Here is a 144,179-nt window from a genome sequence, read left to right on the forward strand (position 1 = left end):
TCCCGTGTTGTTGCCGGAATGGGCAAGAAAGAAGGAGGAAGGATAGGAAATGAAGAAGGGAAGATAGGCATGAAGAAAGAGAAAGAAAATGAGAGAGAGAGAGAGTGTGTGTGTGTGTGTGGACACTGTCCCTTTTCCTTTCTTATTGTCTGCTGCTGCATCAGGCCATTGCCCGAGCATGGGTTGAGTTCAGGGACCCTTAAGTCCTCCTAGAAGAAGAAGGAAGATAAAAGAGAGGAGCGGGAGAGTTGGGTCAGCGACTGCTGCCCTGACCCAACCCTGGCGGGACGAGCTGACTCGCTGGCTTGACCCAGTCGAGTATTCAGCAGGATCGAAAGCCTTATTTTAGGTTGGGGTTGCTGCTGGGTGTTCTAGTAGAAGAAGAGGACTGAGAAAGAAGAAGAAGAAGAAGAAGAAGAAGAAGAAGAAGGGAGAGGGAAGGGTGGTTGGGACTGCTATCCTGTCAAAACCGAGTCAACTCGGTTTAAACCAAGTCTGACTGGGTTAAGTCAGGCGTGGGCCTGGTCCAGACCTAGCTGGTAGTGAAAGAAAGAAGAAAAGAAAGAAAAAGAGAAGAAGAGGAAGAAAGGGAGAAAGGAAGGAAGGAGAAGAAGAAGAGATGTAGGGAGAGGTGGTTGTCCAACACCTATGACACCCAACCGAGCTGGCTCGGTTGATCTTAACTGAGTCGTGTTGAGTTGTTGCCCCAGTGGGTCCACTCTAGCTCTGTTTGAGTCTAGAAGTTACGGGACCTATCTGAGAATAGAAGGAAGAAGAGAATAGAGGAAGAGAGGAGCTTCATCCGAGTCTCGATCGAGTCGACTCAGTCGGTTTCGACTAAGTTCGTGTCGGGTTGCCGAGATAAACTATCAAGTTAAGGTAAATCAAAAACTCATTTAAATTCGTTTGTTACTGAGTTAATTCAATGAGTTTCTACTTATTATATTGACCCTAGGAGTCAAGTACTAACCATCTTCCTTGATGTTTTGATTGGGTCATGGTCGCATGTTTATTGACTATATTTGACTCTATCAGATTTCAGTCATACTATCTAGCGGGCCACACAACTAGATTGCTTGATCGAGGTGAGGATTCACCCTTTGAGCTTCCCACTTAAATTCATTAATCATAAATGATGCCTTAATCCTTCCCATTTAGTATCCCCTAAGTTACTTGATTGAGTTAGTTAACTTATTATGAGAATATGTGAATATGTTAATATGTTGAGCACCTGATTCCTGTTTTAGATAATGAACATATCTCTTTAATTATAGCAAGCATAAATGATCAATGATAACATGCTATCTTTAGTTGTACATGGTTAATTAACTATATGTTTGTTGTTTGCGATTGAGTGATGTAAAGAATGAAATCTATCCTAAACTCACCATCATGTGGTCTATATTTAACTTATGTGACTTGGATCTCACATCTGCCTTACATGGCTTGGATCACACTTTGCCTTACATGGCTTGGACCGCATATTTTCCCTACATGGCTTAGATCATTTATTTGCCCTTCATGGCTTTAATGGATTATTGGTGCCCTTTTGTGGCTTGATGGTTATATTCGCATATCTTGTTGTTTCCTAGCTATCTTGAGGTATTTAGTCGTATTGTGATTTCTAGGTGGAGCGGGTGTTCGCTTAGCGATTTTTTAGCCATCTTACGGTGTTCACGTATGATATGATTTCTAAGTGGTCTAGGGTTTGTATGTTGCTTGTCTCTTCATCTTGCGGTATTCAGTCGTATCGTGATTTTCGGGTGGAGTAGGTGTTCGCTTAGTGATTTCCTAGCCATCTTGTGGTGTTTACGTACGATATGATTTTCGAGTCAAGTAGACGTTTGTATGTTGTTCTCTCTTCATCTTGCGATGTTTAGTTGTATTGTAATTTTCAGGTGGAGCGAGTGTTCGCTTAGCGATTTTCTATCCATCTTGCGGTGTTCACGTACGATATATTTTTCAGGTGAAGTAAAGGTTTAAAGCTTGATTTTCTAGTTATTTTATGAAGTTTGTAAGATTGATTATTTGACCATCTGGACATGTCCCCTTTCATTGCGATTTCTATTACATTTCCTTAATGTTGAGATTATGTTGACTAGCTTATTTCTGAATATATTATTATGATTTTGAATTACGTTGTTTAATATATCTCTTCTCATATATTGCGATTTCTTTTGGATTATGAATGATGAGTGCATAATCTTAGAGGGTGCTCCTTACTGTGATAGTCATTGATGCTACCAAACCATATCATTTGATGCAGGTGTAGAGCGAGTCGATGTTATTCACTGGGTTGCTAGAGCAGATCGGGTAGCTGAGGAGCTAGACGGGGTCCCTGCGGCCCATATTGAGCGCCACCATTAAATGATAGATTTCTGTTCTTTTTAATTAATGAACTTTACTATTTGAGGGTTGTATGAGCACTACATTTGAATTTTTATTATGATTAGAATGCTTTTATACAATGCATGGTTTACTCTAGCTACGTTGCTGTTAACTTTGATTAATGGTAAGCGGTTCAAATTTATACTGAGTTTTAAAGGCTAACCCTCGAGTTTTTGGAGAACGAGTCATATACTCAGGTTCTAAAAACCGGGGCGTTACAGTCAATAACATGACTTAAGGCTTTGATAGTTATGGGGGCCTTAACTAGTACAACTACCTTTAGAGAGGAAGTAGGTGCCAGTAACCCGCATTAGTGCCTTGACTGTTATAACTATCTTGGTTCAGATAGAGGTCTTGACCATTGTAGGGGCCTCATTGTTGGAGTCGTGCCCTAAAAAACTAGTGTGTGCCCTTGTCCACTAGCCATATGGATGTAATAGGGTTAATCTTAGTTATTGACCTTTTCTTTAAACATATTGATATGCCTCAACAATATTTAGTGTTGGCTTTAACTTATATGATGTAGGTTATATGAGGAGTACATCCTCCAATCCTTAGGAACTTGAGCTTGGACACAATAGTTATTAAGTAGGGAGGATTGTGTTCTATAGATTTTCGTACCCTAATGAGCTATGATTGACACATGCTGTAACGTCCTAGAAATTTCTTGGAAATTTCCGTACTAGTCAAAGTGGATTAACCGATGATTTAGGACACCTGTGACCTAATACTGCCCCCGGCCAAAACCATAACCATGCAAGACCACAAACGAGGCTAGGTTGAATTATCAACCCAGACCTAAGATAAACGCCGAGGACCAAAATCCTAGAAAGGCATATGCCTTAGCAAGCTTGATGCCCATCGCGAGTATTAGGTTAGGACGGTGCCCAGAAACTACTCAACTTAGGCTCACCGGCTAAGTATAATGAGCGCAAATAGTCAACATAGTAAACCGAAACTTAAAGAAGGATCAACACCTCATTCGAGTTGTTCAGATAGTTGGATGTTAGCCAAATTTGGAACACCCATCAGGGTCATTGCCTTGGCCAGATCTGCAAAAGCTAAGGTCCAACCGGTGATGGGACACCATTAAATTGTAAACGGGGCCCTCAAGGTCCATCTATACACCAAATCACTGGTTCGCAACGTCCTGTGGCTTATCCACTACCGGGACGCCTATCCCTAGGCACGGATTTTCTTGTGTGCCTCCCCTCATAACCCTACCGACCTAAACAGACTCCTATAGGGTTAGTATGAGAGACTAGTGCCATTGGGGCCATTTGTACCGAAACTGGCACTATAAGAACCCCATTTTCTCACACCCCCCTCCCTTACACGAATTTGTCATTTGACCTAAGGGTTTTCTAAAGGGAGAAGTAAGGGAAAGAGAAGGGTTAACCAAGGAGAACCGATTTCCTCTTCTTTGGGAGGACTCCGTGCTACAACCGGGAGCTTTTCGGGTTCCCTTGAATCTCAAAAAGGTGAGATCCGACCCTTGACCCAAAGCCTAGGTTAATTGAGTTTCTCTTTCCAAATTTCCTTATAAACTCCATATGTTGGATAGGTTCTGACACCCTCCGTCGAACTCTATATTTTAAAACACTAAGGGAGGGAGACTCGCTACAAAGGTGCAGACTATTGATTTTAGGTTGCCTTTTTATTGACCCCTAAGGGTCTAGATAGTGATAGTGGGTCGTGAGCTACCCTTATAAATTTACTATGCCATCTTACCTGTAAACGTGTTGCCGTTTGTTTCAATTAACCTATTGCAGTCTACATATTTGATGAAATACCTCATGATTTTCATTCAGTTTTTTTGTTGGTTACATGTCAATGAAATGCCTCAATATGGTTATGACGTTAAATGCTATTCATATGTTAAATTTGATGATTATAAAAAATGTGCAAACCCATTGATGTTCATGTATTCGATGAAATGCCTGTGTGAGCCTGACAATAACATTATGCTAGAGTATCGTAGCGATTATCAAGTTACAGAGACACATGATTTCTTCCCTCCTCGGGAACCTCGACTAACTGCCTGAATTAAGGAGCGGCCTGATCCGAGCCGGCCACACTTGGCTTATTCGATCGACTTGGGTTGAACTTAGACGATCAATAGTAGTCAAACTACACGGAACACTTGTACCAATGTTGGTAGAGCTAAAGTGCCCCAAGTCGACCAAATAAGCTTGAAAATCGACAAAATTGCTTGGAAGTCTTTGATTGAATTAATTTTGAATAAGAACCTACAGTACCCACATTACTACTGAATGAGTCTACTTTAAATCGTAACAGAAAAAAATCTGCAAGACTCATGGGTCGAGCATGGTGATATGGGACACCGTGTCCGATCTATCGACCTACGCTGAGGTGACGAGCCTCCCTGTAGTAACCAATGAGCAAATTAAGAAAGCTGCAATCAGGCATTCCAAACCACAACAATACTACGACTGTCTCACGTGTCCGTGTGAGTGACGACTTTTATGTACACCGTGAACGTCCTCCACTCGTCGATGGGCCGTCTAACCCTGTGCATCCAGACTGTGTCATCCGGGTTCGTAGTGATCGGTCGGGCCAGTGTTAGCCTCTTATTGATGGGGAAACTGCCGCATGGGTCATGAACCCAATGTCAGATTTTGAGACACAGGTAAGGAGTGTTTTCTGCCACTCCAAGCTCGCAAACCAGTTGAGACCAATATAAGATGAGGATACTTTAGTTTCCCCCAAAGCACAGGGTGAACAAAATTAATTAAATGCTTGGCTAATGATTCGAATTAATTGCATTGTACTAGTTAGGGGTATACTCATGTTATGACTTCACATTCCGTAATTGCTAAGAATTTTTAGAAAGTATTGCTTCCCTGAATATCCTTACCTATACTGATTGGATTGATAACATGCACAACTCATTGTTAATAGTACGACTAAGTTGATCACTCACTCTCACTCTGGGATAGTGTTTTAAAACACCAACCAGACGATTCCATAGATGCAAGTACCACTGAGGCAGACACACTCGAAAACGCTTATATGGACTAGGAGGCATAATTCTCATTCTTCCAGCTTTCTGATAGGCTGACTTAGATGACGTATCACTTGATTTTGGGCATCTATGTTTGGACCTGGATGCCCCAGTCTTTTGGACATTTTTTTTAGAGCTTTAGATGTATATTGGGCCTGGTTGTAGGCTCGTAGACTAAATGTATAGGACATATTCAACCTACTCTCTTTTCCTTAACTATGATCATTTTATAATCCGTCACTTGTTTATGTGTAATCACTTAGATGCTTGATCATTATATGATGAGTACCTGAATGAACTTCCTGCCCAAAAGGGGTGAGATTAACATCCGGGATCTCGGGAGCCGAGTAATACATGACTCTTGAAATTTTGGGATGTTACATATGCTTAGGACACATTTGTGGGCATCATACCTTAAGATGTACAGTCATCTTGTTTGAGAGTCTCCTAACTTTAATTAGGTTGGAAGGCCTCCACTGTCAAAAGCTAACTTGGTGTCAATTGTGCCTTCTCACTTTACTCCATATAATAGTGTAAGTGTGCCATGGATATAGGATCTTAGTTTTTCTTTTACCTTTAGACACTAACATTGGAAAATCGAAATTCAAGTCAGTAGTATGACGACCTATTAGCTTAACTATGATCATATGATCAAGGACTTAATAATGCATGAAAGATAATCAATCCTTAGACCCAAGGACATGTGTGGATCTTGGATATTGACCGACAAATTTGGCTTATTTTACAAAGCTTCCTAGATGTCATTGAAAGTAGGTGATACTAGGTACATCCATCATGATTTATTGATTCTTGCACATGCCAACATTGGATCCACTAGATCTACTTGGAGACTTATTTATGGCTAGATCTAATTATATCATGGACCCATCAAGGGATTTTTCTGCTAGGCCTAATACTTCAAAGATTTTAATCAACTTTCAAAAAAGAATTTTAACTGTTAAAATTATTTTGACAAACTTGATGATGATATAATGGTTCACTGTGTGCTAATTAAGAGTTCATTATCTATTATGGATGGCCTAGACAATGGACGGATTAGATCATAACAATATGCAAGTACACTTAAGTTCGTATAATAGTGGAGCACTATACTAGCATACATCTTTAAAATCCTAACCCCTCTTTTTATATATATAAAATTACAAAGAAGAAAAGGTACTACGGAAAAAGAGAGAGCATATGACACCTCTCACCTTGGGCATCAACTTGTGGAGAGAGGGAGAGAGAGAGAGAGTGTGTTACGCTTCCTTTCCATCATCACCATCGTCCTCTTCTCCACCTTCACACGTTTAGTGTGTGGTTCACCCTTTGGATGGATATCATTTCCTCAGCCCCTATTAGAGGTGGAGATGGCAATTTTTCATCTTCCTAAACTACAATAAATCGAGGAGAAACCTCTTAGTCACAGGAAATCTATCAACATCATTCATCTCATGCAGGCACGATTTGAGCTACTATTATATTTTGATTTTCCATTGAATCTAATCTTATCACACATGAGGTGTTCCTGGGTTTGGATCAATGAAAACACTATGTTCCACTGCATTTTGACCCAAATAATTTAACACTTAACCGTTGGTATTGCCTTGGCAGGGGCATCCTGTGTACAGATTTTTAGGGAGAAAGCCCTTGATGTTCCACCCCCTCGGGTATCACTGAGAGAGAGAGAGAGAGAGAGAGAGAGAGAGAGAGAGAGTTCATACTCTTTTCATCATTCCTTTCTTCTTTTTCACACTTGTTGTGCGTGTGATCCACTTAATGGATGGTATATATCTCTCTTGGACCCTACTAGAGGTGTAGATTGCTGCTTTCTTACCCTTCTAATTTGAATTAGATCAGGGAGAGATCTCTTCTATAAGAGGATTAACATCAAGAAAATCATTGTAAAAAAAAATCATTCCGTAATTAAATCGCATGAGGTAAGATCTCCACCCTTCATCTTTTAGATTTTCATCTTTTAAAAATGATGTAAACTTAGCAAGCCACACCATAGGAGCTTAGCAGATTTTGAAGGAATTTTACATTGTGACCGATGGTGTGACCAATGCGAGTTTTTAATCGAACTTTATAATTCCATATGAATTTAACCTACAAAATAGTGGCCCAAAAGAGTTTAGGTGTTTTAAACCATGTGTAAAACTTGTGTTGTATCAAAAGTATCCTTTTGGAGAATTTAAAAGAAGAGCCGTGTGTGCATTAGCATCTCTTGCAAGTAATTCCTCTTTTCTTTTTTAATTTGAGATTAACAGTAGATAGTGTAAATCCAACGGTTGATGATTATTTATTTATTTATTTTAATTTCCTGGACACTTGATATGCCTGTTACATGTGTGCATGTCCATGTTGAGAGCTGTGCATGTGGAACTTGAAAACCATTTTTACCTGAGTGATCCTCGCCGTAGGTGTCCGACTAATTTAACCGTGTGTAACTGTGCAGGAGCTGAGGCTTGCTAATTCCACACGTGTGAAGAGCCATAGACTTCCTTACCCACACGTGCAAATATGAAACACGTGTGTGGGATCCGAGATTTCCATAACGTTGAAAACAAGAATTAAATCTGCTTCCCAGGAAACCAGAAAGTTTCACTCTCCAGGTTGGCCAAAACGTACAAACTAAATTAATGATTAAAATTTTTTGGGCCATTCATTGTTTTGATATGCTGTGGCCCACCTGAGTTATGAAATGGCTTATTATTATGCTAAAAGATCTTAAACAATATAGCTCACCTGATGCAGAGCTCAGATCTCACACATGTATCAATTATGAGAAAGCACGTGTGGATGTGTATGGCCCCACAAGCGCATGGAACTAGGAAACCTCCAGACGGCCCCTACAAAGGTGGGCTCGGCTTCGGTGTATCCCTGACTGTGGGGTCCACTTTGATGTACGTGATTCATCCATGTCGTCCATCCATTTTGAAAGCTAATTTTAGGGCATAATCTCAAAAAATGAAGTAGATCCAAACCTAAGGTGGACCACCCCACAGGAATCAGTGGTGATTGAACACCCACCGTCGAAAACTTCTTGGGACCACATGAATATTTATTTTCCATCCAACCTGTTTATAAGGTCACAAAGACGTGGATGAAGGGACCACACAAATATCAACTTGTTCGAAAACTTTTGTGGCGCACAAAAAGTTTTTAATGGTCAATCACCATTTTTTCCTATTGTTAATCTGCGTAATTTTTGGTAGAATTCCCTAAAATGAGCTACCAAAACGTATGGACGGCATGGATGTAGTCCACATACATAAAGGTGGGTCTTACAGTCAGAGATCCACCGACCTTGGTGGCAGGGGATACACCAAAGCCGGCTACAAGCGCATGGAATTAGCAATACTTCTGGAAAGAGACAGAAATTTCCAGATTTCTCTGCTTCCGCCCAAAGGTATATGTCCGCCACGTGTCACATTCACGTTGCACTGTAACCCGACGTGGTTGCTTTTTGTTGGTCTCCCCTCTTTTACGATCTATTGGCTGTGAGGTTTCAAATGCGCCGCATCTACCGACACAAAAATCCAACTTTCAACTGCTCTGGTTGCCTTATCTGCATGGCCAATGAGAATAGGACGCGTGTCTGGAAAACATTTGTGAAACGTGGCATTCTGGAAAATGTTTCCTAGCTGATGAAAAAATGTCCATTAAGTTGTCCATTTCTGGGACTAACATCCATTCATAATCGATAGTCTTTAATATGGACGGTCCAGAGCGTTTACATTGAAATAAATCCAATCAAGAATCCAGTCCATCTATTTGTTGGTGACCATCGTGGGTTGGTTATGATTAAAAAAAAAAATCATGTTGGGCAACCTATCCGTCCCATCTGTGTCTTCAAAAAATAAGGCCAATCAAGGGTGGATTAATCATCCCATTAGTGTGTTTTTTGCATGGTGGGCCATGAAATGTATTCTGAACTTAATGGACGGCTTAGATGAATAATTTAGAATGTCCAAGTGATATGACACGACTAGGTGCACTGTAACTCATATTGCTGTCAGATCACTAAAAGTTATAGTGCGCCTAATTGCATGGATTCACTTGAATAGTACAATCGAACCATCTGAACCACCCGTTCAGTATAGAATAAATTTGGATCCTTACTCTTGCTCAGGTGGTAGACTCTGTTTGGCGGGGCGGATTGGAAGGGATTGGATGGTATTGGAAGGGATTGGAAGTTAAATCTGGGATTGGCCGGGCATGCCAAACAGACCGGGTGATCTGATCCCGGGATATAGCAATGCCATGAATCTTAAGACAATCCACTGATAACACCATCATTATCTTTAAATCTCATGCAATCCACTCTAATTCGTTTGTTTGGTTTGAGGGATTGGAAGGGATGGGAAGGTTTAATCCTGGGATTGGCTGCGCGTGTCAAACAGGCTCGGTATAGCAATCTCAGGTTATAGCAATCCCATGGATCTTACGACAATCCATTGACAACACTATCATTATCTTAGGGCCTGTTTGGCCAGACCGGTCCCACGGTATTAGGTGGGATGGGATTCAAAAAATATCATTATTACCCATGGCAGGACTGTTTCCTGTTACCATGGGATAAGCTTAATTCCCTTTTTGTTTGTTATACGGTGGTACATTGAAAGGATATACCCACCATCATTTGAAACTATTGATAATAATACACGTGTTATATCTAAACCGTTCATTTGTTTTGTAACCTCATTTTATGGCATGAGCCTAAAAATAAGGCAGATTCAAAACTTATGTGGCCCCAAAGAAGTTTTCAACGGTAAGTATTCAATCCCCATTGCTTTCTATGGTGGGGTCCACTTGAGCTTTAGACCTATCTGATTTTTTGGCCCATGCTCTAAAATGATCTCGAAAAATGGATGGACGGTGTGGATATAGCCCACACATCATGGTGGGACTTACAGAACTTGCTAACATTGAGTGCTATTAGCACGGGACCCAAAACGATTCTATCCAGCCTACTTCCAAGCTTTTCCACTCTTCCCAAATATGGAGTGGAATTGGCACAGGACCGGATGCAATTCCATCCCACCTAAGCCCATCTAATCCAGCCGGCCAAACAGGCCCTTAAAATCCATGCCATCCACCCTAATGCCATTCAATCCCTTCCAATCCACTTGGCCAAACACTCGAGTTTCAACACCCAATCAAGGGTTCAAGTATCCATAGGTGGTGAAATCCCACTACAGCGTTAGTGTGTGGGGTTTGTGCACGTGTGTAAACGTTAAAAAATTTTTTTTTTTTTTTTTTTAAAAGGTAAAGAATAAATTTCATAGTCTACCATAAGAATCTTACATATCATATGATCCAATCCATCGGCCCTATTTTTTGTGTAAATGATCTTGATCATCAATTTTAAAGATCACTAATCAAATGTGTGTGTTTATATAATATATCTGAATGCTCGATTGTGAATTACTTCGCACGGAACTCATGCAAACTTTTTAGAGAACTCATCATACATAATGTGATGGTGGCGTGATGTGTGTTCGGCATGAAGTTGTGCTGTAGTGTGGTGTGGTGTGTGTCCGGCATCTACCCCACTAGCCAAGGAAAGAGTAACTTTTCTTGTGCTGTAGTGTGGTGTGGTGTGTGTCCGGCATCTACCCCATTAGTCAAGGAAAGAGTAACTTTTCTTACACGCTTTTTCACCCTATTCTTTAACTCGATGAAGGATGAGAGCGACGCCTTTTGCATGAAGGTCTTTCATTTGGATGCTAGGTGAGTCCCACCAAGATGTTAGTGATAAATTCACGCCGTCCATACATTTTTAAAAATAATTTTATACTATGAATCCAAAACTGAGGTAGATCAAAATCTCAAGTGGGCCACACAATGTTGATTGAACTCTCGCTATTAAAAACTTCCTGATATTATCAAAATTTTGGATCAAGCTGATATTTGTTTTTTGCCATCATCCAAGTCCGTATAACCTAATCCATAGGTTGGATGTCAAATAAACATCATGGTGGGTTCTAAAAAAATTTAACGGTGAGAATCATTATCACCGCTGCTTCCTTTGTTACGGTCCACTTAAGATTTGGATCTGCCTCATTTTTGGAACAATACTCTGAGATGACAAGGAAAAATGGATGGACGGTGTGGATAAAACTGATACATCATGTGACTACTCGAAGCTCCTGCCCATTCCTAGCTGGAGACGGGCGGCAGTAGGGTGCAATCGTGTACAGAGAATACGAAGATTTTGGTGGATTATATACAGAGACGGGAAGCGGATTCCGCTTATTGTATACAAAGAGGGCCCACAGTGATTTATATATTTTATCCACTCCTTCCATCTATTTTACTAAATAATTGTATGGCTTAGAGTCCAAAAATGAAGCATATCCAAAGTCAAATGGACCACACCACTAGAAACAGTGTGACTTGAACGTCTACTGTTGAAAATTTCTAAAGGGCCACTAAAGTTTTGGATCAAGCTTATATTTATTTTTTCCTTTCATCCATGTTTTCTTGATCTTATGAACAGGTTAGATGAAAATAAACATCACTGTGGGCCTTGACAAGGTTTCAATGGTGGAAATCATTATTCCCACTGTTTTCTATGGTATGATCTATTTGAGCTCCGTATGTGCTTCAATTTTGGTTTTAACCCCTTAAATGAGCTGGAAAAACATATGGACGGTGTGGATTAACCACATACATTCACAGTGGGCCCAACAAAGTTTACTCAGTAGGATAAGAGTGTAATGAGTAACTCATAATGCAATCCGAATTCAATTTTCACATGGAAAAATTAGCACCGGAGATGAGTCCATACTATGCTTTTTAGTTTTTCCCCGCTCAAAAAGTATCTCACCGATTTGGACTTTTAGGGTACATAGCTTGATTTTTTTACAAAAATACCCCTGCCTGTTAGGGTAAAGCAACTGAAAAAGATAGAGGTATTTTCGTCTTTTTGGGTTCGTCAGTACAAATAGTATTCTAATTTGGTAATTAAAGTTTCTTCTGGTCGAATGAAAAAATGTAGGTAGTACGTCAGGTCTATACTAAAAAAGTACCTCACATAGAGGATACAGATCGCGTCCTACAGAAGCGGATTGCTTACTCACTATGCTTACGAACTGGTAAACTCTGTGAGGTCCACCATGATTTATGCATCTATCCCTTTTACCAGATAAATTTAGGACCTAAGCCAAAAAATGAGGCATATCCAATGTTCAAATGGATCACACCACAAGAAACAGTTGAATTAAATGTGTTGAAAAATTTTTAGGGGCCACAAAAGTTTTGGATCAAGTTTATATTTGTTTTTTTCCCTTCATCCATGATTGTATGATCTTATAAACAAATTGGATGACAAATAAACATCACTGTTGGGCCTAGAATGGTTTCAATAGTGGAAATCTTTATCCCCACTATTTCCAGTGGTATGATCCACTTGATTTTTGGATATGCTTCAATTTTGGGCACAACCTCTTAAATTAGATGGAAAAATTGATGGACGGCATGGATATACCACATACATTCAGGGTGGGTCCGACTGAGTTTACTCAGTAGCAATCCGATTTTGCCTCCTACCCATCTCCAGCTAGGAATCAACCGGAGCTTTGAGTGGTCACGTGATGTATGGGTTTTATCCACACCGTCCATCTATTTTTCATTATCATTTCAGGGAATTATCCCCAAAATGAGGCAAATCCAAATCTCAAGTGGATCGTACCAAAGGAAACAGTAGTGATAATGATTCTCATCGTTATTTTTTTTTTTAGGGCGCACTGTGATGTTTATTTGACATCCTACCAATAGATTAGGTCATACAAATCTAGATGATGGCAAAAAACAAATATCAGCTTGATCCAAAATTTTGATAGCCTTAGGAAGTTTTTAATAGTGACAGTTCAATCAACATTGTGTGGCTCACTTGAGATTTTGATCTACCTCAGTTTTGGATTCATACCATAAAATTATTTTTAAAAATGTATAGATGGCATGGATTTATCACTAACATCTTGGTGGGACTAAAGGTGGGCATCGAGTCAAGTCGGACCGAATTAGGTCCAACTCGACTCGATCCAATTTTTCAACAACGTAACCCAAACTTGATTCGATCCGGGACCGAGTCCAGCAAGACTGAGTCGATCCAATCCGAATCCTTGCTAGCCTGACCCGAACCGAGTCCGACTCGATTTAGAAAATCGAATCGAGTTGGATCGAGTTGAGTCTATCCAGTCGATTCGGACCGGGATGAATCAAGATAAGGAGAGAGAGGGAGAGAAAGAAGGAGATGAGGGAAATTGGGAGAGAAAGGAGGAGAGATGGGTGCATGCGGCGCCTCCTTCGAGTAGAGAAAGATGAGTTAAGGTTCGTTCGGTTCAGGACGGGTAGAGAGATAAGTAGTAAAAAATAAAAAAATAAAAAAAAATATATATATATATGTAAAAGACTTATATATAGGACCCGACTAGATCGGATCGGATCAGTTCGGATCGGATCGATTAAGATCGGATTTCGGATCGGATCGGTTTGGATTGACCACGATCCAAACTCGATCCGATGTACGATCAGATCTGAGTGATCCTGCTCGATCCGCACCAATCTAGGCCTTTGGTTCAGATCAGATCTGGTCGGATCCACCGGATCGGGTCGGATTCTGCCCAGCTCTAGGTGGGACTCACCTAGCACCCTAGCGGAATATCTTCATGAAAGGCTTCCGCCGCATCCTTCGGAGAGTTAGAGAATAGGATAAAGAGGTGTGCCAGAGAAAGAAACTTACTCTTTCAAACTTGTGCATAAGAGCGCCTTCATCCAGACTGTCTACCTTATCCGAACCGATGCGCAGCTTAGCGTTTCTCATGGGAAATGGTTCTATATGGTCCAACTCATGGGAACTTCCCATGAGGTCGAGCTGTGTGGGCCCTACTGTGATGTGTGTCGAACATCTACCCCATCAGTCAGATGCACCATTCCATGTTGGGCCTTGGGCATAAAAATCAAGTCAACCGATACTTTTGTGGGCCACACTACGTACAAAAGTTGAGAGGGGTTACCATCCCATTAAAACATTTATAATCATTTGTTGGGCCCGCCGAGGTGTGGTTCACAAATCCAGCCCATCCATTATGTGTGTCCCACTTGGATGAGGGGTCAGACCAAGTTTCAGATGCATCAAAATTTTCGGTGGGCCCCACCAAGTGTTTTTATAAGTTTTAGGCATGTCTTTACATAATTTTCGATGGTATGGCCCACCTGAGTTCTGTATACGGCTGATTTTTGGGATATCCCATAATTTTAAGGGGACCCATCAAATGCACGGTGTTGATGTTCAACATACATCATGGTGGAGCCCACACAACAATGGGTTGTGTTAAAGAATAAATAAATAAACTATCTAAGTGTCACAATGCAACTATAATGGGTCCCTAATCATGGCTCAACACAGAGCTCATGGGTTGGAATACCCATTATGGTATGTGGGTGTGAGGGTTGTGTCAAAGAATAAATAAATAAACTACAAGCACTATCATTTTTAATCCTATGTAAGCAATGGAGCATCTCACTTCTTTGTAAACCCAGCTGGTACAAAAAATGGAAAATAAATAAATAAATCTTCCAGGCGTGTGATGTCACACTCCACCGAATTATTATTTTTATTAAAAAGGCTTATGTGCTGAGGTTTTATTTTGTAAAATTAGGCCATTGCTTCATTGATCCAGACCATTAGTTTGTTAAGACGTCATGTATGTACTGTACATTAAAAGTCTCTTAGTCACCCATACTAGAAAATCCTAGCCGTTAATCTTGGGCCTTATGTTGTTTGGTAGGCATAGGGCATGTACCTACCAAGAACAACTTTATGTGCATGAGATCCATCGGGTCCATCCGATGAGCCATTCCATGTTTAGCCTCGCCCGTACATCACACCAATTCCAAAATCAAGTGGGCCTTGATATGATCCTCACCCCAAGAGCAGGACAAGTGCTTAATGCTCCTTAAGAGGAATAATCTAAGTGCACAAGACACTAAATGATGATTTTTGTGAATCAATCTTTACTTTTTTATTTTAGAAGAAATTTAATATTTATTCAATTTAGAAATTTTGATTCAAGATTTGAATATCTTCAAATCTAATTCCTATTTCACTAAATCTATTTATTTTCATGTCTTACCATTATTTCTTTTTCTATCATTAGTCCTCAAAGTTAATTCACTTTTCAGTTCTTTCTCCTCAAATCTTTTTGGTGTTCCTATCTAATAAGAATGATTCTTGTGACTTGTAGCGTTATAATCAAAATTGTAACATAGGCCATCCATAATTTAAAAAACAATAAAATAAAAGTGGCTCGTACTTTTGATATCACTAAAATGGTGTTGGGTGTTGGTTAGGTCTTTGATGTGACAGTGTTGGATTTTTTTTCTTCGCGCATGCTTGCCAATTCAATCGTTGCTTCCAAAGTAGTGGGTTGGAACATTTGACTTTCAGCTCCATTTAATTTTCTTTTTAACCATCTAATGAAGTAACCCACAACCCCCATTCCCGTCCATCTTTCAACTTGATTTGTGAGCCCCTCGAAAATTGTTTGATAGTTGTGTTTTCCGTTGTTGATTTGAATCTCGATTGAAAAGATTTACTGTCCCGCTCAAAATTTCATCCCCTCGTAACTAATGCATCGGTAGAAGCATCCATTTTGATAATAGAATATGAAAAATCTCTGTATTTAGTTGGTCTGACATGGATGCACAAGGCCTTTATGAAATCAGGCCATGATAAGATCGTTTGCATTTTCTTGTACCATGATTGGCTCCTGATATCTTCATCGGTGGTCTGATCTGTGACATCCTTTGTCACTAATGATAGGATTATCATTAGACTAACTGCTAGTTTTGGAGGATTATGATGGACAATATCTATTTTATCTTTTGTAATAATTTGGAATGTTGTTGAACCTGTTCTTCCAACTTTTCAACCCTAGTCTCAATTTCTTACATACCATGTAGCTCGTGTGGCGAGTTTGTGCATTCCTACATTGATTGTCTAATACCAAATGAGATAAGAGTAGCGACAAGTGCTTGATCTGTTTCAATGGAATCTACCTCCTAGTGCACATAGCACTAAATGATGATTTTTGAGAACCAATACCTACTTTATTGTTTGATAATACTATAATACTATATATATATATATATATATAGAGTCCCCGTCTCCTGCGAACCGTCCCGCAGGATACCTTGTTGCGGTCCAATTCTCACCGCAAGAGAAGGAAACGGATTAACTACTCCCCAGCCACACGGATCAGCTACTCCCCCTGCCACAACCTTCGTGGCTGGTGGTCGGTGCTTTGTGGGCCCCACCATGATGTATGTTCTTAATCTATTCTGTTCATCCATTTTTACAGATCATTTTAGATCTTGATACCAAAATTTATAGGAATATAAATCTCAGGTGGACCACACCACAGGAAAACAATAGTGATTGGATATCCACCATTAAAATCCTCCTAAAGCCCACTGTATTGTTTATTTGACATTTAATCTGTTGATTAGGTCATACAAACCAAGTTGAAGGGAAAAAACAAAGATCAGCTTGATCCAAAACTTCTATGGCCCCCAAAAAGTTTTTAATGGTCAAAGTTCATTCAACACTATTTCCTTAATGTGGTCCACTTGAGATTGGTATATACCTCAGTTTGATCTCATACCATAAAATGATCTAAAGAAATAGATGGACGGCATGGATGAAACACATAGATCATGGTGGGCCCACAGAGCACTGACCATCAGCCATTGGCCGGTGTCAGGGAGAGTAGTCAATCCGTCTCCGCAAGAGACCCTTGAGCGGCCGCGGATTGGCAGCAGCAGACTGTTACTGAATTTGTGGCCCAACTTTAATATATGTTTTGTATCAATCCCGTCCATCCATATGGAGAGATCATTTTAGTGTGAAATTCAAAGAATGAGTTACATCCAAATCTCCAGTGGACCCCAGTACATAAAACAGTGGGGAGAGTGATGCCACCCTTAAAAACTTCTAAAGGCCACAAAAAGTTTTCAATCAAGCTTTATTTATATTTTCCCTTCTTTAAAAATGGATGAACGGAATAGATGAAACACATACATCATGGTGGGGCCCATAGAGCACCGACCACCAGCCACGCCAATATGTACTAGGAAATCACATCGCGTACCAAGTAAACAAAGTTAGGCCCATGTTGAATGTATGTGGTCTATCTACGTCGTCCATCCGTTTTTCCAACTAATTTAAAGGGGGGGTAGTATGATTCTTTTTCAACTCCCTTTCATCTTAGTGAGAACGATGATGTGATTTTACACCTCAAACCTCTAAATTCATGTAAGGTAACCCACTTGATTTTCAGAATAGCATGATTCTTTTTCAGCTTCCCTTCATCTTAGTGAGAACAGTCCTGCAATTTTACATCTCAAACCTCTAAATTCATGTAAGGTAACCCACTTGATTTTCAGAATAGCATTATTCCTATTCAACTTCCCTTCATCTTAGTGAGACGATCATGCAATTTTACATCACAAACCTCTAAATTCATGTAAAGTAACCCACTTGATTTTCAGAATAACATGATTCTTTTTCAAGTTCCCATCATCCTAGTGAAAAGATCACACGATCTCAAACCTCTAAATTCATGTGGGATGACCCACTTGATTTTCAGAATAGCATGATTCTTTTTCAGCTTCCCTTCATCCTAGTGAGAAGGATCATGCGACTTTACACCTCAAACCTCTAAATCCATGTAAAGTAACCCACTCGAATTTCAGAATAGCATATTCTTTGTCAACTTCCCTTTATCCTAGTGAGAAAGATCATGCAATTTTACGCCTCAAACCTAATTAATGTGAGGTGACCCACTTGATTTTTCAGAATAGCATGATTCATTTTCAACTTCCCATCACCCTAGTAATAACGATCATACAAATGGATTAGACCTTCACACGCGCGCGCGTGGATACATGGAACACTTGCCAGAGTTTCGCATCACTTATTGTGGCGCGATCTTGTTTCTATCTGCCTATATCACTTTTATTTTAATTAGCTGGGGAAGGAGTCAAGGGCACTATAATATGCCCTTGGCAAGACACGATCCAGGCATACGCTGCATTAGAAGATTATACACTACCAGCTGGGATATGGAGCTGGGTGTTAACCTTTCCTCTGTTTTCTGTTATATATACAACAGAGAGATCTACCGAGCCAATAAGAATGGTGAGGCCGCTTATGTACATGTGCCAACATGGTAGGCCTGTGTACGATATTGAAGCCATTCACAAGGTAGGTGTGACCATAAAGACGTTCTCACTGAAAAATAAGGGTGGTTCAGTCATTAGTGGGTCATTTTGCTAGAATGAGATCAGCATGTTGGGATCCTCATGATGAATAGATTTTCATATCTTATCTATATGCCATGCAGCCACAGTGGTGGTGTGTACATGACAACATTAGCAAACCACGTGCAGAACCTGTGTATTACTTGCAGTTAGGGGTGTACATCGAGTTGAACCGAGTCCAGCTGGCCTCAGCTCGACTCGGCTCGGCCACTGGCTGACCTCAGCTCGAACTCAGCTTGGCTCAGTCCTCAAGCTTGACAGGCTAACTCGGCTTGATTCGGTCAGCAGCTAGCTCGGGCCAGCTCAGGCCGAGTTCAAGCCAAGATTGAGCCGAGTTCGCCATTGAGGCATTTCCACGAACATCTGAATTGCAACTTCAAAATCCCACCGTTTTACAAACAGAGGCAATGGTTTTACAGGTATTTTATCAAACACCTTCTAAGCAATATAAAAACAAAGAAAAACAAAGAGAAAAAGCGTATTTGTTTCATGTACATACCTTCCTTGCCACCAGCCACATTTTGTTGAGTCATTTTATCAAATAGTTGGTGAGCAACATCAATGGCAAAGTAACCGAGTCACCGAACTGGTTCGATCCGAATTCGATTCGAGCTGGATTCAATCTGAGTCGAGTCGAGCTGGGACCTGCTCGAACTCATTTTTGAGCTCAAAAAATCAGCTCAACTCGGCTCGAACTCAGCTTCGAACCGAGTCGAATTAGGCTTTTTCGAGTCGAGCGAGCTAACCAAGCTAGCTCGGTTCGTGTATACCACTATTTGCAGTATCAATGTGGTTTTTTCAGGGCTTTTGGTTGAGAATAAACAATGCAAATCATCACCCATTATGGTGCAATTTGGGTGGGTTGGGGTGGAGTTGAGGGTCAACTCAAGACCAACCCAACCTTAAATTGGGTATCAAATGAAACTAATTTCAAAGTATTTAGGAGTATTTGATGCAATGATCATCGTATACACTCTAATTTCGAAATTTGTGTTGGTGGTTTGATTTGAGAAAATTTTAAGAAAATTCAAAATTTCCCCGGTATCTCCCAAATCAGTTGCAATGTTGCACTCCAAACATGAAATTAATCATATACGAGGGTTGATCTACTAATTTGTTACGTCTTTATCATTTTTTGAAAAATAAAAATTATTTGTAATTAAAAATTATTAAAATATTATGTTCTTTTTTTCTTTTTTTCTTTTTTCTTTTTTAATTTCCTTTCATCCAATTGTCAATTGAGACTAATTTCAAAGTTTTTAGGAGTGTTTGATGAAATGATCATCATATACACTTTAAATGTTATGCATTCAATGTGAATATAGTTGAATTAGTTAGTCAAACAACGCACAACTTAGGACCCTATACAAAGGAAACCTATTATGTGCACTTCTTTTTCGAGATGTTATGATTTAAAAATGTGTATTAAGGTTTTTTTTTTTTTTTTTTTAAATCTCTAAAATTTCATTGAAAAATTCAACCATCTTCCCAACGTTTTTCTATGTTTCCCAAAAAGTGCAATAAATTACCCAATACAAATGATATATCCCGTGCAATAACCAACACGTATCTATATCTCAAGTATGCGATATATAACGCAATACTGATATTTCAAACACTAGCTAGAACCATCAACATGCGGGATTCAAGCAATAGCTTGAGCCCACCCGGTCTATTTCAGCACTCATGGGTGTTGATATGGATCCCCAGCCGGTCTGGATTTTAGGTCCAATCTAATAATAAAAGCCATAAACAGGCATCGAAATGGGACCAAGCCAAGCAACAATAGAAAAACCGTCAAACCTAAGACTGTTCTCAGCCTATCCATCTCTCGACGCCTGAATATAGAACCCAAAGACAGCCTGGCTTATCAAATCGGCTGGCCCTTTAACAGCTCTACATGTTGGCTGAGCCTACCTGCGTATGTAATAGTTTCTTTGAGGCAATGATGGGAAGTTGAATTGAGCAATGGTGGTCTTTAGGTGTCCAAGTCCCAAGCCATGATTTCGAAATTTTTTCATCAACGGTCCACTTGAACATATTCATCAGAAGAAATGCACAACACAGCCATTTATTGACAAGGTTTATGTTCAAATCCTAAGAAATTGATTGAAACACCATCCATCCATGATCTGGATTTACACGGATCTCTGAGAAGCCAAATCAAGCAGTGTACGGAAGAATTGCTGAGGATACATGGGAGGCTGCTCAGAAAGCGCCTGCAATGATGTGTTTCAGTCAGCTTAGTTAGTAGTAATATTATAAAGAGAGCTGTCTTTGTTATACTATTGAGAGATTTTCTCCTCATTATGTTACCTGATGAATCAAGACAGTGGAAGGAGTCATTCCTGGTACGGTGTTAACCTCTATCACCAACACCTACAATAGAGAAATTGATGATTGTTGAGTTAATGTCCGAATTTCTAGTTGTACAAGAGCTTTGGATGGTTAACGCATGGAACACACTTGATTTCTTTTCCAGTGTCATCATAATGTGTTTTGGATAGTCTTTTTGCAATATCAATACATCCATAAAGATCAGAAATGAATGCGCTGGAGTTTGGTATGTAGAAAACGGATGCGAGTTTCTTGAAACACCCGTTACAAGGAGTTCCTTGTAACCCAAAGGCTCATCACGATGCCTGTTTGAAATCCACTCTGTTCATCAGTTTTTCCAGATCATGTTAGGATAAGGGCCCAAGAAATGATGTAGATCTAAGGTTCAAGTGGGACCCACCATAGGAAAGAGTAAAGATGGAAATGCTCACCATTGAAACATTCTTGGGGCTCACCGTGAACTTCATATGCCATTCAACTTGTTCATAAGGTTATTCCCACCAGGATGAAGGGAAAACACCAACCTGATCGAAAACTTCTGTGGGCTCCAAGAAGGTTTCAATGGTGGGCGTTCAAGCCCCACTTTTTCTTGCAGTGTGGCCCACTAGAGTATTGTATCTGCCTCATTTTTGGGCTCTCATTCTAAAATGAGCTGGCAAAAAACTGATGGATGGAGCGGATTTCACATGGACTACACAGTTTGCCCCACCAAGCTTTTTGTTACAGGACCTCCCTATAATAGGTGTTATAGGAAACTTGTCTGGAGAAGACTGTAAATACTACTTAAGTTTTTATGATAGTTCCATCAAAATGAGGTGTTTCTATTAAACAAAACAGAATGCATGTAGACACATGTGCATAGCGTCCAGACACAAAGAAATGCACATTTAAGTAACCTTGCATGAATATGCATAAACAAGGCATACATGTATGGATGAGGAGATGAAAGAATTTGGCCATGGAAAGCTCAAGATTACATACAACTACGTGAAATATTGCACTATGCCTACATTTATTTAATCCAAAGACAGCATAAAGCGACAAATACAGAGACTTTGAGACTAGCATGGCCTTCTTAGGATGCACAAAAATCATGGTTTGGGATGTGTCTATGCCATTTATTTAAAAACCAAGAATCATTTACTCTTTTACTTGTAAATTTATCAAATAATAATTGGAAAGTGTTCTGTATGGTACCTCTCCAGTGTCTACATTAACAAATGCATCAATACGCGAAAATCCTTCCAATTCCAAAGAATTTGCAATTATTTCAATGCGCTCTTTACATCTTTGCAGGGCTTTGTTCCTGGAAATAAAAAAGGTAAGAAAGAAACAAGTATTAGAATTGACTGAGATTTCTTAGAGAGGGATGAAATGGCACCAAGATGGAAGGGAGACCTTGATTGTTTACGGATGTTAATCTAGAGTACATGAATCATGTTCCATCTATACTTTACACTTCTACATTGCATACTAATAAATACCAAAATGTAATTGAGGATACATATGTACTCTACCTGTGTGGATGCAATAATCAGATAGTATTTCATGATATGTTGTATGTTGTATCATCTAGAAAAACTGATCACATATATTGTATCATCTTTCCCTACGAAAATGCCATGTGTAGGACATCAGTACCATGAAAATGGTTAGCCCAAACATCAAGACCATGCTCTAGAAAATAAAGTTGATCCCATCAGGGGCCATACCTCAGTTGTCCACTGATTCCAGCAGTGAGGCCCACCTGATGAACAGAACAGACTGATTTTTGTGGCATGTGATCTTCATGGCGAGACCTACTGATTTCATGGTATTGATGTCATAGACTAGTGGCATGTTGATAGAAGGGACAGTGTGATACCACAAGTGGTGGTACCTTGTTTGTATGTGATCAGGTTTCTAATTTGACTGAGTGCAGACTACATGTAAAGTTTCCGAATACGTGTGTCAGTAGGCCGTGTATGGCCAGGCCCACATCATATGCCCAAACCCAGCCCAGGCACGTGACGGGCCAAAATAATTCAGCCTGAGCCCAGCCCAAAATGTTTCTGCTAGGCCTGAGCCCGAGACCAAGCTCAAGCGTTTCTTAGGTGGATCACAGACTACAAACAAATATGAGCTGTGAAACAGGCTAAAAATGCAGTCCATTTTCTTTCTTGGGTGGGCCACAGGCTAAAAAGGAAACTTCGGTGCTCTAATTATTTTTTGTATGATTCCATTCCCATATAGAGTAAAATGAGCTGGTTTTTTAGCCAAAGTTCTATTTAGTACGACCCACATGATGGAAGAGATTGGATCTCATACATCTGTGACATTGGCACATGTGGTTGCATGTACGGCCTTCAAGCTTGTGTGTTATCAAACTATTTTAAAGTATAGTCATCTACTGAAGCTCTTGTACAACCTAGCTTCAACTGTAGTTCAAACTATGATGATAAAGTCCTCCAGATGAATGGTACTAATTTAACATCACCTTGCCATGTGTACAATGGAAGGTACGCTACAAGGGAGCCTGGTTCCATGAACATGGCTCAAGGAATGCTAATGTGATAGAAGTGTGCATAAATGGAGCTTTCATGGGTGTCCTACATAGTGAATGTTCAACAAATGGATCATCATCTGTCCATATCTCAGGTGGACCATGCATGTAATGAATGGCAATTGGTTATAAAATTTAAAAATAAAAAATAATTGCCAATTCATACTCACATGCATGTGCAGCTCACCTAATGAGTCAGTTAGATTGGCCTTTTGACCAGGACACGTGCACTAAAGGGACTTAATGGGCATCTTAGATCGATCACACTTTTCACATTAGCACTTTATACCCATGTATGCAATAAAAGTATCCTTATTAGCTATTTTCAACATAAGATCACTTGAGGCATTGACAAAGGATTGAATAATATTAGATGAATAAACCAATGGATCACATTTATGTGCACATGGCCCCCCTCGTATAGGACTATCCTTAATCACAATCTAAAGAAAGAAAAGCAAAAGTTCTACCCATCAAAACAAAATAATAAACCTTGATAACATCAACTATGCACATTCAATAAAACATAGCACAATGATCTGAACCAAAAAAAAAAAGTCCGAATATAAATTTTTAGAAGAAAAGTGGAACTATAATGCACATTTAATAAACACAGTTCAACGATCAAAGAGTTAAAACATCATATATGATGATCATAGATGAAAAGGAAAAAGGTCTTAATATTGTCATATAAAAGTCATCAAAAAACTTGAATGAGTTTCCAACATCTTTAACAACAGGAATTCTTTCCTCCAACCAAATCATATCAAACAAAAAGAAAACATGTACACTATCTACAAAAAGAAACTTTGCATTATGCACAAAATGTAAGTATCGATCATCTTTATCTTCCTGTTATATCAATAGAAAGAAACTATGTACTATCTATTATGAATTCTAATGACCTCACAAATGATCATAAAAAAGAAAGTTGGTGCATGAGTAAACCTTTGAACAATCCGTTCTATCACGTGTCCATGTACATTTTAAAGAGCTACTTTCACTCAATTATGGTAAAAAGAATTATAAATAAATGACTATGGGTCAAACAAATGGCCATTGTTTTAAATAGCATGTAGTGTATATCATAGCGTTTCGCCCTTTATAGCGTGTAGCGTAGGCTACACAATACTTAATATTTTACTCTTGCCCGGGTGGTAGACTCTCAGGAGTTCCAACTCCTGGTCAAGGGTTCGAGTACCCATAGGGGGTGAAATTCCACCAGCGTGAGTGTGTGGGGTGTGTGTGCGTGTGTAAATATATATATATATATATATACACACACACACACACACACTTAATATTTTTTAATTAAAATAATAGAAAAATATGATACAATTTACAAAATGCATAATTCCTAAAGCTTTTTACTGCGAATCTGGATCACCAACCACATATTTCCATGCAAAATCTCTCTTTTCCTCCAGGCATCACAAATTCACGATATATGCTACAATTTGGATGGTCCAAATTGATTTAATGTAGTGTCACATGTGATGGGGTTGAGTCACCACCATTTTAAAATAGGTGTTGAACTAACATAGAAGAAACACTTACAAACAAAGATTTTAGGTAGCATATGCTACCTGCACTACACATTATGCTACACTACATGCCCTATAGTTTACACTACCTGCATATGCTACATAGCGTTTTAGTTATGCTACGTTACATAGTGTATGCTATGAGCGCTATTGAAAACACTGTGAATAGCTAACATTCAAATTTTAATTTAATTACCTCTATTAATTGCGTGATCCATCTCGCAACCAATCTCGTGTGCGGATGAAGGCTTCCATAATGTCAGGAAGCAATGAGTTGTGATATTACCCCACCACTTGTGCTAATTGTCGCCTCTGAAGCAACTGTCGATATAGGAATGCCTAGAATGTCTTAGCCCATTTGAGCAAGAGTAGGATACTTCAGTATATTTATTTTTCACCAAGTTAAGCCATTAAATACTTCTCGACTACGTCAAGAAGAGATGGGCTCATCGAAACATTGATTAAGTTCTGATTTCATGCATAATATATTTGATTGTGAAGAAATAAATTGGCCATACCCTTCTAATACATCAAATTTGTCATTTAAATAAGATGAAACACCTCCCAACCATACCACACACACAAACACAGATATATATATATATATATATATATATATATATATATATATATATATATATATATATATATATATATATATTCTGTGTGGATAAAATGGGCCATGTACTCTTCGACAAGAACATGGATACTATTTTGAACTCTAAAAATATGAGCTTGGGCATGATTTCTGAATATTTGCAAAAAACTATACTACAACAACTTCGTCTTAAATCATAGGTCTAGAACTATTGCCATTGCAAATTTTACACTATACTCGCTCCAATACTATTCAAATTTCTTTCTCATTCATTGAGACTTAATATTAACAAAAGAATCCGAACTTATAGATTTTTTTTCGTTAACAATGCACGAATTTTCCAAACTTCGTAAAAGTAAAGGTTGGAAGTTAAATATGTGGTGTGTGAAAAAACATTTGTAATATTATAAAATGCTTTTAAGATTTTGAAAATAATTTCAACCTTCTTTCAATCTTTAATAGATAGTAGTTCATCATAATTTTAATCATGAAACTTGAGACAAAGAAATGATTCTTTAGACTCTATAGTTGCCTGTAGCATGTGAGAAGTATAGTTCAAATTTATCAGTACATCTAAGCATAAGCTTTTTTTTACTTGAAACCCTTACTAGCTGGACAATCTCATTGAACTTCTATTGTCTTTCATGTGATGCGTCAACGTGCTTAATGCTTTCGAGCACTTTATGAATGGCTTCTTATATTTTTTCCAAATCATCTTATCTAATAATGTTTAAAGATATGGGCACCATACCACACATGAAAAAACTGGCCACCAAGAAAAAGCATACTTTTTCCAGAATAATAAACTCCAAGATTTGAAGCTATAACATTGTTTGTAGTGTAATCGCCGAAAATTATAGTCGCTAACTTGTTTTCTATATCCCAATCCAAAAAGCACATAATATTGGCATCTGTGAGACTTTCTGGTGTGTGGTGTTGTAACCATACAAGAAATAAGTATTCACTTATTTAAATTTTATTAATTATCAATGAATGCACTGTAAGACACATATAACCAAGTGTTTTGTTTGAAGTCCACATGATAGAAGTCAAACTAATGTGTTGAGCATTTATTCTTAAGATTTGCTTGAGCTTTTGCTTTTTTGTTTTATAAATTTTTAAGCAATCTAATTTGATGATGTTTCATGTCACCATCTTAAATCGAAGTTGGAGGCTTCAATAAACTTCTAAAAGTGTCATATTCAACAACGGAAAAAGGACATTTGTGAACCATAATCATCGTCATGCGCAGTGTTCAAAATATTGGTATTGCATTGCGCATCGCATCATTGGGATACAGATACGTATCGGTTATCGCATGAGATATATCATTTGTATCGGGTAATTTATCACACCTTTTAGGAAACATGGGGAAATTTTGGGAAAATGGTTGAATTTTTCAATGAAACTTTAGGGATTATTAAAAAAGACCTTAATATACACTTTTAAATCATAACATCTCAAAATAGAAGTGCGCATAATAGGTTTCCTTTGTATAGGGTCCTAAGCTATGCATTGTCTGATTGAACTAATGCAACTATATTCAAATTGAATGTATAACATTTAGAGTGTATGTGATGATCATTTCAGCAAACACTCCTAAATACTTCGAAATTAGTCTCAATTGACAATTGGTTGAAGGAAAATTTTGAAAAAGAAAATAACAAATTAGTAGATCAACTCTCATACATGCTTAATTTCATGTTTGGAGTGCAACATAACAAGCAATTTAGGAGAAATTGGGGAAATTTCGAATTTTCCCCAAATCGGACGACCTACACCTAAAATCTGAAATTAGAATGTATGTGATGATCATTTCATCAAACAATCCTAAACACTTCGAAATTAGCTTAATTGGCAACTGGTTGAAGGATTTTTATTTTTATTTTTTTTTAAATGGAGAACATGAAGAACCAATGGATATTGAAATCAAAGCTCCAACTCCATGATTTTTCATGCAAAACATGAAGTATTAATGTTAGGATGTCTTTTTATACACCACCCATTCAACTTCCAACTTTGGGAAAATTCATGCATTGTTGACGAAAGAGTCTGAGTTCAAATTCTTTTGTTAGCACTATGACCCAACGAATGAAAAAAAGAGTTTAAGAGTATTGGGACGAGTGTAGTTTAATATTTGCAATGCTTGCAATTCTGAATCCACGATTTAACATAAAATTGTTAGAGTATAGCTTTTTACAAATGTTTGAAAGTGATGTCCAAGCTCATATTCTTAGAGTTCAAGAAAGTATCCATGCTCTTTTCAGAGAGTATATGACCCATTCTATCCACACGAGGCAAAATGTGGTAGGGTCGGGAGTTGTTTCATATGGTATGAATAATAGATTTGATGTATTATAAGGGTATAGCCAATTTATTTCTTCACAATGCACACTTTTACCATATTAGTTTCCTTTAACAATGTTTATATAACTCAACAAGTGATTAACATGGCCGTTGAACTCCCATGTAGCCTACCTTCCATCGTACATGTGGTAAGGTGGTGTTAAATTGGTACCATTCATTCGATGGACCTTTATCATCATAGTTTGAACTACGGTTGAAGGTAGGCTGTACAAGAGTTTCAGTAGATGAATAGAAAGTTTAAAATAGTTAGATAACGCACACATGTTTAAAAACCCTGCATGCAACCATGTGTGCCAATGCCATAGATGTATGAGATCTGACCTTTTCCATCATGTGGGCCATACTAAGTAAAACTATGGCTAAAAAATGAGCTCATTTTACTATGTATGAGAATGGAACCATGCAAAATAAATAGAGCACTAAAGTGTGTTTTTTAACCTGTGACCTAGCTAAGAAATCAAATGGACCGACTTTTAAGCTTGGTACACAAATCATATTTGTTTTATAGCCCGTGATCCACCTAAGAAACACTTGGGTCAGGCTTGCGCCCAACATAAACATTTTGGGCCGAGCTTGGATTGGACTATTTTGTCCTGTCAAGGGCCTAGGCTAGAAATTGGGTCTATGTTGAACAATGTGGGTCGGGCTCGGATAGAGCTTGGCCCAGCCCTAACCTGTCCCGTTGAACCCCTAGATTGGATGTCACACAATTATAATGGTGGGCCCCACAAAGCTTTTATTGCATGCTCTCCTAATTAGACACTTCATGTAGGCTACATGTAAAGAAGAGAGGAGGTTAGTGCGGGCTACATGCATTAAAAGAAGTGAAAGGAAGCAGGTGTAATCTCTATTGTCCCTTGTGTGGTAAAATCCCGAGTGTTCCTTGCCAAGCAGCTAAATTTTTACAACGAACGTATCCTCCCATAAGTAATGTTGTGAAGATTAATTGCAAATAAAATAAATGTCCAAAGCTATTGGTGTTATATATAGTAGAGAAAGGTAGATGAAAGAGGCACCATGCTCCATCTAACAAGGATTCTTTCAACATACCCAATTATTGTTGTCGGAGGAGGAGTCAAATTGATGCCGGTGCCACCTATAAAACCACCCATCATCTATATTAACAAACAAAAATGTACATGGTACTCAAGATAATGTAAAATAGTAATACCGAAGGCATACTAGATAATCTTTAAACTACTCATCTCTTATGAAATAAACATTCTAAAATTATATGTTTTATGGAAATCAAAAGATAAGAACAGTAGAACTTCCAAATCATTGTAATTAATGCCAGTCAGCTTTACATATGGAAAGATTTCAACACATTTTAGTGACATTGGATGTAGGTCCTTTGCATTTTGTGCTGCTTTCATCAAGTTCATCTTTTTATGGAAACAATAAGATAAAAACACTAGAACTTCCAAATGATTTGTAATTAATGCCAGTCAGCACTACATATGCAAAGGTTTCACATATTCTAGTGATACCGGATGTAGCTCTTTTGCACTGCTCAATTTTTTAACTACTTCGATCAAGATCATTGTACCCCATTCCAAAATTTCTAACCCCGTTGAATGGGTGAAATGTGGCTGAAAATACATGTATGAGAGACACTGGATGATGGTCGATGATATGGAAGTGAAACGAACCTGAAATCCAAAATCAGTTCAGGAACCAAGAACAATGTGTACTAGAAAATTATGAAGCTTAATATAATGGCCAGATCCATCACCAAAGCATGAGTGTCATGGACAGGTGAAATCCTTCTTGGTGGGAGTTCATTGGCAATTGAAAATGGTTGGGACAATAGAAGCGGCACATAGAGGGGAACCCATATTCCCATAGAGCCAAATATGCATGTAGATCAATGTCAAATTGTCAATATGCTTAAGGAAACAAGTGAAAGGGGTAAGAAAAACTGCCATTCTTGAAAAAGGAAGAACATATCAATGACATATTACAACTCTGTGAAGCACTGGTTCCACAGGTACCATCTTAGGAGTGAAAGATACAAATTTCTCTTGCTTGGATGGACTGTTAGTTCCTAAAATTACCTTGAGAAATTGTGTTTTGTCTGTACACATTTCATAGGGGTTCCTGTTTATTCTTTGTTAGCTTTCTATTTATTTTGCTCTTCTATAATTTCTATGATTTTCCAATGTCCTAGCTTCTCCCATTTTTTATAGATACTGGCTTTATTTTTCACAAAACATAAAACTAGACATTCTTGAGAACGAGTATTTCAACTTCATAAACCCATCAAATTGGGCATCACAATAGCACGTCTATGATGAACAGGAAAGACATACCTTGGAATTTCTCCTCAAGCGATAAAATGTCACCAGATTCCTTAACAGTAATACTAGGACTCAAGGAGTGCATTGCTCCTCGCTTGCCTATAACACCAACTGTCACCTCCACCCATCTACTATGTCCTTCCCACTTGAGATGATGAGCATCAGCTTTTGTTGATTTTGATGAAAAACTAATTTCATCAGTTTCAATGAATGGTTCAAATATTAACAACTCTGGAGGAGGGTTTGGCATCTCAATCATCCCATGAGCCTAAACATTGATTTAAATATGTCAGTTAGCATCAAACATCAACATCCAAAAAATAAATAAAAAATAGTATTGCCCATATTGCAAGTAACGTGACCAAACAAAGGAAATGTATCATTCATGGAAATCGTTATGACTGCTTTTGCATACAATTACTTGAATGATAGTGAAACTGATACAAAGACACATATACTGAAACACTTCTGTTTGGTGGAGTCTATAAATGAATTCATCTCAATTTAGTTCATCATAATAACGTATTAGAGATCATAATTGTCGGTTCTCAAGAATATTTTTAACCTTTACCAAAAAGAAATTCGATCTCTAGTACATAATTTTTTGAAAGATCTCTGGTACATGATCACAATTAACTAAAATGTGATAAACTTAATTTAGGCATCTACCAAACAGGCCTAAGATATTCTTGATCAAGCATTCCATATTTGAGTGGATGGAGGAAAAATAAAAATAAAATTAGAGAATTACTTCATTTGATAGGCTCACCAAAAGAAACCAATACCAGCAATAATAGATATCAACAAAGGGACTTTATAAATAGGTTTATCTATGATTTGCTAAAAGACTGCTGGAATTTGTTTATCGCATTTTGGAATACACATCACTGAGGTACTGTTTGGGTCTACCATCACTGAGATACTGTTTGCGTCTACCACCAAAATTGTGGTCTGTGGGACTTCACAAGTGAGTTTAATAGGATTGGCGTTTAGAAGTTCCTATGTTATACTAATTGCAGGTAGAAGATAGAATGCAAGCATTGGTACCAGTTACGTAGAAAAGTGACTTGAAGTTTCACTAAAAAATTCCACATTTTCCCAATGTTTCAGTCAGACTGGTACATTCCCCAGTATCTGCGATATTTTTTATGATATCTTTACATGTTTCCATATCCCAAGTCATTGATACATGAAATGATAACGATACTCTGAACACTGAAACCAAGTTAAATACCACATAAATTTCAACAAATGGTCATACAAATTGAAGTGATACAAATGCTCAACCTTTGAAAAACTATTGGAAGGAAGACGTAGAAGACACTTTCGTAATGCATCTGTGTACACTGCAAGGTCCTCCGCAGAACTGCAGGAAGAATGCAATCAGTAACTAAACCAGAAACAACTACGATGAAGAAGAAATTCTATGAGTTGAGCTCATGCAGACATCTTTATGTTGCAAATCTTAACAGCAAGCTACAGCTGGCAGTTGGTCAGGCTTGGGCATATTTTTGGCCCTGCAGGTCGGGCCCATGCCTCAACTTCAGGTTGAAACAATTAACAGGCTGGTTCCACACCCAGGTTCATTTATGATGTATATGGATGGGGCCTTGGTTCGAATTTGAGGCCTGAATAACCACGATGACCAGACAGGGTCTGAATTCTAGGCCTGATTAACAAACAAATAAGCAGATTGTGGCCCAATCATATGCTAATCATACAGAACCCAAATTGGAAAAACTTATTGGATGTTTATATACCATAATCGAGCAACTCCAGTTGAGCATCCATCTCGAGCTGGTTTGATACATAGTGTTTCAGATTGAAGCTTTGTGGTCAGCTCATGCCAAATATCAGATGTATGTGCATTCAGCAGCTCCTCTTTGCTCCGTGCATCCTTTTGTATGGTGAGTACTCCCAAACTTGTTAGCTGTCCATCAAACAGTAGCTTATTCTTACATCCAAGTAGAATAAACCAATTCTATAAAAAACAATTATGGCTTATGACTATAGAAAAAGTTGAATGAATGAAATTAAACAAACTGGTATGGAATAAATATATCAACATAACAGAATTACCTGTCTCAAACCTTCTATGAATATGAAAATAGACACAGAATTTCTTGGTATTGCAAACTATATGCTTATAAATATGGAAATAATATCTTTAAAGGAGTTTCATCTATTCAGAATGATCAACAAGTATTCACATGCATACCTAATACATTTAAAAGCCCGTATAATAGAATATTAAATAAAAAGTTAATTTCCTTGCTCTAGTTGTTGGAACTCCTGAAGTCAGAATAGTGAAGAGGAGATGACATATTCATGAGTCGTGACGTTGAAATGTAGAAGACAAAAAAAAGAAGAAGAAGAAGAAGCGAATGCTTACCGGCATGACAGATGGGTACTAAATAGCTAGGCTAAGGGAGGATGATTGCTTGGGGAATGAGAAAATCAGTCAATTTGTGGAGAGTATTTAGGGGAACCACTAAATGAGACAGGGTGCTGCAAAGAGAACTGCTTCAACATGATAATAAGCAAGAGGGAAGGTGAGCATGGTAGAAAAGATAAATGAGGAAATGATTCTAAGGACATGAGAATAAAAGAAAAACAAAATCTACAAGAAATGTAAGTAGAGGGGAGACATATTTCTCAACTTTTATGTTTGATCATGATGACCTCGCTCAGTTGAGGTTATGGTTCTAGTTGGAATCCCAAAATAACTTTGTTAGGTTCATCCATCAAATTCTATGGCTACTACAGAGATTATTTCATTAGATATATTTTAAAAGAAAATGTTATTAGAAAGAAAGAGGAGCTGAGGATCAATAAAAAGCAAGCACTGATACAGAGGAAACCAATCAAGAGGGGTGCATCCCCAATAGCAGGAGGAGAATAGCCTGTCGCTTCCACCCAAGAGTAAACAAGGTATTTGACCCTAAATATAAGATTGGAAACAGGGGCACATGTTCCATCAAAAGTACGTCTGTTCTGCTCCTCCCATACACCCAAAGAAAAGTTACAAAGCAAAGCTGCCAAAGGACCTTGTGCTTCTTGCAGAATTGGTGGATCCTCCACGAGTCAAACTGTTGCAAGGAAAATGGCATGGATCATGACATGTCGAACTGCCTCAAAGCAATCCACACCAATTGTGAATAACGGCAGTGAATAAGCTGGTTGACAGTTTCAATGTCCCTCAGCCATAGCACCCATTAACTATGATCATCTTGCAGCAAGGTAAGCATTATCTCATTAGAGAATTGACCACTAATTATTCTAATTTCTTTTCCATACTTGTCTCTTATATCCGTAATAGTTATAAAACATCTAATTTACATCCCTAATATTTTTTGTACCCCCAAGGACACAATTGAGCTCCACATTCATTCTTAGAGGGAAAGCTATGTAGTTGATGGTTAGTTTGGAATCATACAGTCTTTGGAAGGAACTAAAAATGAAACTTCAAGAGTAAAGTAGCTTAAGTAGATACAATAAAGTGAAGGGAACTTTGGAAGGAACCAATAATCACCTTTGATTACTAGTTGTGCCTAGTGTTGTCAAAATCCTACAATTTACAATTCACGATTTACAATTTGAGTCAAATCTTAACCAAAACGATTTGAATCCCTTTTCTTATGAATCCTATGATTTTATGATTTGAATCCTATGATTAACAATTCAAATTATACTTGATTTCTTCTATTTTAAGCTTCACTCGGCTTTTATTTTATATATTTAAATTGGTGAGGGCTTTAAGAATCATTTAGAAAAAATCTTTCAAAAAGAAAAAAGAAAAAAAGAATCGCTTAGAAAAGGTAAATTATTCTATTTTGTTCTTTATAAGAGATTAAATGATATATATCCTCTTCAATGTAAAATCTTAGAGCATTTTTTTTAATGATTTCTTACTTCTTAACTGGTTGAAACACCAAATTGATGTATGACTTATCTAAAATGTTTTAATGGATGGTTACAATCATGTTGACTTATGTATTGCAAAATGGTAGTTAGACATCCAAATATCTTTTTTCGTTTGTCTACAAAATCAAATGTCTGTTTTCCAATGCAATTCTACATTCAAGAAAGGTAATGAGAAAATAAATTATTGAAAGGTCCTTGTGCGTTTTTTAATGAAATTTTTTTCGAAAGATCCAACAAAAAAAAAAAAAACACGTAATGAAAGGTAAGAATCATTTAATTTTTAAGTAATACCAGGTCATGATAGTGTTAAAGTTTTTAATTTTTTCTGATTTTATTTATATTTTCATATTTTTAAGAAATCATTAAAAAATCTTATGATTTACGATACAACTTGTGATTTGATACGATTCAACCCTTGTTAATTACGATTTGTGATACGATAACGATTTTGACAACATATTTATGCCGTAAATCCGAGATCTGAGAATTTCTCATTTAGAAGTCATTCAAGATTGGAAGGTTATGCACAAGGTAGTTCCGGTGGACGCTACTATCCCAGAGCGTTGGGATTCCCCTTGCTTCCAGATACGTCTATTGCGAGTAGTTGGACTCCTCAACAGCCAATTCCTCTCCTAGAGCCACTCGGTTGTAGCCCTCTTCCGCTAGCAGGCAGCCTACTAGGCCAGCTCCTCAACCCCCTGCGCCAACTCCTCAACAGGCCCTTCTTCACCCTTCCCTACAAGCTGGAACTATTCCCACTCCTAGCCATCTTATTGGGCAACATCATGCAACGGAACCTCCACAGAACTGCCTTCGCCCCTCCTTACATATAGGGCCCGTCCCTTCTTCTCCATCCAACCAGGCAACTGGCAACTATAGGCTCCCCATCAGACCTTCTCTTCTCCCCCTACCCTTCCGGCCACCCGCCCCCAACAGGCCCTCATCTGGCCACCTCATTTCGTCTCCATCAGCAACTTTTTCACATCAAGTCTCTCTGCCAGCCATCCATCAAGGACAAAATCTTAATGCGACGATCATCCACCCTTGCAGCAACCATCTCCATCTTGCTTACTCATCCAGCCCTCCAATTTGGCACCATTTGACGCAGGCCTCAACACTCCATGCTAGGATATTCTCTCTGCCCATTCCTCTATTGGGGAATTGTGTTGCGGTATCACACAGATCTAGATCTAGGATAGCAATTCAATGGCACCAAGTAATTACAAGAGAACACACATATTTAACGTGGAAAACCCTTTCGGGAAAAAACCACGGCATAAAGCGACATATCTCTAATATGAAAATAGAAATTACAAAGAGAAAGGACTTACACGATTCGAACAACCTCGAATCTCACCCTTGCTACACCCTTTGATAACCCTAGAACCCTTTTAGAGACCCTTAGAAAACTTTTAGAAAGCTTTAGAATAGCCCTAGGGACCCCTAGTTATACTTTTGGAAACTCCACTTACGCACCTAGTTTGGAAAATTCCGGAAACCACACGCGGACTGCGTAACCCTCGACTAGTCGAGCCAAGTCCTTGACTGGTCGAGCCTGACCCTCGACTGGTCGTGTGGCCCGAACACCTAAAAGAAAAAACACACTAGACTTTGAGTCGAGTTGTCCTCAACTGGTTGAGCAGCGCGGGAATTACAGATTTAAGACATCCGATTACAACAATCTCTATTATGTCTTCAATCTTCAACCGTGTAGCTTCTTGACCTCTTCTCTTATCTTTGCATCACATCATAGCTTCTCGTGCACACTCCGTCCTTCTTTTCCGTCATTCCCAAGCTCAGAGAAGTTGCACATAACTTGAACTTCTCTGCATGAACGACGTTGGTAAGCATATCTGCCGGATCTAAATCCACATGCACAACCACCTTTGCTCCTGTCTTCTCGAAAGGAAAGACGTAGTCTTCTTACCATTTCACCACTACCCAATATTGCTTGCTGGGGTATTTGCTCACAATATTAATAACCTGTGAAATAACCAGTCTAACATAAACCATGGCATACACTGCCAACCGCATTCAAATAAAGCTCATGCGATATATCCCGCTTTTCCTCATCTGTTTTGCGACATGTCCTAAGGAAAACTTTGAGGAGAGATGTGTAGGGAACGCTCTCCGACTTTGCTTGGTCCATCACATCCTTGATCAATACCTATCCAAGGTATTCTTCCTGAGATAACCAAAGCCTACTCCTCTTCTAGTCTCAATGTTGAGAACCATCTTTGCAGCCCCCGATCCTTCATCTTGAATGTCCCACTTAACCGAGTCTTCAGTACATTGATTTCAGACATGTCAAACTTGGCGATCTACATGTCATCAACATACAAATCCTAACTCACCATGAAGGAATCAAACCACTTGCCTAGGCGACAGATCGTACCACGACCTCCTGTAAAGTCTTTTTCTCAGCCCCTTTAAACTTCGAATCGCTCTGATTGCTTCATGTAGATCTGCTCTTCCAATTTCCCGTACAGAAGTGCAGACTCCACATCCATCCGTCCAACTCAAGATCACATTGGCCAACCAGCGCCAATCACGGATCTAATAGACACCTGCTATATCGACGGTGAGAATATCTCTGAGAAGCCGATCCCTTCTCTCTGAGCATAACCCTTCGCTACCAACCTCGCTCTGTATCTATGTTGTATCCTTCTGAAGATCCACCTGCCCCTAACCGCTTTCCAACCCACTGGAAGCTCCACCAGCTCCCATGTGTCGATCTGATACAACGAGTCCATCACATCGCCCATAGTCACCTTCCACTTCTCAGCACCAGGCTCACCTAGAGCCATCTAAATAAAAGACGGATCCCTTGCGATATTGGAGTCATCCATGTACCTCGTCGATATCTTGCGATTATGCCGTGTGATTCTTCTCACAGGTGGCTGCTCCACTTGCTACATATCTCTGTTCACGTGTCTCAGCCTTCATGCCCTGCCTGCTCATGTGGTCATTCCCAGCATGCCACACACGTGCAAAGGCGGAATCCGCTACAGCCACTGCAGCTCCACCTTTTGAAGGGCTCCCGATCAACCTGTAAACATTATCGAGCCATTGCGCTTTTATGATTACTCGTGCCCCCTTAGATACTTTAAGGACACCATCAATACTTGTGAACTTGCACCCTATAGCCTCGAGTGCACCGAGAGAAATCAGGTTCTTCTCCATGTCAGGAACGTGCCTCACCCCAGTCAGGGTACGCTCCACCCCATCAAACATCTTAAAACGCACCGTACCAACAGCCATAACATTACAGGCACTGTCATTGCACATAAATACCTGTCCACCATCGCATTCCCTATAGCTGATGAACCAACTCCGATGAGGAGTCATGTGAAAGGATGCCCCTGTGTCTAGAATCCACTCGTCTCTACGTTCATCGTATGGCCGTCTGATCGTATACACAAACAAAACATCACCATCACATCCACTCGATCCATCTGGCGTGGCAACATTGGCCTCCCTGTACGAAGCCTCAGATTCTTCTCTCTTAGATTTAGGATTTGTACAATCCTTCTTCACGTGTCCTTCCATCCCACAGTTCCAGCACTTTAATTTTCCTTTGCCCTTGCCCTTGAATTTGGATCTAGAACCTGAAGAACCTGTACCTTCTTCAGAATTCTTACCCCTTGTAAACAGTGCATCAGAAGATATCCTCATGTCGACGTTAAGCTTTCTCATAGCCTTCCCTTGAAGGGCTGAGATAACGGTGTCGACACTCAGGGTTTTATTCGTAGTGCACATCGTGTTCTTGAATGACTCATACAACGCCGGAAGAGAATTCAACAACATACATGCTTATTCTTCATCTTTCATCACTTCCTCCATATCCAGCAATTTGCAAATCAATTTATTAAAGTTGCTGATGTGAGACTCCAGATCTTCACCCTCTGCCATCTTGAAGTTATACCACTGCCGCTTCAAGTGTAGGCGATGTTCAGAGGATTTTTTCGCATAAACATCCTCTAACTTCGCCCATAACTTAGCCGCAGTTTTCTCCCTCATGACATTGTAGAGAACCTCATTCGTGAGACATAAACGGATCGATGATAAAGCCTTCTTATCAAGAGTATTCCAATCATCATCAGTCATAGTAGACTTTCGCTCCTCAAGAGCACCATCTTCGCCTTGCTTGATTAAGGCCGATAACATGTAATGTTGACTCAAGGAAACATGGAGAAAATGGTGGAATTTTTCAGTGAAACTTCAGGACATGCCTAAATACATATATTTACATATTCAGGAATAAAAAATTTGCAAAAAGAATATATTAAATTAAAAGTTTTCATCTAAGGGGGGCCAAAAAGCATGCGTTGTTGTAAGAAATCACTCAAATAGTAATCAAAATGAGTTTATATAATACAAATGCAAGCTTACAACAATTAAGACATGCAAAAGTAAATAAATTAAAAAAATACACATTTCTGGCCATTTTTCATACCCACATAGAGTGACGAGGTGGCTCGTAATCATTGTCTGGATCCCGTGGCAGTTGAGAGTAGTACTGTTGCCCAACATATTGGCAGTACTGTTCCCAAGTCATCCTCTGCTCGTACAAATTGAGGAACTCTCTTATGTACCTCTGATAGTCATCCTCCCCAAACTGTACGAGTACGCCTAGACGTGGGAATTGTGTGACATACATCGATGGCATTTCCTGAGCACGGTACTGAGGGAACAAATCAAGTCTAACCCCGACTCCTTGATAGTATTGCTGCCAGTCGTACGGGTATCCCGAATATTCACCTGTCAAAGGGTCATGACTCAAAGAACTATCTTCTGGCTGCCTGTACTCATGGCTAGATGAGCGTGACTGAATGTCAGAGCTGTCATGGCCATACCCATGATATCCCCCATGAGCATAAGGTGGGACAGAGGTGGAGCTCCCCCGATCTGAACTTATGTCCATAGATGATAAGCTGCGTGTGAGGGCATCAGCCGTGGCGCATCCGGCTTTCTTCTTCGAACGACGCTCGAACATATATATGGGCTCCGATGCTCTCGCCCTGGATGGTGGATGAGATCCATGGTCCATGTCCTGAGTGGCATGGTCAAAGCTTTGCTCATCAGTGAACTGGCCAACGGATCATTGGCTCTGAGCCGTCGTGTATCCCCCACCACTGCCACCCCTACCCCCACTAGTACCACCCATACTAGTGTCGGTGCCTCCGTCCCCTCTCTCATCACCGTCGTCATCATCGTGGTCATCATTATCGTTGTCGTCGTCATCCCCAGGACCAGTGTTGAGTGGGGGTTGAGTCTCATCATCATCATCACTCACTACGACTTGATGATGGGGTGGGGGCCGTGAAGATGCTTCCTTTCCCTCATTGGAACGTGCCGAACTCCTCACCAAAGGATTAAAGGAGTCTGTATCCGCCTTCTGTTCGGATACTACCTGATCGACGTCGATACTTAGAGCTACTATTCCCTCGGCTACCTGTGGAGCAGGGCCTCCCTCCGCATCATCTAAATCAGTTGATTTGACCCACTCATAAAGTGGGTCCTCATCATCACCTATCTGTGCCATGTTACCTATAGACAACAAGTCCAGTGGGTCCTGATTTTCCTCCATGTCTCGATCTACCCGCAACTGCCTCTCTCTTAACTTCATATTGTAGTGGCAGTAAACGAGCTTTTGCAGCTTCTCATATGCCAACCTGTTCCTCTTGCTGGTGTGTATGAGTGACCATGTGCTCCAATTCCTCTCACACGGTGAGGAGGATACAGTCTGTGCGAGAACACGGACTGCTAATAACTGCAGTGCGGGCGTGTCGACTCCGTACATCGCCCACCACTCACCTATATATCCATAAGGAGCTTAGTTTAGTTTGAAGTTTAAACGAAAAATGCAATTACCTAATTATGTTACCATACTTACATGGCATCATCGTTTCAGTCGATGCTTTTGCTAATGCGGATGAGAACGTACCCCTCGCATCCCTAAACCGCAATAACTGTAAACACGGATTCACAGGTCATTATTTTTAATCACCCATATTTCTAGAGGCTATAAGGAAGAAAATTTATTGCATTACCTGGTTACCGAAATCTGCATGCGCTGTTGATTCTGGGAACAATCGTTCGAACACCTCGTGGACAGCCATCGTCAAATTTTGATTCTCATGGAGCCGACGTTTGTAATGAAATTTGGGATTCAGATAGTATGCTGAAACCCAAATATTAGTTGCTCAGTTGTATTAACATGCAAACAGAAGTGATGCTTAAGGTACTCAGTTGTATTAAGAAACTTACCGGCTTGGTGGAGTGGATGCTCGAGGGTCCTGGTCCATCGATGATCGATGATACTGATCACCCACTGATACGAACTGGGGATTGCAGTCATTATTCCTTCTCTCATAATTCTCATAAGCTCATACATTGACCCCATCGAAGGCCACATCTCATTATCTACGGCTCGTAGGACCTTGTACATCGGATGCAGAAAGGAAACGACGTTGTGAACCTTAGCCCATAAGGAATCGGAAAGCACTATCTTCGAACAGGTCTTTGCACCCTCGGTCTTCTTCTGATTCCACTCCATGTATTTCTCGGATCTGAACAAATTTCTCAGACCCACGCGGTGCCTATATAAGCTGTCGAGTGCAATGAAGTTCGTGGCGAACCGTGTCGTGCCTGGTCGAACAATGTCCCCTCCACAACACTCACGCATTGCAGCCAACAACCATGAGTGATTGTATATAAAGTTTGTCACTCTCCTCGCATCTTGGATAGTCTTCTTGACAGAATCCCTCTGGCCTATCTCCTCGAGCATTAAATCAATGCAGTGTGCCGCACACGGGGTCCAATAGAGATTGAACTTCTTCATCAATTTCTTCCCCGCCTTAACGAACGCACTGCCATTGTCCGTCACAACTTGGACAACATTCTGGGACCCAACCTCTCTAATCACTCTTTTTAGGAGAGCATATATGTATTCGTGCTCTTTTATTTTGGCCGATGCATCAATGGATTTGAGGAAAACTGGTTGTCCTCTACAGTACACCATGAAATTGATAATGGGCAATTTCGTGGGTCTCGTCCACCCGTCACACATGATTGTTACCCCGTACTGCTTTCAGTTTGGCTTGAGTCCACGTACCCAAGCTTGCATCTCCTCGTGCTCCCGATCGAGGTAGACGCCAAGAATCTCCTGTGGCGTGGGAGGCTTCACGCCGGGCCCGGCATGCTGCACCTCCTCAATCATATTTTTAAAGTGAGGACTGGCTGCTGCATTTGCTGGTATATGGCTCGAGATGAACCACCTAGATATAGCACCACCTACTTTCTCCCTAAGCCCCTTGCTCCACATATTTTTTAATCTTTTTTTATTAACACCTGCGATGGATGCATCTGGGACACGAGCGCTTTGCGTCCGTTGTACGACATGCCCGCTGCCTCCCTCAAAACGTCTGCTGGTCCCACCAGTCTCATGTCGGGACGTCCCAAACGACGGCCTACTCTCATCAATCCGTCTTCTTTGCTCCCTCTCCCACTCTGAAGCCCGAGACTCATGAATCACTTGTCTAAAATCACTCCTTTCTCGAGCCGTAACACAATCATCGGGGTATGCGATCACCTCATCGTCGTCGTCATCATGCTCGTCGATAGCACCTACGCCCCGTCTAGTGCCTCGTAGCTCTTCCCTCATATCCCTCTCCCAATCATTTTGTTGCAGCTTGCGTGACTTCGCTTCAGTCAACACTCTTCTCATCTCCTCTCTCACTGGCCTTGTTACACTTGGACAGTCTTTCACGTTCTTGTATCCCCCTGCTAAATGTTCTTTTAGCCTAGACACTCCCCCACTCCGTATCACTTGGCCGCAATAGTTGCATATGGCTCCATATTTATTCCCCTCCACTGGCCGTCCATGTTTCCACCCTATGTCCCTTGCTCCTCCTTTTCCCGATCCAGACGACATTGTGCTCCCTAGTAGTATACAAATTTGCAATAATCGACAAAAAAAAGTGCGGATGGATTGAATTTTACTTTATGAATGCATGTGCATGTGCAGCCCCAGCCTCATCCACGACAGTGCGGTCCTGATTATGGGGCCCACCTTGATGTATTTATTCTTCCATCGCAAGTTTGATGCATGGAGCATTCACATTTGGCCCACCATATCAATGGCTTAGATCACTGAATCATGGGCCTTACTTGTACAAGTACCAACTGTAACCTGAACAAGTCAGGTTCCTAAATCGAGCATATTGCTTCATCCTTCAAAGCTATTGATGGAGCATTAGATCTAGAACATTGGTAACTGAATGGATGGATGATCCAGGCCAATTAGAGGGAGCGTCCACAAATTCAATGGCAATAACAAGTTCTCTGATCAAATACTGAGAATATCCAATAAGTATCGAAAATGGGCTATGGACCATCAATAAGAGGTCTCAACACATGAACGGTCCAGATTTTCTAAACGTGCACACGTGTAAAGAGATGAGAGGTGCATGATGGCAAAGATAAAAGCATTTAATCAGGTATTATACAGCTAAAGTGCACCATACTACCAATAGATGCTTAACACTTTTTCCCTAATCGGGTCCCACCGTTGAAACATTTATAAGGCCCACCATTATGTATTTTTTAGATCCAACCTATTCATAAGTTAACATAGAAATAGATGAAGTGAAAACAAAAATATCAGCTTGATGGGAAACTTCTTTGGCCCTGGGGAAGTTTTGAACAGTGGATCACTGTCCCCACTGTTTTCTATGGTGGGGTCCACTTGAACTTTAAGTCTATCTCATTATTTTTCTCATGCCATAAAACTCTCTCTCTGAATGGATGGACGGTATGAATTCAACACATGCATCATGGCGGGGTCCACAAAGCTTGGTGACGTCACTTCAATAACGCCCTGGGACGGATTGGCTACTCCCCCTGAAACCAGCCATTGGCTGGTGGTCGGTGCCCTATGGGGCCCACCATGATGTATGTGTGTCATCCATGCTGTCCATATATTTTTATATATCATTTTATACATGATAAAAAAAAATGAAGTATATCTCTATCTCAAGGGGACCACATTATAGGAAACACTGTTGAATGAATTTTGACCATTAAAAACATTTATTGTTTCCCTTCATCTGGGTCTTTATGACCAAATCAACAGATTGGATGTCAAATAAACAATACAGTGGGCCTTAGGAGGATTTTAATTGTGAATATCCATTCATTATTTTTGTCCTGTGGTGTGGCCCACCTAAGATTTATATTCCAATCATTTTTTGTATCAAGCCCTAAAATGATCTGTAAAAATGGATGAACGGAATGGATGAAAAACATACATCATGTTGGGGCCCACAAAGCACCAACCACCAGCCACGGTGCTGGTGTCAGGGGGAGTAGCCAATCCGTTCCCAGCGCCCCTGGCGGATTCGGATGGTGTACCCCCGGGTACCCTAAGCGTATTGAGTAAACTCTGTGGGGCCCACCTTCATTCATGCATTTTATCCAACCCGTTCATCCATTTTACCAGATAATTTTAGGGCTTTAGCCAAAAAAAGAAGCCTATAAAAATATCTTGTGGACCACACCAAAGTAAACAGTGTGAATTGAACTTCTACCGTTGAAAAGTTCTCGAGGGCTACAGAAGTTTTAGATCAAGATGATATTTGTTTGTTTCCCTTCATCCATATCTGTTAGATCCTATGAACAGGTTGGATGAAAAATAAGCATTACCACGTGCCTTAGAAAGGTTTCAACAGTGGAAATAAATATTTCCACTGTTTCACGTGGTATGGTCCAGTTGAGGTGTGGATATACTTCAATTTTGGTCTCAACGCCTACAATGATCTTTAAAAACGTATGAACGGCGTGGATGAACCACATGCATTTACGGTGGGTCCAACAGAGTTTACGGTATGGTTTGCATCTAAACATCACTGTTGAAAGGTTTCAACGGTAGGAATTTTCCAAACCACATTTTCCTTTAGTACGACTCACTTGAGCTTTGGATATCTTTCATTTTTTACAAGGAGTCCTAAAATGAAATCACAAAATCGATGGACGGAGAGGATTTCTTACAAACATCACAGTGGGCCCCACCTGCCCCACCTGAGCTAGCGGCACATTGAACGGTCTTCGGCAGGAAATCCGCGTCCCTGGTCCGCACGCTGCGGAAAGGGATTTGGCTACTCCCCTGCCGTGTTTTGTGGGCCCCACCATGAGGTATGTGTTTCATCCATGCCGTCCATCTATTTATATAGATAATTTTATGATATTTAGAAAAAAAAAAAGGTATATCCCAATCTCAGTTGGACCACATTACAAGAAACAGTGTTGAATGAACTATGACCATTAAAAACTTTTTGGGGGCCATAAAGATTTTGGAACAATCTGATCTTTGTTTTTTCCCTTCATCTGAGTTTTTATGAGCTAATTAACGGATTGGATGTCAAATAAACAGTACAGTGGGCCTTAGGAGGATTTAAATGGTGGATATCCAATCACTACTATTTTCCCGTGGTGTGGCCCACCTAAGTTTTAGATCTACCTCATTTTTTGGTTAAAGCTCCAAAATAATATTTAAAAATTAATGGACAGAATGAATACAACAGATGCATCGTGGTGGGGCCCACATAGCACCAGCATGCACCCAGAGCCCAAGCCGCCCAAGCTCGTGGTGGGGTGGTGTGCAACCAAGTGAGGTTGCACCATCCAAGCCCACCTGTGGGGTCCACCATGATTTATGTATTTTATCCACTCCGTCCATCCATTGTAACAGATAATTTTAGGTCTTGAACCTAAAAAATAAGTATATCCAAACCTCAAGTGGACCACACCATAGGAAACAGTATAAATTAAACATTTACCGTTGAAAATATCTTGGGGGCCACAGAAGTTTTGGATCAAACTTCTTTTTTTTTTTTCCTTCATCCATGTCTGTGTGATCTTATAAACGGTTGGATGAGAAATAAACATCACTGTGGGCCCTAGAAAAGTTTTAACGGTGGAAGTCATTATTCAAACTGTTTCCAATGGTGTGGTCCACTTGATCTTTTGGTGCCATTAAATTTTGGTCTCAACCGCTAAAACAATATGGAAAAACGAATGGACCGCATGGATAGACTAGATGCATTCTCGGTGGGCCCAACAGCGTTACTCAGTACGATAAGAGCGTACCGAGTAACCGAGTACGCATCTGCCCGCGGCCCTCCCGATCCCCAATTCGCGATAAAAACCCCAAATTCCCTCTCCCCTTCCGAAATTTTTGAAATTTCATTCCTTCCCACCGATTTCTCCGAGATTTTCAACCCGAAAGTCTCTCTCCCTCATCCCAAATCAAACAAAACCTCTATTTTCGAACAAGATCTCGGCCCGCAAGCTGTTTCTGCAGCTTGCAGAGGATTTTTCGACGAAAAAAGAAGATATTTTTAGGGTTGAATCTTACCGGAAATGCCGATCTGCACTCAAGAGCAGCTGAACTCGCGTCTTCCTCCAAATCCCGGCGAAAAAACGGGTATTTCTTATGTTTTTTGTGATTTTTTCGCTGACAACCCCCCCTTTTATCGATAAAAGTGGGTTGGTGGCTACAGTTCCCACCCGTGGTTGGTGGGAACAGTGATATGTCATCTTGATCTTGAAAATACCGATAATATAACTTAGTTGCAGTTTTTTCCCTCACGACATTGTAGAGAACCTCATTCGTGAGACATAAACGGATCGATGATAAAGCCTTCTCATCAAGAGTATTCCAATCATCATCAGTCATAGTAGACTTTCGCTCCTCAAGAGCACGATCTTCGCCTTGCTTGATTAAGAAACTAATCATCTTGATCTTCCATAACTCAAAATTATTTTTCCCTGAATACTTCTCAATGTGATACCTAGTGCTTCCCATTAATGTTAATCCTTCAGATTCAGATCTGTGCCCCAACGATTGCTTTGTTACCACTTGTTGGGGATTTGTGCTACGGAATCACACAAATCTAGATCTAGGATAACAATCCAATGGCACCAAGTAATCACAAGAGAACACACAAATTTAACATGGAAAACCCTTTTGGGAAAAAACCACGGCATAAAGCAACAGATCTCCACTATGAAAATAGAAATTACAAAGAGAAAGGACTTACCCGATTCGAACAACCTCGAATCTCACCCTTGCTACACCCTTTGATAACCCTAGAACCGTTTTAAAAACCCTTAGAAAACTTTTAGGAAGCTTTGGAATACATTATAATAGCCCTAGGGACCCCTATTTATAGTTTAGGAAACTCCACTTACGCACCTAGTTTGGAAAATTCCGGAAACCGCATCAAATTTACACAATCCGCACGTGCGCTGCGTAACCCTCGACTAGTCGAGCCAGGTCCTCGACTGGTCGAAGGGCACCCTCGACTGGTCGAGCGGCCTGGACACCTAAAAGAAAAAACACGCTAGACTTCGAGTCGAGCTATCCTCGACTGGTCGAGTAGCTCGGGAATTACATATTTAAGACATCCGACTACAACATCCTCCTCCCCAGGCCACCCGCAATCACTCCCTACCTGTCATCAACACTATCCTTCCTCCAAATCCGCAAGTCGAAGACTTAGATCATCTCTTCTGCAACAGCAGAATTACCTCCACAGTTTGGAGCCACTTCGTTGGTCTTTTCCAGACGCCCTTCATTCAGGACCAACCTATCTAAGTCAAAATTCAGCAATGGACATCATCTGTCTCCTCAACCTCCCTGTGGCGTTTCCTTTGGAGCTTTAACCCCCCCCCCCCCCCCCCCCCCCCCGGCAATTATTACTTGGGAAATCTGGATTGGCAGGAACGAGGCGAAATTTGAGAACTGAAACTTCACAGCTACTACCACCATCCTTCGAATATCCAACCGGCTTATTGAGATTGGCTCTCTCCTCCCAAATGTGGACCAATGGGCAAGACCTCCTGATAATTGGATTAAACTTAACGTTGATGAATCTATTAAGGGCAACCCAGGCGCTGGAGGAGGGGGAGGTGTCTGCCGGGACTCATTGGGAAATATGCTTTTCACCTTCCACAATCAATACGGGCTGGTTTCCAACAAGGTCGCGGAAGCTCGAGCCATGGTCGATGGGCTCCACCTTTGCAAAGATTTGGGTCTCTCCTCCATTATTGTTGAGACGGACTCCCGGGCCCTCTTCGACGCGGCCTCCAGCCTTTCCTCTGCCTACGGCTGGAAACTCTGGTACCTCTTGCAATCGATTCGTCAGCTATCTGGGTCCCTTAACCTTCAGTTTTCTCACATCTTTCGCGAGGGGAATTCCATGGCCAATGCTCTTGCCAACTTGGCCAGCAATGGCGCCCCTGACAGGGTGTTTCTCTCTTCCTTAGACCTTCCTCATCTCATAAAAGGGTCCATTCGATCACTCCGCTTCCCCCCCACTCCCCCCGCCTAACAATGGTTGATGGGCTCCACCTTTGCAAAGATTTGGGTCTCTCCTCCATTATTGTTGAGACAGACTCCCGGGCCCTCTTCGACGCGGCCTCCAGCCTTTCCTCTGCCTACGGCTGGAAACTCTGGTACCTCTTGCAATCGATTCGTCAGCTATCTGGGTCCCTTAACCTTCGGTTTTCTCACATCTTTCGCGAGGGGAATTCCGTAACCGATGCTCTTGCCAACTTGGCCAACAGCGGTGCCCCTGACAGGGTGTTTCTCTCTTCCTCAGACCTTCCTCGTCTCATAAAAGGGTCCTTTGTTCTCGACAAAGCAAGGATGGGCCAGGTCAGACATTGCAAGGCTAAGAAAGGCGTTCCCAACCCCTTCCATTCGATTACTCCGCTTCCCCTCCACTCCCCCCGCCTAACACCTCTCTCACGATTGCTTTGCTTACCCATTTTCCAGTTGTCTCGCCACTCTTATCCCTATTGATTCCGCCCCCGTCTTTCCTTTGTTTTTCTGCTTTGGGCTTTTGTTAGTCAAGGCAGCCCAGGCTCTCTGTAGTTTTGTTTCTTTGCTTTGGGTATATGATAGGCGGGGCCCAATATATATTTTGTTCATCACAGCCCCGCCCGAATGACTGTACATCCGTCTTCATCAATACAACACCGGTGGCATGTGTCCACCTTTCTTTTTCTTTCTTTTAAAAAAAAAAAAATAATAATAATAATAATAATAATAATAATAATAAAGAGGTAGTAAAAAGATAGTTGAGAAGGCCATGTGGGTGCTAATGTTACCCCTTTCAGGTCTTTTAAAGTTCAACTACAATGGGGTTCTCTAGGAAATCCCGCAACTTTCTGGCATTGCAGGTGTCCTGAGAGATGAAAATGACGATGTGCTGATGTTTATTCTAGCCCTTGTGGGGAGGGGTACCCAGTCGCAGCAAACACCCCTGCATTACGATAAGGGTTGTGCATTTTCTCGTCGTCCTTCACTAAAAAGTCGAGGAGATTCTCCATTATCCAAGGGTTGTCAATGATGTTGTTGGTGCTTGGTAAAGAGGGAGCAATGGCATGGTCACTTGCTATTGGTACCTTGATATATCGGTCATGATACTCTTTTGGTTTCTCAATGAAAGTTTTAGCTGCTCTCAAAAATCTAATTTTTACTTTATAATTAATTCCAAAAATGTTATCTTTGTACTGATTTTAACCTTAACCTCTATTTGGAAGCACAAATAGAGGTTTCTAGTTTCATTGAGCACATCATCTTAAATATTCACGCATATTTCATCCTGAACTACTTAGATAAATGATGCACTACAATAGAATAAACAGATAACAGTAACTATATCCAACACCAACAAACAGTTAACAATCACAAAACAAGCATTATTCATCTTTGAAGACTATGGAATGCACATCAGTTGGTGAGGAACTATTGGATCCTCAGCACGAGGATATGCATCAAATACTCGGATTTTCATTTTCTGAAAGTGTGGCCCATGGTTGAGTAATCCATGCCATTTTTTCTGTTGACATGAGCCCCATCACTAAGGGTTTTGAAAATCGGTTCTGATAACGCCGTATCGGCCATATTGTATTCTCATTGCCCCGCTCCGGCACATAATATGGGTGTCCGATACGGGCAATACAGGCCCTTATCCACCAATATGGGGTCATATCAGCCCATGTCCTAGAATCATCTCAACAAGACAATTCAAACCTTTCAATTTGTGGCTTGCAAATGGATGGCTAAAAGCAGAAATACAAAAGGTTTACATTCAACTGAAAAGGGCACAAGGTTCGTGGCCAGATCCTTCCAATTTGGAAGATCTTCAGCATATGATCCATCCACACTGCAGCCCAACAGACCAGTGATCTAGATCACCTGAACCGTGGGCTTCACTTGTACAAACTGAACACCCACGTATAATGTGCATACCCTTGCATCGAGGATCATATAATTCCCATTCGTTAGATACCATACATGGCCAAGAGCAAGAGAGGTTGCCACTTTATCCATACATGTTTTGGAAGCCAAGACACCAGGACCTGCATCATTTAAGAAAGAAATGGATCTAAAGCTCCAGTTATAACTCTTAAGGATTATTGGTGACAACATCATTGAAACGTGTTAAAAAAGCATCGACCTGTATAAGGAACCCCAGCAGATTCCAGCAAAGATTGAAGAGTACCATCCTCACCGATACCGCCATGTACTGTCAGAGGCAATTGTTATTGATGCTCAATAGAGATTAAATTAACTTATATTATAGCGATAATAAGAAGACCACAAGACATCATTGTCATCATCATCATGGAGTTGTCCCAGATATTTTGATGTATCCTTCCACAACTGCATGGCAAAGGGTTTTGGCAACCACCCCCAACATCAACCCTCAACACAAGCTTGGGACTTGCTGGCATATTGTCATCAGGCGGAGTTCATAAAGGAGACAAAAGACATGATTGGGCAGGCATACTGACTTAACAATATGAATATAAATAGGATATCTTGACTCCCTTTTTTCTGTGAGAAGGAAGAGATGATGATGCTATGACATAAATAGAAGTCCATTTGTTTATATATGTGTTTTCCCCTTTGCCAGTCTGATTGATTAGTGTTGCATATAACATGAATTGCTCATTAATTGTTATAGCTCGAAAACGCTAAGTACAATCCTATAGATATGGTATGGTGGGTGATCCTGATCGAAAGTGAATCACTGGAACAAACATGGTGATTTAGATCTGAGCCAATAATGCAGAACATGGACAGTTTTCTTCTTTCGTACTTTCTTTCTTTCTTTCTTTCATCATTTTTCTTTTAAAGGTTTTGTGGTCCTAGAGCTGTCCTGCACCTGCACAGACTGACATGCAGCAACAATGGAACAGGATGGACCGATAGTCTAGTAGATCTTGATTTCAGGAAGATCATGGTGATTGTTTAGAATTCTGGTGATATCTCAGTAATTTTCGAAACTACAAAGATGGGAAATTCAATAAAACAGTTGTGTGGTGCTTTTGACAAAATTTGATGTGTGTTTTGGGCTCTGCAAGGACATGGAATTAGCTCTGGCTTGAGAAGGACATCATTGCAGTTCTGGAAGGACATCTATTAGCTCTCAGATATAAACAGTGGGCCCATCAGATCAAGAGTGTAATGATCACTAAGTCAGGGGCCTTGCTTGAGGCTTGAGCAAACTGTGTGTATCCTCAGCTCAAGGATCTTATAATTCCTCTCTAGTAGAAGCATCCACCTCATGATGTGAATTGTTAAGGTGGAAACTTAATGGAGGGGAAAGTTTACAACGACGCATTGTGTTTCAGAGATTGAACCTGCAATGAAGACTGTAGCTTGAACCTCCTTGGCATGCTTGATCCACTGCTCCAGAGTAAATTTCATCGGTTGATCATCAGATATGTCGAACCCTGTAAACCAATTTTGTTGTTTCAGACCTTCCATGAGATCAATCATCACTTGTTTTCGTAAGTGGGATGTCATGGCTGCCCTATCTGGTTCAATTGCCTCTATACATGCAGCAAGGACTTCCTCTGTAGTATGCCTTAGTACAAGAGAATATCTGCAGCAAAAAGGTGGATCTTAGTGAATACGAAAACTCATTTAAAGAGGAGATTAAAGGAATTTCCAACTAAAATCAAGGGGTATTGTTATCAAGATAGAGGAACAGAATGAAAATGAATTAAGTTGTTTCCTTCTTTTCCTGTAGTAGCTCTCCCTCCCTCCCTCCCTCCCTCCCTCTCTCTCAGGTATGGGGAATTTCTAGTTCTGAACAATGTCCAACTCCATAATCCATCCATATATATTGTTCATCCAGAAAATGCATTGAGAGATCTCTTGCGTGAATATGAAATCAGCACTTACGGTAAAGACCAAACCACTCTGGATTGGGCATCATTTTCCTTTTTGTCTTGATGTGTGGCAGATGAATATCCATTTTCTGGGGTAAGCAGACAGGGTGTTACATCAAGCTGCAGCCACCAAAGTTGCAAGGATAGAATATCAAACCCAAAATGCAGCTGATTCGCAACACAATTTCAAGGGTGAAAGTAAAAATGCAAACAGACGTAGGAAATAATATAATATTATAGATGAGAAGTTTTCTAAATCCACACACATGTATAATAATGCTCCTCAACATGCCACCACCCACGCAGGTCAAACACCTGAGTTGTCCATCAGGTGGCTTGCATTGTTTAGATTCTCGCTAGAAAACTGAGCCTGTCAGGTCATCAGGTGGGACTGCAGTCTACAAAATAAAAGATGACTAAAAAAGACTTGTATACGTTTTTAAGCAGTCCATTCCTGTCATACACTGCAGCCCAAATGATAGCACCAGCCTGATTTTTGGGCCCGCACATCTACATGGTGGGATCCTCCTGATCATATCTCACAAGCTAAGTAATGCATGAGCATTTTCACACCAGGCTCGAGTAGGGTGGCCTGTGGGATGCAGGGGCACACTCGGGTTGGGTGGACTGTGTGAGGCAGGCCCCACCCGTGTGAGGAGGGTGGCTTGTGTGAAGCGGAAGCCATGTGAAGTGGGGCCCATGAGGGAGGTTCGGCCGAGGTCCTAACCCACGGGATGTGGGGCCTGGGCTATGAGATAAAGGGATTGATTCTCCATGCTCTATCAGTTCGAGCTTTCAGAGCAAGTGGTTAATTGTCATGCATCACGAAGAGGTTTGGTTATTATACATGTTTGTGAAACGAGCAAACCTCTCCAGATGATACACTTAGGGTATGAATATGAAACTATGAGTTATGATACAGAATAATTAGTTAAATATTATATGAAACAGTGACTTCAATAAAGGTTTTTTTTTTTTTTTTTTTTTGAAAGATCAGAAGTTAAGTGTTCTAAGGAGTAGAAAAGAAATTTTTCTCTAAACCTTGCACTTCCATTCCTGTCATATACTGCAGCCCACATGATAGCACGAGCCTGATTTTTGGGCCAGCACATCTACATGGTGGGATCCTCCTGATCATATCTCACAAGCTGAGAGGTTTGGTCATACATGTTTGTGAAATGAGCAAAACTCTCCAGATGATACACTTAAGGTATAATATATGAAACTAAGAGTTATGATACAGAATAATCAGTTAAATATTACATGAAACAGTGACTTCAATAAAGTGAAAAAAAAAAGATCAGAAGTTAAGCGGTCCAAGGAGTAGAAAAGAAAATTTTCTCTAAACATTGCACTTAAATCATCCACCGAACAGGTCACATGAGATTCAATCTTATAAAGGCGGCAGGGTTGGTAAACATCTTCTAGAACCAGCATTGTTTCTTACTTCCAGAAGTTGAGGAAAGGCAATAAGATAACATAATAAATTTCCAACTCCCCAATCATGGTTCCTCTGTCTGTGATACATGCAGTGGGACCTGTCTATTACTCCATTTTGGTGATGAGCACTTGTGACTAGCTGTGTCAGTGATATACACAACATGATTTGTCGATATTAGTAATATGGTTCGTCCAAGTCATTCCAATATTGGCAATAAAAGACGAACCCGGTGAGTAGAGTCTATCACCAAAACTGATAATTTGATCAATGGCCATATATTTCAAGTTTTTTTTTCTTTTTCTTTTTCTTTTTTCACAAGCTTCTTATGATAAATCAGTAAGCACTATATCCATAGAATATATACACAACTCTCCTCTGATTTGCGTACAATCTTTTTAGAACCCTAGATATCTCCCAGCTCAGATTGTACTGCCTGGCTCTACAGTCTTGTGAATCTCACATGTGAGTTGCAATAACTGATCCTCAACCATCCAGCTTATATTTTCCAAACACTCCATAGCACTATCTGTTGGGAGACAGACTTGTTGAGAGTAATGTCGCACTATCTATTTAACATACAGATATTATATATTTAAAGGATCTAATACAGGGTATCCCACAAGTACCAAATTCTTAGGATAAAGGTATAGAAAGGATTGGCCACAACACTAGTTATAATCAGGTTAAAAGTGTTTCCCTAACTACATTCACACACTGGTCTTGTAGCCTAATTGGCACAATCACTCTCATGGTATGGTCTGTTTATTACTCAAAAAGTTCACAAATAAACACAATCACCATAAAAAGAATCATAGGGATAAATCTCTTTCTTGGCAATTTCTCAGCCCAGAAATTTCTTAGGAGATTTTCAAATTTTGAGGATTTTCTCAGGATATTATTGGGAAAGTCTCATTGAAAATAAAAATATATAAAAATATTTTTTGCAAATTAATCAATACATTCAAATTTTAAAAATATGTTTATTAGAAAAATTCCTCGACGTCTTAAAAAAATTTTCAAGTTAATATCACATTAAGAACGCAATAATTTAAAATCCGCCAATATTCTCAAAATCATGCGATAATATCATGTAGTGTATTTTTCACAATATTATTGCTAAATTTTCAGGACCGGCGATATTTGTCACGCTGTTAGTAGTGAGAGGCTCCATGTTTTCCATGGGTTTTATACTTTGATCATCAAAAGATTACCATGAAAACAGGGTTTTGTACTTACGTCTTCAAAAGCTTGTAAGTTGAGCCAAACATTTGTTCCACTCATGAGAGATACTTGGCGCTCTGAAGTGTCTCCCCCAAAAATGACAAAAACTTTTTGAAGACCTCTGCATTCGGGGACAGCTTTAGTGTGCTGTTTAGATTTCAATCTTGCAGGCAACACATCCCGTGCATTATTATATGAGGCGAGAGCAGGAAAACGCAAGCATGCACGCTGGATAATAGTTCTGAGGATGTTAGAATGAGAGAATCCGACCTGACAACGGGAACAAAAGCATTGCTGAGAAACAGTAGTCAAATGAAAATGGCAATTATTGCCACAATGAAGGATGAAGTGAGAAAAAAAAGTATATGCATTTTCACAATAACAGCATTATGATTGAAAATGTACACATTTGCTTTGTTTTTTTTTTTTCCCCAGATAGAGCATCAAGTTACGATGTAATCATCACTCATAAAGTGCTTCCCATAAATTCATCATTTGGACGTGTGATTATATATACAATTTAATCAGTTACGATTAGAAGAAGAGAACACCTTTGAAGCTTGCTGAAAAAGGAAACTGGTCTGCTCCATTCCACTTATCTAACTCCAAAATGAAACAGCAAAAATATTGAGAAAAGTTAGAAGTGCCACATTAATCCAATTAAATAAATAAAAGAGAGAGACTCATCTTAAAAGATGATATGCCTCAATTATAAACAAGAGAAAAGTTGGAGATTACCAGGTTGATATCTGTAAAAACTATAGTGCCCGATTTAGTATTGCCAAAGTTATTATCATCTTCTGCAGAAGTAAACACCTGAGGTGGAGAAGGTAAAAACCAGCCATCAATCCGAGCAAAGTCATGTAGGCCAAGTCGTTGAAATAACAGCAACGCTCCTCTTCTAATGAATTCAATTACGTCAGGGGGGAAACGTGGAGGGGTATGATAAGCAACCTGTGAAAAATAAATATAAATAAGAAACAAAAGCCTAACATGAACTAAGTGACAATTTAATAAGACATCTCAATGAATAATGAGTATGGTGATGTTGGACAAAATCAAGGACAAACACATAGACAGTTAGGATCGAAGGAAATCAGGCTAGAAGTTCGATCCAAGGGTCTAGCACTCATCATAGCTTCCAATGGCCATAACTTTGCGACCAGTTATCCATTTCACATGTATATTGTCATTGGAAAGCTATCAACGAACTTTACATGCTGGCCACTGCCAAATGTCATTGCCCTTGAACATTTTTTTCTTTAAAAATAGGTTATTTTAGGAGTTGATTTTTAGGTTAGGTGAAAATTAATATTTTTAGTAAGTTACGGATTTTACTATTTTTGACGTATTTTAGGGTTATGTCATTGTTACAATCATGGTAAACAGTTTGAGTTAGTTTAGAAGCCGTTTACTGCTTTTAGTAAATTTACTATTTTTAAGAAAGATTATTAATTCATGGAAGTTACGAATTTAGGGTTTGGGACTTAATATAAGTCATATGAGAGGGCTTTGTAAGCAGACTTTCATCTATAATATCAATTTCATTTTCGTTTTTAGAGATTTTCACTTTCCATGTGTATTCAAGAGCTACACATGACAAGAAGACAGATCTCCTCGTTATCCACGCACATGCTACATTATATGGTTATAAACATTTAACCAATAGTTACTTGATCGATACCTATTTGAGCTTTCCTAAGCGCACATGCACTTCTACATGTTGCTAACGTGCCAAGCTGGGACCTTTGCAGACATCGAGTCGTGCATCAATTGACCCATCCCAGTAGAAAACCTAACCCGGAAAGGGCTGCCAACACATTAGGTGGTCACACACGTACACAAATGATGGATGCTTTAGGAAAGATTGCCAAAGGTTAAAAACATTGTAAATGTGGGTCACCTAATTAGTGGAATGGATTGATTTTTGAGCCAGGTCGTCTAAATGGCAGGGCCCACCTGATGCACAGCTCAAACATCCCACAAGCTTGGGAGGTTTGCACATGTTACTTTGTGTAGAGGTGAATGTGAACCTAGAGAAGGGCAATGTTTACTGTATCGTTATCGCATAATGTATTGTACCCTTGGGATATGGATACATATCGGTTATTGCGTGGAATATATCAATTGTATCATAATGTATCACTCTTGTTGGGAAACATGGGGAAATATTGGAAAATTTGTCAAATTTTTCAACGAAACTCTAGGGATTGTTAAACAAGACATCAATATATACTTAGAAATCAAAACATCACAAACAAAAGTGCACATAATATGTTTCCTTTGTATGGGGTCCTAATCTATATGGTGTTTGACTAAACTTTTACACGTATATTCAAAGTCAATTCATATAATTTATAAATGTAAGAAGACATGTACAGAAACACAAGCAATACATTTAAAAGTAAAAGAAATAGAAAACTAGAAATATACTTGTGAAAACTAGAAATATACATACATATAATATTTTTTTCTGCCCTTAGACCCGGCTTCCCACGCGTTCATGCGATATTTGTCAATATCGATAGATATCATTGATACGAAGTATTTTTTGTAAAGGACTAGTTGCGATATCTCGTGATATTTCTCGATATTTGCAATATCATGTAATATATCGTGTGCTATAGAAAATTTTAAATACTACTTGTGCATTTCGTATCGCACAAGTGGGATGCATTACTCATCATGGGATATATCAGCTGACATTGTCAATACTAAAAACATTGGAGTGGGAAAGGCATGGAAGCCAAACTTACCAATTAACATTACAATATCTTTAAAAACAATTATAATATGTTTACTGTTGAGGGTCAAACATTGCATATTAGACCCCAGTTATTACCTGATTTTACGAACATGATACGGTTTAACGGCCCATTTTGATCGTGTTTGTGATGCAAGGTGTATTCAGGAGCCTGGACTGAAAAGAATGCTAAAGGCATGGATTTAACGCTCAAGAAGCACCAAGGCAAGGGACGGACCTCAGGGGACCGAGATCGAAGAAATTACACACCAAAAATCCGAGAAAATCAAGCCACTCACGTTAAACGGGCCGGAAAGTGGCCGGAATGCATGATTATAGGGTTCTCACTATCCGTTCGGCTCGAAACTTTACATATGGCCTGAGGACCATATATTAACCGTACACGCCAAATTTCAGCCATTGGATCCTTGTGGAAGTGGCCCAACGGACAGATCAGCCCACATATCAGCAATTTAAGGCCCACCTGATCTTTGGATATGCTTCAATTTTGGTCTCAACCCCTTAAATTAGATGGGAAACCAGATGGACAGTGTGGATTTATCAACAGCATCAAGGAGGGACCCGTTTTACGTGAGTGCATGTGCACAGCACACGTACACTCACCGTGCACCAAAACACCCAAAGTCGGTCAGCACACGTTGACCGACTTACTTCTTCAATTCTCAAAAACGCAACAGCACCTTACGCATGTTGGCCGTTTTTGGCTAGTGGGCCCCACCCATCATCCGTTCGAATGATTTGGACCGTCCATATGCTCCAGAGAGGGGGCGTGACCATCGCCGAGGTAGCCTTTTGCCCCATACACGTGTATGCACATGGATCGTCGAAAAACACAAGATTAATGGTGAGTTGGTTTGATACAGTGGACCGCACCAAAACCCAATAAAAACCACTCCTTCCTAACTAGTTTTTCGTCAGGAATTCAACGAGCAGAGTGGATTTTTCTTCCAAAGCTGATCAGAGGCCCACCGAGCATCACAGTGTGCTCTATTATGCAGCCCCTGAGTCCGGGAAATTCGAAAATTCGGGGGAGTTGTGGGCCACTTTCGTTGCTCGTTTTGTCAATCTGGACCGTCCAAACAAGATAGAGGGTAGCCACAACCCACGCTAAGAAGTCAGATGCTGAGCAGAGGTAGTCCGCGCTCCGGAAATTTGCTCCCAACGCTGGCTGCGTAAGCAGTTTCTTAAAAAAAAAGGCAACCGACTTCCACAAAGCTCTTTCTCAACCGCCTCTTGTGCGAAAGGAGTGTGTAACTCCTTACGCACTCCAACCTTTCAATCGACTCCAGCCAAGCTTGCTGTCTATAAAACTTGAGAGAGAGAGGAAGATCGGATCATCTTATCTCTGGAGCAGCCGTGGAGGCCTGTGAACGTGGAGCAGATAGAGAAGTGGCCGGCACTCCTTCCTTCTTCTTCTCGATTTTTCTTTCCGTTAATGCTTTTTAGAGACTTTAGCCTCATCATGATTATGATAGGCTAAGCCTCTTAGCTAGGGCTAAGAGGTGAAGCTTGTAGCGTGATTAGGATGGTTGCTTTACTTTGATTCATGTTTATTGAACTCTCTTGGATTCTAGTTTGATTATGAAGGAATATTTTTAGTTTTTAATGGTTTGTTGTGACTCAAATTACAATGGATCTACGATTTCTTTGAATATCTTCTTCTTGAATTAAGATTGTGAAATTAGGCAGTCATGTTGTTCACCATCGTCCCATGGTCATGGTAGGGTGACGAAATCACTCCTAACTTTCACAATTCTCTTATGATTGGCTGTGAGATTGGTAAATTGTTGTTGTTTGCCATCGTCTCCTGGGCATGGTTAGGTGACGGAATCACTTCCAACTTTTCACCAATTTTATCTATTGATGATTAGATCCATGAAAAGTTCAGAGATCTGACAAATCTCTTCATACCAATTGGATAGGCTCTGATTCCAGTTGTGTCCTTGAATCATGCAAGGTAGCTTCCCAGTTGCTACAAGTGGATCCTTGGCACCCTAGTTCCCACTTTTATTTTTATTAGTTTTTAATCAATCTATTCACAATTATTCCCTTCCTTTTACCTGATTTAGATCTCATCTTATCCTAGTTCTAGTTCGAGTTGTTTTCAGATTACGTACAAGGTTCAATCCCTGTGGATTCAACCTCTGTCTTACTGAGTTTATTACTACATGACAACCCTATACTTGGGGTGTGAACATTTACTATGATGCAACAGTGTGTTATTATAATAATGGAAGGAAGGAATGAGGACACCGGAAGTAGAAGGCTGAGGACAAGTGCATACAGTGTGTTATTATAATAAGATATGATTAACATTCATTTTCAAGTGATTTATCTCATTTTAAAGGGAATGTCATGTAAAGTCACGCTCCTTAAGTAGAGAAGTCCAGCCAACTGCTTAGATCAATATGCAAATATGTGTTTGTGTGTGTGTGGTGTGTGTGTGTGTGTGTGTGTGTGTGTAGAAAATACTGATGAATCTCATCAAATGAGTGGATGATTAAAAACTGAGAAATAGAAGCATCTAAACAGCATTCAACATGATTTGTTTAATTGCAATAGTTAGCTACATTTATCCAGAACAGTAGCGTTTGTAGCGTAGCACATAGTGTACACTGCGTAGCGTTGGATTCCACAAAAGCCATTAGCAACACATTCATTTTTATCATACCTGTTGTGTTGGAAGATACTTCCTTCTATAATTGAATATTGCATCCTTTTCTCTTACATCATTGCTCCCACAAAACTGAAGCTCTACCTGGTCATAGGATGCTATATGATAAGTCACATACCCCATTCATAGAATAATATAGAACTTCTTAAGATTAAATCGAACCCACGTGACTCAGCCAACATATTTCCATTTAGGCATTCAGGGCAAAAGATCAGTCCTTACGGATGGATGGGTGGCAAGCTTTCACACATTTCCCCCCTTTTCCCATTTCTGCTGCATGACTCAACTGAATCATATCCGTTTCTGCAAGTTGTAACTTTTATTTATTTATTTTATGTTGGACCAGCTGGGCATCCATATTGAGTCTAAACCTTGTTAAGAAGACTTGGCCCAAGACAACTAGAGCCGGATGGCCCAGGCCCATCCCAACTCCAGTATACTTGGGCTGGGGTTTGGCTAAGCCTCAGGAGTAGTGGGTTGGACCAGGGCCCGAATTTCATCTTGGAAAACTAATTGGGCTGGACCCAGGCTTGCATCTCTGTAAAGGCCGGACAAGCAGGTAGGGCCCAGCCTGACTTACTAACATTGGTGGGTAGAGTATTTGGTTGGTGTTCATAGCCTTGCCTGTTCCATTACTTAGCCCACAAGCTGGGCTGGACCTGGACTCAGGTAAACTGGTCATGGGCCAGGCCTAGACATGCTTCAGTCTGGCATTTGCAACCGTTCACATGAGTCAACAGGACTAGACCAAGGTTTTGTAACAAATCAATGTCTAGAATGAATGAATGAATGTCACCACAAAACTTCAACTAACTTTTAAGTGGTAAGACAATTACATAAAATTATGGCAGTCTGATAGATAAGCACCAACCTCAGTTGGGAGGAGAACCACAGGATGGGCATCTAAACCAGGCCCAACATCAAGGACAATAGCTGTAAATTCACTTCCTCCATCAAGAAAAACTTCAACAATGACTTTATCATCAATACCCTGTTGGATAAAGAAAAAATTGGTCATCTTCTAAAACTAATTCACATTAAATATCAATGGAAATGAAAATTTACCTCGGAAATAATATCGCCAGCTTTCTTAATGGAATCATCAACACCATACGCAACCGTAACACCAATGCTCGATCCCGCTCTCGCTGGCTTTACCTGCAATGTGCAAAACAAGAAGTCATACATGTTAAACAGATATTATGAACTGATTTACAGTGGTATGCGTTCAAACTTCAAATATCACCAGAAAGGTGAGACATACAATAACTTTCCCTGAGTCAATGTCCATTTGATTGCTTGAGAACCACTTGGAGAGTTCAGATGTATTCAAATTATTCTCCTGAAATTCCAGTGATCAAATTATTAGCAAGAATGGTATCCCAAACTCCCAATCATATGCAAACAAGTTAATCAGATCCTGACAAACTTATTTAACAAAACCACAGGAAAATCAGTAACAAAGTTTAACAATTTGTTCTCCTAACATAGACAATAGTTATTATCATTTGAGATCTTGACTGTTCAGATTGAGCAGGCAATCCCAACTGAGGAAACTCAATGCCAAAAAGACGAACCCATATCTTTCAAATCCAGGCAGTAGAGTAAGAAAGAAAATTGCAGTATGTTTACAAGCTAGATGAACACAGCCAAACTCCGCATATGTTAGTATTCTGCTTTTACTCATCGAACAGTATCCATTTCTTTCCACTTTCAGAAAAGACATGAGAAAAATGTGTCCAATGATGATCTTGGCCAATGTTTTAAATATCAACGATATTGGCCAATATATCCCATGATATATCTTGTATCCCACCTGTGCAATACAAAACACACAGGTAGTGCCGATGCATCCCACACGTTCGATCCGGTGAGCATTATCAATTTCCGATCCCTTTTTTTTATTGAAATTATGTTAAATCAGTATCAAATGGTTATAAATCCATTGGTTCTTCATGTTTTGCATGATAAATCATGTAGTTGGAGCTTTGATTTCAATATCTATTAGTTCTTCATGTTCTCCATGTTTTTTTTCGAAATTTTCCTTCAACCAGCTATCAATTGAGACTAATTTCGAAATATTTAGGAGTATTTGATGAAATGATCATCACACACACTCTAATTTCAAATTTTCTATGTAGGTGGTCTGATTAGGGAAAAATTAGGGAAATTTCAAAATTTCCCCAAATTCTCCAAAATTGCTTGCAATGTTGCACTCCAAACATGAAATCAAGCATGTATGAGGGCTGGTCTACTGATTTGTCAAGTCCTTGCCAATTTTCAGAAAATAAAAATCATTTTTAATTAAAATTTATTAAAATATTAATTTTGTTTTTTAAAATTCCCTTCAACCAGCTGTCAATTGAGACTAATTTCGAAGTATTTAGGAGTGTTTGATGAAATGATCGTCACATACATTCTAAATGTTATGCAATCAATTTGAATAGAGTTGCATTAGTTCAGTTAGACAGCGCATAGCTTAAGACCCTATACAATGGAAACCTATTATATGCACTTCTTTTTTGAGATGTTATGATGTAAAAGTGTGTATTAAGGTTTTTTTTTACAATCCTTGAAGTTTCATTGAAAAATTCAACCATTTACCCAATGTTTCCCCATGTCTCCCAAAATGTGCGATAAATTACTCGATACAAATGATATATCCAGTGCGATAACCGATATGTATCTATATCCCAAGGATGTGATACATAATGCGACACCAATATTTCAAACACTGGTCTTGGCATCAAAACAACACTGCCAAACAGAATATAGTAAGCTCCATACATGCCTCCGCAATCACTTATGCGGCATGCATGTGGAAGATCCTAGCTGCCCATCAGGTGCACCCATTGTGTAGATTCCTTGGGCCTAAAATTAGTGCATGCAACATTGTATCAAACAAATGGAAGGATGAACCAAGTTTTTTTTATCAGCCATCAATTTGTTCCATACACTTAAGTCCACCTGATGAGTGGACCAAACCAATTTTGGAGCCAGGAATTCTACATAGCGGGGCCCACCTGACCTTGTGCAGATCAAATGTTGCATGCATGTGCTACGTTAGCACATGTGGAGACATGTATGGGGATTGGGCAATACACACATCAGACCTTTGAATTCATTACATGATATGCAATTTTGACAATGAATTCTAAGGGCGTGTTTGGGTGCAATTCATTTCTACCCACATAGCTGGCATGCCAAAATGGCAATCATTTACTGCATCTGCATCACATGGACATGCCAATATGTCACATGTGTGCTGGATCCAAACAGTCCACATGAACTGCCATAATTTCAAAGGGCCTCCAACCAAAAAACAAGGTCCATAGAGGCCACTATCATGTGGTAATCTTGACAGTTAGTACAAGTTCCGATAGTTGATGGCACCAAACATAACACCTATTGGCCAAAACTTCTCTAAAATTATTTTTGGGAGGCACCCAAACATGCCATGAGAAAAATCCCTAGTGAGGATTTTTCCTTCATTGTGAGGCAGCGAGTGAGATTTGGGCTCGTTTCTATCTGCTTTCCAAAGTTAGCTGGGTCATTTTCTTTAGTGTTAGAAGTAATCTATGGGCAGGGTGGTCTGTTCTCAAAGTATGGCAAAGGGTATTGGGCGGTTGGTTCCATGCACTGGTGTATGGGGTATTCGGAAAGAAAGGAACACTAGGATCTTCGAAGATGATGCGTGCAATAGAACATTCCTTAAATGGAGTATCACAGCAATGGTTGCAGCTAGGCCAGTCTCTCTAGATTTCACTGGTTTGAATTTCAATTCAATTATGAGATTGGGATTATATTACTTGGGGGCTGAAAATTTTGCTCTTGGATAGTCTTTTTGTTTGGGCAGCTTCCCTCCCCCCCATTAAGAATAAGATAATTTTATAAGAGAAAATTGAAGACATACTGGATGCAGAAGCAGTTTCCACTCACCATGGGGGATTTCAAAAATTCCACGTCAAATGAAAGCACAGGCCGATTTCAGACAATACTTGGATTACAGAGGACAAGTTGCAACATTTGGATCCAGACATTTTGGAGCGCTATAGGAGTTTTAGTCCGCCAAAGGCAAACTCTTCTCAATCGAGGAGTTGATGAGGACATCATTTCATGTACACCTTTGTGTATGTGTCAAAGGAGGCGGGCCGCACCGATTTCCCTATGGCTAAGTGAGTACCCGTGATCTTGTTGAAGACCCCATGTGCATGTACGAGCATATGAAAGACCCCATACTGAGAAGATGCATATGGGTTGCTTTATGGAGTGATCCTGACCGTTGGATTGGAGGGACGTGACGATCGGGCCATTGGATCGCATGGGTCACATAATCGAGCCATTGATTGTGGATCGTCACATCAGTTTTTTAGAATTTATCATCTTTTAGGATTTATTTTTTATTATTTTATGCTTGAAAACCATTATGAGTAATTTTAGTAGATTTATTTAGACTACGGCTATTTTTATTAAAAATCATAAGACAAGGTTTTATTTATAATTTTTGAAAGTTGATTTGGAAAAGAGGTTGGTGTGAAACCAATCTTCACTAACGGAGGTGCAAGGTCTCCATCTATCCCCACATCCTCATCCACCATCAATGTATTTTGTTTTGAAATTCTTCGATCTTCTCATCCCAAACCTTCACATTTCTTCTAATCTCCATTACATATACCCATCGTCAAGCCAAACCCTAAAACCCTACAAATCTAGCCACACGTGTGACCTCTCGGGTTGGCCATATGGACATCCCTTTGTCCCCTTTGGTTTCCCATCACCTTTAAAGCAAAACCCTCTTCTTCCTCTACCAAACCCTAACTTTTCCCATTTTTCAATCAACCCAAAAGCCTTACACCTCTTCTACTCAAAACCCTAATTCCCATATCCTAACACTTAGAACCTTTAACCCCTTCACCCAATTTGATCCCATAAACCCTAATTCCTAGATTTCCCCAATTTCCCTTAATTTTACCCTAGGTAGTATTAGATCTCCTACTTTGAAATAGACTTTTCCCTATGCTAATTGGATGTCCCTATATCCATTAGATCCTAATTCCCTTTATTTAATGATCTTGTATGACGATGTTTGGTAACCTAGGCTAGGATTATGCATGATATTCTTTTGGTTTTCTTGATATTTGCGATAATAATGGCAAGTTTTATGTTTTTCGTTAGTTACTTTGATTTTGCTACTTGATCTCACATAATATTTGATTCATGCATCGGCCCTACATCAGGCACACAAATAAAGGAGAATCAGGAGAATAATATTATGTCATTGATGATAAACTAATCATGATTTAAGAACGAGAATATAACAGAGATTTTATTTATGCACTAATACCATGAAGATCAGTCAAAAGAGACGATATTATTAAAATTATCAGGTATATTTCAAGGTAATAGAAAATTAGTAGGACCAGTTTGCTACTACTAACAGGGAATTTATCGGATCAATTACATTTTTTTTTAATTCATATCAAACAACAGAAAAATGTGGAAGCTAGAAAGGTGGGAAAAGATAAGTGGAAATGCAACAGTTTGAAATTTTTGAGGGAAATTGAATACAAGGAATTATAAAATACTATAGAGAGAAAAAAAAAAGTGACTGCATCTAAGAGTTACAATAACAACACATGAAGCATGCAATGGCATTAGGAATCCAAAAGGACTGACAGAAGCAGAGGTGTAGAAAGCCCAAAAGACAAGGGCAATGGTACTGCATGATGCCCAAACAGAGGGGCAATAAGTATTCCAGGCTGCAATGCATCAGCATTGTGAATGAGAATGCAATTTATAAATGGACCAAAACTACATTATATAGAAAATTCAGGTGATACGATGAATTATAACCAATCAGGACCAAAGCACACCAGAAAATGAAATGGATATCTTGGCATCAGCTATTGCATACTAATCCAAAGGAAATCCATCCACAGATAACCTATAATAATAATAATTAAAAAAAAAGCAATAGTCATCGAAACACAGGAGCATCTTTAGATACACACCTGTACCAGAAAACTGGGTACTGTTACAAATCCATGCTTGTTGAGCTCCAAGGAAGCATTATACTGCGAATTGTTATGACGGGAGAAGAAGAAGAAGACAATTTAAGAGCCAAGAAGAAATAACTAAAGCTAAGTCAGTTTTAAATCATCAGTAAACAATCACAAACAATAAACCCTGAAACAAATACTGCTAGATTTAAAAAAAATTTAAAAACGAGTTCCAAGAACCCACCTTACTGGACAAATTTATAAAAAGAATCTTGACAACAACATTTTGACGCAAAGAAGGACATGATGAGGTCAATCATCGTCTTCCTCAGAGATAACTACTTCGAATCCATGGAGCTCTCTGGAGTCCTCACAGAGTTTCCTCGAATCCACAAGGGATAAAATAGAAATAATTTCTAATAAATTCGAAAATAAATTGATTGATGATAAAAACGAAATTACAATTCTTTAAATAATGAGTTTAAACCTAGGATGGAGTTTTAGACTCAAACTCCCTATAAAGCGTGACTTACTATTTAAAGACAGTCATCATTCCTACTAGACTTCATGGTTTTTGGCCAAAAATAGAAAGTGTCTAATTTCGACTAACCACGTTATTCTCCTAATTTTTCTATGCCCTTTTTCATGTTGGGCACGATTCCTACCACTCAAAAGGATCAAAAGTTATACAAGATCTAAAACTTACTATTTGCAGTAAAAAAGAAAATAAAATGGACTTTTGAACATCAATCTGATAGAATCTTGCAAATCTGGTGTGGGTAACCCGGCGTAGCGGGGTTGGTTGGCTAAAATAGCTTCTCCTTCCCCAAAATCATACAGGATACATCGAAAAACTCATTCCGGTTTGCGAGATACTACTGTTTAAAGGTTCTGACGGTCCGGATCATTTCCGCCTCCGATCAGCCCTTCTCTGGTCCATCTTTTCCATGAAAGTGTCCGAGACCTGCTCTATATAACTAAAGCTTCCTAAGGTCTTATCTTTTAAGATATGTGTACATATTTGCTTGTGTATATTTCAGTGTTCTCAATGTGATACAGATCAAGCCCTCTACAACAGTCCCTTGTTTCGCATTTATCACACAACAAGAAAACATTGAAATTACTAAATATAGCATAAACCAGTGCATAATTCCTAACTAGAGATTATATCTTCAATTTGTGTAACATATTCCTGCAAGAAAGTAAAAGCAGCTTACCTCACTGAGAAAACTAAAAACAATGAATAATAGAAATGCAAAGTATAGACTGTGCCCCTCTCAATCACCAGTAGCAAGTCAAGATTGTACCAATCGATTTCTTCAAAGCATGACCAAGAACACTTAGAAAAGGTTCATTTACCTTGTCAAAAGATTGACGACATTCATTTGATCGCGTGCCAACAAATGGAATGTTTGCTCCCTCCAACAGCTCCTGGAAATCCCATTATGTATAAGAAAACTGTCAAATTTCAATCAGAGCGTGAGGATGTGCATCTATAAAGAGCAATGAGATTGTTATTAGCAAGAGTATGCACCATCACCCAGAAATCAGGCAGGTACAGTCACCAGGAAGAACACACATGCATGAAAACATGGACAGTTAGAAAAATCAGCCAATTTGTGCATATTAAATCACATGTGACCCACCTGATGACTAGATAAGCCTGATATTCAATCACAGAGAATAGGATTCAGATGGCTACCCTCTTAAGCATCCATCCCAGAGCTTCTACATAAAATATATTTTATAGAAGTTCCATCTTATGACAAACCTGGATACCTCCGTCTTCACCAAAACGACCGTGTATTACAGGGAATACGATATCCACAGACGCCACTAGGTGTTCTACAAATTCAGACAATGAACGGAAACCTTGGGCAAGGCTGCAAAACAAACTAGGAAATGAGCCATGAAATATTTATCCACTTAAGAATGAAGGAACAGATATTGAAGTTTGTAAACTGACCTTTCAAGTTTGAAATCAAAATCTGCAGGAGTATTTGAGTATACCTGTGGAAATGAGGAAGAAAACATCACGTCTTGAAGATTTTCATCAAAAGATGCCATGATCATCATTAGCTAAGGCCTTATCCCACTAACTGGGGTCGGTTACAAGAATCCTGTTCCGCCATTCCATTCATCGAGAGATGTAAATTGTAAAATATAGTAACTAATCAAGAATATGGTTTAACAGATAATTTATTTACAGTTGCTGGACTGTACCGATAAATTAGATATTTGAGATTCATTAATTACTTTTATCATTAATTGGGCTCATCTCATGGAGGGTTTGAGTCACCTCAACAAATAATAATAATAATAATAATAATAATAATAATAAAATAGTAGTAATAATAATAGCAGTAATAATAACAGTACTAAAAGTAATACTAATAGTAGTAGTAGTAGTAGTAGTAGTAGTAGTAGTAATAAAAGGAGAGGAATATTTATCAACAATTATCAGCAAGTGCTGTTATCGTCCTTGTTTCATGCTCTTTAGATTCTTCAAATAGGAAAATAGTTTCACATTTGAACCCCCAAAACCTTTAGATCAATTAAGAAGATCCTTTAGTGAAGTTTTCTGAGTAAATATAACAACAACCGACATTTTTTGAAACCAAGCCTCACCCAAATTTTACATCATCATAGATTGTTTCATAGCAAGACTCTAGAGATTCTTTAAATATCTCCAACAAGAAAACATAAATTTTCATAAACCAAACAGCTGACTGGTAACGATGCCAAAGTTATGATCCTAAATAAGATCATTGATCAATAGATTATAACTAGCATGTTCGTATGAAAGATGAAGGCTCAGTGCACTGACCTGGGCAGAGGATATCACATAAGCATTGAGATCGCTATCAATGTAATAGCAGCTGACATGCAAATCTTCTCCCTGGGATGGAATAGAAGCATAAGTCAAAGTTACCACCAGAACTATCATAAGAAGGATGTAATTACATAAACACCAGTACTACAAGTAAGGTGAAATATGATAACTTCGTCAGGATCAGGATTAAGCATAGCAGTCCCATAAACTCCTGTGGAATATTGTTCATGAGCATTTGATTCACTCATTCCACAGCTGAAATTCAAGTTTTAGAATGCTAAAGAAAGGAAATGAATAGATGATTCCTTGTGCCAAAGCAAGGGGCACAAGAAAATGAAGAGGGTCTGAAACAAAAGACTAATCATTTGTATGCTCTCAAAACACGATCCTCTTCTGAGGTTGCAAACATCACATAGTAAAAACTTTACAGAATGACTGCATTAGCCATTAAAAAAAAAAAAAAAAAAAAAATTGTAAGGGATTCAATGCACATGATAGGAATTGACTCATAACCTATCAGGTACAAATGTCACCTTCTCAGTGGGACTGGTTAGAAGGAAACAAATAATTGTAGCACTTTGGGCTAAGGGTTGTTTGGAACTTTGGATGCAAGGAACTCTCCACTAAAGGAAATTTAGTTCCATGGAACTCTACTTTCTAGCCTTTGGATGCCCAATGGAACTCGTCACTTGAGAACTCGAGTTCCACAAAAGTGGCTTAAAATGGAGGAAGTTAGTTCTTTCATAAAAGTGAAAGTTTCCTTATCCATGGAACTCTAGTTCTTGGAAACTAGTGTTCATGGAACTTGGGTGGATAGTTCCTTCCATTCAAACAACTCATAACAAGGATATGATGCAAAATTGAGTTAACTGCTTGCTTTCAGGCCCACTGTCCTGGACCAGGTCAGAATTCAAGGCCTGAGAAGTAAATGAGCTATTCACGGGCTTAATGAGGCTGAACAGAAGCCCAACCTGTTAACAAATCTACATGTGTCTTAGCAAAACAATTTTTTTAGAAAGTGGAGTGATCTTGTTATGTTACATAGGTTGTGGCATATCAACCATGCAAGTTTCAACATGGTATAGATGTGGCCCATAGATGACATCAAATGCAATGTATAATCAAAATGGTGTATGGTTACATTAATGCAGGGGCATTTTCACACTGGGCTCGAGTAGGGTCGCTTGTTGGATGCAAGGAGACCCATGCGATTTGGGGCCCGTGGGGGAGGTCTCGTGTTCGAGACTCCTTACCAGGGGTGATTAATGTGCATTTCACACCGGGCTCAAGTGGGGTAGCCCGTGGGATGCGAGGACACACTCGAGGTGGGCGGCCCATGTGATTTGGGGCCCACGAAGGGGGTTCGGCCGAGGTCCTAACCCATGAGATGTGGGGCCTGGGCTATGAGATAAAGGGATTAATTCGCCATACTCTAACAGTTCGAGCTTTTAGAGCAAGTGGTTAATTGTCCTGCATCACATGCTCCAAACATTTCAAAATATAACTATGATATTTATTATGTATTTCAGAAAACATGAAAATTCTCTAACAATCCTTTCTTCTTCTTTTTCATAGAAGTTCACACATTACAGTCGTTGGAGATGTAACTAAAATGTAAAAACTATTTCCACCAGCCAATGGGGGAAAAACTGAGAGTGGTCAGTTACCCATCTCCACCACACAAATGGCCACATGACTAGAAGGTCCACACCGGTTCACTCGTAGGTCCTACCATGGACAAAGCCACATTCCAAAAGCTACATCTATTGGGCAATCCTAAACATCAAATCAACAGAAACTTTGCCATATAATTTTGAAAAATCTCTAACAATCCTTTATTCTTCTTCTTTTTCATAAAAGTTTGCACATTACAGTCGTTGGAGATGCAACTAAACTGTAGAAACTATTTCCACCAGCCAATGGCGGAAAGACTAAGAGTGGTCGGTTACCCATCTCCACCACACAAATGGCCACATGACTTGAAGGCCCATGTCGGTTCACTCATAGGTCCTACCACAGACAAAGCCACGTTCCAAAAGCTAGATCTATTGGGCAATCCTAACCATCAAATCCACAGAAACTTTGCCATTGAATGCAGGTCATTGACCATTTTCACATTCCATTCAAAGGCCACCAATCTGACAGTTTGGTTTTATATTTGGATAGTGGGTTATCCACAATATTGGCCCCTAGATAACATTTGAGATCCTCCAAATGTTAGCGACAAACTCCTGCTCTGCATGTGCTATAAATTTATAAACATCCTATCAACTTCAGATTCTACTTGAAGGGAAAAGGTAAGGTGAGCAATTGGGATGTCAACTAGTCAGGGCCATAGGGTCAACCTATGCCTGACTTGATAATATAAGTCCAAAGCCTGAGAGTGACCCAAGCCAAAAATGGAGCAGGCAAAACATGCAAAGTTTTCTATGCCTGAAACCAACCAAAATTAAACTTTCACCAAGCCCAAGCCCATAATGCAAGTTCTGCATAAATGTTAATGGTATATGACACATATATGGGACTAAGATATATAATTTTTATCACAACCTGTACCCAGCCTGTTGACAACCTCAGTGCCCAACTTCACTAGAACCTTATCCTTCATGGCATACCCTTTGTACAAAGAGCAGCACTAAGGCTATTCAAGATACTAGAATCACACTCCCCCATGTGTAAGACCCGTAACCTCGTGAAACCTTCCGTACGCTTCAACTTCAGCACTAGCGTGTTCCTGGAGGACCAGATTGACGAGTTTTGATCGCAACCCTACGTTAGTACCACAACACCCCGAGACTTGTACCCTGGCAACCGCGTGCACACTACGATTCCAATGCCACACTGCACGGCCCATTGTGATATCTAAATTAGAAGTTGTAGTTTTGGCACAATCCAAGGTGGGTCATGGAACACACACGGGCTCCACTTGCACAAATTCCAAGGTTGTCCAATCAATCAATCAATCCATCAATCAAGTCATCCATCACTCATGTCTCTCTCTCCCCACTAGTCAAACAAGCCCATATAAACTTCACAAAAATAGTAAAAGCATATAATCCTACCCAAACTTTTCTAGAAGACTCAAAACAAAGACGTTAAGTGATTTTAGGAATCACCAATCCCTAAAACAACTAAAAGTAACAAAAATTGCAACTTATTAAAATTTTAACTTAAAACCCATATTTGATCCCTAGAACTATTGAAATTTGCTAACCCATTCAAGGGCCTGGATGTAAAGCTCGTCAATAGCTTTCCAATGACATATACACATGAAAGATAACCTATCACAAAGTTACGGCCGCCAAAAGTTATAGTGTGCTCTGGACCCTAGATTGAAATTTCTACTGATTTCTATGAGATTGTCCTTGACTTTTATCCTACTTACACCATAGTGGTCATCCATGGCTGGGCTAGATGAACCGAACCAAAACCAAAAACAAACTAAAAGAAATTAAGTGTAGACATGCAGGTATGATGTACGTACGTAGTTCATGTATTCACTAATAGTGCTGGCTTGGGTATGCCTTTTAGCTAACATTCGCTAAACATGAGCCGGATCACACAGGTTAGTCGGGTTAGTTTGGGCGAGTCGAGCCCAACCGGGATACAATCAACGAGGTCAGGTAGAGTCAGACTTGAGCTCTATGGACTTCAGGTGGGCTCAAGCCACATGGCAATGGATTACAGGTCATGCTCGGGCCAGAATTATTGACCCATTTAATAAGAATACGGATCCTCTGTTTGCGTCAAGCAGCAAAATTGTGGTTGTTGCAATCTAATTGGACCATGTCATTGTGTAATGGATTTACTAATGCATCGCTGACTGAGATGGACCAATTGCTATACAGCAAAGGAGGAAAAAAGCAGGAAAGTCATGGTTTTGGCAAACAAAGGATCTGGACTCATCTACTAAATGGGTGGGGAGTAAATGGATGGGGATTGGGTCGGGCTTGGGCTGAGCTAGACACCAACCGAAGTGGACCAATTGCTATCCTTATTTGCAGCTACTGCTATTTATTTGCCACACAAAGAAAGTACAGTTAGCAGTGCCCTCGGCAGCACCCAAATTTGTACTCTTCATACAAGAGTGCCCATGTACCGCAAACCTCACAAAACTAGTCCAGAGACCATGGGCTATGTGCAGAAGTCACACCAATCAGAAAATGGGCATGGATTAGGTGTTACCCTGGTAACAGCTTGGTGGGTGTTACCCTTACCATAGGGCCCACTTTGATGATATGTTGTATATCCACTCCCGTCCATTCGTTTTTTCAGCCCATTTTAGGACGTGGTCCCAAACATTAAGCATGTCCAAATCTCAAGTGGACCACACCACAAAACACAGTGATGATTATACGGTCACCATTACAACCTTCCCAAGACCCACTATAAGCAGATCCGTGATGTTTACTTGACATCTAACCCCTTGATATGGTCAATCAGAACTAGATGAAGGGAAAATATAAAGATTAGCTTGATCCAAAACTTTTGTAGCCTACAAAAAGCTTTTAAAGGTTATTCATCACTTTTTACAGTGGTGTGGTCCACCAGAGATTTGGATCTACTTAAGATTTTGGATAACATCCATAAATGATCTGAAAAAATGAATGGGTGGTGTGGATATCAAACAAATTCATCAAGGTGGGCCCCACATGGTAAGGGTAACACCCACCAAGCCGTTAACCGAGTAACAGCTAATCCGCTCCCCAAAAAATCTCAACAGTCTGGGAAAATAGAAATTATACATCCAGAGAGTGAATGGTTAGATCGACCAAACTGTAGTTCTTTTGTCCCTTTGGCTATGGACCGCCCAAGGCATGTGTCATAGAGGGCTTGAAATCCAAGGAGTACAATTCCAAAAATAGAAAATCTTTGATAGTCTGGCACAGCGTGATGGATGATGCATAGGCACTGAGAATTTGCATACTTAGCATTCAATAAAAATTACTCTTATTTCATTTACTGTCAAACTAGTGGACATTTATTGGATGGTTGGAAATGAGTAGCATGCAATGGTCCTATCGAATCAAAGGTGTTATGGGTAAATCCGAACCGAGCCACATCAAGGTCAACTTTGGCACTAATGAGCAAGGCCTCAGACTGATAAGCCTCTGACCCGAGGTAAGTGTCCGACCCGAGGGCTCTTGCAAAGTTATGACACCGACCCAAGACTCAGAATGAGTCATCGCACATCCTACGAGCCGGATCTCGAAGCTACAACAGCACGTCCGACCCGATTATGTCAACTCGGAATGCAGGAGAGCATCACCTACCCATCCAGTGTTCTTCCGAGCCGAGCCTCTCTACTTAGCGTATCAATAATCCACTTATCCATGGGCTCGGGTCGTCGAGTAAGATCCGAACCATGAGGTCGGCTCGAATGGGAGCCTGGTCAGTGAAAGTAGTAACGCACGACTGGAGTAATGCTCATAGCACGATCTCCGGGTAACTGCCGACGACCACGCACGCGTAGCCCTCGCGTGGTGGCGATGACCATGCCGAGATTATTGGACATGTTCATTGCAACCCTCAAGTATAAATACAGATCATTTCTACAGATACAGGGAGGCAAGCTCTCACACCCTCACTCTATTCCACATCACTTAGACCCTGTTTCCTTTAGCCTGATTTAGGCATCGGAGGGTCCCCTGCTTGAGCCAGGGTCTCCTTTGCTTGTTGCTTTGCGCAGGACCAGGGTTCGCTCCAAGCACTCAAGGCTCAGTGGAGGGTGATCCAGATTTTGACATCAACATTTTGGCACCATCTATGGAAAAAGATACAAAAAGACTAGCACGTTTTACCAGAAATGGCAAGAGGAAAGAAGAAAATACTCCCAATAGCAACTACGGAGCCCGAGCCGAGTGAGCTACATCACTCGTCCTCACTACTGCATACCGAGTCAGCTCTAACCGGGCCGTCTCAACGGACCCGAAGCCGAGGAGGTAAATACAGGGCCTTGCAGAACGAAGTGCAGATACTGAGGGACGAGATCAACAAGATGAAGGAGCGACAAGAGCCTCTCAACCCAGAAGAGGTGGCCCTGGTAGCTGAGGAGGAACCACTCTTCGTAACCTCCCATGCCAGATCATCCCAGAACCTGTCCGCTCAAGCCCCGGAGCCATTGCGGCATGCCGAGCCGACCTATATCTCTGCAACCTCGGCGTTAGCCCTGACTGACCTCCACCACAAACTGGAGAGGAGAAGGGGCAAAACACCTGAGGTCGAGGTTCCTCATGATACTATAGCAGAGAATCAGAACCCATGGGAAGCTTAGCTTGACGAGCTTCGGAATCAAATCAAGACCCTGCAGAGGAACCAGCAAACCCCTGCTTCAACTGCGGTGGAAGCGATGATGGAAGAAACTGAGCCTCCCTTCACCAGTGACGTGATGAGTGCAGAAATGCCTCCGAGGTTCAGGATGCCCCCATCGCTCAGTATTCCGGGTCAGGTGACCCAACAGATCATGTGAAGTCTTAACGTTCATAGATGCAAATTCAATCTGCCTCGGACGCAATGATGTGCCGAACCTTCTCGATAACCCTTACTAGGGCCGCGAGGAACTAGTATCGACAGCTTAGGCTAAGGTCGATCAGCACCTTCGCCAAGCTCAGCAGGTTGTTCTTGACTCAGTTTATCGTTGGCAAGAAGAGTTGAAAGCTGTCGACCCACTTGCTGACCCTCAAGTAGAAGAGCGGAGAGTTGTTGAAAGACTTATATCACTTGCTTCAACGAGGAAGCCTTGCAGGTGGACGACTACTCGGACAAGATGGCATTATCCGCAACGATCAGCGGGCTCAAGGAGGGCAGATTCTTATTCTCGATCGGGAAGAACCCACCTTCAACTCTTGGCGAGCTTATCAGCCGCCTACAAAAGTACACTAATGCTGAGGAGTTCTTCAGCTCGCACAAGAGCAACCAGACCTCCGAGTCCTCGTCTAAGGGCAAGAGGCGGAGGGACAAAGCACCGTAGCACGCAAATAAGAGGAGGTCGGATGACAGCACCTCTCGGGACAAGAGGCTGAGCCAGAAGCCTGAGAGGAAGTTTAGCTCGTACACTCCTCTCAACACATCTCCGGAGCAGATCCTGCTAAACATTCGAGATCAGAGGCTACTGCATTGGCCAAGCTGCATGAAAACATATGTCGACCAGCGGGACAAACGCAAATACTGCCGCTTTCATCATGACCACAGCCACAACACTAGCGACCGCATCGACTTAAAAGAAGAGATCGAGACCCTCATTGGCAAGGGTCATCTGCGCCAGTATGTGAAAGAAGAGAGGCGGACCCGAAAGGATGACCAGCCACGCAAAGCCAAGGACGAGGCCACGGAGATTCGAACAATCTATGGTGGCCCGTCAGGTGGTGGAGATTCAAACAGGACTCATAAAGCCCACTCTAGGAGCACCGACCCCGAGCATTAAGAGCTCCAAGTAAGCCCTTGCAGCCTTACGTTTACAGAGGAAGACGCGCAAGGCATTCAACATCCCCATAACGATGTCTTGGTGGTTGCGATGATGATAGCCAATCGCATGGTCTACCGTATCCTGTCGACACTGGAAGCTCGGCCGATATACTTTACTCCGAAGCGTTTGATAAGATGGGGATCGACAGGTCGCGACTCCAACCCGTGAAGACTCCGCTACACGGATTTTCCGGAGATAAGGTTATCTCCGATGGCATTATTTCCCTCCCAGTTACAGCGGGAGAATGGCAGAATCGAGTGACTCTGCCAGTGGACTTCGTGGTGGTGAATGTACCATCAATGCATCATGTCATCTTGGGGCGGTCGTCCCTTAATGCAATGAGGGCAGTCGTGTCTACGTATCATTTGATGATGAAGTTCCCTACCGACGGAGGGGTCGGATATATCTAAGGAGACCAGCGCGAGGCGCGCAGGTGCTATTCAATAGCGGTGAGAAAGGGCTCGGCAAAGCAGGCCCTCACCGTAAACGGCTCGACCCCAGAGATCCTGCAGAGGATTCCCTCACCGAAGAACTAGTGATTGTCCCACTCGAGGATGCCGATCCGAGCAGAACGGTTCAGCTCGGGTTGTCGCTGAATTCCGAGCAACGAGCTCAGATGCTGATCTTCCTACGAGAGCACAAGGACGTCTTCGCAAGGTCGCACGAAGATATGCCGGGCATCTCTCCAGAGATTATGGTTCACAAGCTGAACGTGGACCCAGATCACAGACCAGTGAAGCAAAAGAGGAGCGCGTTCGAGCCCGAGAGGTATGCGGCAATAGCCAACGAGGTGTCAAAACTCCTCAGTGTCGGCTTCATTAAAGAAATTCACTACCCGGATTAGATCGCTAATGTGGTCCTTGTAAAAAAGGCCAACGGGAAGTGGCGAATTTGTGTGGATTACTCAGATCTGAACAAAGCTTGCCCCAAGGATAGCTTCTCCCTGCCTCGGATTGACCAGCTAGTTGACAACACGGCTGGGCACGAGCTGCTCACCTTCCTGGACGCATACTCCAGGTACAATCAAATCGCGATCTACCCCCCAGACAGGCAGAAGACAACCTTCGTTACGAATAAAGAAATCTACTGTTACCGAGTCATGCCCTTTGGCCTGAAGAACGCTAGGGCTACATACCAGAGACTGGTGAACCAGATGTTTGCTGGGCAGATCAGCCGGACCATGGAGGTCTACGTGGATGACATGCTTGCTAAGAGCGTCAAAGCATCTAACCACATTGCAGACCTCGTAGAAACCTTCTCGATACTGCGAGAGTACCGTATGAAGAACCCGACCAAGTGTGCCTTTGGTGTGGGCTCAGGCAAGTTCCGTGGATTTTAGGTCAGCCAAAGGGGTATTGAGGCAAACTCCAAAAAAATCAACACACTGCTCGACATGAGCTCACCTCAGACGATGAAAGAAATCCGGTGCCTCACCGGACGAGTCGCGGTGCTCAGACGGTTCATATCCAGAACCACCGACAAGTGTCTCCCCTTCTTCCAACAGTTAAAGGGTCACAAGAAAGCGGAATAGACCTCGTGCTGCAAGCAAGTTTTTCAATAGTTGAAGTAGTACCTAAGGTTACCACCTTTGTTATCCAAGTCTGAGGAGGGCGAGTCTCTGTTTCTCTACTTGGCAGCTTCCACCTCGGCTGTCAGCTCGGCACTCATTCGAGAGGTGGAGGCAAGCATGATGCAGGACATGAAATTCAAATATAATGTACGAGATTTCAGGCTTAAGATCACGTTAGTTCAGAAACAATTACACAAATTCCATATCCCACATGAAAGTCCAAACCATTCAACTAAGGGGAATCTATGTGAGTCCAGGCCTACACATGTTAGGGTTGTATCTGTTAAAATTATAAATCAAACGATGCTCAAAGATAAGCAGTAATCATCCACACATGCACAGCAATCAGTCCCTAGTCCAAGGGATTCACCGATTTCAATTCAAGGAACCCTAAGGTGAGAAAAGGGGCAAATAAATTAAGGATAATGCAATCTAGGGTTAGGGTTTATGAAAAACTAGTATGAGAGGGTAAAATAAGAAAAAAACCTGAACCGGAAGACAGTTCCCGCGTGCAGACAGCAACAATGGCCCAAACGCACGTGCATGTGATCACGGGCGCACGTGTGTGGGGCCCACTATTCAAAAAAAGGCCACCTTGGCCCTAGTCGGCTAGGGGTGGACTCCAAAACCCCCAAATCTCAGCTCGATCCGATGCACGGTTTGTGCGTGGTGCTCCGCCGAAGTTTCAACCCTCCTGCAGGGCCAGATTCTAAAAATCTGCTGTAGAGAGAAAAACAGCTACAACTATTGATAGATTTGCAAATGGAATGCTTGTAGGAGAAGAGAAATATGGATGGAAGAAGGTGGGGGCGAATCGGGATAGATGTGGCTTCGCACCACGGTAGTTAGCCCTTCGAAGAAGGGAGGGCTTCACACCCAATTAGGTTTTCATAACTCGGAAAGGAGCAGGAAAACACAGCAATTTTTATTAATCTTCATTGAATCAAAAGATCTACAAGGGGTGCCTATTTATAGGAAAACCCTATACCCCAAAACTCGCGCCATGTGCGCAACCTATTACTTGGCGATGAAGTAAACTAAAATAAAAATCAAACAAAGAAATCTAAAGCGTTCATGATGTTCTAAATAATATCAATAAGCAAGACCTAAAATATGAGATCAATCCGACTAGTGGGCCACGATCATGAGATCCCATGATGGGCTTTACTTGACTATCAGGCCCACTCTTTGAACCAAACTTCGTCTTCTAACTAGAAGGCCCTCCCTGGACATCATCATCGATCCAGATCGACGGTGGGGCCCTCCTTCTTCTGGCGTATGTGTGTAGGGGGCGGCATGCGTGCCCGTGTGTGCGTGATGTCCCCATCAATTCTCCCCGGTTGCAAAAATTTCGCCTCTAGCGAAATAAAACTCCTGAACCGCTCCGAGATGTAAGGATCAAGTCTCTGAAGCTCCTCCTCAGCGAGCCACATATTGGCTGAAGCTGGACGTGACTTCCACTTGACCAAGAACTTCTGAAACCCGCCGTCCGACGTTGAAACTATCTGATGGTCCAGGATATCCTCTATTTCTTCTCTGGGTGTGTGAAGGTTAGGTATGGTAGGTAGAGGCTGGGAAAAAAGGTCGGGAAGAGTAGGTATGGGAGGTAGAGACTGGGAAAATAGGTCGGGACGGGTGGGTATGGGGGGTAGAGGCTAGGAAAATGGGTCGAGAGGGGGTCATGGATCAAGGGAAAGGTCTGGGGAATCAAAATGGTTGGGCGAAAGGTTCGACAATGCATCAATGGCCCCCTTGAAATGCAACTAGATCCTCCATATTAAACGTGCCACTAATTCCCATGGAGGGTGAAAGATTTGCCACATACGCATTGAGACCGTTTCGTTTTATAATTTTGAATGGTCCAGCGCTATGCACGTGTAATTTTCGAACGGCTCCCTGAGGATACCGCTTTGGCTTGATGCAGATCATCATATAGTCCCTTACATTGAATTCCTTGAAACATTTATATTAGTCTGCAAAAAATGAGTAATGTTCATTACTAGTCATGATCTTTTGCCTGATTTCTTGATACTGTGATGCGTAAAAGAATCTGCAGGCTCTGACGGCCTATGGGACAGTGACATAGGGACGCTATCAATAGTTTTCCCCGGTTTATAACTAGTAACGACTTCATAAGGACTGAGACCTATGAACCTATCGACAGAACTATTAAACGCGAACTCGACTATAGGTATTACGGTGTCCCATGTTCTAGTGTGTTTTATATCCCTCCTTGTGGGAAGACTCGTCCGGTAGATCATCAGGAAAGACATCATCCACTACCGGAATGGCCTCAGTGGGTAACTCTACACTAGCCTCTGATGCACCCTCTCTAGCCACGAGGCAGCACATGTTGTACCCCTCAAAATAATGGTCTTGATATCCCTCATGGGGTGGGTGCAGGGGTGCAAGCCCATGACTGATTCCTTGGCCACCTCCATTCATTGGTCTATCCTCCTGGCCACCTACCTAAGATTGGCCATTTTTCCTAATGATGGGGTTTGTCCTAAGGGAGGCCTCTATTTGGTCAAGGCGTTGATCTATGCTTTGTTCCAAGCACTCACCCCAAGACTCGATCTGCCGGGACAACTTGTTTAGTGACTCTAGCAGTTGTTCCATGTTTTAGTATAGGGTGCTAGCCAAAACCATGACCCGTACGTGTGGGTGTACGACTTGCTAACTTCACCTAAGAACCTTCTACTGCGACTATATGCAACTAAATGGTATTAAATGATCCTATAAGATTCTATATGAGTGAAACTACACAACGCTACCAAAATCCATCAATATAGTTGTCAAAATAAGAAAGTTTTTTTTTTTTGTTTTTTAAGAAACAACCCAGTTTCTAAAAACGAAAAAGGAAAGTTTCTATAAAAAAAAACAAATTAGGAAAGTTTCCAAAAAAAAAAAACAACCTAGTTTCTAAAAACGAAAAAAGAAAGTTTCTAAAAACAAATTAGGAAAGTTTCAAAAAAAACAAATTAAGAAAGTTTCTAAAAAAAACAACCTAGTTTCTTTTTTAAAAAAAAAAAAAAAAGAGAGAGAGAGAAAAAGGAAAGATTCTAAAAACAAATTAGGAAAGTTTCTAAAAAAACAAATTAAGAAAGTTTCTGAACCTGGAAATAGAAAGCTAAGTTAATTTCTAAAATAATTCAAATAAGGGGATAACAGAAAATTTTAGCAGCTTATGTCAGGGTTTATGGACCTCTAAACAACCATAGATGATGAGAATTGATGCGTAATGGACATAAACAACTAAACCCTAAACACATAATGCATTCTCCTATAAGAACCCTAAGCTTTGATATCAAATTTGATGCAGGACATGAAATTCAAATATGATGTGCGAGATTTCAGGCTTAAGATCACGTTAGTTCAAAAACAATTACATAAATTCCATATCCCACATGAAAGTCCAGACCATTCAACTAAGGGGAATCTATGCGGGTCCAGGCCTACACATGTTAGGGTTGGATCTATTAAAATTATAAACCAAACGATGCTCAAAGATAAGCAGTAATCATTCACACATGCACAGCAATCAGTCCCTAGTCCAAGGGATTCACCAATTTCAATTTAAGGAACCCTAGGGTGAGAAAAATGGCAAATAAATTAAGGATAATGCAATCTAGGGTTAGGGTTTATGAAAAACTGGTATGAGAGGGTAAAATAAGAAGAAAACCTGAACCGGAAGACAGTTCCCGCATGCGGACAGCAACAATGGCCCAGACGCACGTGCATGTGATCACGGGCACACGTGTGTGGGGCCCACTATTCAAAAAAAGGCTACCTTGGCCCTAGTCGGCCAGGGATGGACTCCAAAACCCCCAAATCTCAGCTCGATCCGATACACGGTTTGTGCGTGGTGCTCCGCCAAAGTTTCAGCCCTCCTGCAGGGCCAGATTCTAAAAATCTGCTGTAGAGAGAAAAACAGCTGCAACTATTGATAGATTTGCAGATGGAATGCCTGTAGGAGAAGAGAAATATGAATGGAAGAAGGTGGGGGCGAATCGGGATAAATGTGGCTTCGCACTACGGTAGTTAGCCCTTCAAAGAAGGGAGGGTTTCACACCCAATTAGGTTTTCATAACTCAGAAAGAAGCAGGAAAACACAACAATTTTTATTAATCTTCATTAAATCAAAAGATCTACAAGGGGTGCCATTTATAGGAAAACCCTATACCCCAAAACTCGCGCCATGTGCGCAACCTATTACCTAGCGATGAAGTAAACTAAAATAAAAATCAAACAAAGAAATCTAAAGTGTTCATGATGTTCTAAATAATACCAATAAGCAAGACCTAAAATATGAGATCAATCCGACTACTGGGTCACGATCATGAGATCCCATGATGGGCTTTACTTGACTACCAGGCCTACTCTTTGAACCAAACTTCGTCTTCTAACTAGGAGGCCCTCCCTGGACATCATCATCGATCCAGATCGACGGTAGGGCCCTACTTCTAGCGTACGTCTGTAGAGGGGCGGCATGCGTGCGCGTGCACGTGATGTCCCCATCAAAGCAGTGCCCTGTTTACTACACCAGCAAGGCTATGGTCCTAGCCGAGACCAGGTACCCAAGCATGGAGAAACTAGCTCTACGCTTAGTCATCTCTACTCGGGCTGCGCCCGTACTTCCAGGGACATTCCATTATCGTCGTCACCGATTCACCCCTCCAACAAGTACTCCAAAAGTCGGAGGTATCCGGGCGTCTGACCAAGTGGGTGATAGAACTAGGAGAGTTCGACATTCAGTATCGACCAAGGACTGCGATCAAGGGTCAAGCCGTGGCCGACTTCATAGCAAAATTTACCACTCCGAGTGGCGAGATCGGGGACACAAGTTCGAAGACTGCTCCTGTGGTTCCTCCAGCTCTTCCTCTTCTCAAGGGGGCAAAGTCAGAAGGGGGAGATAGTAGATGGACCCTTTTCGTGGACAGGTCATCCAACTCGAAACGAGTCGGGGCAGGGATCGTCCTGGTCGCACCCGACTCAACCACCATCCAGTACGCAATCAAGCTCGGCTTCAAGGCCTCCAACAACGAAGCAGAGTACGAAGCCCTACTGGCTGGACTCAGACTAGCCACTAGTTTAAGAGTTCAACTCCTTAATGTACGATGCGACTCTCAACTCGTCGTGAACCACAAATCGACAGAGTACGAGGCCAAGTAGGTTAGGATGATAGCTTATTTAGCCGAGGCCTGGAAGCTGACCGGGAAGTTCAGAGACTACGTCATCAACCAGATCCCAAGAGCCGAAAACTCTTGGGCCGACGCCCTCGCAAAGCTGGCCTCAGCTACTGAGGGGAAGAACCCAAGGACTGTCCCCGTGGAATTTTTAGATAACCCAAGCATCGACCGAGCCAACCAGGAGATGGTCAATCCAGTGCAATAACTCCGAACTGGATGGATCCGATTATCAAATACCTCACCACCGGTGAAGTCCCTCAAGACAGGTTGGAGGCTCGGCGTCTAAAGGTTAGAGTAGCGTGCTACGTGATTCTGGACGACACGCTATACAAGAAAAGGCAATCTCAGCTGTACCTCAAATGTCTCCAACCCGACGAAGCAGATTATGTGATTCGAGAAGTCCACGAAGGGATTTGCGGAAATCATTTTAAGAGTCGTGCCTTGGCTCAGAAGATACTTTGTCAAGGGTATTTCTGGCCAACAATCCAAGAAGAGTATAAGAGCTTCGTCCAGAGGTGCGACAAGTGTTAAAGATTCGCTGTCGTGCCGACGCAGGCTGCTGACGAGCTGACCCCTATGAGCAGACCATGGACGTTCGCTCAGTGGGGGATCGACATCATGGGGCCTCTGCTTCCTGGAAGGGGGCAGACCAAGTTCGCAATTGTGGTAGTCGATTACTTCACCAAGTGAACCGAGGCCGAACCGGTGGCGAAAATTACCGAGCAGAAGGTGTGGAATCCCACGCACCATCGTGTCCGACAACGGGAGACAGTTCAATAATGACAGGTTCCGAGGCATGTGCTGGGGGCTCGGCATTACCAACACATACTCATTGCCTCGTCATCCGCAGTCCAATGGGCAATTGGAAGCAGTGAACAAAGTCATCAAACATCATCTCAAGACCAAGCTAGAGAAAGCTAAGGGTAACTGGGCCGACGAGCTCCCTTTCGTTCTCTGGACCTATAGGACAACAGCTCAGTCATTCACGAGGGAAACCCCCTTTTCATTATCCTACAACTCGGAGGCCATCGTCCCAGTCAAGATAGGACTCCCCACTACGCGAGTAAGGAGCTATCAAGAAGAGCAGAATGTTGACCAAATCGCGACAAGCCTAGATCTACTTGAAGAATTGCGAGACACCGTCAAGCTCTGAGTCGCAGCTCGGCACTAACAAGTGGCTCGGTTCTACAACTCCAGGGTCAAGAAGAGGCAATTTTGATGAGGACATCTAGTCCTTCGCTGCGTCTTCCAAAACACTACGGAGCCTGGAGCATGGACCCTCGGGCCGAAGCTTGGCTAAAACAGGGTCCTAACGTCTAGAGGACTTGGAAGGACGTCCGTTGCCTCACCCCTAGAATGCCAAGCATTTAAAGATCTACTACCCCTGAGGGGGAAAGCTTTGTATCTTGTATGGATCGGATCTGCTAGCCACTTCGGCTCTTAATAAAAGATCGCCTGCTCTTCTACTATTCTACTTGGTTTATTATACAGTTACTTCACTGCGCAGCGAAGGGTCATCTCTCATGTGCAAAGATGAAGTCCTTCGACAAACCGATCCCTTAAAGAAGGGGTCGGCTCGTCATTCGACAATGGTCTACGAAACAGCTAAGTACGCTACGAAGGGTCATCTTTCATGTGCAGAAATGAACTCCTTCGACGAACCGATCCCTTAAAGAAGGGGTCAGCTCGTCATTCGACAACAGTCTACTAAACAGACAATCGTGCCACGAGGGGTCATTTCTCAAGTGCAGAAATGGAACCCTTCGATGAACCGACCCCTTAAAGAAGAGGTCGGCTCACCATTTAACAAATTCTACTAGCAACAACATGATAAAGGCAAACATTCACACATTCAAAAGATTAGTTTTTTTCATTAAATTAAATATGTTCGATTACAACTTGTCATTATAAAAAGGGGGGGAATGAGAAGGATAAGCTCGAAGTCGAGTCGACTGGGGGCTCGGCTTCAGGAGCTTTCTCGGCCTCGGCAATTGTTGGTGGGTCCACCTCCACCTCTGGAGAATCCTCAGCATCCTCCATCGCCAAGACATCGAAGTCCAGCTCAGGATAAACACCTCAAACTTCGCCTAAGCACGCTTTGTAGTCGGCGTTGTAGGCAAAGTTGTAAATCTTCTCTAGCTCGTCATTTCGCTCCTTGGAGGATTTGAATTCCTCCATAGCCGCTGTGGCCAGGGAAGCAACCAAAGCCTCGAGTTCCGAGTGTTGCTTGGCAAGACCCTCAGCAACCAGGGCTTCCAGCTCAGACCATTGCTTGGCGAGACCTTCAGCAGCCTCGAGCCTAACAGCCTCAAGCTCGATAACCAACCGAGCATTGTCCGCCCTCGAATCCTTCAGGTCAGACTCCGCCGAGTCAACACGAGCCTGCAGCTCATTGATCTCCCCTTAGAGCCCCAGCTCCCTCAGATGACCCTCTCGAACCGGACCTTTAACTTCTCAACTTCTTTAGCCAAGGCCTACAAGCGTTCTTCCAACTCGGCCTTCTCCCCTTCAAGCCGAGTCATCGTCCTCAGCCTTTCTCTGATCTGGACGAGTGTCGGTAGCACCTGAGAAATCAAGGGTTAAGTCGTCAGATCAACAACCAAAAGACTACAAGTAAAATGACCGAGACCAAAAGACTTGCCGTGTAACAGCATGATGCAAGCAAAGTCATTTATGACCGACTTGGGCAATCGAGTCATGGTCCGAACCACAGTCAACTCAGACGCGTGCTTGGCCGCCCAGCTGTTCAGCAGCGACATCTAGTGGCCAGTCACCAGCTCCTATCCCGCAGAAGAGACCGGACTCGTAGCACCCCCGACGCCACTGGCAGCCGAGGCCTGAGCCTCGGCCTTGAGATCATTGGAGTCGCCGACCAGTGCTTCGACTCCATGGGCCAAAATCGTGTTCACCTCCGCAGTGGTGAACACGAGATTGGGGTTCTTGGCATTGGCGACCGAGTTGTGAGTCCAGCACCGAGGATTCTCCTACTACCTCCCTCTGAATCCCAGGAGGCGGGGGAAGGAAGGCCTCAAAGGTCGGGGCTAGTGTCGGTGCTAGTGCTAGCGCTGGCATTGGCGCTGGTGCTAACACTAGTGTTGGTGCCAGTGTCGCGGCCACCTCTGCCACTGACGGCTTGGCCACGATGGGCTCCGCCGCTAGAGTTTTCTTCTTCCGAGCCATTATCTTGACCCGGGTCTCTAGCCCTAGCGCCAGAATGACGTTGAACGAGGGGCGCGCTGCTTCCCCCTCTTCCTCTTCGATCCCGCTGCCTCAGCCATTCCTGATCAACAAGAAGAGTCAGCCTCATCTACTTAGGAAAAAATAAGCAAAAAAAATATAAGTCACGAAATTTACCCGAGGCTACGGGGAAAAGCGCGACTCTGCAAAAACCAGATGGCGCGAGGTTGCCCGGAGTGATCAAACTATACCAGATACGGTCCTCTTTCTGTAGCCAAGCCTTGGCTATCTAACCTCAGATGGGGGAAGACAGTTCTAGCGAGCCCTTCAGATAATCTACAAGCATGATAAACAGAGGTTAGAATGAAGAATGAGCAAGGAAGAAAACAAAGCTCAAGCCTACGCAAATCTACCTGGGAGGGCAAACTTGGTGGGTACTCGAACCCAGAGGCGTCCGAGCTTTGACGCTGGAGCCTCCCACTCTCCTGAGGCTCATAACCACTTTCCCTTCCAATCCTTGTTGGAAGAAGGAAGCTTGGCGACGAGGCTCGGAGTATACTGAGCCTTGGCCGAAAAGTAGTACCAATATGGCTCGGCTCTGTCATGCTTGGGCTAGTACATCGCCAGGAACTCGTCCGGTGTTAACTCCTGGCTCCTCTACTTGTGCCAGATGATGAAGGTAGATGCCAGGATGCACCACGCGTTGGGGATGAGCTGACCCGGAGCTAGCCTCAGTTGCGCCATCAGCGCGCGAACAAAAGGATGAAGCGGAAACTAGAGTCTACATTGAAGTGCGCAGATGAAGACTACTACTTCCCCATCGGAGGGGGTCCCAGGTCCATCAAGGGCAGAAGGGGCCCTGATGTGCACCGAGTCCGAGATTTGGAACTCGGCGCGAAGTTGAGCCATCTGTGACTCAACCAAGACTAAGCCCCCTGGAACCCCGGCTTCAGCTCGGCCTCCCGAGGGCAAGGCAAGCGATCTCCTAGCAAGGAGGTACTTTCTTCGTCCCCTCAACTCGACCCTTAGTCTAAGCTCCGGTACTCTTCTTGGGCGGAGGGTACAGTGGGACAGCCTCGAGAGTACCTTCCGATCCCCTTCGCTTGGAGTCTATACTCTCGGGCTCCGACCCATTCTGGACCTCGCAGACTTTGTCCAAATTGCTCGACATTGTGAAGAAAAAAGTGAAACGGTGGAAGACTCACGACACTGTTGGCGATTTACTCCGGTGAAAATTCTCCTTTCCAACAAGCTTATCCGAGCGGAATCCTCTTTTCCGACCAAAAAAATCCCTTTTCCAACTAGTAAAACTCTTTTCCGGCAGCAGGTCTCGGGGAGGAGAGCAGGAATCAAAAAAAGCTAGAGAGTATTCGAGCGAAGGAGAGATAAAATGAAAGGAACATCGGGATTTTTATAGCCCAAACCCGCCACCTGCAATCATGACGGACAACTGTCGCCAAAGTTGAAATGGCTCGAATCCGAGCCCAATCGTACGTGTGGCGATTCGCAATACACGCAACCAAACGTTATTCCGACACATGCACAGTCAGCAATCAATGCACCGGCGCCTCTTCACATTGCTCCGACCTGTGCGCTACCAGCATTCAATACGCCGACGTCTCTTCACATTTCGAGATCCACGTGGCATCCCCTAATTCACTTAGCCAAACCGCCTCAACATCCTTGGCCACGTGTGCGATGCCCAGTGGCCAAAGCGGGAGAAGCGGCTATCTCCGTAAAGAGCACGGGTCTCAAAGCTCATCATGGCGACGCTTCATTCAGCCCCATCATTACAAGGAAATCGACAGCTCGCCTCCCCAAGCCTCGGTTTGTTTCTTCAAGCTTCGATTCGCTTTCCTAAGTCTATTACTCTCTGAGTCCGAGCTCGGACTTAGAGCATAGGGGGCTTCTGAAAAAATGAATGGGTGGTGTGGATATCAAACAAATTCATCAAGGTGGGCCCCACATGGTAAGGGTAACACCCACTAAGCTGTTAACCGAGTAACAGCTAATCTGCTCCCCAGAAAATCTCGATGGTCTAGGAAAACATAAATTATACATCTAGAGGGTGGATGTTAGATCGACCAAACTGTAGTTCTTTTGTCCCTTTAGCTATGGACCGCCCAAGGCATGTGTCATAGAGGGCCTAAAATCCAAGGAGTACAATTCCAGAAATAGAAAATCTTTGATAGTCTGGCACAGTGTGATGGATGATGCACAGGCACTGAGAAATTGCGTACTTAGCATACAAGTAAAAATTACTCTTATTTGATTAACTGTCAGACTAGTGGACATTTATTAGACGGTTGGAAACGAGAAGCATCCAATGGTCCTACCGAATCAAAGGTTAGGACAACGCTATGTTGCACAATTAGTCTGTTGAAGGGTAATTTTTTACTATGAACTCGACCTACCATCCACTTTTTTTTATTCAACTCAAATAAAACCTACCTTACCAATCTAAACCTCTACCCATACGGACGAACCAATAAAGACAAAAAAACCCCTACTTTTTTCGGCTGCTTTACTCTAAAAACCAGGGTATTTTTCTCCAAAACCCTCCTTCCGTACCTGAAAAATCTACTTTGGTGACATAAGTTTTCGACCGTCCCAAAAAAAAAAAAAAAAAGCATAAAAAGGGAGCGTGTGCTAATTTTTTCCATCATATATCATACACCTAGGAAAACTTTGATACTTTGTCAGAGTGGGATGGATGATACACAGGCTCTTCGAAATTGCACAAATGGCACACTAACAGCCAAATTAAACCCTCCAAAATTATGGAACCCAGTTTAAATGAATCATGAACGAAAAATTAAGCTTATTCCATTATCTAAGTATCAGATTGGTGGACATTTATTGGACGGTCAAAATGAAAAATCCAACGGACCTATTTCCACAAACAAGTGTCCACGATTCAGAGGTTAGGATTGTTCAACCAATCTGATATTAGGATTGTGCATTGGCGACATTGAGCTGGACAATCTAGTCGGTTTATTTTAATACAGGCCATATGTACAATCTCAAGTGCCTGTGTACCAAGCGCCATACGCAGTCTGAGTATCAAATAACTGCTTATCATAAACTACCAGAATCTTGACACGCCGAACACGTGCAACCCGGCACGTGCCAGCGACACTAGCCGATCATAAGGTGGGCTCCACCGCTCGGGGAAAACCCTCGCGTGGCCAACACTTGCAAGTTGAATCTAGACCGATAGCAAGTCTTCTTAGAACCGTTCACATTTCCGTACACGTGTAGTCAAGCTGAAGAGTATACAAGCCTGATTTTTACGCCAGGTCAGTTACGGCCCACCTAATGAACGGCTCAGATGTGACAAAATGATCATTTTGCGGTCAGTTTTACCTCTATATTATCGAGAACCGATCTCGCGGAATTTAGGGAAATTCCCCGCTCTGCAGATGGTCCGCCACATATGAGTCCGACTCTCAGTGCCCTCCCTTTCTCTTCCTTGCCCTTCTCTTCCACAACCACGGACACGGACTCCGCTTCCTTCGCGCGAGGAATTCGAACTCCCAAGCGCCTGCTTGTGCTGCATGTGTTATCCTCCGAAACGAGCTTCGGAACGATAAAATCGGGCGTGAAATGGAAGATTTTATGAGATGGGAAGCGATTTCCTCTCTCTTCGAAGGAATTTCTTCGAAGAAAAGATGAAAAATTCGAGGTATTGAAGGAAGAAGAAGCCATTGAAGAGAGAGAGAGAGAGAGAGAGACATTAGGGCTTTCTGAAATCTTTGGCTTTTGTATTTAGGGCCGTTTGGTTTTCCATAATACAGGTAAATGGCTGTAAATCACTTAAAATAAGTAATTATTACGTTCTTTCACCTCTTTGAAAACGAGCGAGTAATTTCACCAAAAATATTGACTTAAATTCATGGGCCCCACCATAATGCATATAATATATCCATGTCATCCATGTATTTTATTAAAATATTTCAAGGCTTTATCGGAAAAAAATTAGGAAGATCTAATGTCCAATTGACCCACATGAAAAAAAATAATAGACTTAATTTGTGCACCTTTTTACTAAGCTCACGTTGAGGTTTGTTCACCATCTAACTCATTCATAAGGTCACATGGACATGAATAAGTGACAAATATAAATATAAGCCTAATTTAAAATTTCTGAGAGCCTTGATAAGTTTTTAATGGTTGGTATTTAATTCTCATAATTTCATGTGGTATGGTTCTCTTGGCCTTTGGATTTGCATAATTTTTGTGCTCATACCTTATATTCATTTGGCATAATGATTGGGCGGCACATGCCCCATATTTATTTTACAAATTTCTTGATTTAAGTGATTAAAAAATATTCGGTCAAGTCAGCATCGAGAAAGTAATTACTTGGTAAATAATGATTACTTCATTTATAACGAAATTACACTTGGGCCAGAAAACGGACCTCACAGGGAGAGAGAACCAAAGGCGAAAACCAGATTACTTTTTTTTCACTTGGGGAATTGAGATCTACACTCACATAGATGGATTTGCTAACATCGATTTTCCTTCCACTGTTGGTATTTCGAAATGGTACAAAGTGTACTGTTTCGATTCCAAATATGAAAAATAGGTGTATGAAAAATCAAGTAGAGTGGGAGTAAAAAGGTAGGTCGTTGAAGGGTCCAAGGAGGACGGCAGAGGCCACGCCAGGAAAAGAATCGCCTCGTCATTTGGTTTCGTCATTTGATGCTTTGGATTAAACTAATGCATTCGATGCGATTTTAAAAGGAAGGAAGTGCGGGAAGCGGATTGGCTAGTGTACCACACAACAGCCATAAATATGCTGTATTGACGTCCGCACGTTCTATGGGTCTCATCATGAGGTATATTTTATATCCAAACCGTCCTTCCATTTGGCGAGCTCCTCTTAATGCTTGAGGAGAAAAATAAGACAGATATATATATCAAGTAGACCACATCCCAAAAAGCAATGGAGATTGAACGTCTACCATTAAAACCCTTTTGAGGGTCACAGAAATTTTGGATCAATATTATATTTTTCTCTCCTCTTCATCCAGGTCTTTGTAACATAATGAACAGATTGGATGGAAAATAAACATTATGGTAGGCCTACGGGTCGTAGTGAAAATCACTATCTCCATTCATATTTGTGGTATTTACGGTGTGGTCCAATTAAGCTTTCGATGTGATTCATTTTATCAGATGATGCTCTAAAATTATCTCAAAAAACGAATGAACAGTGTAGATATGATAAATAAATTATTGAACGGGCCACTCGTTTGATCCGATAGTAGAACTCCGGCCTCGAGAGTGTCAGTAGCGAAGTGATGTGGACCCACCATGATCATGTGTTGTATCGATGACATCCATCCATTTGGAGACATCATTTTATAGCATGAGAAAAGTAACGAGATAGATCTAAAGTTCAAGTGGACCCCACCATAGAAAACAGTGGGGACAATGGCATCCACTGTTCAAAGCTTCTTATGAGCCACGAAAGTTTCCGATGAAGCTTATATTTTTGTTTTCATTTAATTTATCTCTATGTCAACGTATGAACAGGTTAGATCTAAAAAATACATCATGGTGGGAACTATAAATGTTTCAACAGTGGGTGTGACTGATCCCACGGTTTTCTGTGGTGGGTCCATTTGAACTTTAGATTTATCTCATTCTTTTTCTAATGTCATAAAACGATCTCTACAAATGGTTGGACGGTATGGATAGAACACATGCATCACGGTGGGGTCCACGGAGCTTGGTGACGTCACTCAAGTGGCAATTTGGCTACTGACCTTGTCAGTGTCTAATCCGCGCCGGTCTCAGCGCTCGTCTTCGCACCACACGTGCCCACACCAGCCATATCACCAGCCAATCCGCTTCCGGAAGTGCGATGGCTACTCTTGGGAATCCCAGTACCTTACTCACCCCACAAGCGTGACATTGAGGTAAGCGTGCTAGACATGCTACCCCTTCACCAGGTGGGGGCACTAGTGTACCGAGTGGACGCGGATTGTGTAGTAACTTAGTACGCCCGCGGTGATGTACGTGGATAAAGATGTATGTGTCTTATCCACACGGTCCATTTATTTTAGCAGCTCATTTTAGGGCATGAACCCAAAATTAGCTTATTTCTAATCCTTAAGTGGTCCACACTACAGAAAACAGTAAGGATAGTGACACAATCACACAAAACAGTGTCGATAATGACACACGCTTGAAACCTTCGAATGGCTTGTAGTAATGTTTACTTGTCATACAGCTTTTTAATAAAGTCACATAGACACCGGTGAAAGGAATTTTTCAACGGTCAATTTTGACCGTTTTCTTTGATATGGCTCACTTGAGCTTTGAATATGCTTCAATTATAGAAGCGGATTGGTTGGTGCACTGGTGTCACCAATTTCTGTGGGTCCCATCATAAGATATGTGTTATATCCCAACCATCCTTTCATTTGGCAAACTCATCTTAAGGCAACCGTCCCTTCATTTGGCAACCTCATCTTAAGGCTTGAACTAAAAAATAAGACACATCGAGAGATTAAATTGTTCACACTGCAAAAGTTGTGGGGGATTAAATGTCCACCGTTGAAACCCTTTCAGGGTTACAGAAGTTTTGGATCTATATGATATTTGTTTTTCATTTTCATCTAAGTCTTTGTGACCTAATGAAAAGATTGAATGGAAAATAAATGCTATGGTGGGCCCTATGATGTTTTAACGGTGAGAATCATTGTCCGCACTGCTATTTCTAGTGTGGTCCACTTAAGCTTTAGATATGAATCATTTTAGGTAACATGATTTAAAATGATCTCACAAAGGGCTTATTTGGTTAGCCGTATTATGTTGTATTAAATAAGATTGCATTAATAATCCCACTTTGAAATTCAGAATAGTGGTTTTGGAAAGAGTGTGAAATGGGATTGAAATGAACTTTGTAGGCTTTGGAAGACAAGCGTTGTATTGGAAAGTGTGAGATGGGATTACTAATCCCACCTATGATGGATTTTTACTTCATCCATGTTGAATCCAAATGCAATTTGAAAGTCAATCCTTGGATTTATTTCTTAACATATATATATTCCAAACACTATATTAGGAAACATAGATACACCCAATCCAAGGTCAATACCCTACGCATGCACTTATAGTAACTTTTACAGTTCCATCCACCTTAATCCCACCTAATGCAGCTGGCCCCCAAAATGGATGAACTTTTCAGATATAATAAATACATCATTTTGGGGCCACGGAACTTTGATCTACTTGTTACCATTCTTATAACTGGAGCTCGAGGAGCTGCAACGCTCGTCTTGGTAGGACACGCACCCTCATCGGTCATATCGTTTGGAAACGGATTGGCTACTTCCCTGCCATCTGTTCGTTGTCTGATGGTCGGTGCTCTGTGGGCCCCACCATGATGTAAGTGTTTCATCAAATCTGTTCATACATTTTTACAAAACATTTTAGGGCTTGATCCAAAATATGAGGTGGATATAAATCTTAGGTGGACCACACGACTAGAAAACAATAGTGATTAGATATCCGCCATTAAAATCCTCCTGAGGCCCACTGTAAAACAATAGCGATTAGATATCCACCATTAAAATCCTCCTAAGGCCCCACTGTACTGTTTATTTGACATCCAATCTGTTGATTAGGTCATACAGACCCAAATGAAGAGAAAAAACAAAGTTCATCTTGATCCAAAACTTTTATGGCCTCTCAAAAGTTTTTAATGATCGACATTCATTCAACACTGTTTCCTGTGATGTGTTCCACTTGAGATTAGTATATACCTCATTTTTTTATCTCATACCCTAAAATGATCTATAAAAATAGGTAGACAGCATGGATGAAACAAATACATCATGGTGGGCCCATCGAGCACTGACCACCTACCATTGGCCGATGGCAGGGAGTACCAATCTGTTTCCCCTTAATTTTGGGCTTGTGCTCTAAAAATGGGATGGACGGCATAGATAAGATAGGTAGGTGAGAAATTTACCACATGGACCCCACCTTTTATCTAGTAGTTTTTATGAAGCAAAACAAACTTAATATACCAACTTAGACTTGCACGTGCAGAGACCCAATTTGAGGACGAAAATACCCCTCCTTCACTGCGTTGCTTTCACTGCCATTTCCACTGCTGCTTTCACTGCCGTTTCTTTCACCCCCTTTCTTCACTCTGTTTCCAGTAAGAAAGACTAATAACCCATTTTCTGGGGCCGCCTTCCTTATCAGCATTTCGTCTTCTTTTGAAAATGGTTGGACCAATGAAGAAAGCACGCACCACAGGTATATTTTAAACTCAGTTGGGCTCACATTGAATATCTGTAGTATATCCATGCCGTCCATCCATTTTTCCATCTAATTTAAGGGGTTGAGCCCCAAATTGATGCATATCAAAAGATCAAGTGGATCATACCATGGGAAACAATGGGGATAATGATTTCCACCGTTGAAACCATAGTAGGCCAACAATGATGTTTGTTTGTTATTAAACATGTTCATAAGATTATACAGACATGGATTAATAAAAAACACAATTATAAGCTTGATCCAAAACTTCTGTGGCCCCTAAGAAATGATCAACAGTAGAAGTTCAATTCAAAATTTGCATATAGTGTGGTTCATTTAAACATTGGACATGTTTAGATTTGTGGGCTCAAGCCATGAAATTATCTGTTAAGTTTGTCACGCTGATTTTCTAGTTTGCCCTGCTCAATTTCATGTTTCCCCCACTGATTTTCTAGTTTGTCCTGCTGAATTTCATGTTTCCCCGCTGATTTTCTAGTTTGCCCTGTTGAATTTCATGTTTGCCCCGCTGATTTTCCAGTTTGCCCCTCTCAATTTCATATTTGCCCAGTTGATTTTCTAGTTTGCCTCGCTGAATTTCACGTTTGCCGCGCTCAATTTTCATTTTTTTCCGCTGAATTTCATGTTTCCTTCGCTAAATTTCATGATTTGCCCGGCTAAATTTCATGTTTCCCCCGCTAAAAATCAATTTTGCCCCGATCAATTTCATGTTTTTTCCATTGAATTTCATATTTCCTCCATTCAATTTCATGTTTCCCCCGCTCAATGTCTAGGTTCCCTCCCTCAATTTCTAACTTGCCTCGCTAAATTTTCATGCTTCCCTTGCATCATTTCTAGTTTGCCTTGCTCAATTTTCATGATTGCCTCATTCAATTTATAGCTTGCCTCGCTAAATTTTCATGCTTGTCTCGCTTAATTTTTATGCTTGCCTCACGCAATTCCATGATAGACAGCATAGCTGAATTTAATGAGCACCACATTAAGTCATTCGTATTTTTGAAGCCCTGATCCATATAAGCTTAATTCATTGCTTACTCTTTATCTCCTAAAGAACAATATCATTCTCACCTATTATGGAACGTGAGTACTCAGTCCTCTATTATTTCATCGAGTTTTGTATTATGGCAAGTTTACACATACAGTTTCCAGTTTGCCCCACTGAATTTCATGTTTGTCCCTCTTAATTTCATGTTTGCCCCGCTCAATTTCATGCTTGCCCCGCTCAATTTCCGGTTTGCCCTACTTAATATCTAGTTTGCCCGGCTCAATATCCAGTTTGCCCCGCTTAAATTGCAGTTTGCCTCACTCAAATTCTAGTTTGCCTCGCTAATGTTGATAGTTTGTCTCGCACAATTTTTGGTATTTCCTCACTCAATTTCTATCTCTATTTCATATAAAGCTTGTTCAAATTCATGAAATGCTATATTGTCTTCAATTATGTCTGATTTTGTACAATGTGTTTATCTTGTGAATTTTATGTTTGATATGTTTTTCAATTCATCTTTGCAGGTGACAAATATTCTGCTGTAATCCCCAACCCAACATCTAGGTGTACACTGACATGGTGGTTTGAAAAGGTGAAGGGTGGAGTGGAGAAGCATGATAGTCGGCTAAATTTGTTTAGCCAATCCTCATTTTTCATTTCTATTACATGTTACATCCTTTAGATTTATAGGGGCTCTATTTCACCTTCTTTTTCTATGATATAAAGGTGATCTAATATTTGAGATCAGGGGGGGACAATTACAGTTTACTAAGATGGACTTCGCCCTCATTACGGGCCTTAAGACTGGAGATCTTACTGTACCGAAAAATCGTTACACTACGAGTACATTAAGAGATAAATACTTTAAAGAATATCCAGTATTAAAGAAGCACCTAATGGACTTGTTTAACAGATTAGTTGACACTAATAAGCATGGGGATGTCATGAAGGTTGCCCTATTTTTTATTGTAGAGTGCTTTCTTAGGGGAACCGAATCGAAAACCATGTACAACATGGATTATATTTGTAAGCCCCGTATCCTAGACCGTACTGTTCCATATACTTTCGCAGTCTTCCCGGTTGAATTCCGGCAACCTTCGACCCTCAACCGGTATTTGCGCGCGACCCTGATTTACTCGCCGTCAACCCGAGTCGACTCGACCCAAGACTTATTCCCCTGCGACCGCGCCGTCGCCGCAGTTTCGATGCCGCATCTCACGCGCCGAGACGATACTGGAGCCAGGAGATGTAGGCTCGTGTTCATTTCGAGAGAAACGCCGCACGTTGCAATCTCAAGAGAATGTCCCATCAATCGCATCAAGTGTCAAGTACTCTATCCCATCATGTCAAGTACAAATACACATCCCCAAGCAACCTCTAAAGTCAACACACACTCTCTCTCCACCCATCAAGTACACTTATCCATCACTCACATCTCTCACCTATCACCTCTCTCTCTCTTCCTCATTTCTCTCTCATTTCTCCCAAGCTCCATAAAAGCAACTCACGTCCAAGCTTTCCTCCATTTTTCCACCCACCATGAAGCTTCATACCCCATCATCCAATCTCAACCATTGATTCTTTCTCCTTAGAGCTAGATTTCCCTAGTGCGGAAGGAGTAGTAGTTTTGAAGGTGGGTGCTTCTTTCTCCCACTCTCTCTTTCCTTATTTCTTTGTGATGGTGTGGTCATGTGGCCCACTCGGATGGACCCCACATTGATGTATGTCTTATCCACATTATCCAACCTTGTGGTGGCCCACCTAGGCAACACATCTGTAGGTGGGGCCCACCTTAAATAATGTATTATATTCAACCGTCCAGCGTCCAGAGACGCTGGACGTGGTTTGTGAAGTGTGAGCAGACGGTGAGTGTATAAAAAAAAGAAGATATATGTACTTTGTTTTTTTAAAGCTTTTAGGTGGACCGCCCATACAGGCCCCACCTTGATGCATTGAGCCCATCCAAGCCGTCCATTCCATTCCTTAGATTGTTTTAGGCGTTGAGCCGAAAAATGGGACCAATCTGACTTTCAAGCGGGCCATAGCATAGTAAATAATGTATTTATCGTTGAAACACCCTCCATGTTTCTATACACCGAAATATGCTCAATATTGGGCTTATTTTGCTTGTCTTGAGCCATGAGAGGCCATTGGACGGGGTAGATTCACCTAATGCAGGCCCCACACGTGAAATACCGCGAAAAAAAAAAGGAAGAAGAGATGCAGCAGCTGCGTTGCTGCTGTCAAAAGGCAGCAGGCGCTGCCTGTGCACCAGCGGACAGGCGGGCGAACAGCAACCCACGGCTCTAGCCGTGGTCCCCACCTTGATGTTTATTTGTCATCCAACCCGTTCATGAGGTGGGCCACTCCTAGCAGTGGGCCCCCTCCAAATTTCAGCTCCATCCACAACTCAGGTGGCCCACACTGCAGGAAACAGTGATATTGAATTTCTGCCATTGAAACCATTTTGTGGGCCACTGAAGTTTTGGATCAAGATGAAATTTGTGTTTTTCCTTTCACTCAGGTCCGTGTGACCTTGTCAACAGGTTGGATGGCGGGAAAACATTATGGTGGGCCACACACGTGGAACTCACCATTGTTGTGTGTGTTGCCACACCGTCCATGGCTGTGGACGGTGGAACCCACCTAGTATGTGTTTTATCCACTCCTGGTCCCAACCGTGGGCCCCACCATGACGTGTGTCATCATCAAACGCCGTGCATTTTAATGAAGTCCCTCTGATTAGTGGACCACCTCAAATCAGCTCTAGGTGGGATGCAGGTGGCCCACGTCATAGAAAACAGTGGGATTGAACATCTGCCCTTGAAACCCTTTTTGGGTTGACAGAGGTTTTGGATCACCATGAAATTTGTTTTACCATTTCATCTAAGTCCATGTGACCTTATTAAGGGGTTGGATTACAAATAAATGTTATAGTGGGCCCCATGTGGAACCCACCATTGATGTATGTGTTCTATTCACACCGTCCACGGCTGTGGATGGTGGAAACTACCCTGGTGCATGTGCTGTGTCCGCACCGTCCACAGCACTGGACGGTGGGACCCACCTGATGATGTATGTGTCCTTGCCTCACCGTCCACACCACTGGACGGTGGGACCCACTGTGATGTACGTGTTCTATCCTTGCCATCCAGCCGTCAGTCAGGTGGGCCACCCCGCAAAAGCAGAGTGGATTGAACGTCAACCATTGAAATCCATTTGGGGTTTTCACTAAAGTTTGGATCATTATGTAATTTATTTTTTTCTTTTTCTCAGGTTTGTATGACCTTATCAACGTTGGATGGAAAATAAATGTTATGGTGGGCCACACATGTGGACCCACCTTATGAAGCAAATTGGCTGGCGTGCAACATACCAGCTAAGTAGCTGGTGTATGTGATGTCGCCAAGTTATGTGGGCCCCACCTATTTCACCCTCACCGTCCACCTATGGGACCCATCATGATGCATGGGTTGCATCCAAACCGTCCACCACTGTTATTTGAAGTGAAGATCGGTTGATCTTTTGATATGATTCATATATATATATATATATATATATATATATATATATATATATATATATATATATGATTCATATATATATATATATATATATATATATACACATACTTGTGGCCATTCATTGAAGCCCACCTTGATATTTATAAGGCCCATTTGAGGAGGCCCATCTTAATTAGTTATGGCCCATCCATTGAGGCCCACCTTGGCATATATATGAAGCCCATGTGATTAGGTCCACCTTGATGTATTTGTGGCCCGTTGTTGAGGCCCACCTTGATATACATGAGGCCCATGTTGTGAGGCCCATTTGATGTATTGGCAGCCCATGGGTCAAGGCCTAATGGGATGTACGTAAGGTCCATTGTATATGTGATTCCACCATGGTTTGTAAAATGATGTTTATGGCAGACCATGGCTTGTGAGCAATGTTGGTTTGACATCCACATTTGTAAGATTAATGTTGGTTAAATGTCCGCATTGTCACTCTCCCTAGGGTCCATTGATAAGCCCAACTTGTTGTGTATGAGGCCCATGTGTAGGGCCCATCTGTGATGTATATTAGGCCCAGGTGTAGGACCCATCCATTGTGCATTAAGGCCCATGGGTTGTGGCCCACTGTGAAGTATTTCCAGCCCAAATGGCAAGGCCTGATGTTATGTATTCAAGGCCCATGGGCGAGGCCCATTATGATGTATTCGAGGCCCATGGGAGTGGCCCAATATGATGTATATGTGGCCCATGGTAATGTATATGTGGCTTGTGTTAGAGGCCGACTGTGATGTGTATATTAGGCTAATGGTGCGGCCCAATGTGTCGACTTATCGTGATGTGTAAGCTCACGTGCTACATGTGTAAGGCCCACCTATGATGACTATTTGAGGCCACTTGTTGGATATTTGGGCCCACCTTATGTTTGACTCTATGTGGACCACTGCTTGGGAGCAATGTTGGTTGAATGTCCATATTGATGGGCAATGATGGTTAAATATCTACAGTGTGACCTTCTCTTAGGCCTAGATAGGCCCATTCTCATCGCTCTCTAGTGGGTTAACCCAAACGCTTCGACCCCATTGATATTGTTTGATCCATCATCGGCCGTTCATCTATGGACTTCACCTTGCAACGAGGTCGATTACCGATTCTGATTATCGATCGATCCGATTGTCGTGACAGATTCCCCGACTTTGATTATCGATCGATTCCGATTGTCGTGACCAATTTGCCAATTCTAATTATCGATCGATCCGATTATCGTGACCGATTTACCGATTCTGATTATTGATCGATCTGATTGTCGTGATCGAATTACCGACTCTGATTATTGATCAATCCCGATTGTCGTGACCGATTTGCCGACTCTGATTATTGATCGATCTCGATTGTCGTGACCGATTTGCCGACTCTGAGTATCGATCAATCCCGATTGTCGTGACCGATTTGCCGATTCTAATTATCGATAGATCCGATTATCGTGACCGATTTACCGATTCTGATTATTGATCGATCCGATTGTCGTGACCGATTTGCCGACTCTGATTATCGATCGATCCTGATTGTCGTGACCGATTTGCCGACTCTGATTATCGATCGATCCCGATTGTCGTGACCGATTTGCCGACTCTGAGTATCGATCGATCCCGATTGTCGAGACCGATTTGTCGATTTTGATTATCGACCGATCCCAATTGTCGAGGCTAAGTATTGAAGCCGATTTCGATTGTCAATGTCGATTGTATAGGTCGACTCTGATTGTTGAGGCCGATTCCAAGTGTCAATTCCGATTGTCGAGACCTATATGATGTATATGTGAACCGTAGTCGAGGCCTACTGTGATGTATTCATGGCCCATGGGCAAGGCGCATTGTGGTGTATTCGTGGCCTATGGGCAGGGCCATTGTGATATGTATTAGGCCCATGATGTATGACGCATTTGATGTATTCGTGACCCATGTGTAGGGCCAACATTTCATGTATTTGAAGCCCATGAGTAGGGCCCACCTGTTGTGTATATGTGGCCCTTGAGTAAGGCCCATGGTGTTATATATTAGGTCCTTGTGTGAGGCCATGAGTCTACTATATACTAGGCTTTATGTGGGCCACTCCTTGGGGGTAATGTTGGTTAAATGTCTACATTGTCGAGGCCGATTGTTGATGCCAGTTATAGATACCGATTATGAGTATATGATAGCATAGCATCACGATACATGCCCATATGCATCATCTGCATGTTTGTTATGAGAGGTGATTGACCATTGCATATGACATTGGGTATATTGTTATGAGACTCTCTGATAGGCGGAGATTGTCTCACATGAGTACACGGTATGCGCAGGATTGATGCATGACTGGATTGTATGACTCATACATTTTACATTGTGTTTTGTGATTACTATACGCTCTAGCGACATCAGGGTCGTAGCCTCTACAGGTATTTCGTGGATGGCCAGATGGGACACCGAAAATCTATTCTACATGGGGTGCTATAGATATCCCTGGGTGAAAGTCCCTAAACCTTATTGGTTCCAGAGGTTGCTCCAACGTCTAGACCGAGTGGATGCATGAGCACATGAGGGCCGTATACCATTAGGCCGCGTCTCCCACTGTGTCGTGGTCGGTTGGAAGGGGGTACGGCCTTACCTGCCCAAGAGGAGGGGGCAATGCTAGGCTGAGTCTGACCAGCTCGAGGAATGGGTCCACTATCGATGAGCCGGGCCTGATATTGGCAGGCGAATAGTGAGGTCTCTTCCACTCACCTTGTTGCGCGCGACGGGACGGCAATCTGGTCTGAAGTGTAATAAACCCCGGTGATTCCCCAGAGAGTAGCTGTACTGATATGTGGACTTATCGAGCAGGAATTGCATATTCATTCATTCATTCCTTCACTATCCACTCAGGCTGGTGGTGTGTAACTATTTGTTACGTGTACCTTCGCATGACCAGGATTTCGGTTGGGCGCGCAACTAACCTGAGATTAGGAGTTTACCACATTGAGTCTGACTATCCAAATTTAGGTATGGGACTGGTTTGGATAGAAGTCCTTTGTGGTGGACCCCGTAGTCTGCGATACTACGTACTATCATCCTGACTTCACACTCCAGCATGGTTATTACATTCGCACCGTATATTACATTGCATCCGCAGTACTTAGTATTTTGGGTTACTATATTTCTGCATTTATATGGCCTAGACAGACTTAGCAGGATTTACATATTACATTATACCCTCGATATCTGATATTTGGCTCTCTTTGACTCCTCATTTATATGGCTGATCTGAATTGCGTACTCTGATATCGTATGACTCATGGGCATACCAGTATAATTCTGCTTACTCTGATATTGTATCTTGTCGGTATTTCTATTTATTCTATTGTCTGATTCATGACATTGTATTGTGTACTTGGCACTTACCTTGTGCACACACTTTCACCACCCTCTAAGCTTTCTATAAGCTTATGCATGATAGATGCGTGCAGGTGTTATTAGGTTGCAGCAGCGTTGAGCTTGGAGCATGCAGTTGTCTTCTGGAGCTTTGATTTCGATATATGTATTTCCCTTTCAGCATTGTACTCAAGTGATTATATTAGTGGATATGTGATGATGATGTTGCCTTGTGAATTGGGTAATCTTGTGGTTATGCTTATTATGAGTTAAATGTACAAAAAAAAAATCCTCCTTGTAGGATCCCAGGATCGGAATCTGGTGTATGGACGCTAGGAGCCGAGAATGGGGTACTACGGAGGCTGTCGGCACCGGATTCGGTGATCGGGATTCCTGCGAATCCGATTTTCGGGTTTGGGGCGTAACAGTATTCACCTAGTGGACTCGCTAGATGATTTCTATAACTATTCTTAGGGTAGTTTGGGATACTATACAATGTTGCAAGGAATCAAATCCGCCGTGGCCGCATCAAGTTCCTCTCGGTACACTGTATGTGATTGCGTCCTTCCTCTACAAGTAAGAATACTTTTTATTTTCTATATGTTTTGAAAAAGGCCGAGCTAAGAGTCCTAGAGAGGGGTGAATAGGACTATGCCAAATTAAAAGTTAAATGAGGAATTTAAACAAATATAAATAAAGATAACACTTAAACAATCCTACAATGCAAAAATGTAAAATAATGTCAAGTGTACAAGTATTGAGAGGTTGATACAAATGTTGTTCTAAGGACAACCTTACACCAAAAACCAATGGCTTATGGTAGGACAACCTGATTCCTAGAACGGTCTGTGTATCAAAATCTCAACCGATAGAGAGGAATAATGAAATAAATAGCAAAGGAAATAACTAAGCTATTACAACATTACCACACTTGCATAAATGAAATTATCACGCCCCAAACCCAGAAATCGGATTCACAGGAATCCTGATCGCCATATCCGATGCCGACAGCCTCCGTAGTACCCCATTCTCGGCTCCCAACGCCCATATGCCAGGTTCCGATCCTGGGATCTTACAAGGAGGATTTTCCAACGTACATTTATCTCTTAAGAAGCATAATCACAAGTTTACCCAAATCACAAAGGCATCATCATCATCACATATCCACTAATAAAACATTTGAAACAATGCTGAAAGTGAAATACATTTGTCAAAATTAAAGCTCCAGAAGTCAGCTACATGCTCCTAGCTCCACACTGCTGCAACCTAACATCACCTGCACGCATTTATCGTGTATAAGCTATAGAAAGGTTAGAGGGTGGTGTACGTGTGTACAAGGTAAGTGTCAAGTATTCAATACAGTGCCATAATCATACAATATCAGAAATACTGGCAAGATCATGAATCATACAATATCAGAATAAACAAAAATACTAACAAATCCATAAGTCACAATTTCAGAGTACGCAATACAGATCAGCTATACAAACGAGGAGCCATAAAGAGCCAAATATCAGATGCCGAGGATGCAATGCAATAGACAATTCCTGATGAGTTCACAAATACCGTCAGTCGTATCTAGACCATATAAATGCAGAAACACAGTAACCCAAAATGTCATATGCCGCGGATGTAATACAATATGCGGTGTGAATGGGATGACTATGCTGGAGTGTGAAGTCGGGATGATAGTACATAGTATCGCAGGCTACGGGATCCACCACAAGGGACTTCTATCCAAACCAGTCTCATACCTAATTTGGATAGTCAGACTCAATGTGGTAAACTCCTGATCTCAGGTTAGTCGCGCGCCCCAATCGAAATCCTGGCCATTACGAAGGCACATGTAACAAATAGTTGCGCACCACCATCCTGAGTGGATAGTGAATGAATGAATGAATGAGTATGCAACGCCTACTCCACAAATTCGTACTGTACATCTCTGGGATCATCACCGGGGTATAGTACACTCTATATGCAAATCGCCACTCACTGACGTGCGACCATGCAAGTGGAAGAGACCTCACTATCCACCTGACCAGTAGTCAGCCAATATTTACCCGGCACGTCGATAGTGGACCCATTCATGAGCTGGTCAAACTCAGCCTAGTTATGCCCCTTACTCTCAGGCGGGTAAGGCCACACCCTCTCCCAACCAACCACGATACAGTGAGAGACGTGATCTCCTGGTCTACGGCCCTCATGCACTCATATATATCCACTCGGTCTTAACGTTGGAGCATCCTCTGGTACTAAGAGGGTTTACGAATTTTCACCCAGGGCCATCCTGGCAGCCTGATACTAATAACATATTTTTGGTCTCCCATCTAGCCATCCATGATATGCCTGTGGAGGCTATGGCCTTGATGTTGCTAAGGCGTACAATAATCACAACACATAATGCAAGATGCATGAGTCATACAATCCAATCATGTATCAACCCTGCACATACCGTGCGCTCAGGTGAGATAACCTCCGCCTATCAGGAAGTCTCATAACAATCTGCCTAATGATATATGCAATGGTCAACCACATCTCATAACAAACATGCATATGATGCGTATGGGCATGTATCATGATACTATGCTATCACATATTCATAATCGGTATTAATAACCAGCATTGACAATATGGACATTTAACCAACATTGCCCCCAAAGAATGACCCACATAAAGCCTAACATATAATGGACCCATGACCTCACACAAGAGCTTAATATACAACACCATGGGCCTCACTCGAGAGCATAATACACATCACGATGGGTCTTTCACATGGGCCTAACATACATCACAATGGGCTCCATCCTTGGCCCTCAAATGCATCACAATGGGCCTCATCCCATAGGCCTCATATACATCATGTCACATCCCAAACTCGGAAATCGGATTCACAGGAATCCCGATCACTGAGTCTGGTGCCAACAGCCTCCGTAGTAACCCATTCTCGGTTCCCAGCGCCCATATGCTAGGTTCCGATCCTGGGATCATACAAGGAGGATTTTTCAACGACATTTATCTCGTAAGAAGCATAACTACAAGTTTACCCAAATCACAAAAGCAACATCATCATCACATATCCACTAATATAAACATTTGAATATAATGCTGAAAGGAAAAAATACATATATCAAAAATCAAAGCTCCAGAAGGTAGCCCCACACTCCAAGCTCAACTCTGCTGCGACCTAACATCACCTGCACGCATCTATCGTGCATAAGCTTATAGAAAGCTTAGAGGGTAGTAAAAGTGTGTGCGCAAGATAAGTGCAAAGCACACAAATACAACGTCATAATCATACAATGTAAGAAATACAGATAAGATCATAAATCATATGATATCAGAATAAGCGAAAATAATGACAAGTCCATGAGTCAAATGATATCAGAGTAAGCAATACGAATCAGCTATGCAAATGAGGAGTCATAAAGAGTCAAATATCAGATGCCGAGGATGCAATGTAATATACAATTCCTAATGAGTTCACGAATACCGTCAGCCGTAACTAGACCATATAAATGCAAAAACATAGTAACCCAAAATGCCACATGCCACGGATGTAATGCAATATGCGGTGCGAATGAAATGATCATGCTGAAGAGTGAAGTCGGGGTGATAGTACGTAGTATCGTAGGCTATGGGGTCCTTCATAAGGGACTTCTATCCAAACTAGTCTGTCACGCCCCAAACTCGGAAACTGGGCTTACAAAATTTTCGATCACCGAGTCTGGCGCCGACAGCCTCCGTAGAACCCCATTCTCGGCTCCCAATGCCCATTTGCCAGGTTCCGATCCTGGGATGCTACGAGGAGAATTTTTTTTACATCAGTTTGATTTGTAATAAGCATAACCAAAAGCATAACCCACAAACAACAACCAAAAACTCCATCACATTTCCACTATGATAAAAAACTTTACAAGTACAATGAGCATAAAGGGAAATACAATAAAGATGAACAAAAACTCCAAAATGATCGCCACGCGCTAAGCCTCAGCCGCGATCCAACGTCACCGCACGCAATGCGTGCATAAGCTTATAAAGCTTAGAGGGTGGTGAAAGTGCATGCTTAAGGTGATAATACAATTACAGAGTAATGTGGAACATGCCGATGAATGCCATGAATACCATTAGCCGTACAAGGCCATGCGGTGCAAAGAATGATGTCGGTCCATACCAAGGCTATGCAATGCGAAATGCAACTCAAGCATGCAAATCCTCATTTAAGTCCACATATCAATACAACTCAAAATCTGGAATATCAGTACACTCCAAGCCAGATTGCCGCCCCATCGCGCGCAATAAGGTGAGTGGAAAAGACCTCACTATCCGCCCGCCAATATCGGGCTCGGCTCGTCAATAGCGGACCCATTCCTCGAGCTGGTCGACTCAACCTAGCATTGCCCCCTACTCTCGGGCGGGTAAGGCCGCACCCCCTTCCAACCGACCACGACACGGTGGAAAGCGCAACCGTCGGTAATCGGCACTCGGCGCTCATGCATCCACTCGGTCTAGACGTTGGAGCAACCTCCTGGTACCATAAGGGTTTAGGGACTTTCACCCAGGATATCTATCACACCCCATGTAGAACAAGATTTCCGATATCAATCTCGCCAACCACGATACGCCTATGGAGCTCCGATGTCGCTAGGGCGTACAAGAACCATATCACACAATGCGAATGCATGAATCACATTATCCATTCACAGCAATCTGCGCGTATCGTGCGCTCATGTAGGGCAACACCTCCTGTACGAGCCCATAAACAATCCGCCCAAAGGCATATGTGATGATCGTCATTCCTCATATCAAGCATACGTATGATGCATATGGTCATGAATCATGGAACTAAACATGCTAAATATGATGGATGATAATCATAACAAAAATGGGCCTAGACGGCCTACACATTAGCGTACGAGCCTAACAATGGGCCCTAGGGAAAGTCATAATGCGGACATTTAACCACACTATACTTGCAATGTGGACGCCAAACCACCATTGCTCCCAAGGCATAGCCGACGTAAACATCATTACATAAATCATGTTGGTAATGCACATTGCAATGAAACTTAGTTATATCCCATTGGGCCTCCAATACATCAAATAGGGCCGTATCATATGGGCCTCATGTTCATCAAGTGAGCCACATCAATGGGCCACACCAATGGGCCATATGTGCATTTTATGTGCATTGCAATGGGCCATAACCCGTGGGTTTTAGAACGTATCAAATGGGCCTAATCTTATGGGCCTTACATGTGTCAAATGGGCCTCGACCAATTGGGCCCCATATGTGCATCAAATGGGCCTACTCACATGGGCTTTATATGTATCAAATGGGCCCCATACGTGTATCAAATAGGCCTCAACCCATTGGCCCCATTACATCTTAATGGGCCTCGACCCATGGGCCTTACATATAAATCAAAGTGGGCCTCAACATATACATCAAAGTGGGCCTCAATCCTGGCCCATAAGTGAACTGAAATGGGCCTTCCCCCCCACCTTTATATTATATATATATATAATATATAATATATATACATTACATATAATATTATATATAATATAATATTATATATATATATACACACACGCACACACGCACCACACCATCACAGGCCCACCGTCCAGGGACGGTGGGGATAAAACACTTACATCGTTGCTGTCCGCACCGTCCGCACTGGACGGTGACCATAAAACACATACATCATTCTTTGGGCTCCATGTGGGGCCCACCAAAACGTTACTATGCCATCCAACCCGTTGATAAGACCAAGCGGGCCTAGATGAAGGGTGAAAACAAATTTCACCCCGATCCAAAACTTCTATGGGCCCAAAAAGGTTTTCAAAGGTAGAGGCTTAATCCCACTGTTTCTACGGTGTGGGCCACCCGAGTCTTGGATCGCCGATTTTTGGGGTGGGCCCACGCATGTGGCCCACCCTATGAACGGATTAGATGGTGTATAAACATCAAGGTGGGGCCCACACAGTGGTGGTGGTCGCCGATCACCGTCCGTGCGCGGCAGGCCGCTTCTCGACACGGCAAAGAAGCGATACGTTAGTTTTTTTTTTTTTTCAATTATTCTCATTGAATTGTAGGTGGGGTCCATATTTTGATAATCCACACCGTCCAATGGCATTCCATGGCTCAACACGAGCAAAACAAGTCCAATATCGAACATATTTTGGCGTATAGGAAATTAGGGGAGGTTTCAATGGTGAAAACCACCATTTGGTATGGTATAGCCCGCCCGAAGGTCTGATTGATCCCATCTTTCGGGTCAACGCCTAAAAGAGGCTTGGGAAAGGAATGGATGGTGTGGATTTAACACATACATTAAGGTAGGACCCATATGAGTGGACCATTCCAAAGCTTGGGAAGAAGCTTATATTTGTGTTTCTTCCAGCAGACGTCCAGCGTCCCTGGACGCTGGACTTGGCATAAGCGTTGGAGGTGGGCCCTGCTTAGGTGGGCCACCAGGTGATGGATGGCATGGGTACTACACATATAAGATGGGCCCCACTTATAAATGGTTTGGATAAAATACCTACCTCATGGTGGGGTCCATTCAAGTGGGCCACATAACCTCATTATCATCATAAAAATAAAATAAAATAAAATAAAAGAGAGAGGGATAGAGAGTGAGACCCGCGTGATGGAGGGACCCCGGCACTATGGGCCCTCCCTTGCACTAAATCATACATCAAGTGGGTCCCATTACATGTGGGTCCATGAAATCGAAATCCAACGGTGGAGATCCCTTCTCCACTAAAATAGATGGTCTAGATGACCCTAAGCATGCAAGGAAATAAACATCATGATGGGGTCCATGGAGAATGGCCCCATCATGGAATGATCATGATGATCCAAGTGGGCCATCGGCCACATCTTAGGGTCCAAAGTGAGATCCAAACCATTGATCGGTTGGCCTCACTTGGCCCATCTTAAAAATATCAAAATCTACCCTATCAAGGCACCCACCGCTTGATCTTCTTGCTCCCTAGGCTTCCTTAGCTCCTTGTGCTTCTCTTTGATGGAGGAAGATGAGAAATGGATGGTTGAGATGAGAGATCTAAGGATGGAAAGGTGGGCCACACATGTAGCTTAGGAGGAAATGGGAGAGGCTCATACGTATGAATTTTGCTTATGGGAGAGTATGAAATGAGAGAGAGAGACTTGTAAGGGAGAGAGAGAGAGGGAGTGATGGGTGATGGAGTGATGGATGGGAGAGAGGGATGGGTGTAAGAAGCCTTTTTTGACTTTTTTGGCAAAAGGTGTAAGAGGAGTTATGGGTTGTAAGAAACTTTTTGACTTTTGGGGCTTGCTTGGGAAAGGGTGAAAGGTGATGTGTACTTGACATGATGGGATTGATTGATTGATGTGACACCTTGTAGAGATTCCCTCGGAATTCGCACGCGCGGCGTTTCCTCGCACCGAACGCTGGCCCACAACTCCCAACCAGGGTATCGCCTCGGCGGGCAAGTCGCGGCATCGGAACCGCGGCGACGATGCGGTCGCTAAGGTATAAGTCCTGGGTTGAGTCGACTCAGGTTAACGGCACGAGAATCCAGGTCGCGCGCAAATACCGGATGAGGGTCGAAGGTTACCGGAATTCGACCGGAAAGACCGCGGAAGCCTATGGAACGGTACGGTCTAGGATACGGGGCTTACACTTCAGAAGATAAATTTTGATAGTCAGATTTAATGTGGTAAACTCCTGATCTCAGGTTAGTAGCGTGTCCCAACTGAAATCCTGGCCATTGTGAAGGTACACATAACAAATAGTTACGCACCACTAACCCGAGTGGATAGTGAATGAATGAATGAATGAGTATGCAACTCCTGCCCAATAAGTCCACATATCAGTACTGTTCATCTTTGGAATTATCACTGGGGTTTAGTACACTCCAAACTGGCTACCGCTCCTGTAGGCCGTGTAGCCCAGCGAGTGAAAAAGACCTCACTACCCGCCTGCAAGCAGTATGCCAATGCCTACCTGGCTCGTCGATAGCGGACCCATTTAGGAGTTGGTCAAACTCAGCCTAGCTATACCTACTCCCTCAGGCGGGTAAGGCCACACCTCCTCCCAACCGACCACGACACAGTGGGAGATGCGGCCTACTGGTATACGGCCCTCATGCGCTCATATATATCCACTTGGTCTCGACGTTGGGACGTCCTCTGGTACCAAGATGGTTTAGAAATTTTTACTAAGGGCCATCTATGGTAGCCCGATGCTCGATCCAAACATTTACGGTGTCCCATCTAGCCATCTACGATATGCTTGTGGAGGTTACGGCCCTGATGTCGCTAGGGCATACGGTAATCACAACACACAATGCAAGATACATGAGTCATACGATCCAGTCATACATCAATCCTACACCTACCGTGCGCTCATGTGAGATAACCTCCACCTATCAGGGAGTCTCATAACAACCTACCCAATGACATATGCAATGGTTGACCACATCTCATAACAAACATGCAGATGATGCGTATGGGCATGTATCATAATGTTATGCTGTCACATACTTATAATCGGTATCAATAACTGGCATCAACAATCGGCCTCGACAATGTGGACATTTAACCAACATTGCCCTTAAGGAATGGCCCACATAGAGTCAAACATATAATGGGCCCACGGCCTCACACAAAGGCCTAATATACAACACAATGGGGCTTACTCAAGGGCCACATATACACAACATGTGGGCCCTGCTTATGGGCCTCAAATACATGATATGTGGGCCCTACACATGGGTCTCGAATACATCAAATGGGTCATGCATCATGGGCCTAATACATATCACAATGGGCCTTACCCATAGGCCACGAATACATCACAATGGGCCTTGCCCATGGGCCTCAAATACTTCACAATGGGCCCTATCACATAGACCTCCTATTCATCACATTAGACTTTAAACACGGGCTGCATATATATCACATAGGCCGAATACACATCATAATGGGTCTCAACTACGGGTTACATATACATCATATAGGTCTCGATAATCGGCCATGGTAATTGAAATCGGCCTCGACAATCGAAATCGGCCTCAACAATCAGAATCGACACTCGGAATTGGCCTCGATATTCGGCCTCGACAATTGGAATCGGCCTCGGTAAATCGGCATCGGCCTCGATACTCGACCTCGACAATCGGAATCGGCCTATACAATTGGCCTCGACAAATCGAAATCGGCCTTGACAATCGTTCACGACAATCAGGATCGATCGATAATCAGAATCGGCAAATCGGTTACGTCAATCGGAATCAACAATCGGTCACGATAATCGAAATCAATCGATAATTAGAATCGACAAATCGATCATGTCAATCAGAATCGGCAATCGGTCACGATAATCAGAATTGATCGATAATCAGAATTGGCAAATCGGTCACGTCAATGGAATCGGTAATCAGTCACGACAATCAAAATCGATCGATAATTAGAATCTGCAAATCGGTCACGTCAATCAAAATCGACAATCAGTCATGACAATCAAAATCGATCGATAATTAGAATCGGCAAATTGGTCACGTCAATCGGAATCGACAATCGGTCACGATAATCGGAATCGATCGATAATCGAAATTGGTAAATCGGTCACGTCAACTGGAATTGGCAATCGGTCACGACAATTGGAATCGATCGATAATCAGAATCGGCAAATCGGTCACGTCAATCGAAATTAGCAATCGGTCACGACAATCAGAATCGATCGATAATCAGAATCGGCAAATCGGTCACATCAATGGAATCAGTAATCGGTCACGATAATCAGAATCGATCGATAATCAAAATCGACAAATCGGTCACGTCAATCAGAATTGATCGATAATCAGAATTGGCAAATCAGTCACGTCAATTGGAATCGGCAATCGCTCACGATAATTGTCCTCGATCGCTAATCAGTCAATCGGCCATGACAATTAAAATTGGTAAATGGTCACGACAATTGAAATCGATCGATAATCGGCCTCGATAATCGAAATCGGTAATCGGTCATGATAATTGGCCTCGATCGCTAATCGGTCAATCGGCCATGACAATTAGAATTGGCAAACGGTCACGACAATCGAAATTGATCGATAATCGGCCTTGATACTCAGAATCGGCAATCGATAATCGGCCTCGATGAGAATGGGCCGAATAAGGCCTAAGGGAAGGTCACAATGTGGACATTAAACCATCATCGCCCACCAATGTGGCTGTCTAACCAATGTTGCTCCCAAGGAGTGGCCCACATAGAGCCCAATATAATATATAGTGGGCCCATGGCCTCACGTAATGGCCCAATACACATCACTGTAGGCCTCACACAAATGCCCAATACGCAACATAATGGGCCTCACATAAAGGGCCTAATATACGTCGCAATGGGCCTCATAAAAGGGCTACATACACAATAGGTGGGCCCTACACATGGGCCTCAGATACATCGCACGGGCCATAACCCATAGGCCTAATGCACATCATAATGGGCCTCATTAAACGGGCTACAAAAACATCACAATGGCCAGCCATATGGGCTGAAAATACTTCACAATGGGCATGACATATGGGCCGAAAATACATCCTAATGGGCCTCACCACTTGGGCCTCAAATACGTCAAGTGAGTTGCATCAACGGGCCGCACTTATGGGCCTCATACACATCAAGTGGGCTACATCAATGGGCCGCACTAATGGGCCTCATAGATATCAAGGTGGGCCTCACAGATGGGCCACAAGTACGTCAAGGGGTGGCCCATGCAACACTGTCCAGATCGACGATGTGCATACACAGTACATACATCGGGAGGGCCCACGCAGCATAGTCCAGATCGACGGTGTGCGGATACAACACATACATCACGGAAGGGCCCATAGAACTTGTTAACGTCAATCAGCAGCCCAAGCTGCTGGAGCCCACCATCCCTTAGACGGTTTGGATACTACATTACATCATGGTGGGCCCCACAAAACTTGATAACGTCAGTTAGCAGTGGGACCCACCGTCTTAAAATCAGATTAACGGTAGGGATATAGTAAGTACGTCAACGTCGGCCCCGCCCGTCCAGAACAGGTGGCTAGGATATAGATTACATATATTAGGGTGGACCCCACCCCCACATGTGTGGGGTGGAGCCACGTCTAGAGGTATGGACGGTTTGGATAAATCGCATATCCCCAGGTGTGTCACAGGACCGTTTAGAGACAGACGGCCTGGATAATAGATACATCACAGTGGATTCCCACCTGTCCAAAACGTGCGGTGGATAATCACATGCAGGATCCGCACAGATGAATAGACGATGCGGATATACAAAACATACACCAAGGTGGGTCCTACCTCCACACGTGTCACACGTGTGAAGTAGGACCACATCCAAAGCAGATGGACGTATGGCAGCTGGACGGCATACATGAAACATATGCATCAGAGGGATACACCCACACGGCCCCAACAAATCTCCCACCGTCCAGAGATTGGACGGTGGGGATACAACACATACTATCAAGGTGGGTCCACCTGATCTGGATGGCCCAGATGGATTCTCATCAAGGTGGCCCTACTATCATCAAAACGGATGGACGATCTGGAGATGATGTCCATTGATGAATGGTCTGGTGGCCTCTCGTCCTGGTGTTGGACAGACGGCCTGGATAAGGCCCTTCATCAGGTGAGTCCCACGTGGGAGGGTGGCCCACCATGACAGGTATTATTATTATTATTATTATTATTATTAAAATACATATTATATTATGAAATATGATATACCATATATACACGTGTGTGTGTGAGAGAGAGAGTGAGGTGCCAGCATCTAGACTCTCTGAACGCTAGATGGACGGCATTGATAGTACATGTACACGATGCACCATGGGTGGTACCCACCATCCCACGTGCTGGACGGTGGTGTATTCCACTAGAGATTTGGATCTGTCTCATTTACCGGGCCACCTTAAGGTGGGTCCACATGGTGGCCCACCACAGCTCTAGATCAGCTAATATTTGTGTTTTCCTTCATCCATGCCTGTCCAAACGTATAGACAGCGAGGTGGGGCCCAACACATGGATGTTCTAGATCAGGTGGGGCCACATTCCATCACCAAAAGAGAGATAGAGAGAGAGAGAGAATGGAGAAGTGGAGGGACCCCGCCACTATGGGTCCCTCTTCATGTAAATCATACATCAAGATGGGTTCCCCACAAGTGGGCATCAAATCACCAAATCAAACAAAAAATCACCCACCGATTTCGCTTCTTCTAGGCTTCATGGACTCCTTAGCTCATTGTCTTCAACTTTAAGGGAGGAAGATGAGGATTGGATGGCTAAGATGGAAGATTGGGTGGTAGGGAGTGGGCCACACAAAGCTTCTCTCATGGAGCTCTCTTGCTTGGACGTTGGATGCTCCCTTGGTGCTTGGGATGGAGTGAGAAAATGAGAGAGAGGATGGGTTGTTGTAAGGGAGATGGGATGGATGGTATGGTTTCTTTTGACCTTTTGGTAAAAAGGGGATGGTTAGGTATGGGTGTTGTTGACTTGGTGTAGAGAGAGGTATGAGTGAGTGATGGCTTGTGATGGGATGTACTTGACTTATGATTGATGTGATTGATAGGACATGTCATAGAGATTCTCTTGGGTTTTGCAACGTGCGGTATTTTTCCTCGAACTAAACACGGGCCCACATCTCCTGGCCTGGGTATCGCCTCGGTGCGCGGTCGCAAGGGTACAAGTTTCAGTTTGAACCAACTCTGGAATACGGGATACATCTTAAGGTCACACGCAACTACTGATTATGAATCGCAGGTTGTTGGAATTCGACCGAGATGACCGCAGAAGCCTATGGGACAGTACGAGTTAGGATACGGGCCTCACACATCACATTAGGCCTTAAACATGGGCTGAAGACACATCGTAATAGGCCTTAAATACGAGCTACATATACATCACATTGGGCCTTAAACACGGGCTGAATACACATCACAATGGGTCTCAAATACGGGCCACATATATATCACATTGGGCCTTAAACACGGGCTGAATACACATCACAACGAGCCTCAAATATAGGCCACATATACATCACATTGGGCCTTAAACACGGGTTGAATACACATCGCAACAGGCCTCAAATACGGCCACATATACATCACATTGGGCCTTAAACACGGGCTGAATACACATCGAAACGGGCCTCAAATATGGGCCACATATAACTCACATTGGGCCTTAAACACAAGCTGAATACATATCGCAACGGGCCTCAAATATGGGCCACATATATATTACATTGGGCCTTAAACACGGGCTGAATACACATCACAATGGGTCTCAAATACGGGCCACGTATACATCACATTGGGCCTCAAACATGAGCCGAATGTGCATCACAATGGCCTCTAATACGGGCCACATATTCATCACATTGGGCCTTAACAATCGACCTCAATATCTGGTCTCGACAATCGGCCTATATAATCAGCCTCAACAATCGAAATTGATTAATAATCATCCTCGATGATCGAAATCGGCAATCGGCCACAATAATTGGAATTGATCAATAATCAGAATCGGTAATCGGCCACAATAATGAGAATCGATCAATAATCAGAATCAGCAATTGGTCACAACAATAAGAATCGATTAATAATCGGCCTCAATGATCGGAATTAGCAATCGGCCACAACAATCGAAATCGATCGATAATTGGCCTCGATGATCGGAATCAGAAATCGGCCACAACAATCCGAATCAATCGATAATCGGCCTCGACAATCAGAATTGGCAATCGGCCACAATAATCGGAATCAATCGATAATCAGCCTCGATAATCGGAATCGGCAATCGGCCACAACAATTGGAATCGATCGATAATCGGCCTCGATGATCGAAATCGGCAATCGGCTACGACAATCGTCGTCGATAATCAACCTTCACACAAGGCAAAGTCCATAGATGGACGGCTGATGATGGATCAATGAAAATCAATGGGGCCCAAGCGTTTGGGTTAACCCACTAGAGAATGATGAGAAAGGGCCTAACAAGGCCCACGGGAAGGTCACAATGTGGACGTCCAATCATCATTGCCCACCAATGTGGACCTTTAACCAACATTGCTCCTAAGGAATGACGCTCATAGGGTCAATCATATAGGGGTCCACAGTCTCATACAAGGGTCTAATACACATCAATAAGGGCCTCAATTACATTAAACGGTCGAATCAAGTGTGCCAATTCAAATGACGCTCATAGGGTCATTTGAATCGGCCTATTTGATCACAATGTGGACATTCAACCATCATTGCCCACCAATGTGGACCTTTAACCAACATTACTCCCAAGGAATGACACTCATAGGGTCAATCGTATAGGGGTCCACAGTCTCATACAAGGGTCTAATATACATCAACAAGGGCCTCAATTGCATCAAATGGCCGAATCAAGTGGGCCGATCAAATGGGCCAATTCAAATGGGCCGAATCATTGGGCCGAGTCAAATGGGCCGATTCAAATGGGTCGAGTCGATTGGGCCGAATCAACGGGCCGATTCAAATGGGCCGAGTTGAAATGGGCCGAGTCAAATAGGCCGAGTCAAATGGGCCGATTCAAATGGGCCGAGTCGAATGGGCTGAATCATTGGGCCGACTCCAATGGGCCGATTCAAATGGGCCAAATCATTGGGCCGAGTTAAATGGGCCGAATTATTGGGCCAAGTCAAATGGGTCGAATCAATGGGCCGGGTCAAATGGTCCGAGTCAAATAGGCCGATTTGAATGGGTCGATTCGAATGGATCGAATCAATGAGCTAAGTCAAATGGGCCTAAACCAACCACACCATTCATCTACAGATAGAGATCATTTTAGAGTATTATCTAAACAATGAATCAGATCAAAAGATCATCTGGAATATACCACATATAACAGTGGTGATAATCATTCCCACAGTTAAAATTTTAGAGGGTCTACCATAGCATTTATTTCCCATCCAGACTATTCATAAGGTCACCAAAAAGCTGGATGGGGGAAAAACAAATATCATATTGGTCCAAAACTTCTGTTGTAACCTAAAATGGGGTTTCAATGGTAGACGTTCAACACCACTGCTTTCTGCAGTGTGGTCCACTTGATAACAGATCTGTCTTATTTTTCTTCCCAAGCCCGAGGATGAGCTCACCAAATGGATGGACGGTTTAGATGAGAACAAACATCAAAGTGGGGCGCTGACCGTCGAGCAAATGGACAGTCAGATTTCTACCAACTGGATGGACGGTTCGGATACAACTCATGCATCAGGGTGGGAATCCACATACGTGGCCCACCAGAGCTCATCAAATGGATAGACAGCTGGATGTATGCCACTGTCAAGGAGGGTGGGTCCCATATCCCATGTGTGGAGGACCTACACACATCGTGGTTGGCCCCCACCGTTGCTGCCTTGGACGGTTGGGATGGGCACCATGTCACTGGGTCCCACAGACCCCACTAACGTCAATACAACAGCTATATAGCTGCTGTATGCATTTCAAACGCACAAGTGGGTCCCACGTGGGGCCTTAAATATTATATATATATATTATATTACGTCCACCTAACATTCAACGTCCAGCAATGGACGGCTGGATGTACTCGGTGGAGATATCACGTGGGTGTGGCCCACCTAATTACATTTAATATAATATAATATTATATAATATTAAATATCATATATTATGTATACGTGTGTGTGTGTGTGAGTGAGTGTGAAGGGTTAGCTTGTTAGTATACACCCACGTCAGTACACATAGTTCATATTAGCCACCCCCACTAGGGATCGATACCAAGACCTAAAGTGTTGAAACGAGGTATCTCCACTCAGTCTGCTAGTTGTGCTATGGATCTGGGTGTGTCCAAGCCCTGGACAGCCTAGATGCGGATGCACTTCACAGTGGAGTCCCACCGATCATGATGGACGGTGCGGATGAAACACAAATTAGTGGGGCCCACTTCATCAAAACAGATAAAGAGAGAGAGAGAGAGAGAGAGAGAGAGATGGTAATGGAGGGACCCCGCCACTATGGGTCTCTCATGGTTACATCACATACATCAAAATGGGTCCCACCTACAAGTGGGCCTTAAAAATAAGGATCAACGGTGGATCACCCACCTATGGCCTCCTTCTTTAGCTCCTTGGACTCCTTGGCTTCTAAGCTTCGACTTTGATGAAGGATGATGAGATTTGAAGGGTGGAGATGAGAGATAAAGTGGTAGGGAGTGCGCCACACATAAAACTCTCTCTCACTCCATGGAAGCCATGGACGTTTTCCTCTCCATGGGTTTGCTTGGAAAATTGTTAGAGAATGAGAGAGAGAGATGTGAGGAGAGGGATGGGTGATGGGTGTTGTAAGGAAGGGATGGAGAGATATGGATATGTTTGAAATTTTGAAAAAGAGGGATGGCTAGGGAGAGAGAGAGTTGACTTAGGAAAAAAGAGTGATGGTTGCTTGTACTTGTGGCAGGGTGACGTGGCATGGGATATGGGTTTGCGTACTTGACTTAATTTGATGTGACATGTCGTAGAGCTTCTTTTAAAATTCGCAATGCGCGATGTTTCTTCAGAATGAACGTGGACCCACATCTCCTAACCTGGGTATCGGATCGGTGCGCGAGTTATGGCGTTGGAACTGCGGCGATGGTGCAATCGCTAGGGTACAAGTTTTGGGTCAAACCGACTTCGGTATGCAGGTCTCAGCTTAGGATCACCCACAAACGTCGGATACAGGTCAAGGGTTGCCGGAATTCGACCGGAAGGACTGTGGAAGCCTATGAAATGGTACGGTCTAGGATACGAGTCTTACAGAAATTACAACATTCTCCACAAATGCATAAAGGAAAATTACGACATCCACAAAATGAAATATTCAATCAATCATCATAAGACCAGAAATTATAGTGGTTCGCTTGTGTATACACCAACTGTTTAGAAAAACAGCCACACAGCTACTCTACCCCTAATATCCTCACATAGTAGATATTAGCGTTCACTATGAAAATAGGTTTTCTAAGGTTCACCTAAAACCCTCACAATTGTGTCTTTCAAGTGGGCTTACACAAATAAAAAACCCCACACTCTGAGTTTTCTGGATCACCTCAGACAAACTAAAATAAAGAGATTTTTTTGGTACAATCTTAATGAAACCAAAAGAATGAATTTACAAAACTGTAAAATACTTATCTGGATATTCTTCTTTGATGCAACCCGAAAGAACCAATTCGGAGTAGAAGTTTAACGTAGAAGTTCAATGTTCACACTCACTTGTGAATAGGTTCTAAATTCTAAATTGATTTTAAATTAAATCACCTTGGGCTAGTTTGATTTGATTTTGATTCCAAGAAATGGGAATACTTCAATCCTCTTTCAAATAAAATTGAAACGCAGAATACAAAATCAAATGCAGAAAGCTAATTAAAGAGAATATAAAATGAGCACTAAATAGCTTAAGAATATCACTAACTTATCTCTCAGAGTGGCGTATTGATTTTACTTGAATTGGATATCAAACTCTGAATTTCGTGCTCTATTTATAAGTGCAGAAATCACATCTACGACTGGTCTAGAGGTTGGTTCGACTAGTCAAAGGACTAGCAAACTTTTAAAAATTTGGGGCGATAAGATCAAACCGTTCCACGACTGGTCGAAGGACTTGCTCGACTGGTCGAGTGGCCTCCAGGACTGGTCGAGTCCTGTCCACGACGGGTCGTGTGGAATTCAAATTAGTTGTCAGACTTTGAGTCGAGCTTGCAGGACCACTCGAGCACTGTTCACATGACCGGTCGAGCAGTCTCCAGGACTAGTCGAGGCTTTAATAAAAAATCTTGAAAATAAGTCACAACCTTAGGACTGGTCGAAGATTTCTTGGACTGGTCGAGCCAATGCTAGGACTAGTCGAACTTGGTCTAAGACTAGTCAAAAAACAGACTATACACTTATAAAGTGACCCAATTAAATTATGTATTCAAAATGACCTATCCTATGGTCAATCTAGGGTCATTCATACCTTGTAAGCAATGTATGAACATTGAATCTTCTTTTGCTTCAGTTGATAGTCATTCTTTGAAGTTCACGAAGCTTAAGATCTTGACATATGATGAAGCTTGATCTTGAGACCTTTTAAAGCTTGAAATTGAAGTACTTGTCTTGTATTCCAACTTGAGTTTTGAGTACCAAAGTGAAGACTATTATCTTGCCTTTAGATAAAGCTTCGAAACCTTGAACTTTGAAGTTTGAAGGAATGAACTATGTACTTGAACTTGTATATCTCTTGATCTTGCATTTGAAGTTCTTGAGGTAAAGACCTTTAATCTTGCACATGAGATGCAATGTCTTGAATTTGTAGATGAGCTATACAAGACATAAATTTCAAGAGGTTTTGGCACTACAAAATTTGAAAATAATAGGAGCTAGAAAACATAGCACTTACATGGTTACCCTCACCCTCTATAGTCAATTGTGGATTTTGAATCTGGTGCAATTTCATTCTAACAGGTATGGGCAGTAGAGATATTACCGGCCCTACAAGAGTGTGTTGTTTGGTATGTTCCCCATCAAATTCCATGCTTCATTCAATATTGAGGCTGGAAGGGTTGAAGGTACAACAAAATATATGCTATTTTCGAGAGTAAAACTGTAAGTTTATATATTTCTCTAGCATTTACTTTGCTTAATTCGACGTATACGCTTTTTTTTATTTAACATTACTCTTTGTTTTTTTGTAGACATCAATAGTAATAAAATTAGAACCGACCCATGGGAAATGGATGCCGTTCGCTCAGTCCATGACAGTTTCTAGGTGAGATGTTATGAAAAATGAAGTATATTTTTTCTGCCATTATAAAAGTATCCTTCCGCTTACATATCCATCTTTACATTTTGTAGCTCACTGAGACCCATGAAGATGATGAGGAGGGTAATGAGATTGATCAAGAGGAGGATGATGAAGCAGATGAAAATGATGAGAATGGTGTGGAGGTAGAGGGACCGGGGGGGGTATTATGAAGACTATTGTTATTATGGAGGAATTTCAGATTGAGAGGGAAGAGTTGAAAAATGAGAGAGAGGAATTGAAGAAGGAGAGGGACAAATTGAGAAAAGAGAAGGAAGAGTTGAGAAGGAAAGTAACAATGTTTGATGAGAGGGAGACATTACTGAAAGAGAAAAAAGCATTGAAGAAGGAGAGAGAGGAGTTGAATGAGACGGCACAGTTAAAGAGGGAGAAGATTTGTTTTTTGAGGACAAGGAAAGTTCACAAAGGAGAGGGAGGAGTTTAATAAGGAGAAGGAAGATAGTCATACACAGAGGGGATGTTTTGTGATGGAGGAGGAGAGTGAGGAGTTGAGGAAGAGAGGAGAGTAAATGATATTGAAGAAAAAGAACTTGGACATGGGGATTTGGATGTGCAATCGTATAGTATTGCCGAAGGTAATGTATTGGATGCATCCACTTCTCATCCCGTTTATCAAAGGAGAACCAAAAGACTACTAAAGCCATCATATTATAAGGTTTCTCCATATTTGTCCCTATCTGCATTCGATACAACCCTTGGGGAGGTTCTCGAACCCGAGCAAGTAACGTCTTTTGCTACTTCTCCGATACCATTTTCTCTACAGATGGATCCATTCAGGATACTATCCGCGCATTGTAAGGCCCATATCTTAGACCGTACCGTTCCATAGGCTTTCGCGGTCCTCCTAATCATATTTCGGTGACCCGCAATCTGTTATTGGTGTTTGCACATGATCCTGAGTCGTGTCCCGTGTATCAGAGTTAGCTCGACCCAATACTTGTAGCTTTGCGACCACGCTGTCACCGCGGTTTTAATGTCGCGTCTCACACGCCGAGGCGATACCTAGGAAAGGAGATGTGGGCCAGTGTTCAGTTCGAGAAAATGCCATGCTTTACAAAACCCAAGAGAAATATGTCAAATCAATCACATCACTAGTCAAAGTACAACACCCATCCCCAAGTATAACCACCCTCCCCAAAGTTAACTCTCTCTCTTACAACCAAGTACACCCATTCATCACTCACCATCCCTCTCTCCCATCACTTCTCTCCCATAACTTCTCTCTCTCTCTCTCTCATTCTCTCTCTCCATTTTCAAGCAACCTCATGTGAGTCCAACGTCTAAGCTCCATGAGAGAGCTAGATGTGGCCCACCTTCCTACCATCCAATCCCACCCTCCAATCTTCATCTCGACCGTTGAAATGCATTCCATGAAGTTCTAGAACGCATCAGTGGAAGGAGAAGTCCATGATCAAAGGTGGGTGATTTTATTATTTGATTTTGTGATTTGAGGGCCTACATGGTGGAACCCATTTTGATGTATGATTGTATCAAGAGGGACCCATAGTGGCGGGGTCCCTCCGCTACTCCGATCTCTCTCTCTCTCTCTCTCTCTCTCTCTCTCCCTATTCATTTCTCCCTCTCTCTATCCTTTGCTGATGGAATGTGGCCTACCTATGAAGTATGTATCATATCCATGCCGTTCATGCGTGGGACCCACCGTGCTATATGTGTTTTATCCTTGCTGCCCAGCAGCGTGGGACCCACCATGTGGAAGCCGATTGGCTGGAGTCTTTACAGCAGCTATATTGCTGCTGTATTGACGTTACCAAGTTCTGTAGGTTTGACTGAGGTATGTGTAATTCAACACCGTCCATCCATTTTGTTTGAAGCAGAACCCCACCTAGATGTATGTTATATCTCCACCATCCACCCTACTTCCCAGCTCATTTTAGGCCTTGAAATGAAAAATGAAGCTAATCTGAAACTCTGGTAGGCCGCACCATCTAAAAATTATTTTAATAGTGAAAATTATTAGGGCCCACTGTGATGTTTTTATGCGTCAACACGTATCCAATATTGGACTTTTAGACCCGTCACAAGCCCTGGGACCCATTTGGCAGAGTAGATCCTCCTGATGTGGGCCCCACCTATGAAATTTCATAAAAATAGGTATGGACCGTGGGCCCCACCACAGGCCCCACTGTGATGTATGTGGAGCATCAACACCATGCATTTGATGGGTCCCCTTTAATCAGCAGGTCACCCCAAAAATCAGCTGTACATGGGTCTCAGGTGGTCCACACCACCTAAAGCAGCAGGGGGTTAAACGTTTACCATTGAAACCCCTTTTGGGTCACAGAAGTTTTGGATCAATATGAAATTTGTTTTTCCTCTTTATTTAGGTCTTTATGACCTTATGAACGGATGGGATGGAAAATAAACGTTATGACGGGTCCCACGTGGGACCCACTTACCGTGGAAATGAATTGTCTGGGCTATTACGCACCAGCTATATAGCTGATCGACGTTAGCAAGTTCTTTGGATCTGATATGAGGTATTTGTTATATCCTAACCGTCCATTCACTGGACGTGGCCCCACCATGGCAGCGTGTGGGGCCCACCTTGATTTAATGTATTGCATTCACATTGTCCAATCCATGGACCGTGGATGCGGGTTGGCTGGAGTACCTCACACCAGTTAGATAGCTGAGGTATTAACGCCAGCAAGTGTTGTGGGCCCCTCTTTGATGTATGTGTTTTATACACCCTGTCCATTTGTCTGGAACGTGGGGCCCACCCACGCGTGTCACATATGTGGGGTGGGATCCACCTTGATGCATGTATCGTATATCCTCACCGTCTACTTGATCAGGACAGTAGGACCCCCCATAATATATGTGTTTTATTCCAAGCCGTCCACCCATTCTTTTTGACGTGGCCCACCATGATCTGGACGTTGGGTCTTATCATGATGCATGTATTCATCCATGCTGTCCACTGTCCAGATATGGATGGTGGGATCCATGTGATGTATATGTTATATCCAAACCATTTAGATCATGGGGCCTACCTTGATATATATGTGGCCCTTGTTTGAGGCCCAATTTGATGTACTTGTGGCCCATTTGATGAGGCCCACTGTGATGGACTTATGGCCCATGTGCGGGGCCCACCTGTTGTGTATTTGAAGCCCATGTGATGAGGCCCATCGCGATGTATTTGGGGCCCATGAGTCGTGGCCCATGGTGATGTATATTAGGCCCGTATGAGCGGCCCATTGTGATATATTTTCGAGCCATGCGTTGAGGATCATTGTGATGTATTTTCAACTCGTATGATGAGGCCCGTTGAGATGTATTTCCAACCCATTTGGTAAGGCCCATTATGATGTATTGAGGCCCATGGGTCGTGGCCCATTGAGATGTATATTCAGCCCATATGTCATGGCCCATTGTGATGTATTTTTGGCCCATTGGTAAGGCCCAATGAGATGTATTTCTGGCCCATATTGTAACACCCCGTACTTTCAGTACTCGGGTGTCACCACGTGGATCTAAATTAGCTTACATGTATGTGGTAACACACGTAGCTTACCTTACACGTCACCGTCCATCGACTCTCAATCTATCCATCTTAACCCTTTGATTTTGGACTATGACAACTCACAACGCCATTATAAGATTTGAGATGAATCTATTCATTTAACTATCACAACATGATTAAGTTAACCCTGGACACAAATAAATGAAAATTCTATCTTTAGAATCCTGATTGTGGTAATATCTCAGAATATGCCTAATTAGTACAGTTAAATCACATAAAATAATTTTAGGGATCAAAATCAAAAGACCCACCGTTTATCAGGCTACCATGTCCCATTAAACGGCCCACCCTTGAAAACACAAATCATATCGTCTGATTTCATGACCTCGGATCATACCTCAAAACCTCGGATCATACCTCAAAACCCCGAGGAACCCATATAACCTCCTGGACAGTATGAATTTTGGAAAACACCGAACCCCGAGGAACCCATATAACCTCCTGGACAGTATGAATTTTGCGAAACACCATTTGTGGGGGTTCAAATCGGCAAGTCCATTGTCCACCAACTCAAAAACCAATCTGTGAGTGACCCACGATCTAAATACCTCGCCAAAGGAACTTTAAACCCCACTACTAATCACCATGGGAATAGCCCTTGGACCGCCGTATCTTGCTTGATAGGAATGGATTAAGATCAAATAAAATCCAACCACTAGGTCATTAGAAAACATCATTTACCACACAAAACAGGTCGTGGGGCCCACCTAAGTCTTGGATCTGTCTAACCTTGGGTTGGAGGGCTTGATTGGGGCCTCCAAAGGGAATGGACGGAGTGGATTAGTCACAAACATCATGGTGGACCCCACCTTGAAGTACGAGTGCACAGGGGGAGTGTGCACTCGCCGTGCACCAGTCCGGGTAGCCCGGTCAAAGCGGGCTGACCGCTATTTCCTTAAGAAGAGAGCTCTCCCTACAGCTTCATCAGCAGATGGACACCGTCCGTTTCCTTCGCACTGCGACCCACCATCACAGCTCCCACGGTTGATCCAAACCACCCATCTTGTGTACAGCTGAGGCCTGACCAAAACCTAGTGGGCCTCTCATGTAGACGTGTAAGCATGCGTATACAAACGTCGGTGCAAGCAGGCCTTACAAAAACATAGTTTCCAGAAACGGAAACTGTCTTTCTTAAAATCTGTCGGTGATTTGCGTGAGCCTAAAAAGGCTCATCTAGGCCGTCCCTAATGGAGAAATCTCGACCCTCCGTTCGTTGCACGCGTGCTAAGGATTTGTCTGTGAAAAACCGGCGCCCAAAACCAGCAACATACCAGCTGTTTCAAGAAAACCAGGTGCTGGGATTAAATCCCAGCCTTCCATTCGCATCCAACGGATCTGAGGGTGCTGAAATCTCTACATGGAAAGAGAAACGCCTTATCTCTCCATTATTACAACGGCACTGAGAGAAACAGGGAGAAAGAGTGAGAGAGAAAACAGCGGGTGCGGCTCGAGCAGGTTGTGTTGACGCACCACCTCCCAGCTGACCGAGCTGGCTCGGTCTGAGCCTCTGTTAGAGAAAGGAAGAAGAAGGAAGGAAAACCGAAAGAAGAAGGAAGGATTCAGAGAGAGGGAGGGCGCCAGCGGCTGCACAGCAGCCCGAATAGAGTCGAGCTTGAGGCCGATCGTCTGGAGGTGCTGCTGGATTTCCAAGCACATGCACACACAAGGAGAGAATAAGGAGAGAAAAGAAAAGAGAGAGAAGGAAGAATGAAGATGAAGGAGGAGAAGAAAAGGAAAGAGAGAGAAAGGAAAAGGAAAAAAAAAACAGAGAAAGAGGGTGCACCGTCGCACCAGGCGACCCGAACCGGGCCAGGTTCGAGTTGGGCCTGGTTCGGACCGAGTTGAAGCATGGGCCCGGCCTAGTCCAGCAGGAGGAGAGAGGAGACAGTGGGAGAGTGCATTGCTTTACTGACTCAACTTGAACCAAACCGAGTCTGCCTCTCTGCCGAGTTACGAACTTGAGGCAGGTTGGGTTCTCCTAAGCCCGTTGCCAGGCATTTTCCAGCAAATAAAGAGGAAGGTAAAAAGGTGAAGGGAAGGAGGAAGAGCTAGTAGGTGCGTCTTGCACTAGCTTGAACCGAGTCGGGTCGACTCGCTAACTCAAGTCAAATCGCCAACTCGTTTGAGGCCTGGGTTGGGAAAGATGGGTCTGGTTTAACCCAGCCACTTTGCTGGACACTAGGTTTTGGGAGAAGAAACTGATGGGAAGGGATAGAAGGAGAAAAGCTAGAAAGAGGGGGTGAGTGGGAGCGTGGTTGTCATCCTATCGGCACCGAGTCAATGGGTTGACTCAGGGCTGAGTTAACTCGCTAGATGTGGAGTCAGGCTACACTCAACTATTGTTGAGGTATAAAACACTCTAACCTCTTGTGTTGAAGTATGGATTTAATTATTTATATAGATATTATTAGATTATTTATACTACAACTAGCTATTATAATCAAAGGTTGCAATTATGAAATAGTAAATCTTAGTGTTTATTATCCTCATAAATGCTACTATAATTATTGCAAATTATTGAATATAGTTAATCATTGGTAGGGTAATTTTGCTGGTATTAGTATTATGGATATTAGATATTAACATTTATCATGCTATGCTTATTTTGTCATTTTAGGTTATTGACAATAAGATTAACATTGTTAGCATTAATAGACAATTACTATTTACTTTTACTTCATTCTAACATAATTATGAATTAATTATATGAGTTAGGTTTTAAACTCTAAGCCAAATTCTAAGATTAGATTAATAGATAAAACCCTAAAACCTAGGTAATTTAAACCTTAGGTTAAGACCTTAACCCTAAATAATGTATAAAACTTGCATCTAACCATACGATTTTACAATGTATGATAGGATTTGGTTCTAATTACACGTGCGTTTCTTAGCGACACTAATGGGTGACTCGACACGTAAGGTGATGACTCACCCTTTGAGCTTCCCACTTAATTTCATCAATCTGAATATAGATGATAACATGATCCCTCTAATCGAGTTACTTACCTTACTATTGAATATGCTAATTTATTGTAAAATAAATTCATGTGTTGGATGATAGGCATTTCTCTTTAATTACAACATGTACAAATGGTTTGATGATAACATGCTATTTTCTTTAGTTGTATATGCAGTGATTAACTACATGTTACCATTTGCGCTTAAGTGATGGAATGAATGGAACCTGTCTTGGACTTTCTATCATACAATCCCTATTTGCCTTACATGGCTCGGATCACACCTTGCCTTACATGGCTTGGACCACATGTTGCCCATGTGGCTTAGATCGTATATTTGCCCTCATGGTTTTGATGGTCTATTGGTGTCCTTTTGTGGCTTGTTGGGTATGTTTGTATGCGCTGTTGTTTCCTAGCCATCTTGCGGAGTTCAGTCGTACCATGATTTCCAGGTGGAGCTGAAGTTCGTTTATTGATTTTCTAGCCATCTCGCGGTGTTCACGTACGATATGATTTCTGGGTGGTCTAGAGTTGTATGTTTGTTTTCCTAGCCATCTTGCGGTGTTCAGTCATACCATGATTTTCAAGTGGAACTGAAGTTCGTTTATCGATTTTCTAGCCATCTTGCGGTGTTCACGTATGACATGATTTTCGGGTGGTCTAGGGTTTGTATGTTGTTTGTCTCTTCATTTGTGGTGTCAGTCATACTATGATTTTCGGGTGGAGTTGAAGTTCGTTTATCGATTTTCTAGCCATCTTGCAGTGTTCACGTATGATATGATTTCCAGGTGGTCTAGAGTTGTATGTTTGTTTTCCTAGCCATCTTGTGGTGTTCAGTCGTACTATGATTTTTGGGTGGAGCTGAAGTTCATTTATCAATTTTCTAGCCATCTTGCGGTGTTCACGTACGACATAATTTTCGGGTGGTATAGGGTTTGTATGTTATTTGTCTCTTCATCTGTGGTGTCAGTCGTACCATGATTTCTGGGTGGAGCTAAAGTTCGCTTATTGATTTTCTAGCCATCTTGCGGACTTCACATATGACATGATTTTTGGATGAAGAAGAGGTTTAAAGATTGATTTTCTATTTACCTTATGGATTTCACTTGTACCATGATTTTCGGGTGGAGCTGAAGTTCGCTTATCGATTTTCTAGCCATCTTACAGAGTTCACGTACAATGTGATTTTTGGGTGTAATAGAAAGTTGTATGGTTGATTATTTGATTATCTGAACATATATCCTTATATTGCGATTACGATTATGTTTGCTTATGAGGAGATTCTGTTGACTGGCTTAATTTTGAGTGAATGATCATGATTATAAATTGTCCTGTTTAGTATATCCATTTTCATGACTTGCAAGCTGTATTGGATTATAAATGATGAGTGCAATCTTAGAGGGTGCTCCTCACTGCGATAGCCATTGACGCTATCAAACCGTAACAGTTGTTGCAGATGTAGAGCAAGCCGATGCTGTTCATCGGGTTGCTACAGGGTTTCACATACCAAGAGTGTTATAATTTACTTTATTTCACATGTAATATTATTTCATTTTGTAATTGTAAGAATGGGGGCATTGGTTTGTATAAGTCATTATGGGCAGCTTCTTGTATATTCCAAATATAAATGAAATTTTCCTTTATATTGATTTGTCCACTCTACGCTCATCTGCTTACTCTGAACAAATGAAAAAAAAAATGTGTACTCGAATTTGACCAACCTTTAAGACTAACACTTGAGTTTTTGAGAAACGGGTCATATACTCGAGTCCTGAAAAGTCGGAGCGTTACACATATGGCGTGACCATTGTGATGCTTTTGTAGCCCATTTAATGAGGCCCATTATGATGTGCATTAGGCCAATGGGTTGTGGCCCATGTGACGTATCTGAGGCCCATGTACAAGGCCCACTTGTTGTGTGTATGAGGCCCTATGATGTGGCCCCTTAGTGATGTTTATATGGTCCATGAGTGAGGCCCATAGTGATGTGTATTAGGCCCTTATGTGAGGCTATGAGCCCACTACATGTTTGACCCTATGAAGGTCACTCCTTGGGAGTAATGTTGGTTAAATGTCCACATTAATGGGCAATGATGGTTAAATGTTCACATTGTGACCTTCCCTTAGGCCTTATTAGGCCTATTCTCATCGAGACCGATTCCGATTATCGGTTCTGATTCTGATTATCGATGCTGATTACCGATACTGGTTATCGATACCAATTATGAGTATGTGATAGCATAACATCATGATACATGCCCATAGGTATCATCCGTACATTCCTTATGAGATGTGATTAACCATTGCATATGTTATTGGGAAGGTTGTTTATGGGACTCCCTGAGAGACGGAGTTGCCTCACATCAGTACATGGTATGCACAAGATTGATGCATGATTGGACTGTGTGATTCATGCATCTTGCATTTTGTGATATGATCACCGTATGCCCTAGCGACATTAGGGTAGTGGCCTCCACAGGCATATCGTGGATGGCCAGATGGGACACCGAAAATGTTTGGTTCTAGCATTGAGCCGCCATAGATGGCCCTGGGTGAAAATTTCTAAACCCACGTGGTACCAGAGGACGCCCCAACGTCTAGACTGAGTGGATACATGAGCACCCGAGTGTCGAATACTAGTAAGCCGCATTTCCCACAGTGTCGTGGTCGGTTGGGAGGGGTGTAGCCTTACCCACCTGAGGAAGTAGGTAATGTTAGGCTAAGTCTGACTAGCTTGAGGAATGTGTCCACTATCGACGAGTCGCATTTCCCACAGTGTCGTAGTCTTACACACTTACACCACCCTCTAAGCTTTTTATAAGCTTATGCATGATAGATGCATGAAGGTGATGTTAGGTTGCAGTAGCATTGCGCTTAGAGCATGCAGCGGTCTTCTGGAGCTTTGATTTTTGATATATGTATTTTCCTTTCAGCATTGTATTCAAATGTTTACATTAGTGGATATGTGATGATGATGTTGCCGTTATGAAGTGGATAAACTTGTGGTTATGCTTCTTATGAGACAAATGTACGTTGGAAATTCCTCCTTGTGGGATCCCAGGATCGGAATCTAGCATATGGGCGCTGGGAGCCGAGAATGGGGTACTACGGAGGCTGTCAGCACCAGATTTGGCAATCAAGAATTTTGTAAGCTTAATTTCTGAGTTTGGGGTGTGACACACAAGAAGTGAAAGAGGCAGAGGACTAGTATGAAGCAGATAAGGATATGGTAGCAGGGAAATGGTTCAGTACGATATGTATAAAGGATGCGTGGGTTGATAGCAAGGTAAGCATTACTAATTTATTCTTTGCATGCATTGATTGACATATAATTAATTGTTATATTGATTTATGGCTAAATTGTACTATCCTATTGAATAGGCTATCGACATATACATTGATTTTCTTAAGAAAAGGCAATCCGACCTTTCAATAGCATCCTTAGGATTGCAAGTTCTGTCCCACATATTTTAATGTAACTGTTTATTTCAACAATCTATAAATTGTTTTCCTTTTTTATTTTCTTACATGTATTGATCTTTGATCATGTTTGTAACAGCAAAGCCTTGAGGGGTGTTTGCCGGTTTTGATCGCATACTGGGCCTCCAAATCGGCGTCAGAATGGGCCTCGCGAATAAGCGAGCTGAACACGGCCTACGCAATTACCGAGCAGCGAGATAAACTATACGCCAAAGCGATTTGGTGTTATGAACGGGTAATTCACTTGTCACAGAACATCATCTCTGACTGTTATATGTTCTATCATGTTTTGACTAATATATTATTTTTTGAATCATGGACAGGTGTATGCGCCCATAAATCATGAAAATTCACTTTAGTTTTCGTTGGTCATCTATCTTAGAGGAAGAGAAATCATTATTATGGATAGCTTAAGCACAAATCCATTAATAAAGTACAAGCAGAAGGTGAAGAAGATGACTGATGCACTCCCCATTCTCTTCCATGCCGCCGGAGACAGCACTGCGCTTGAAGGGAAGAAGTGGACCATCAAAGTCAATGAATCGGCGTCGAAGCAGGACAATAGTTTTGACTGCGGCATATTCGTAATGAAATTCATCTATATTTTGTGTAGCGGTCTCACCTTGGTGAGAACAGACATGTAAAAATTTACTGCCGATTAGACGAAGTCAATAGCATATGATTGTTTGTCTCTAATCTGTAGATGATATTTGTTAAGGGCATGGGAGGAATTTTGGAGAGATGTTGTATTATATACATTGTATTAATTTCATTGTTGAATATACATTATACATTGTACAGTAATCTTGGAGTGTAGAAAATTTCCAAGTATATCCATCTCTGTCCAAGTTCCTTCTCTAATTACGATAGCCTTGGGAGGGTTGATCTGAGGGATGGGTTGACTGCAAAAGGGTTGATTAAAACTATATTGGGTTATCTTGCTGGTCTTGAAATCATTATGCTAGCAAAATAACCTAATATAGTTTTAATTGGCCCTTTTGCAATCAACCCATCCCTCGGATCAACCCTCTTAAGGCTATCGTGATTAGAGAAAAAACTCGGAATGAAATGCACATACTTGGAAATTTTTTGCACTACAATATTACTGTAAACTTTGTACAATTTACTTAGAAATTTTCTTCAGTCATAGGTCATCTGGTATAAAGAGCTTACCCTTCTCTACTAACCGAACATAAAACATGAACTCAATGACAGTTTTTCAGCCTATGAATCTTGTGTTTATGTAGAAAAGCAACAGAAGTGGTTAATGCTTTTAATCATTAAATGTCCAGCTACTATACATTTTTATTTTCTCATCTGTTACCATATATCAGAACTAAGGTCATTAATGGCAATTTCCACATTAATTATCTGGGACTTCCAATAACCAGAATCTCTTCTAGATATCTATTCAAAGGCTAGAGAATCAGAGACTGGCATTGTATTCTGTGTTTCGAAGATGATCCAAGTGTCGGAACTATGCGTATCCGTGGCAACTACCTTAATTCTAAAGTGCCAAATAGTGGGATTTTCCTAAGTTTTGTCTATTAGTTGTATGGTTCAGTTGTAGAGGCAAGGAATGATATTAACATACCATTGATTAACAATGAAATTTGAAAATTTTCATATACTAAAATTGATTAGCTAATTTCCATCCTTTTAGACTTCTACGGACTAATATGACTATAAGTAAATGTCCTAAAATCCTATTTGAGGTTCGATTGATCTTGTTTTGAACTTCATTAGTGATGCAAGAAAGTTTGGTTATCCAATAGGATACCACATGTGCTCCCTTAGCTAGTAGATTGAAGAGCACAAGGATTTCATGCTTGCCCCGCTCAATTTCATGTTCGCCCTGCTAAATTTCATGCTTGTCCAACTCAATTTCATGCTTGCCTTGCTCAATTTCACGTTTTCCCCGCTCAATTTCATGCTTGCCCACTCAATTTCACGTTTGCCCCGCTGAATTTCATGCTTGCCCCGCTCAATTTCATGTTCACCTCGCTCAATTTCATGTTTACCCCTCTGAATTTCATGCTTGCCCCGCTCGATTTCAAGTTTGCCCTGCTCAATTTCATGCTTGCCCCGCTGAATTTCATGCTTGCCCCGCTCAATTTCATGTTTGCTCTGCTCAATTTCATGGTTTGCCCCACTGAATTTCATGCTTGCCCTGCTCAACTTTTAGTTTGACCCGCTTAATTTCATGTTTGCCCCGCTGAATTTCATGCTTGCCCCGCTGAATTTCATGTTTGCCTCGCTGAATTTCATGCTTGCTCCGCTCAATTTTCAGTTCACCCTGCTGAATTTCATGCTTGCCCTGCTCAATTCCTAGGTTGCCTCGCTTAATTTTTAGGTTCCCTCGCTTAATAATTTGCGTAGTCTAAATATTATTCATGTAAATTAATATGTAAAAGTCGTTGCTAAGTCACTCGGATGTGATCATGTGCTTGTGGCATATCCAAGACTTGAAATTTCTTCATTTTGAGGTAAAATATATATTTTCGTGGGTTTAGTATAAACATTACGTCAAACATTACATACATACCCTAATTAAAGATATTAGAATTGATTTAATAATTAAACTTAAAGCCCCATAAATATACTATGCATAGCTACATTTCGAGTGCCAAATATAATGGAAAGAATCCAAATGTGGGGTGTTCCAAATCCAATGGATTTGAAATCCAACAGGGTCGCCCCAACAGCCAAAAATGGGCCCCAGAAGGCCGTTTGAAGAAATTAATGAAACCTAGGGCCAACTGGTTAAATTTCTAGGTATATAAGCTCTTAAGCCTTTCTCTTTTCTGAAATTTCAGCAGCTGAGAGAGAGAGAGAGAGATGAGAGATAGATGAGGGAGAGAGGCGAGAGGAGAGGGAGCGTTGTGTAATGGATGTGGTGCTTGGGGATTGAAATTCCCAGCACCCACACCCCTCTATTGCTAGAAGCTTTGACTCGATCACCATAGGAACAAGCTACGTCTGATCCAAGGTAAGATTCGGACTTCGATCCATCTCTCTCTAACAACAAGCCACATGCATGCGCCTTACCACGATTTACATATAACGCGAGTCCCTGACACATTGAGTTTGCGGACCCGACAATGTTAGAGGGACCGCAAAAGCTTCCGGTCGACAATAGGTGCAGACCATTGTTGAATGAAGTTAAATGCCAATTATTATTATTATTATTAGGGTTTAGAAATCTATCTTTTACATGAAGTAGAATGTCGATTACTATTATTATTATTAGGGTTTAAAAATCTATCTTTTACTTATTAGGGTTGAAACAACTGGTAAATACATTCCCGCGGGTCCTTGCAAAATGGCGTGAGGACCCGTCTATCATATTTGAAGAGGCAAAAAGAACCCACGACATTAATTCGTCATCCTAGACTACCTGATGCTGCCTAGCTGGTACTATTGAAACATAAGATACCACCGACCAAAGGTAGGAGATCTGCTCTAGAAAGGAAAAGGTCTCATTGCTCAGGTGAGCAAGGCCATCCGCTGTCCCATTGGCTTCCCTAAGAGTGTATGAAATGTAGATTTGTTTTTTTTTTTTCCTTAAATCTAGCCAATTGTGCTTACCAATACCAGATAGCCCACTTCAACGGGTTTCCTTTGGCAGATATGTCCACGTTGATTTTTAGGCAGCCTTCTTACGGCAAAGACCATTTGATGACAAAAAGAACATGGATAGAAGTTAGTTTTGGGGGAAATCCCAATGCCTTGAGAGTCAAAAGGTGAAAGGGCCTAGAGTCCTAGAGGGAGACATGGGCTAATGATCTTGAGTCAATTCAGGATTCGAGAGATGGTTTCTGATGTCGAGTGGGTCACAAACACTTTCATGGCAAATATAGACCAGATAAAGCCTAATCGGATGTGACAATGATCTAGACCATCAGAACCTTAAATCGGTTGTATCTCGTAAATTGGGATGAGTTGTTCGACATATCATATATGATATTGGGGTAGAAAAACCTACTTGAGCCCGAGAGATCCCCATCATTGCCATGGAAATGATCCTTGGGCCATAATGAGAGGACTCGACGATCGGGGAACTCAACAAACACATAGGAGGAGACCTCAGTGGCCCCACATACATCAAAAGGGACCCGAGGGTGGCGGGCCACCGCCGATTCGGTGGCACGCCGCCCACACCTCCAGAGGGTGGCGACGCCACCGTGAGATCAGTGGTGCGCTACCGATCCATCCAGATCATGGTGGCGCGCCGCCAGTCAGTGCGATGTTTTGGGGTTCCTTTCACATGTGAGGGCCCCTCTATTCGTGTTTGCCCTCTTTTAAGGCTTGGGGACCCTTCCCCAAGCCATTTCCTACATCCTAACACCTCCAAACCCACTTCTCTCTTTCAAATCCTCATTTCCTACTTCCTAAACCCATCTCCTTCCTTATATGCACCACCATTAGCCTCTTCTAACTCCTAATCATCCCAAAACATCCTTGCACGCACTCAATCTTAACTATTTGAGCACAAAAACATAGAATTAGGGGACCCACAACCCATATTCACTCAAATCCATCACCTTGCAATCACATTCTCCAACAACTTCCATTCCATGGCTTTCTTTGAAGTTATAACATCCATCTTCTCCATCTCCATGCTTTTATCGCTCATGGGGAAGAAGCGAATGGCCCCTGATGAAGCCGGGCCTAGCCGAGTGACAAGAACTAAGAAGAAGGTAGATGCCAGTGCGGGCCCAAGCATCGAGCGACGGTCGAAACAGGATCTCGATCCCCTAACCCTGCTGGCATGAGCACTACCGCTGGGCATCGAGTACGGTAAGTTTAGAACCCGTAAGTTCGTGTTCGAGGCCCAGGTGGACGAGAAGTTGTTCGGCAAGCATCAACTACTCGACCAACTTCTCGAGAATGGTTGGGGTCTGATGTTCGAGGGAAGTATCGGGCCAGTGAGGGCCTAGTACGGATCTTCTATGCGCACATATGGAAGTCATCTCTCGAGCCGCTTGGATTCTCCATTCCTCTAGTCAGACAGGAGGGTCGAATCGACGTGGACATGATCGCATGCATCCTCAAGGTAGAGCGAGGAGTCATTCATGTCAATGAGGCTAATGTAGCAGAAAGGCAGGTTCGGGACTGCCACACACGCCGCTTGTGTGGCCGACTTGTTCAGTGGAGGCACGAAAACGGCGTCAAGTCGATGTACCTGACCCCCGACCATCGCATACTCCGCTACATTTGCACATATAATGTGTATCCGAGGTGGAGTAACCGTACGGAATGCATCCGGTTCATAATAGACTTCCTCTACCAAGTGGGGCAGGGACAGATGGTTTGCCTGCTTACGCTCTTGCTAACTGAAATCTTGAGGGCTGCGCAATGCAATCGAGAGAATCAATCACTCCCATTTGGCGACTGATCTGTAAGATTGCCCATAACTTTGGGTATAAGCACCATGGAGAGCAGCTCGTGCGGATCAAGATGATCGACGACAACACCCTTAACAACATGAAGATGGGCCCTAAATAGTGTAGGGCCCGACTAGAAGAGTTCGGAGATGAAGTGGAAGAGGATACTGAGGAGGAAGAAGAGAGCGAAGCTGAAGAAGAGGAGGAAGAAGAGGAAGGAGGTGAGGCTCAGGACACCGACTAGGAGCCTCTTGCCACTCGTAGCGAGTGCTTGAATCAGGATGCGCTCGACTCCTGCCTGGCCAAGATTGAGGAGAACTAGAAAAAGCAAGGGAGTAGATTGAAGAAGATGCTCCGCACACTGAAGGCACTCCTGTGCTGCATGCAAGATAAGGAAGCACCTCCACCTTCGCCAGAGTTGGAGGAATAGGGGTGTGACAATGTAGTCGCTTTCTTAAGCAATAGCTTTGGATAGGTTTAGCTTATTTGTCTTAGGTTGTAGGTCTTTGGAGCTCTGCTAGTTGATTGGCGACCTTGCAGTTTCCGTCTTTGTACATGTAATGCCCTAACATATGTAACATTGACAATTTTGCGAAATGCTTGAAGTTGCCTAAATTTGAGTAATGTGCTTGAATGTTATGGTAACTGATACATATAGAGAAATGGTCCTTGAAATTGTTTATAGATTGAATACTGAAACCCATTTGCTGCATTTTCTATGATATGGACCATCCATAAGTGGGCTATGAATTGATTAGTCCTACAGTCCACAGTCTAATTTACATCTGTCTCCATTTTGAGGAATGTGTGATCCTGAATTTGGATAAGATTTTAGATGCACCTTTGGCTGGGGTTTGACCCTTTTGGACTGTTCTAAGCTTTAAGATAATAATCAATATGCCACATGGCATTTTGCAATTCGTAGCATGCTTCGAATATTGTTATTTCAGTAATTTTTTAAGGCTATTGTAGTCTAATTGAATGGGTTTCCTAGGTTATGCCAATTTGAACCTAACATTTTGTTGGAAGGCTAGACAAGGTACTATAGCCTAGACAAGGTTGTGCCAAATGTGACCTTTTCTTTTGTTTTTGTTTGCTTTTCTTTTCTTTTCTTTTTCTGTTTTTTGAATATTTGTTCAGTTTTCCTTTGTTCCATTGTGATCTTTCTATCATCATGTAATTCTCCAGTTTGAGTTTTGTTTTCAGGTGCTTTTGGCAACTTGGTTTTTCATAGTTAATTTTGAACAGGGCTCCTTATGCTTGGGTCGAAGACTTAGACTATCACTCAGACTATCTAGAACATGAGATTTGAATAAGATGGATATAACATTAGCTATTTGGACTCAGATCATTATTTCCTTTTTTGGCTTATGTGATTTCAATTTATTGATTGCGTATCTAATGTTTGGAATACTACAACAGTTCTCCATGGAGCAGTTGTCACTCTCTGTTCCTCACATTATATCAATCTGTATTGAAGCATCAAACTTAAATGCTGGTACTCAATTTTGTGTTTGATATGCGTGGCCAAACCTGACTTTCAAGAGATGTAGAGGGTCTAATAATTCCTTCCTACTTTAGCATCTCTGCCTCATGATTGAAAATGAGCGGGGCAAACATGAAATTCAGTGGGGTAAACAGAAATTTGAGTGGGGCAAACATGAAATTCAGCGAGGCAAACTAGGAAATCAGCGGGGTAAACATGAAAATGAGCAGGACAAACTAGAAATTTACAATCATTGATACTGTTTAATAGCCTGATATAATCGTGCTTGTGATGCAAAGTGTATTTACAAGCATGAACTGAAAAAAGGATGCTTAAACCATGGATTTGACACTCTAATGACACCCAAAGCAAGGGACGGACTCCAGAGGACCAAGATCGATGGAATTACACACCAGGGATCCGAGGAAATCAAGCCATTCACGTTAAAGAGGCCTGGAAATAAGCTAGAATGCAAGATCACAGGGTTCTCACCATCTGACCGGCTCAAAACTCTATATAGGGCCTGAGGACCATAAATTAACCGTACATATCAAATTTCAGCCCTCGGATCACTATGGCAGTACTCCAACTGACAGATCAGCCCATAAACCATTGATTCTGGGCCCACCTGATATCTGGGACTGTCTCAACTTTGGTCTCGGCGGTTTAAATAAGATGAAGAAACAAATGGATGGTTTAGATTTTGATGGAACATCACAATGGGCTCCGTTTATACAGCATATACATAAGGTACACAACGCACGCGAGCCGCACCAAAACGGGTCAGCAGCGTCTTCTTCCCAAATACGGCGATTGCCGTTCACGCCGTGTAACGGACGGAACTGTCCGTTTTTACGGACGCTAGTGGGCCCCACACATTGTCCAAGAGGATAATCCAAACCGTCCATCGTGTAGAGGGCCTCGACTACTATAAAACCTTGCTGAACTTTTGGACCCATGCAAGCACACGTGCGCGATACAGAGGCCACAAACAGGTGGTCCTGCGACGTTTAAAACGATTTTTGAATTGATTTCTTCTCTGGACCACGTCAATGGACGTCCAAAACCACTCATTCTTGACTGAAATTTCGTCCTGAATCTAATGGACGGGGTGGATTTCCCCGAAAATACCTCTGTGGGGCCCACCGATCACATCAGCGCCGGACGTGCGAAAGGCTATGCACGTCCGCGAAATCGGATTTTCCAGGCAGTTGTGGCCCACCATCTTTGATCATATGACAGATTTGAACCGTCCATCGTGTAGGCCAGCCAAAATACTTCCAAGAGACGCTAATTTTACAGAAATAATGCAAGGAACGCGAGAGTTATGAAGCCCTGAACTTGGCTGCGAAAAGGTTTTTGCTGCGCGTGCGATAGCTTCCCAAATCCGATTTTCACCACTCCAAAAGTTATAAAAAGAGTTCCAAACGTGGAAAAGAGGGTATGCTTGAATAGGGGACGTCAGATAGAGAGAGAGAGGCAACAGGAGGGCTCGTTTTGGAAGGCTTCAACGTGGGATGTTCGACAGGGAGCTAGGAAAGTAATTTTTGTTTTTTTATTTTTTTCTATTCTTTTCTTTCTATTGTATTTGTTTTGGATCCAGCCCATTCATGTTGGGCTGAACCTCTTAGCTAGGGCTAAGAGGTGAAGCTTGCAGCGTGATGGGGGACCTTTTTGCTTGTGCCTTTTGTTTAGACTGAACTGATGTTGATTTTAGTTGATTATTAAAGGAATATTTTTCTTAGTCTTTAATGGTCTGTTGTGACTGAAATTACAATGGGTCTGCAATGGCTTTGAATATTTCTTTTCCCTTTTAATGTTTATGACGTCAGGAAGCCCTGTTGTTCACCATCGTCTCATGGGCATGGTCGGATGGCGATAACCTTCCTAATCTTCATACATTATTGATTGGTTGGTAATTAGTTTAATCCTGTTGTTTGCTTTGTCTCCTGGGCATGGTTAGATGATGGAATCCATTCTAATTCATATACCTTTCATCTTGTGAAGACTAGATCAAGTAGGTTCAGTTTGATTTCCATGATTCTTGATGCAGGCAAAAGATCTCCCTAATCCCTACAAGTGGATCTTCTGAATCCCTAGTTTCTTTCCTTTAAATTCCTTAAAGTTTTACATTAATCTCTCACCATTATTCATAATTTATATTTGATTTAGATTGCATCTTAGGCTAGTTCTATTTCTACCTAGTTTCAGGAAACGTACAAGTTTCAGTCCCTGTGGATTCGACCTCGGTCTTACCGAGTTTATTACTACATCACAACCCTATACTTGGGGAGTGAACAAGTTTTTGGCGCCGTTGCCGGGGATTGACGGTTACATTTTCTGAGATTAATTAGTTTTAGAATTAAGTTAAGATTAGGATTTTACTAACTTTAGGTTAAAGGTTTTTATTTTATTTTATTTTTAGGAACTAACTTGTTTTCCTGTTTTGTAGGATTCTGAAATAACTTCTAAATTGGTAATCCCTTTCTAATTCCTCTACTTTTTCTATTTTTAGAATTAGGGTTGAGTTTTGGAAATTTTCTAATTCTAGTATTTTTCTATTTTTAGGAACTAGTTTATTTTTAGAAACTTTCCTCTTTTATTTTTTTAGAAACTAGGTTAGTTATTTCCCTTTTTAGAAATTCTTTCTAATTTTAGAAACTAACTCATCTTTCCTTTATTTTATTTTTGGAAACTTTCTTTTTTAAGAATTAATTTATTTTTAGAAACTTTTTAATTTTAGGGTCTTTTTTTTTTCTATTTTGGAAACTTTCTAATTCTGGGTTTTTTGTTTTAGAAATTAACTTAGCTTAGAGTTTCGGGAACTTCCCTTTTTAAATAAATTAAAAAAAAAAAAAACTAACTTTCTATTTCAATTGTAGGAACTTTCTAACTTTAGACTTTCTATTTTAGAGACTAATCTCTTTTGTTTTCTTTTGCAGGATCTTAATATAGGAACATCTCATTTGGTAACATCCTTCTAACCTCTCCTCTTACTTTCTGTACTGCTATAGGAATTTTTTATTTTCTTCTAGGATTAGAATCAGAATTAAAGTTCACCATGGAAGCTTGGGTACGTGTCTATGCTGAGATGGATAAGCAGTTTTGGGGAATGCCTGAGGGTTTTGGAATTCAACGTATACATCAAGATTCTTCTCCATCGAGAACCGACATTGAGAACCGACTAGAACGTTATGCTCTATCGGCTAATAGGTTTGTATACAATCATAATTATGGGAATGAGGATTATTATCAACCATCATGTTCTCCCATGTATGATCAGTATGACTATAACCAGTGAAACCATCAAAACTGGGAAGATGAACCAACAACATGTTGTAATGATTATTCTCTTGGATACCCTACCTTTGAGAACCAACCAGAAACGATCCAAGAGAATTCATTTCAGCATAACATGCAGTGTCTTGCTGAAATTAGAAAAGCAATGGAAGCACTCAATTCGCGCCTCGATAGGATAGAGGAACTCGCTCATCCCAACTACAATCCAATCCAGAAATACAATGCGAGGAAAGTGATCCTCACTCGCTTTTGAAGAAATCTGAAATTTGGAATGAGGAGTTGGATTCCATTAATGAGCATACGGTTCAATTGCCCGATGAGTCGATCTCAATGACTGTTCAAAAGAATGGTGGAGATACATGGGTGTCTTTCAAATATAATGATGATGATATACTTCATTCACAGGATACACTAGATTTCAATGATGAGGGAGAGGTTGGTTTCTGTGAACCTCAACCCAATCTGGGAATCGAATGCGAGGAAAGTGATCTAATCCCAAATGTGCACTGCACTGAACTAGAATATGATGAGTATTGGGATGACGATCATGAATGTGCAGCCCCAGTTCCCCTGGAATTAATCTCAAGTTTGGTCCAGGTCAATGATCAAGAAGTGCACGAAGTGAGTGGTCATAATGAGCTACTCCACTCACCTGGCATATCTGATTTAAAAGTGGATGAGCTCATTACAACCAACCCTCATATCTCTTGTGAGACATGTTTGGACCACTCTCTTGAATTACATGATGATATGATTCGAGAAATGGACGAGTCACTCGATACAACTCTGGAATTTAAAACCACCCAGTTGAGGCCACCATCTGAACTATTGGATTTTGACGATTCACTTTCTCTTCAACAGAGTCCGCACATCAATACTTCGTCTACTGACCCTCTATCTGTCTGTGTAGGGCTGGAGCAAGAGAGCATGCGTCCATCCACTTCAAAAGACGATGGAATCCTTGGGCTCATCATCACAGATTTCGATGCAGGAGACGAGTCACTCCCAGCTGACTTTCCCACATCTTTGAACTCATGCTTGGCACACCTTGTGGATTCCAATGACCTCATGATACAAGAAAAGGTGGACTCCTTGCATGACACTATCTCGGTGGTTGTCACGGACCAAGCGAACCCTTACTCTGAAGCCCCTTCTTCCACAGATCCTGAATGTTTACCATTAAGGGAGGAGGAACTGAAAATTGAACCGAAGACTGACACTTCGGAATGTGTTGAGACTACATTACTTCTTGCGAAGTTTTCTAAACTTTATCTACCTGTAGTTTCTGATTCACTATGGGATACTAACGATGAAACTTCTTCTGTCACAGGTGAATCGTATATGCTATGGATACCTCAAGCACTTCAACGGAAAATTTCTTATGAGGTACATAAGTTTCTCTGGAAGATCATGCTCCAAGGCGTCCAAGCCTATTGCAAAAAGGGCTTTTGGATTATCTTTTTGGATGATCCTGTTGAGAAACTTATCAAGATATTGGCCGAAAGAGGAACCTTGCGGCTTGACTCAGTAGTTTTTCCTTACTTTCTTAGGACTAGGATAGTTTCCTTTATGCTGTTTTAGGATAGACGGTAAACTTAGCGCTCATGGGAGCCAATCTAACTTTTCTTTCTGTTTCATTTTCCTAGTTAGTTAGTTTAATGTTTGTGGGTAACATTGCTGCAAACCCTCACGAGACTACAACTCGTCCACTAGGGGTAACCTAGGGGTTTAAAGGCTTGTTGCATACGCTAAATGCAATCGAGAGTACCTGCGAAAGTGGTGTAGGTAGGATTTCATTTTTGTTATTTTTATTTTACTTCTGTTGGTTTCTCTCTTGTGCTGACCCGATCTTACGTAGATATCTTTGGAAAGCCTTTTGATTCTTTCGTCCAGGTACTATCTTTCCATCACTCCTCTTATATTTTTGTTGTCCCATGTGCATTGCATGCTTATTTCTTTTACATTGAGGACAATGTAGATTTTAGGTTGGGGGTGGGAGATTAGGATTCCTAATCAGCATTTTCTTGGTCTTGAGCAAAAATTGTGAAATTTTTTAAAATTTTCTGGACTTTCTTGTGAATTCGAAGGGATTTTAACGGCCATCTAGGGCACTTGGAATTTCAAGATACGTGATGTTGGTAATTTAAGACGCTTAGATTCAGTATCTGTTGGATTTCATAGTTAAGTTTGAATTGTTAATCCAAAATTAGAAGTTGTAAACATTGATTGAGTCAGGATTTCACAAAACACGTCTCGCTTGCACATTAAGGGTTCAGTTCGATATTAAAGGATTAACTTGGTGATCACTAAGCTTGAAAGGAACCAACCTGAGGAATTGAAAGGATTGGGTGAATGGTCTACACCATAGGTTTGCTCCCTGTAGGTGTAGATTTAATTCCCTATAAATGATATGTGAAAATTTTGGGTGTACAGTCTTCATCATAGGTTTGCTCCCTGTAGGTGAGGATTTGATTCCCCTTCTTGGTGTCACTTTTAATGGAAAAATCAAAAGCTGAAGGAATGAAAAGATGATCTGTGAGGCAAGTTTTGGTTATCATGAATCTTTTTATTGGCTACCAGTGATATCTTGAAATAGAGAAGTGAATTTTAATGATGATAAGCTGAGATTATACTGTATGCTCATAGATCTCAATGATTAGAATTTTTTCTAATTAATGGAATAATACTTTGAACTTGATTAGGAAGTTTACTGTGCGCTTGAGTCTAGGAGAAAGTAATATCCAACATTCATGAATCTGAGAATTCTCATATCTGGATTATTCTACAAAAATCACCCGAGTTTATAGAAATTGTTCTGTAATTCTCAACTTACTTTTCGCATATTTTGCTCGGGACTAGCAAAATGCTAGTTGGGGGTTATGTTGAGGGTCAAATATTACATATCAGACCCAGTTATTGTATGGATTTACAATCATTGATACTGTTTAATAGCCTGATTTAATCGTGCTTGTGATGCAAAGTGTATTTACAAGCATGAAC

General features: G+C 41.8%; 1 protein-coding gene and 1 long non-coding RNA gene across 6 annotated transcripts; both read right to left on the bottom strand.

Annotated features, from left to right (window-relative positions):
- Positions 1 to 18,042: 18,042 nt before the first annotated feature.
- Positions 18,043 to 18,729, bottom strand: LOC131254077 (uncharacterized). Its single transcript, XR_009175479.1, has 2 exons — positions 18,608 to 18,729; positions 18,043 to 18,239 (listed from the first exon to the last, which is right to left on the bottom strand). It is a non-coding gene; the product is annotated as an uncharacterized LOC131254077 (long non-coding RNA).
- A 1,977-nt stretch (positions 18,730 to 20,706) lies between these two features.
- Positions 20,707 to 89,651, bottom strand: LOC131253491 (uncharacterized). 5 transcript variants are annotated; one of them, XM_058254514.1, is made up of 24 exons: positions 89,310 to 89,651; positions 68,537 to 68,608; positions 67,676 to 67,719; positions 67,481 to 67,592; positions 67,069 to 67,140; positions 65,722 to 65,784; positions 60,975 to 61,052; positions 60,776 to 60,868; positions 60,582 to 60,701; positions 59,708 to 59,794; positions 55,011 to 55,226; positions 54,824 to 54,871; positions 54,288 to 54,542; positions 51,624 to 51,730; positions 51,077 to 51,321; positions 49,888 to 49,956; positions 49,725 to 49,789; positions 32,194 to 32,363; positions 31,721 to 31,799; positions 30,446 to 30,701; positions 29,184 to 29,229; positions 22,280 to 22,388; positions 21,062 to 21,124; positions 20,707 to 20,964 (listed from the first exon to the last, which is right to left on the bottom strand). In XM_058254514.1, exons 1-24 carry the CDS (start codon positions 89,649 to 89,651, stop codon positions 20,884 to 20,886), a joined length of 2,892 nt encoding a protein of 963 aa, XP_058110497.1. In that variant the 3' UTR covers positions 20,707 to 20,883. The 5 variants fall into 5 exon arrangements, 4 of the variants coding, with proteins under 4 accessions (XP_058110497.1, XP_058110496.1, XP_058110500.1 ...); XM_058254513.1 differs by having other exon boundaries at positions 49,680 to 49,789; XM_058254517.1 differs by lacking the exon at positions 54,288 to 54,542 and having other exon boundaries at positions 49,680 to 49,789.
- Between the last annotated feature and the right edge of the window lie 54,528 nt (positions 89,652 to 144,179).

The sequence above is a fragment of the Magnolia sinica genome, chromosome 8 (genome assembly GCF_029962835.1).
Source record: "Magnolia sinica isolate HGM2019 chromosome 8, MsV1, whole genome shotgun sequence".
In the NCBI taxonomy this organism is placed as follows: Eukaryota; Viridiplantae; Streptophyta; class Magnoliopsida; order Magnoliales; family Magnoliaceae; genus Magnolia; species Magnolia sinica.

Coding starts and splice junctions, on each gene's coding strand:
- LOC131253491 (XM_058254513.1), bottom strand. CDS start 89,651: ATGGCTTCTTCTTCCTTCAATACCTCGAATTTTTCATCTTTTCTTCGA. Junction 60,702..60,775: donor CTGGCGATATTATTTCCGAG/GTAAATTTTCAT, acceptor TTTATCCAACAG/GGTATTGATGATAAAGTCAT. Junction 49,957..51,076: donor AGCTACAGTCTTCATTGCAG/GTTCAATCTCTG, acceptor TGCCTCTGACAG/TACATGGCGGTATCGGTGAG.